The sequence below is a fragment of the Ciconia boyciana genome, chromosome 9, assembly GCF_034638445.1.
Source record: "Ciconia boyciana chromosome 9, ASM3463844v1, whole genome shotgun sequence".
In the NCBI taxonomy this organism is placed as follows: Eukaryota; Metazoa; Chordata; class Aves; order Ciconiiformes; family Ciconiidae; genus Ciconia; species Ciconia boyciana.
This window is the reverse complement of record NC_132942.1, coordinates 19,280,452-19,424,630: the sequence shown is the minus strand read 5'-3', so window position 1 is coordinate 19,424,630 and position 144,179 is coordinate 19,280,452. Positions and strand designations below refer to the sequence as shown.

Sequence of the window (144,179 nt, the reverse complement as noted above, 5' to 3'; positions counted from 1 at the left end):
ATGAAGACGTCAGGTCACCCCTCTGCAGTACCTGCTGCAGGCAAACCCAGGTCTTCTCCCTCTTAGAAACTACACTGGAAATGTTTCCTACATTGCAGGAAACAAAGTGACCGGCTGGACCAGCCTTGATGGGCCGCAGCGGCTTGATCTGTGCCAGGGTTTCCCGATGTTACTGCTCTGTTCTGATGAAACATTATACAGAAAGATATAGGCAAAGCATTATGCTCACAGCCTTTGCCAACAAGTTATGTTTTAATGTAATTTAACTGTAATCTCAGAGTGTTTTTGTTAGCTATAATTAGTAAAATATGTCTGTTTTCTGTGTTCCTTGAAGGCGTTTGAACTCCTGCCAGTTCCCTATAGTTTTCCTGACATGCAGCGTAACAAGCAGACCACCAAAATGTATTTACCAATAACTGTTTGTTTACATTCCATGAAATCTAATAACATTTGCTGCCTTCATTTGGGATAAATGCTGGCCAAAGTGTAAAGCATAAAGAAATAAACACTACCTTAATTTCTAACCCAGTCCACAGAATATTTTATTTTTGCTCAATTTGCCCTGCCCGTTAGCATTTTGGCATTCTGCTGCTTGGAATTTAAAAAAAAAGTTGAAAAAGTTCTGTAATGCATCTTCCTGTTCAGTCCAAAACCTTGCAGGGATTTCCTGGACATTTTATTTTTCATTTCTAAAGCCTGCACGAGACTGGTATTTCAGTTCTTTGTTTTCAGCTCTTGCAAGCGTTTGAAACCATATTGCAGAGAAAATGTCCAGGGCACTAAGCAGCAACGGTGGTTGGTGTTGCACCAGTGCCAGTGTAAAGCATTTCTCATTCTCCCAGAGACTTTGGGTTTGCTGGTGTAAAAATAATCAGAATTAGGTCTGTATCTTGTTACTAACCAAGTCTGCTCTTGTTCAAGAAAGTGTAACTGAGGGCAGAATTGTCATCTCAAATCTTAAACAGGTTCCTCTTCTCCTGTATCTGTTTTTGTTTATATGAATACATGCTTTCTCAAAGCCCAGAAAATTCAGATGGTGTAGGGAGGAGAGGTCACATACAACAGCTGTGGGCGGTATCTGCAGCTGGCAAATTCTGATGCAACCCAGTTAATGTCAGTGATGCACAGTCCTAGCCCAGCTGTGGAGGTGGGCTGGTGTTTCTGCCTGCTTCTGTAATGCCGCTGGGCTCACCCAGGAGAGCGCTAGCAAGTGCTCGTCTCTGAGAGCATTGCAGGAGCCAGGCACACGTGGATGGACGGACTGTGATGGGCTGCATATGCACAGTGGGTGCCAGACTTGCATGGCGTCACTGGTATGTTGTGCTAAAATTCAGGCAGAGCTGGGCAGAGCAATATGCTTGCTGAATTGAGCAGTGAGATGGGTTTTAGAGGGAACCGGAGTTCACGAGTCACTTGCACTGATCTGAGTGACGTGCAGCAAGCAGAGGAGCTGAATGCCACCACATCCCCTCCCAGGGCAAGGAAAGCAAGTAGAGCCTGGGCAGCTGCAGCTGCACAGTGCCTGAAAACCTCATACATTTGGCTGCCGTTGCTGCTCCTCAGCTGCTGTGCCAGCACCCCGTGTCTGCTATTGCTGAGCTACAGCCTCTCTCCTGCTTTGAGCTGTGCTTGGTGCACGGAGTTGGCACGGCAGTGCCACACCACTCTGCAGCCAGCACTGGGCTTTGCTCCTGCCTGAAGGACCCTTCTCTGCAAATTCACCCAGCCCAGTCATCTCTCTCCGGCAGGGGATCTGGGGTGCCTGTCACACCATCTAAAGAATATCTGTTCACTAGGTCTGAGGTCTGAGAAATCTCGGTTGTGATATGGAGAGGCAGTGCTGTGCCTTAGGTCTTGATGGGGGCAATAGTCCCTTTTCCTGGGGTACAGGTTCACTGCTGTGTCTTTGGAGGAACCAGCTCTTAGAGGAGCCACAAACCACGAGTGAGACGATGGTACTGCTGCAGCTTTGGAGAACTAATTTTTAAAGCCGTTCCCTGGAAAGCAGTCTCCACCTTTCTTTACTTCTGACATAACTGGTATTTTGTTAAGGCAAAGGCCATTTGCACTTTTCTAGATGCTTTTGATTAAGGAGCTCCATACACTGAACGTTAACAAGTTAAGCCTCAGATTAACAGAGTTGTCCAGGAAATGCTGAGCAGCTCCATTCTGCGACAAACATCATAGGAGACCTTCTCAGCTACATGTTTCCAAACTGCCTTGGGCTCTCTTGTCTCTGTACTCACTTAAATTGAGGGTAAAACTTTCCCTGCCCTCAAATGAGAGCAGAATCTCAAAGATTTTGGAGAGCTTCCTTCAAAAATTTCAGGCTCAAAGGTAATAAAAGTGAAATTCAAAATCCAGTCCAAGCAAAACCAGACGCTGGTGCGGGATGAGGAGCCTGCCCTGTTAGCATCTCCTCTGAACACAGCAGTGGTGGCATGGTGCTTTTTTCCCCTGACAAACTGCCCATCTACCCAGGCTTCTGGCAGAGCTCAAGTATAGATCCTTTGGGATAATTAAGAAAAACCACCCTGAAAATTATAGGTTACCAATTTTTGGCTTTTCTTTGATTGCATTTCTGGGTTCCTGTCATTTTCTACATTCAGTTTTCCTGTGTGTAAGGCTTGCATTGTAACTGGTTAGATGGTTGTGGAGTGGAGGAAGTGGAGGGGTTCAAAATGCATTAAAAAACGCAAGAGAAGACTTCTCTCCTGCTGACCGCACTTGACAGACAACACATGCCACAGCATTCCTTCATTGTTCCAGTAGGATGCTCAGTAAATTGAGCTGTAAATAACTCCGTAAACTGTTTACTGCTAAAATCATGTTTCCAAAAGCAGAGAGCTTTCAAAAGCAAGTGTACGAAGACACAGCACGATGTGATGGGGATGGAGATGAAATTAGCCACGATGCGGGTGTGCACAAAGGGCTGGTCCTTGCCATTCAGCCCACTGCTAAGTCGGCAGCTGCTTTCGCTTATGATTTAGCGTGTGGTTTTGTGCTCTCCTAACCATGTCCTAAAATGTGCTGGGCTCAGCCAATCAGGGAGCTGCCATGTGACCCAGTCACTGGCCAATCAACAGGGCTGGTTTTGAATGTTAAATGCTGCTATAAACCAGCTTGGACAAGTTAGAGGCCAAGAATGTTTTCTGGAGATAATTATAACTACTGGGAAGTGAGGGAAAAAGAAAAAAAGAAAATTAGGATGTGCTGACAGAAAGAAAAGCCAGAGCAAAGTGCTTTCACCCCGTGTTTACAAACAAGACGTCCCGCAGCAGTTGCTGGGCTTAGTGAAGACATGGCTTTGGAGTGACAGAGGAAATCACCTTAGGACTTTTGGGCCACACGAAAATTTTTTTGAGACAAAGGCTGAAAATAACAAAAAAACCCAGCAATAACAAAATCCCTCAGTAGAAGGGATATTTCCTTCATCGCGGGGGATGGATTCACATGGATATGACCGAGCGCAATCCCCAAGCTGCTAGTCATCAGATGCTTTATTGCAAATTGTGGTTCTTTCTCATTTAGGCTGGAAATTTCTCAATTTCCTATCTGTAAAAGCGACAACAGAAACCTGTCATGACAATCTGGGCCCATTGACAGTGGTGGGAGATGTGCCATAAATTGCAGCAGACCCAAGCTTGTGCCCATGGTGCAGCTTTGCTGATTTCAGCAGCACCTTGGGACTGTCGAGCATGGCAGGAGGCCAGATCCAGTGTGGGGGTTTGTTCTTTAATTTGGGTTTTTTTCTGAAGAAGCAGCATACTTTTCCCATGAAGCACCTGCTAGCATGGGACATTGCCACTCAGCTTTCTGCTAGGCATTTTTATGTAAATACTGTCTACATTTTAAGGCATTTCCAGAGTATAGAAGTATTTCAGTGCATAGAAATGATTTAAGAAGACCGGCTTTTACACCATTTTAGCTGAAACTGCAACATGGCAAAAATTATAAATAAAGTAGCCCAAGAACATTGAGTTGGTTTAATTTATTAGGACTCGTTAATGTAGACTGGTCTCCTTTTTTCACTTGAAATTGGGATTCTCCATGGAGGTGTATAGAGAGCGCAGAACTGGCTGGGCTTGAATGGTCGCCCAGCTGAGAGTCCCACTGCCCCCAGCCGAGCGTTGGCTAAATCCCTTCGTAAAACGCTCGGCAGAGGAGGTGGAAAAAGTAGGTCAAGCTCTGCTCACAAATACACCTCTTACATGTCGCCAATTCTAATTAAATTAGGGAATGAATCAGTATTAAAACCTGGGCAAAGGAGATCAAAACTTGATTGAACTCTCATAGGGAGAGTGAGTCCAGCTGTAACTACTGACTAGTCCATGTCTAAAAAAGCTGTAGGAATAAAGTCAAATAGACCTGTGTGTTCTTAGAGGGAAAAAACAGCAAAAGCAAGGGGAAAAAAACAACCACCTTCATGCAGCATTTGGTGCAGACACAGCCCTGGAGCCTCTCCTTTTCTGTACCCCCACCCCTTACTCCTTGCTCCCTCTTTCCAACATTCCAGCTATTTTGTGGTGATTTATTTCACAATCAAAAGCTGCTTTGCAAGAAAAAATAAAACAACAACCCAAAAAGCTGTCTGACTCATCCAAGCAGGACCCAGTCTAGTTTGGATGCAAACACTGGGAAAACAGCGTGGGGTTAGGGAGCAGCTGCCGGAGGAGCATTTCTGGGATGTCATTTCAGCCCTGACCAAAGTAACTTCTTTTTTTTTTTTTTTTCCTAAAGTACCCTGACAATTAGTGGTAAAAAGGTCACTAGTAAAAATGAGTTTTGTGGTTTTGCAGCTTTGCATTAAAAAAACCACCACGCTTCTGGCACCATGTCCCCTGGTTGGCAGTCTTTCCGCAAACCGAATTGAATAAGCATGCAGGCTGAAAAGCCCATTCAGATCGGTCCCTCTAGGTCAAGCTTTCGTTATGTTAGCAGGGTATTTGGGAGTTTGCGTTGCACCTGCCTGCAGTACATCTGGCTGGAGAATTAAAAAAAAGCAGGGGTTTAATGTTCCCTTAGTCCCAGCTTCTCACCCTCCCTGAGCCCTGGAATATATCATTTACAATTAAAATATAATGAAATCAAATTGTGAGATCATTTCAAAGTTACTGACCCTAGTGTTTAACAGGTTGTGAATGTTTTCACAAAGGCTGAGGTGGTAGAAGTATTTTATTCCATATTCTTTGTCCTTCAGAGACCTCAGAGTAATAAACAATTAAGTTGAATTCAAACTAACTGTGGATAGCACAAATTCTCTTCTATTGGGTGTCCGATACATCGCTTTTTTCTTTGTGCTCTTAAAGAACTGGGATCCAGGCTTGAGGTGTTATCAGAGATGATGAAAGCAACTAAAAATTACAGTTCTGCTTAAGGTTTTGCAATGAGATATGATATCAAATACAGCCTGGAAAGGATCTGACACTGTCTAATGATCCAGTATCTCAAGGACTTCCAAACTGGCATTACTTTAGGCAAATACATCGAGGGCCGGATGCCTTGTTAACACATTTAGGACCTGTCTGAAGCTTCAGTGAGCTTCATGGAAGAAGCAACAAGTTGTTGTATGAGGTGTTGAACTTCCAAGCCTAGTTTCTCATGGGTTTTGTCTTCCTTTTGGTCTCACCACACTTTCCTCTCATCTCCATGATGTAACTCGGCTGCCTCCCTCTGTAGGCACTCAAGTGTAGTTGCATCAATGAGGTTTCTCAGTAGGATATTTTTACTGAAAAATGACCAATTGCGGTGACCAACCCAATCCATCTTTGGACTGGCTCTGGTCTAGAAGTGAAATTATGTTTTTTAAAAAGCTGTTATAGATGTAATCCATTTTCTTCCTAATGGGCGTCGGCAACATTTTGGTGGAACTCCAGACACATTAGAAAGCAACAGCAGCAGCATTTTTTTCCTGTAACAAACTAGACTTTCAGTTCTACACTTTCAAAGAAGGTCACGATGGGTTCCATAGCAAGTAATATAGGAATATAGGCAAAATACTGCTGGGCCTGGATTTCCCCAGATGAAAATGCACTGGAGAGCACAGTGTTAGGTCCAAGGACACAGCTTCTTGCTCTTTTTGCACTGAGCAGTTCCCACCGCCGCAATGTCCGGGTGGGTTTGATGAGGAGAGCACAAAGGACAGTACTGCCACAAACAGCAAAACATATTAGATAACACCTATATAATACAGGTAACACTCATTCAGTGAGCAGCAGGATGAGGAGGAGCTTCCCAAGAGGAAGAACATTGGAGTGCTACAGTTTGATGTATTGGTTTACTGCTGTGTGAACCATGAGGTGTTGATTGCCAGCAAGTATTGACTGACTGCAGGGACATGACCAGTTCCTGTTCCAGCAAATAGGACTTTTCAAAACTCCTGTGGTCCCTCCACATGAACTTGTAACACGCTTCAGACCCCAGTAACCAGAGGGTGATCTTGTCGAGTGAAGCTCCAGAATCTCCTATAGCTGCTCTTGCATGGGAAGCACTGGATCCTGTGTTGCAAGTGCACTGAAAAGCAAACGCAATGGATGCATCAGCTGCATAGTGCTTCCCGCGTTGCTTCAGTATAAAACCTTTAATGACTGACTACGGACCTGGATGAAGGGCATGTGTGTCATTTCATTTCCTGAGTCAGCTTTTGTGAAGGACGAAGCTCAGACAGCAGTCGTTAGGAGAAATTAAAGCTAACCAGAATGTATGTTATACAAACAGCTCGACTTTTCAGTTACTTTGAATTGCATTTTATTCGCCGGTTAGAAAAATACAACACAATTATACAGCTATTTAATATCAACAGAGCATTCGGTAAGAGCTCTCGGTAGTGTCCTCTGGCACTGCAGTCCAGTTGTCAGAGCACACCAAAGTGCTAAAATAAAGGGAAGGTGCAAATGAAAAGCCAACTGCTGGGACCAGGATCCTCAATGTTCCTGGCTTGTTCACGTGAGCCGGGGAGCAGGATTTCAGTGGGGATTTCTCTCAGAATAACTAAGGCCCAATTTGCCTCCAAGCTTTTTGGCTGAAATGCTTGAGCAAGCCCAAATTTTGTCTGTGGTTTTTATAATTTATTTGTATCTTTCTAAAACATGACAATCCGACTCAAGTAAACAGTGATGTATTCCTCTTGTAAGCAAAGCATAGCACAAACGAAACACACAGGGTGCGTGTCCTCCCATTTGCAGCCAGCCTGGGGGCACACGCATGCTCCAGGACAGCCCGGGGCAGGTGGAGCAGGCTGAGCTGGAAATAACTTGAAACACCTGCTAGGGTCCATCCCATTAACGGGATCTGAATTCATGCCGATAGCTGAGCCATCATGCTTCAGCATCCTGCTTCAGCATCACAGACTGATGCTGAAATCCCAGTTTAAGCAGTTTGAGTGAAGCTTATCAAAGGAAACATCTGGTGGGGCTGTAGCTGGCACCAAAGAGACACAGCTTGGCTTGGCCATTTCCCCTGTCACCTCGGCGGAAATGCTCGTGGTGTAGAGTTCAGGGATCAGCACATGAAAAGGGGGAAAAATAATCTGTTTTCTCTCTGGGTGCTGCTCCCCGGGGATGAGCAGATTCCCTCCGGCAGCCTCCCACCCCACCCAGCTGTACCATCAACCGATAACTACACCGGCAACTTAGGAACATGGGGAATTCATTAAAACATTGAAGCTTGCCCTCACTACCGTAACTGTGGCAGGATTTACGGTGATGTCTGGGGGGGAATTTGCGGTGCTGTGGTCCATCTGTATGGAAACGCATCGGGGCAGGCAGGGGCTGGTGCCGGGGAGGGAGGGGAGCTCAGGTTGGGCTGTCTCCTCCTGCTCCCAGCCTCGGCCGCTTTTGAGATGCATGCTGCTCTTCTTTCATCTCTTGGATTCAAATCCACCATAATAAATAAAATTCTTCCTGTCTGAAAGATACATTAATTTTGGTGGTCTCAAAAGTAATGAAAATAAATACTTGACTTGGCATGCGGAGCCCCGACTGGAGCAAGGAGCAGAATGTGTGTACTTGGAGCTGTTTTTACAAGAACATAAGCTGCGGAAAAAGCTTGGCTTTTAGCTCACAGGCTCTGTACAACTGAAGAGAAATGGAGAGATTTGAGAAGTTCAATCAAACATACAGGAACATTGTCAAATATGAGTTTTCTATCTTGGTTTAAATGCTTTGAAAACTACACATCAAAGCTTCGCAGGAGGAGGCACTGTCTGAATTCAGGCGGGATGCTCGGGCCAGCCCTGGCACAGGACTGGCTCTGCTGATGGAGAGGTGACAGGGCTGGCCTGTATTGTTTCAGGCCTTTTTATAACACGTATGGGGAAATTGCAACAAAAACAAGATTAACTCAATAAAAGGGAACCTCAAACCACCATTCATTGTAGCTGCAGTTGTAAGAGCCTGATCCTGCAGCCCTGGGGCTGAGTCGCTGGGTGCGGGTGTGAGCAGGGAAGCCACTGTGCTGGGTCAAGCCCGGCACAGCTCTGCTGCAGACCCGCGGGAACTGCGCTTGGGAGCTGGACTGCCTTTCTGCACTGAAGGCTCATTATTTCAATTAATTTCTTTTTTTTACAAGGGTAATTTGTATTCACTAGCTAACAACTTTGTGCTAACCAGCACTGGCCCCAGCATCGTTTCTTCATATGGCAGCAGTAAGGAAGGGCTGGGACAATGGAGATGGTACCCTAATAAAGTGAAACACGCTCCCACCTGGTCAGTATTTGAGTTGATCCTTTTCTTCCCAAGTATGTGGTAGTGTGCCTTGCCTGGTACCCAGGCCTGGGGGGCTGCCAGCACAGGGGGGAGTCCTGGGGCCTTGGGGCTGCTCTGTACACAAGTCAGAAGGAAAATGTCTGGTTGTGCTCCAGCTACCTGCTCTCCACCAGCGTTTGCTGGCACAGAGGGGTTTCTGGTCCCCCGGGCCAGGCATGTCCACACACACATATGTACACACGCATGCATGTATACATACATGCACACATGCGCACACAGACACACACACATCTCTCTCTTCCTCATCCCCCCGTCGTGCCACACTGAGCCCATCTGGCAGGGCAGGAGGTGCCTGGGCACTCAGACTTCTCCTTTGCAACTGCAGTGAGTTTGGATCACGGTGTCAGGCATTCGAATATGACTCACACCAGAGGAAGGGAGGAGGAGGAGGAGGAGGAGGAGGAGGAGACAGCGGTGTTTCTGAAGCGAGCACACACCAAGGGTGTGCTCAGGAGCTAAGTCCCTCCACGGCTTTTGCTGCTGCAGCAATCAAGGTTGGTAAAGCTGCCAGTGCAACCACTAACGCATCTGACCCCAGGGAGCGGTAGCATTAGCACAGAGGATCCCAGGACAGTTCTTCCAAAGATGATGGGTGCAATAGCCCACATCACTGAAAAGCTGAGCCCATCACACAACCAGGCTTCATTGCTATTTAGCATGCAAGTGTTTTTAGCAGTCATGTTTCTAGAATTATGCTTATTATTTGAGAATAGATGAATTGTTTGACATATTGCAAATCGTATTTATATTATTCAGAATATAGACAGAAGCTGTTGTTAATTTTGGAGCACCTCTGACCCTCTAACAATTATTTTTTCCTTTGTTTAAAAAAGATGTGTGCCTCAGGGTGTGTTTTTCTTACTCTGCAAGCTGAATAAGACCTTCTCCCGTGGAATATACAAGCAACTGGGATGCATTGATGTGACTGTTTGGTAGTACAGTGAATGATGAAGTACAAAATTGTGTTTAATAAGCTTTGTAGAACGTATCTGGCATCTAAATGTCGTGGAAGGAGAAAGACATTTCAATCTTGAATTAATGAGTTGCATCACAAAGCTAGCTCTGAGGCAGGCGCAGATATGAATATAAAACAGCATGTGTGTCTTATAAAGAACCCAATATCCTATAAAATGCTGCAGCATAAAGATGTTCATAAAAAGCACAGCTTATTTCAGATTAAATTAATGGTGAGTCTCAGGAATACATCCAGAATTTCTTCTCTCTGTTGATAACCAGAATCATTAAACAGCATGTTCTGGGGGGGAGCCTTGAAGAGTGGCACCTATTATTTCATGTCCAGAATCACTGGCAAGATAAATGAAGAAGGTCCCACTCTTGCAGTGAGCTGCATGCATCCAAGCTCTGCTCAGGGTCTGCTGACGGTGGGGCAGCACTCGCTGCAGGCTAACCAGAGATGCAGCTACAGTTGGGTGAGATCTGGATACATGGTTCATTCTTTGAGCCCACTGATTTTCCTTCTCTGGAAAAGCTAGTAGAGACCATGGTGGACTGGAAACAACAGTGGTTCATTCAACATTTCTGGCAATACTTTCAGCTGTATTTCAATGACTTGTTATTTTGATAAACAGCATGCATGCCAAGACCTTTCAAGGTGAAGAAGCGCACGCTCAGCATTTCCCAGAAGCTGCAGCATCACATTTGGATGCAGAGTTCATGTGATTTCATCTTCAGAAGCTGCTTGGTTTCATTATAATGTTGCTTTGTGCTGGTTGTGTTTTGAAAAGTTGGCTACTGTGGTGGACCCAACCCATGACAGGGTTGAGAAAGGGTCAGTTTAGATACAAAACATCCAGAAAAACCAGCTGCGGGGCTCAGAGATCACTGCGTCAGCTCTTTTTAGCACAGGCAGTGCAGCAGTGATGACACAGCATGCTCTTAGCAGAGGGAAATAGTACTTTCACCAGCAGTACAGGGTAAGGCAGTGATGTTACTTTTGTAACCGTAACCAACCAACATGACCAAAGGAAGTCACTGGTGGAGGGCATCCCTAAATCAGGGGCATTTGTGCCTCCATCCAGCACCACTAAGTGGTAGCCAGGCAGTATGGCCAAGGACGTTGAGTGAGGATATCACTTACTGGCAGATGATTTGGTTTGGTTGCGGTGGGTTTTGTTCCTCTTCACCATCTTCTGTCTTCCAATGATTGCCTCCAAATAGTCAAAAATTGTAAACTACTGTAAGAAAAACCAAGCAAAAATGGGAAAGACAGGAAATAAAAAATATATACATAGTACTAGAGAGGTGTCTAGTTGTTGAACATGCCACAAAGGAAATTAATTTAAATGTTGGGAGGCACACGAGTTCCTAAAACCTAAAGCCATTGTTCCTTACCCCTGAGACGGTACCTGCTGTGACCTCAGTATGCACTTAGCTTTGGGTACAAAAGGAATCGTATTGACTAAGCGGAGACTACTAAGACACAGAAAATCACAGGGCTGTCTGGTCTGGAGTTGATATAAATCCTAAGCTGGGCACAACTGTTACGTGTCCTTCTCCTGTGGGAGCCAGGCTAGCGAGGGTGATGATAGCCTCCCCGTTTCCCCTGTTCTCACACTGCCTCCCAGCCTGCATGTGACTAAACGGGAGAGGAGCTTTGGAAGTATAATTTCAAGCAGGTTAACTCAAGATTTCAACAAAGAATTTAGACCCAATGTTCTGGGTCAGATGATACTCATTTTTTGTGTTTAGCTTTGGGAAGCAGAAGAATTAATCAGGGTAAAAGTACACTGATGCAAAAAAAGCTGAAAAAATTTAATAAAAGCTACAGCATTAAATACTGAACTAATGACCTTTGATATATGAAGCAAATGCTTCATCCACTAACCTATACAATGTTCATTACCAGCCATGGGAATTTACAGGTGTTAAATTAGCTGCAAGATAGCTCCCATATTGTTGCCTGACCGTAATAGAACATATTGAAAAAGTTAATAAGGAATTGAGCATAGGAGCTGCAGAGTTCAGACAAAACCTACTTGCCAGTTCAGTCTAAGGTCTTCATCAAGCTAAATTCCAGTACAATCCGTGGTTTTATGTGTAATTCTGTTTGTTCCCTTTCCTAAGCCTGAAGGACAGCATCACCAGAGAAGTACCTACTGCCAGAGAAATGAAGCCACAAGAGAGGTGACACAGAAGGGATCTTGCCCTGCTGTAGTCAGACGTTAATATTGACATACCTCCTCTGATATTTTTTTTAACCTTTTTTCTACAATGAACAGATATGAAAATCATTTTAAACAGGAAACCTGGAGTCTCTTTTCTAAACTGTTGCCTTTAATAGTTGGACAGCTGCAGAGATTGGAAATTCACCCAGACTTTCCAGTTAGGAGGCTGTAATCAAAAAATACCTAATTGTCTACATCCATAAACTTTACAATTAAGTTTTGAAATCACACACAAAATATATTGCTTATTATTCACAAATCCTGATAGAGACAGCACGTCATTGCTTGAACTCTTTCAGTGCAATTGGCACCTTCCATAAATGCTCTCATGGCTTCCAGTTCTGCTGAAGCCACTGGTACCTGAAGGTGCACAGGTTTTCTTTGCCTCATGTCTTATGTAGTGTGTAGGTTTTTCTGGTGGGAACAGGCTCTGACCCACTGTTAAAAGTAATTACTGTTTTCTCTCTTGGAGTTAAAATTATGTTTGAAAAATACAATGTATTACAACCGGGGTCAGGAAGGAGAGGTGGGGGGTGGGGAATTTACATAAATAGGACTCTAAAACTTCACTATTTTTTTCTTAAAACAAGTTTTTGTGTATTCAGAAGTCCCTTGGGATCACCAAACCCTCAGATTATACACTCAATTTCATCTAATAATGAATAATTTAACAGTACCGAGGCTTTAATATACATCTCATATACATTGAAAAACGTGGACAGCTGGTGCCATCAGTGGCAGTACAAATTGCTATAAAAAGTGGGGGGAAAGAAGCAAAAAAACTAGAGGAGGAGTTTCAGAAAGCCTTGTTAAAGCCCCAGTGTGTGCTCAGAGTATCCAGAGGCGTTTCTGCTGCCCAGACCATAGTGTCACAGCCCAGTTTTCGTGGTGGGAGCAGGGGATCAGGGGCAGCTCATGCTTCTAGATAGACACTTGGTATGAGAAACAATAGTCAAACCAAGAGGCTGTGACTAAATTGAACAGAAGAAGCAAAGAAAACAGAAGAAGAAAAACAAGGTAGGGAGAGCAGACCCACCTGGTTATTCCTCTATCCAATTTTTTTTGTGAAATCAGTTCTTCTATGGCTTAGTTTGCACACCGAGCTTGAATGGCTTCACCACCAGCGAACACGGTGCACCTCTCCAGTGGAGATGAAGATCGCACAGCTGGGCAGTGGGAATGCAGAGTAGATGACTAAATTAATGAGCAATTACAGCTCTAACTTACGTAGACAAGACCGCAAATCAAAGCAGAGGAGCTGGGGTAGGAGGGGAGGGGGCAGCCATGTCCATCTGCTGACATTTGTGTTTGCTGACTTCATATGTTCTCCTTGGTGCTACAGAGAAGCCACATGTTGTTCTGCAAATATAGTGTTCATTTTCCATAAACAACAGTCATACAATAATTTTAAAGCTAAATTAGCCTATGTGCATCATGCAATGTCCCCCTGTAAAGAGGCAAAAATGTAACAGATGGGAAAATATAATAAAGTAATTTTATGACAGTTGCAACAAGCCAAGAAACTATAAAATGGCAGCAGATAGAAAATAAAATTATAAAATGTATGCATTGTTAGCTCTTTTCACTGGCACAATGTTGGTCGGTGACATCAGAAGACAATAACCAAAAGTCCCAAACCCAGCAGCCTCTGATGCCCCCCGTGCACTGCTTGCACCCCAGGAGAGACTGCAGGATGCCCCAGATTGTGAGGGGTGCAGCAGAGGTAGATAATAACGAGCATCCGAGCACTGTTTGCCCTCGGAGAGCTTACAAGCATGGAGGAACTGTTCTGCATTTGCTATTTCCTGCTGCTCGGGGTTGCCTTGCTGACCCCTCTCCTGGTAAATGAAACACCTCTGGCAGCGCAGTGAGTTTGATTAAAAAACAGGAAATATAGGAGGTAAGACGTTTTCAATAATGCCTTCGAAACTGCGGCCTGATCCAATGGCCCATAACTCACTGAAGTCAATGAAGCAATCGTGTAAGTAAGAGATGTGCGCTCTTGTCCTTGGTTTGCAATGAAATCAGCTTTGGAATGAATCTCAATTGTTTTTCTTAATCTTTCTCCTTTTTTTTTTTTTTTTAAACAAAAGCTCTATATGATTTTCTCTTACAGTGTCTCATGGGGGTTTGCATTTTCTCTGCTCTTTAACACTGAATCACAGTATCTTACATTTATATGGTACCCAAAGGATCCCAAAGCATGCAGAAATTATAAGCCAAATTTTGCTCTTGGATGAGCTCAGCTCATACCAAAGTTAATGGGAGGTGAGCACAAACATCTAAAGGGAAGAATTTGCCTTTTCAGACAAAGAGGAATCATTTCACCCACCGCTGAAGTAAAGCTGCCTGTGAGGCAAAACATGGCAAATGGTTAAAGGTTCAGACCTAGGAGGTGCTGATCTCTATCAGCTCTTGAAGACAACGAGACCTAAGGATAGTCAACACCAGCAGTGGGGCACTGAGCTGTGTTTCATTTGTTTCAAGGCACTGTCTCATCAATACACAACTTTCTTGGCTTTTACAGTCTAAAAATTAAAGGGCTCTTAAAATTAACTTTCTTTGTTTCTATTTTGAATTGGCTTGGACTTTTCAACTTGAAACATTTCATTTAGGGGCTTTTTAAGGCCAACATTTGCAGACTGGGAAGCTTGAATAAAGCCCTTTGGCGCTTGTGCAGAAACCATCATGTCAGAGAGCTGTGCTTGTTCCACTTGCACATCTGATGGGAGATTTATTTGCACATTTAGAGATCGTATATAAATTTTTGTTGGTGGATTTTTACTCTAAAGATCTTCAGGTGGCACAGGCAGGTGATTAGAGAGGGAGTTTTAAGTTTCCTTCACTGGCACTAAACAGGGTATCAGATTAGGTGATGGTGGCTTATGGCACATCAAGCTGGCTGATGCACTCCCTGCATCTCCTCTGCTACCTGATGGCTCAAACAAGTACAGAGACAGATCATGGGTTTAAATCCAGAGTCCAGCGCACCAAGTAGCAAAGTAGAAACTCCCTTCCCGTTCTCTTGTTTTCCTTCAGTTTTGCTAGCAATGGCTGAATTTCCAACTGCTCCGTCTGAGTTCTTTTTTGGATAACCCACCCCCAAGATGCAATCCAGATGCGTAGCCAAGTGCCTTAAACCTCTGAACTGACTAAACCAAATTATATAAAATCTTCTGAGTTTGCAAAATTGAGTTGGGAATCTCAAGAAAACAGGCGTGCTTAGGGGATTTCCAGCATTTCCTCCTCCTCCTCCTCAGGTTGGCAGTATCACAGAGCAGCCTCTTCCCGTGGTGTTCTGGCACCCCTGGGCTCCATCCCAGCCAGCAGACTCATTTGCAAAGGTGCCCAAAGTTAAAAAATTATGGGGGGAAAATGTTATTTGTCCTCTTCAGAGCACAGAAAGCTTCTTTTAAGCATGGGACAAAATGATGGCTTATTATCCTTTCCCTGACTCTTTCTGTGATGGTTAAATAAGGAGACTAGTGCTGGAAAGCCAAGCGCTGCAGGGACCTGCAAGCAAGACTAGAAGGCTTTTTTTCTTCCTGTTTCACTAGTGGATGGACTTTAACCAAAAGCTCAGAGCCATATTGAAGGAAAATTGGAATAAGGAGCCAGGACCAACTCTCACAAAAGGCCTCTCACTCTTCATCAGTGTAATTAGAACCCTGAGGGCAAACCTAAGCGCTGGGAACCTGAAGGCAGCCCCAAGGTCTCTGTTCATAGGCTTAGCTACATGGTGGCATTTGCTAGGGCAGTTTGGCACTTTCCTAAATGCAAATATGGCTCCACTTGCATTTCCAGAGGAGCTCTAACTCTCTCCAAGCTCATTGCTTTCTTCCAAAACTCAGAATAAGCCAGGGCCAGGTCACCTAATACATAAATGAGCTCCACCCACTCCCTGTCCCCCTGACACAATTCTGCTCTTGGGAGAGCAAAATACCCTGCTGTGCTTGGAGTGGGGACGTTCAAACTCAAGTACTCTGAACTCCACTGGTTAAGACTTATCAGCAGCGCCTGGTAACTGGCCTCAGGATTGCTGCCAAACCAGTGCAAATCCACAGGAACTATTTTAGTTTAAATCCTACGGCTGAGATGAATAGGAGCGTGCGTGCATGCACACACACACAGAGTTGCTGTGGCTTGGCAGATGAGCGGCAACTCATTAAGTTGCAATAACTCAATCACCCACTATCATCCCAATCTCTATTCTCTAACACGGTGGTTTGATTTTTTCAAAGGCTGGGAGTGCTTGCAGATCCCACTGGCAGTGATGGGGCTTGCAGGTGCTCCAGCCTTCTGAAGATCAAGGGGCTTTGTACAGATGGCTAAATATAGCCCTGTGCCTGGTTCGGGGTACCTGGGTTTCAAAGCCCTGGCGCTAACCTCCTCCATCAGGAGCGGCCACAGTGCCTGTGTTAGAAGAGCTGATGAGATGAGCACTTGTAAAGCACAAAGAAACAGGCTTGGTTTTGAATTAGGAAATGCAATACTGGCCCAAATCATGGGGGATGGGATGGGGGGGGACACCTGACCTCAGTGTGACTCCACAAACCCTAATGTCTATTTATCGTTGTCATTCTGAGCTCGCTTTTTAGGCTTACAAATGCAGTGAACCAGTTTCTCTGAGATCATGTTTTAAATATAGTGCCCCAGGGCTACTCTTTAAAATTCAAAACATTGGAGGACAGACAGAGAGGGCGTTTCAAATCATTTTTGACAAGCAGAAATTCTCCTTGACAACCTGAAAGGTGAGCACGGGGAAGCCCTGAACCCCACACACGGTGCAGCACAGCATCAGAACAAGACCACAAAAATGCAATTTTCTTGTAAGACACCGACTTTTCGTCTACGCAATTTACCCACAAATCTGAACCACGTTGCCGAAGGTTTAGATGCTGGATAACCCTTATGAGGGAGCGGAGATGGCAGGGGAGCCTCTGTTTTGCACAGCTGGCTTCAGCAAGCTAAGAAGTGATGGTGCTGAGGCCCAGAAAGACCCAAAGCAAGCTAGCTCAGACGATGGAGACACTTCCTTCCCATCTTATGCACTGGCCATTCAGTCTATCAGGATTCAAAGTGTGGGCAGGGAAAATACAGGCAGGTACTGGTCTGTGCCTTCCCATCAGAGCACTGTGCCTCCATCCCTCTTCATGCAGGGCTAAGGCAAACTGACATGGTTAAAGCAATGATTTCAGAGTTCAGTCAAAGCTCTGCATTTCTGCCAGCAGCCATCCCAGTGGACAGACCGTATACCTTTAAGTGCTGCTCACTTGCCCTCTAAAAGGGAGAAAATAACTTTAAAAAAAAAAAAAAAGCTGTTAGGAGTTATATTACCTGCAACAGCTGAATTTAATTAGTGCCGCAATCACAACAAATATTTAAAAGGTCTAAGAAGCTGTGAAGGGAAATTTGCTTTCCTAGGAGAGAGACCTGTGCCTCATGTGCTCCATGCACAAGAGTGCTGCCATGAATTACTCACATTAGAGACACTTCACACAACTGCGGATTTTTGTAATCATAGCGTGATCTGGAGTATGGAGGCAGGAGGTGGTACAGGAGATTTTGGTACAAATCAGAATTTCCTCGTCCTGTTGCCGTGCCCTTTCCAACCGCTGGCCCATTTCTAGATGCGCAGTCTGTTGGTGCTCTGTGTACTCCGGTCACTGCAATCTCTCCCTTAGCTCTGCCTCCAGACAGGAGGAAAGTTTTTTCACCAATAAGATAAAACCTGAAAAAATAGCAATAACAAGCAGAGGGTAGAAGTCTTCCTCCTCAAGACCTGAGAGCAGTGCAGCAGCCCTGAGGGAGACACCAGCAAATATTGCGACAGTTGAGCCATTTCTGTTCCAGCACTGGGCTTTGGACAAGGCAGGATGGAAAGACTCTCTGCAGCCCTCTCCCCAACACCCACATCGGATCAGGTAGAAACCAAAGATGTTTGGCCAATTGAGTAACACCAACACCTTTATTCTTACCAGGTTTCCATTGTGTGTGTGTGCCTATGTGTATTTACTATACCCTAAAAGAGTAAGGATAATGGATTTCTCCTAGAGATGAGCACAGCAGACAACAGCCTCAGCACCCCTTAAAAATCTCATGGTAGGAAAGTATCCCTGGTGGGGAAGGGGTCCTTACAGCCTTGGGGACTTGGGTGATGTGGGTTGTGGCACTGTCCCAGAATGTGAACTTGGAGCATCCAAAGAGTTACATTACTGATGCCAGAGCAGTTTTGTAGCCCTGACTCCAAACAGCCCAAACCCTTCTTTGTCACCAGTCCCACTGGGCTAAACCTCCTTGTGCGAGCGAGCTCTCTGATATTCATGGCCACTGCAAAGGGCCAACGATCAACATTGTTACTGTACTGTGGTGGGTGCCAAGCCCAGTCCTGGTGTGGTTACTACATCCAGGGGTACTTTCTCCTTCCCTGAAGAGCCACAGGGCACCTTCTGCTAAATCATACCCAGGATCATGAACTACAGAGGACTGGGGAGAGACGTCCCTGTGTGGGGAGCATCAGACAACGAGCCTGATTCATCACTTTCTTCCTGCATCCTCCCACGCATCCCACCTCCGTGGAAACGCTTCTAGGAGCGCCCATCGTGGCAGAGAGGCTACAGTAGGATGAGGTGTTGGTGCAGCAGCAAGGACAGGGTTCTAGCAACAGCTGCTCGCTGGGCTGCGTCTCTCAGCAGTGAAAGATGAGCTTTCAATACCCTTCCAGAGCAGACGTGGAAACACGCAGCAAATGAGCGAAAAGCCAAGCAGAAAGGCTAGCTGCCCTGGCAAGGAGCAGGGATATTTACTAGCCTGGGATGATAAAAATGAAAATAGCTCCATGTCTGAGCAAACAGGAGAAATAAATAGTGCGAGTGATGAAGGCAGCGCAGGCAGCCTGGGAGTATCTGGTGTTGCTCGTTGCAGCCTCTTCCAGCGACCACCGCATCCACAGAAAGCAACTCCTTCGTGGCAGCGAGCTCTGCCGGGTCCCTGTGCAGGACTGAGGGAAACCCAGGTCTCTGGGAAGGAGTGAGTGGGCTTCTGCATTGCATTTTGTGCTGGGGTGAATTCCTACCTGCAGTTGCACTCCCGACCTCACTGAACTTGGCAGGCGCGGAGGGTACGTGGATTTCATGCCTGCACAAGCCCACTGCATTGCCACACACAGGCTCACCGCCCCGCGCAAGCTATCTGGACCTTAGGTCTAGACAAGAAGCAACTGCATGTTACATCCTGATTTACTTCTTAAGTCAGAGGGGTGAGTAGGAGTGGGGAATTTGAGGAGGTTTTGGTTTATCTCCTGCTCCCATTTCCTGCTGCAACTAAGCACGTCACACTTTGCTGTTGATCTAACCCAGCTACTCTCACCTCAGGGCAAGGAGGAGGAAGGAGGACTTCAGGCTCGCACTGGAGCAGCATCTCCAGCAGGTCTCCTGAGGCTCTGCATTTCGGTCCTCCTTCCTCGAGGCGCTGTGCCACAGCCTGCCCAGGCAGCTTGGTTGGTCCTAACCCCGGCCAGGGAAAAATGGATATCCATTCTCTGCTCAACCAGAGTCCCTGGGTGTCTTCTCACCCAGTAGTTAGAGCTAACTTTTTAAATGTGTTAGGCACCTATGCCATGACTTACATTTCACTTAAGTATTTCCTTTTGACTGGCTCTAAACTTTCAGAGAAACCTTAACCAACAGTATGCAGAGGGGCTTAGGTGGACCTTCGCCATGCAGCTCTGGGGTCTAACTCACTGAAATAAGAAGGACCTCAATTCCTGGTTACCTTTAAAAAACAGCAAGCTAACCCTTAGATTCTTCAGATCCCAGGTTTGTGAGGTGAAGGTATAATCCTTTGCTATGACAGGAACAGCATATGCACAGCATTACACACTGAGAGGTGTTCAGATATTACAGACATGTCAGACCTCCAGAAGAAGGTCACATCTTCTTCCCTCTTCCCAAACGACTGCCACCTAGCTCAGCAGGAGAAGTTTGCTTCATCTCCTTGGGACGGGATGAGGCTTCAAGCAACTGAGATCCCCAGGAGAAAGGAGTGACTGCAGTTTGGTAAGGTCCATGCCTACGTCCCCCACCAGTGAGCCACCCAATTCTGTCGTGACTTAACATCATTTCTCTGCTTAACACCAGTTTCTTGATGCCTCTTGTGGAATATCTCTATGCCAGGGAAGGACACGAGAGTCCCAAGCTTGGCCACCTCTGCCCAAACCTCCCCCAGCCGGAGCCAGTACATGGAGCAGCAGAAAGCTGAACACAGCCCCAGGTTCTGCAGCAGCAACCCTTTGATCACATCTGTCAGCCCCATCATCTAGCAGCCCATCCAAACTCATTGCCTGCCTTCTGCCAATACACTTCTGAGGTGAAGGGGGAAAAAAGCCTGGAGCCAAATACAATGTCTGGAGCACTTGCTCTCCTATGGGATTAGGAGCAGGCCCCCTGCCAGGCAGGCCTGGCCAGGGCCATAGGCTTCTTCAGAAGATCTTGAAGAGGCAGAGAGCCAATAAAGCTCCCCCCAAATCCAGGCAGGGCTGAATCCCCTGCCTCCAGGTGTGTTGGCAAGCCCAAAATTTGCCATTTGCACATCCCCGGTGCCTTTCCCTTCGTGAATTTGAGGTTTTTGGGTGCAGAGAACAGACAACACAGACTTTGAGTTCATCCAGCCAGACTCAATCATTTGAGAACAAAAGCAAATGCACTTTGAGCTCTGAGACCCCAAAGTGTCACTACCCACACAGGGTGACCATGTGCCACACAGGACATGCAGGGCTCCAGCTGGTGCCACATCGCATGTGTAGGAAAAGGGGCATTTCTCTGCCATGTGGTTGACAAGATGCTGGGAACTGCCTGATGGACAACTGCATGAGGATCTGGGTAGTCCTAATCCTTCCCAAGATGAGAGTTGGGGTCACTTGCAGAAATAGAAGAGAAAGGGGCTTTTTTCATGCCCTCTTGTTCTATTTTAAGGAAAATATATGACACAATATGTGATTTAACATGCTTTACATACCAAAAATGAAGTGAGTATAAAAGAATCATCTGTTTGGGGAGGGAGTCTGCTAAAAAAGGAACCAGCGTGGGGCAAAAGAACCATGTAAATAGTTAACTTAAACAAGATACAGTTTGGTGCAGCTTGGCTCTGTTCATAACCAACAAATGGGAACTCTGGGCAAAACCATATTGCACTAGTTATAGATTCATCTCATAGACTTAGAGATGGAAAAGACTTATTAGGTCATTGAGACCATCCCACCTGCCAGTGAAGGATTGTTCCCTGCAGAATTTTCTCTATTGCTTTGTACAGCCCAGTTTTAAATGATCTAAACGATGTGGTCTCAGCCACTTCCTTGGGGAGACTCTTGCACAGATATATTTTGTTTAACTCAGTCCTTTAAATGGTTAACCCTTTTCTTTCCCAGTTCACCTCGCATTTTCATTTTATGCTTCAGCTCTCTGAAACATGAAAAGTTTCATTTTATGTTTCCCATGTACTGTACTTACACAGTTTTGGCCATACGACTATCACTGCTGCCTGCTCTGAAACAGAGCATCATATCCAACAGCTAAAAACACGATAATAACGTATTGCAGGAAATAAAACAAATTTGTGTTAACCATGTATGCAAATGAGCTCCTCAAAGCCACAAAACATTCCAGACATTCCAGTACGACATGGCTATCAGCACAGCCTGGATGCTCAGGTATGTTCCTGTCTGGTGGAAAATTAAGTGATTTCTAGCTCAATATATTTCATCTTCACAGGTCGGATGTAAAGCCAGTATAGCTCAGAGCTCGATAAAGTTTTGAACACTGGCAAACTCATCTGAGATTATTCCTGTTACTTAAGTTCCAAGGGGCAAAATTTAACCCAGGGACAACCCTGGCTTGTATTTTCCCCATCTCAATGAAAGTGATTCTTTAAGAAAAATAGAATTCTAGCTAACCACAGGCTTGTGCAAGGTATCATGAACAAAAAATCCTGACCTGGCTCCTCATTGTTCCTGTCTTTCTCTAATTCCTTTCTCTTGGCATTCCACTGTGAGGTGCACCGTAATTATTCATCATTAACTATTGGTGCACGGAGCTGCTTCAGTTGTTGACACAACTCAGCTCCCGTGGAAGCGTGTGAAAATGGACCCCTGACGCGAAGATGAAGGAGGGGACTGACGCAGGATTCTTGAATGGAGGCTTTTGGGTTTTTTCTTCACACTGCAAAATGCAAGGAAATTCAAGACATGCAGCTCTGTGACTTCAGGAGTTGCAAAGGAGTACGTACAAGGAGGACAATGTATAGGTTATATAGCAGCGTTCATCCCTGGAACTCCAAGAACGTAACAAAGGATGTTGCAATACCTTGCTGGTTTCCCACACATCAAAGGCCAGGGATTGCTCCATTAATCTCATAATCCATAGGAATTACAGAAATCGTGCAGTGTACCTCTCCGGAAAGGAAGTTTTGCAGAGATAAAGGTAGTATATTTTATTAGACAAACTGATGTAGATGAAAACAACCTGCCAAGCATTTAGGCCTACAGGACAGATATTACTTCTGCCTGAAAAGTTTGGGGTTTTATTCCCCAGTCCATTGTGGTGGGAACACAACTGTTAATGCTTTAGGACAGGCGGTTTTCTTACCCTTTTCCCTTAAACAAAAAGCAAACAGGTCCTTCCAATTCAAATGCTTTTTCCTGTGAGCATCAACAGAAGGAGCAGAGTATAACCTGCAAGGGAGGCAGCCTGAAGCACATGTTGTCTCTAAGGATGTGCAGTCTGGTTTATGTTTGAAATCTTTGCAATCCATGTGGAAAACTCACACCACGAACAATTCTGGGCTGGTATTTGGGTTTATTGATACAAAGAGGCATGCAGATTGGGCAAGGGGTCAATCAGCATTGGAAAAGGCACAGGAGGACCAGTCTGACTATGCAAGTGCTGAGCATTGCACCAGGGTAATTATTTCTGTACACAAACACACACTTCGCACAACACTGTTCATACCAATCAAATTTTCCAGCACACTCTGGGCTGCAGATTCCTAGAGGAAAGCATCTGAGTTGAGCATTGAACGGCTCCCCACTTCAGGCAGCAATGCCTGTGGGGGTTTGATGACTGAACCAAGGGAGCACCAGCACAGCCATTACATAGCTGAATCCATCCCTGCCAGACACTAACCTATAGCAAAAAGCTAAAGGAAGGAGGAAATGAAAGTGCTGTGGAATTTGTAAAGAAAAGCAAGAGATAGCAGAAACAACCTAATAACTGGAGCAGCCAGACAGTGAATCATGATCAAATGGTAACTTCAAAGCAATATATTCAGCCAAATTTTTCTTCACTCAGGGCTAGTGTGAATAAGGTGAGCAGGGTGTTCAGTGATGCCATCACTGCTTGCCTCTTGCATGAAAGCCTCCAGATACCCAGCATAGTCGCGGTGGCACCTTATCATGCCAGTAGAGTCCTTGAGACTCCCATGTTTGCCCACCTCTAGAAGCAGAGAGCTGGAAAGCTGCCAGGATCCAGAATATGGGGTTTTAATATCAGACAAGTTATATTCCTGAGATATAATATGTATATATTTATACACATACTAATATGTTTAGATTTTTGTTGTTGTTGTTGCTTCTGAGACCTTTTCCCCAGTTACCCAGCTGTTGATCAAACAGTGGAGGTGTCACACCTAAAGACAATTTTAGTCCCTGGGCATTTCAATGAACATTTTTTCTGCTTCCCAAAAGCAAATGCAACACAGAGTGCTCAATTCATCCCATGTTGGTGGAGAACAATGTTCCTCACATGATGAACAAGCTGCTTTAACGACCAACTCTGAGTTTTGTTTTGTTTACCAATAACACAGAGCTCATGTATTGCTGTAGTTCAGAAGGGTGGGGATGGAAAAGGCATTATAAGGACTGTGCTCCCTCTTCTGCTAGGACCATCTCAGATGACACACACCCATGGCTGTGCCAAAGTACCATGCCTGCTGTGTTCTTCACTGGCTTAGTTCTGTGCAATGCACAGTGATGTCTTTGTGCAAAAGGTGGTTTCTCACTCTAGGTAAGCAAAAGAAAAGCAGTGGAAACCATAACCTTCCGCTGGTTTTTGTTTGTTTGTTTGGAAACTCCCAAATCACTGAGCCTGTTTTTAGATGGAGGATCAGGAAGCGGTGGAGAGGGAAAGCTGGAAGGTAGGCGTAAGGTGAGAGCCAGCTAGGGGAGGGGACTCCCAGGCGGAGACGAAAAAGCACGCAAGAGCCAAACTTCACAAGAGTGAGCTCGGCCACCAGCAAGCACCCAGCCCCCAGCTGCGAGGAGCTGCTGGCACGGGGCAAGGAGGCCAGCACTGCGGGAGCAAGTGCCGGGTGGAGAAGGGAGAGGGGAGATGAGGTCAGGGAGGTACTGGTGGGTGGAGTGGGTCCCAGGAGGGAGGTCATATCCAAGAGTGCAATTTTAAATAAGCCAGAGAGAGCAATGAATTATTCTGTTTAGTGCAACACAAATAACAGCGAAGGAGGCTGAGGCTGTCTCTGACTCAGGTTTCCTTATTCTGAGCTTTCTAAAAGATCACCTTTTATTGCCTTGTCTACAGCCAAACGAATAGATAAATAACCCTATGCCTCTCCCCCAAGCCTTCTTATCATAAGGGTGTGAGTAAGCCTTGGTGCTTGGATCCAAACACACCCCCAGCCTCCTGGGATGTCCATCACCTTCATCCCACTCAGACCTACATGCATCCTCAGGAATTGAACGTACCCCCACCAGGGGCTGTTCCATAAACCCCACACCACTTTCCATGGGAGACCTTCTAGGTGTACTTCAGTGAGTCCTCCTACAGTCAGTGGTAACCCGGTGGACTCCCATGAGCTACATAGTCAGAGAAGCCATCTATCAGATGAAAGGAGGTTCTCAAGTGTAGCAGGATCCTTCCAAACTTCAGATCCAGTTAGTGATCAATTATTAATTCTATCACCAAGGGGCGGAGGTGACCCAGCCATTGACAAGTTTGTTGGGCATTGAGCAGAACAAACCTGCTGCAAAGAACCAAACACTGTTGCGTGAACTCCTCACCATTTAATCTGTGAAAACAACAGCTCTCCCCATCTACCCCTTCTCAGTTTTCCTTAAAGCAGAGCATGCATTAGAGCACTGTCTCTTTATTCCCATATGAAGGTGGAGGCATAACAGTTGGTAGCAAGACCCCAATCTCAATGTGCTAGATAAAGCATTCTGAGGCTTGTGAAAGAGTTGATGTACATGAATGATAATAGTCAAGATTAGACAACCACAACTATGTAAACACACTGCTGCTGCTAGGTCACAGCTCTTTGTAGGTGACCCACGAGGCCAACAGGTCTCACTAGCTCCAGGATGTGTCAGCATCCAGTGCTAAGTCAGTGAATCCAACCTACGGGGCTTCATTACCATCCTCCAAAGCCAACATGCCTCCTTCTGCTACAATCAAATTTCAAGCCTTTGAAGGTATTTAGTGCAATCAATGGGAATCAGGGAGCTAAGTAACCTTGAGGATCCTGGCCTAAGGCCTTAAGTGTTTAGAGAAACATTTAAACATGTGCTTCACTGTCAGCATGTTGCTAAGTGTTTTCCTGTGTAGAAGGACTTACCCAGGCAGTTAAGTGTTTTTCTGCACAGCTTCCAGCCGTGCTGTTGGACCAAGTCCTTGAGGGCTCAGCAGTGGTCCTGTTACCACAGCTAAGTTCACCAAGCAACAGTAACCACCCGACTGTGCCCTCAAGGGCAAACCCTAACTCATCAGGTCTAATCACCTTCCGCAAGGCCTGAGCTGACCTGTCGTAACCTGTCGAACCACAGTAACTCTATACATCTCTGCCCCGAGGAGTGCTCATGTACTTGCTACCTGGGTGCGCACTCCTGGCCATTGCAAGGCAAACCAGGAGCTCCCTGCTGTGGGTCAGCATGACTTGTCTGGGGGACAGTTACAAGTGCTTGTAGGGCACATGTAGGTTGCAACCATGCTTACCCTGCTCAGCTGGCTGAAGGAAGGCATTCCTGAAAGACATTGCTGCCTGACAATTTCTGCTCAGCAAAATGAAATCTGCTAGTCCCTTCCCTGCAAAAAGTGCTGCCCACGGGGGTCTCGGCCACCCCAGCAGCCTCCAAGCTGAGCCTGCTCCTCCGGACACAGCATGAAATGCCTCTCCTCTTGTGGAAGCAACGGGGCACTTTTCCAGGTGCATTATAACTTATATTTGAGAGGGCAGGAAGCACTGAGTATAACGAGTGTGCCTCCTTGCTCCACCAAACTTTGGTGATTTTAACATGGCTCCTCAGATTTTAAGTATACAGAAGCCAATCCCTTCATTTGTGTGCATAGCACAGTGCAACAAATGGTGACAACAAACCGATGGATGAAAAGCATGTTGCTCCTACATTGCAAGCAATGAAGTTAGTAAAGCATATATAAAAATCACCACCCTTCAGCTAGCAGGTACCAATCTTCAGCTGAGACACAGTAGCAGCAATTTGAATCCTCCTAGCAGGTACAAACATGAAGCAAAATGGGATACTACCATGGCTTGGTGTGCGCATCACCAGTTGTCATATCACAGCTGAGAAGCCAGAAGTCAGGAGCTCCTGACCTGATGCAAAAAAGTGCCAAATGCTCTCGATCCCTTCCAAAGGAAACGGCGGAGTCAGCACAATCCTACCTACACCTAGGCTCCAGCGAGTCAGCTCCGGATTGGAAAATCCCATTACCACCCATTGAGACACTGTTAAACAATTTCCCAGATCACGAATGGGCTGCACAGGAGCCCAGGCTGCAGCAGCACTTCCACACTTACAGACTGTGTCTGCCTGGGTCACACGGAGGCTTTCCAAACCTGTTAAATCCACCCAATTCAGTAACGCATCTTTTTTGGCTCAGCCAGGCTGGGGAGTGAGAGCATTCAGCACCACCTACAACCAGGCTTGCTCCTAACCTGGGATTTTTTGGCCTGCTACAGACTAGGCCATGAAAATACCAAACATACCATGCAAAGTGCTGTGCATCTCAGTGCTCACTTGGCTTGAGGTAGAACTCTTCCCAAAGCAAGTATTCCAGGCTTGCATATAAATTAAAGCTCATAAATCAGTGGAGAAAAAAATCTTCTCTATGGAAATGGCCAACTTGTTAGAAGGGAGTTAAAGGCTACAGACGGTTTTCAATGGAGCCTTGCTGGCTGTCAAGCATGCACAAGGCAGTGGAGTTGTTTGGGTTGGGAGTCAGATTTTTCTCCCCTCTTTTGAGGACAATGAAATGTAACAGCTTTCCTTCCCCTCCGAGCCACGCTGAGTGACCCGAGCCCGGAGACAACAGCACAGATACAATCTCTGGAAATCATGAAGTGACTGAAGAATGGCTGAGGAGTTCTGAATAACTAAATAAAGTCCTCTGTGTTTTCTTTAGCAAGTAAAGAAAATACTTTTAGCATTTTAGTGTGACTTTTGGGGTCCAGGTGGAATCTTGAATCCAAATACAACAAACTGGTGTGGAAATTACTGCCAAGAGTCTGATAGTTAGGCTGGGAGCTTGCCTTGAGGCTCAGATGTGCGAATACTGCTCACGGAAGGCAGGCTGAATTTGAGGTTTTGCTCAGATCATGGGAATCTAGGATTTGCTGTATGTCCTTGCTTTTAAAAAGCTGACTGTGCTGAGTGCCCCTCAGCAGCCCATGGAAACGGCAGGTGCTGATGTTCCATCGTTCTCCAGAGATGGCGGAACACCCACGAGCCTAGTGTCAGGTCTTCACATCTCACAGCACACATAGACACAACAAGGACACCGATCACAGAGTCACTATTTTGCCAAACACTGTTTTGACAGAGTCACTACAAACACTTCCCTGCCACAAAACACATCTCCCCCTTGGGATTCTTAGGTCTGCTTCAGTACGCCTGAAAATGAAGTGCTCCCAAACGGTTAACCATGGGGCAGCGTGGAGCAGCCCCACCCACTATGCAGTGCAGATGATTACATCACTAGCCAACCCATTACAACATCATTGGTTTGTTAAATTCTTTTAGGAAATAGATAATCAGCACAGAGTGATGGGATCAAGGTCACAAAGCATGTTAAAGGAAGAGTCGGGAGCCAAACTCACACGTAGGGGCTGCAGAGATGGAGGTCCATGGAGGGTGAGACTCAGTATTTTTTAACTGCAGTTTCTGACTCTCATCTTGTTGTTTCTGAAAAAACAAAGACCCTTCTGCTTTTACCAGTCTCTTCCCCAAACAGGGTCTTTCAGGTTTCCTTCTGTGCCTGCCATGGTGAGAGCAGCAACAACTGTGACACAGAAATAGTAGTGTGCGGGGGAACACATTAGCACCGACACAGTATGGATGTGAGCTGAGGAATTAAAGACTCAATAAAGAAAAAGGAAGAGAAGAATTCCTATTTCTCAACTTCCTGATTTTTGATGCATTTTACTATTGGAATTGCCATCTCTACCCATCCCCCTTAAAGTCTTATCCTTTGTTTGGCTTGCACTGTTAAAACAGAGCCAATCTTCCGGTGCCATATTCCAAATAAAGTAAAAATTAATAATTCTAGCTTCCAATATACATTCAAGATATTTTTTCAAGGGGTTTTTTTGTTTGCTTAGGTAGTAAATAAATACTACACATCCACCAGAGACACACCAGGCCTGGTTCCAATTTCATTTACCCCACCTGTCTTCATTGGCATGGGTGGAAAAACCCTGATACCATAAAGAGCAGAACTGCACTTCAGAATCACACACCGTTTATTTCTTATGCTAGCAGTAGTGTTGCTGTAGCCACAATGGGCTTTTGTTAGACCAATATAGCTGGAGAAAACAGACAAGCTTTCAAGTGTACAAGGGCTTCTTCTGCTTTTCTGGTATCATCACAGTTAGCCTAATAAAAGATATTACCTCTCTTTTCAAAATGGTCTTTGTTATTCATGACATTCAGTCAAATGAAATCCAGATTACAAGAAATAGCATGTATATTTTGTCTTATTTTCTTCTGTTACATTACTGTGTATGCAAATGAGAGCACCTAGGGTTCCCACAGCATTGCCTGTACCTCTTAGGCTGTTATACTGTACAGCTTCATCACGAGGCCATCTGCTCTCACAGGGAAAGCCAACATCTGACGTACCATGTACCATGAAACAGCCTCCAAAGGACAGTAGTGGGCAAATGATACCCTGCATCTGCTCAGCTCACATTCATTTCTAGCCACCTAAGGTTTGGCTGAAACAGCTCTTCTAAACCCAAATACATATGTTGGCTTAGAGGCACCATAGTAAAGTAGCCTAACAAACCAAAGCAATTGGTTTTAATAAGAATCTTGGCTTGTTTTGACAATGCACTGAATCTTCATGTTGGCACCACGAATGTTTTTTTAGGAAAATGTATGCATCTTTGCAGCACTCAGCAACTAAATCCTCTCTTCGCTTCATGGAAAGGGTTTCCTGGCTATCCGCTTTCTAATGTATTCCAAGTCCCTCACAGCTGATTGTTGTCTGGGCTGGAAATACTTTTATATTAAGCTCAACAATTTGCCCCCGTTGCATACTGTATGCGGGCCGGTGAGCGGGGTGTGCGGGTCACAAACTGTCTTTCGTGTTTCCTAATGTGCTTGCAAAAGTGTGCAAGGCTATGGAGGCATTTAGATGCTTCCTGCATCACGTTGTGCAGATGTGTTTGTAATAGCTACGGAAGCGGCTGTCTCCTGCTACCCGGCCTTATTACAGGCAGTAGCAATACTCCCAGAGTTCAAAGGCATTTCATGCTCACTGAGCGTTTTTCAGCAAGAAATCTGAGATTAAATAAACTTGAATCCTCTCTGAGGAGAAAGAGAAGATGGAGGGAGAGGAGCTGACTCTCCACTGCACAGCATGCATCTCAGTGTACCTTGGAAAACACCCAGGCGAGGTGCACCTCAAACCCATGTCTGGCCAGGATGTTTCACTACTGGGGCCAGATTTATGCCTGCTGCAACACTGTGGATTTTAATGGGTTCGTGCCAAGGCTGCCAACCTGCTCAAAATCTGAAAGTCACCCAAGATGTTTTCTAGCCTTTGTCCTAACATCTCTGGGCTGATTCCCGAGGGGCTTGCTGAGGATAGGATTTACATTGGATTTACAGCTTTTCTCCCATTTTCATCCATAAAAGGTGATACGTTACTTTGTCACCAACAGAAATATCTAGCTTTTAGTGAGTACAGGCACAAGACCCCGTCTCTCTAGAAAGAGTAACTGCTGACCTGCTCATTAGCAGAAGACCACATTCTGCTGTTGTGCTGAAGAAACAGTGCCCAGGGCACATTTGAAGCTGTGGACAAATAGGTGATTCTGAGTGTTGCTCATCCAGGATCCAGAGACCACAAGGAATCAAACTGTTTGATGTTCTTCCTCTCCCTCACAACTCTGTCTCTGTGGGAAAAGGAAAATACTTGAGTCATACAACTGCCCAAAGTGTCATGTCATTCCCACTGATGAGGGATGTTTACGCAGTCTCAGCTGGTAGAGCACTGCCCTTAGCAAGCTGGAAATGCCATTCCTGGGCACCCTCCACACCCTGAGCCAGGGGTGGGCATCGGCTCCCTAGACAGCAGCCAAATGCATGCAAGCTGGGATGTTTCATTTCATTACATCTACAAGACTGAGGTCCAGAGGTGAGACCATTCTCCAGGAGCTGGGGGAAGCCATGTGCTCAGCTGCCTGGCTGGGGCTTGCCATCACCAGGCTTGTAAAGGTGTTTGTGCTCCTAAAGATGCAGATAGCTGTGCACATATGTCCAAAAGAAGGGGGCATGGAGACCTACACCCTCAGCATGCTTCAGTGCTTAACTCCCATTGACTTCACCAAGACAAAGACATAATACCAGTGAGGATCTGGGCCCAATGTAGTCTGGAAAATCCCGCTAGATACCATTCCTTATCTTTAGGTGACTAAATACTTCCGAAATCTAGTCCCAAATACCCTCAGAGACTTTGGACGGTCTGCACATAAGTCTTTCCTAGGCTGCCCAGTTGAAGGTAACTATTACAATGCTGGAAAAACTTTCCAGGTTAGGCCTGACCTTGAAAAAGCCATCAAGCTCATAAGTTGAAAATGATGCAGTGGCAATTAGCACATCTCTGCTGCAGACAATATGCTGCAAGTCCAGGACAGATCTAAAAGCCTGAGAGGCAGACATACAAGAGTGTTATGTCCTCTGTCTGAGAGCTGAATCCCAGGGAGGGTGGAAATAGCAATGTAGGACAGCTGTGAGTATGCTTAGCATTAATATCAAATATAATGGTAATTCAAAACAGAGTCTTTTGGTACAGATCTGAACTGCACAAGCCAAGTTATGAAATGATATTAGCATCTGGATCTGAGAAGCAGCTGAGACTAAGCTGGCCAGCATTTGCCATATGTCTCATCTGCAGAGAATATTTAAATAAGAAAACACAATGAGTTAATAAATACATTAAATAACTTTGCAAGATAAGCACCTCTCTGTGCTAGTGGCATGGCAGATTGTCAGAACGATCACATCCAGTGGAAAGTCTGAAAGGGGAGAATTTAGATGGCACAATACTGAGGGGTTTTTTGAGTATTCAATTGACTGAATAGCATAGCCCAGAATGGTGAACGTTTACGATGATCTTTATCTCCTGGCAGGTGAGACAATCCTGTTGCCAGTGCTGAAGCCTTAACTCATCAGAAAATCAGTGGTTCTTCTTGGAAACATAAGCTGAAACCTTTCAAAGACCTTCTAGCTACATCCCTATGTAGGCAAAAGGGACTATCATTTTAACAGCATCAAAGGTATAAAAAGTCATGCTGCTTTCCAGTAACTCCCAAGGAACACCTCGAGGGTGAAAAAAACCTGGGGGTAGTCTAATCTGAAGAGGAGGAAAAAAAATGCTAAATGCTGATTCTGGGAAAGAAATTATTCCTTAAAAACAAGCAAGACAGATCCAGTGTCCTCATTTCATTTTTATTTGTGCATGTATCTAAATGTCTCCAGCAAGGACTTAACCTAGAGAGGATTTCAGGATTTGGCCCAAGAGAAACTCTCGAGGGACCACCAGAGTTCAGGCTTTTTATTAAGAAATCTCTCCCATTTGAACAGTGGATCGAGGGCTTGAGCACAAGGTCAATGGCATCCAGTTGCTTGGCCATATACACAGGCTTCTAAACACGTCCAACCCCCTGAGCAGTTTGCTCTGACTCTAAATCACATTCCTTTATTGACGGAGAAGGGAGAAAACTATTAATTGCATACCAAGGACATTTTTACCCAGAAATTTTTTGTAAGCTCAGCATCTCCCTAGAAGATGTCAACAATTTGATTCTAATAGGCTCTGGCAATGCATCATACTATCAGTTTATCAGCCTCAGCTTTTTTGCTTTGGGTGGTACAAAATGTTCCTGAAAATTGATGCTGCTATTAACAATAGGTGCTCAAAGTGATCACTTGCAGTAAGTTTTAGAAAAGTTCAAAGACTGAGTTTATTTTGGCTCCCCAAACTAGAACACATAACATTATTTTAATTTAGAACAGGACCTTGCTTCAGTTCTTGCATGGATGGATACAAACAGGACTGAACATCTTAAAGATGCACAAGCTGAGTCCTCCTGACTTCATTGTTGTTCACTCCCCTTTTACGGAGGATATGATAAATTGTAGAATCAGTAGAATCAAACCAGATACATTCAGGTTTTGTGGGTTTTATTTCAAACAGGTGTAAAATCCCTGTTTTACAGATAAAGCAGTAGTGCCTCTCTCCATTAAGTCTTCCACCACTGAGAAATGCTTACCCCATGACAAACAAGGCAGGAAGGCAAACAGATGCATAAAGATCTGATACACAAAAGTAGGTCATATCTGCACAAACTATCAATATAACTCTTTTGCCTCTTGCATGTGATTCGTGAACAAAGTTAAATTTTATACAGGCTGGTTGTGATGCTTAGTGGATTAAAGGTTGTGATGCTTAGTGGATTAAATGGTTATGATGCTTAAAGGATAAATGCTTTAGGATTCAGTCTGAGTGGTAGAAGCTGCACAAATAAATTCAGTTGCCATTCCACCCTTCTTTCCCCATTTTGCTCCCTCACAGGGAGCTGCACATCTGACAGACGGGTAAGGCAGAAGAGCTCTGCCCTATGGGATTGTACTTCAGTTCACTACACCTTCCCACTTCTCCTAGCTCTTAGGCAATAACATGAAGGCTCTATACCCACAACAACTGACCTCAAAGGTAATTTGCACTTCCACCACCTGATTTGAAGACACAAAGCACATTGAGTGGGATTTTGTTAGTGATACAGAGAGGTACAAAATATATTCTAGTGCATGAAACAGAAGGGTGAAACGGCTTGAACCAACGAGACGGAGCAATCAGCCCAAGAGCACAAACACACAGAAATATGATGGGTATGAAATCATTTGGAGCCAATCAGTAAGCTCCCAACTTCTAAAGCAATTTCATAATTGAGTAATGGGACACAGCAGGGTCTGAACTATTGTGTATTATAATCTGAATGGAATGCTATGAGAAGGCTGGAGCAATCTGATCGCACTGAGCCCTCGCTCACCAGAAATGCCTTTGACATATTTCCTTAAAGCACAGCAACAAGAGCAGAGTAACTGCTTGTTAATGACACCCTGATGGGTTGTCTGCAGCACTGAAACTGAGATAGCATAGATTGGAAAGCATGTGCCTCTCCTTGGCTGGAGTTAACACACCAGCCCCCATAGACTGCCCACCCACTTCAACCTTAATCGCCGGCGTGCCTGTACAATCACCAGTTTCACTTCACTACATATTTCCTCCCCCAGAATTTAGCTTATAAAACAAGAAGCTCTAATAATCCAAGATGATGCTACGCCAGCCTCCTGTCATGGCTTAGTGCTCTTACTCCATGCTGGCTAACCCATGGCTATCTGCACAGCTATGTAGGCTGGGCTCTTTCCCTTTCCTATTTTTCAGTCCCTCCTTGGATATGCATGCATTAGCTCCACCAAAACAATATCACCTCTTTCTGTTTTTAAAGACATCACACATTCTGCCTCATCTTCACCCCTTTTCTTTCCTCTACTTGCAGACAAGCGTGGAAGGAGACAAAAGCTGGACTCTGGAAGTGTTTGACAGTGAGATACAGCATGGATGGTTTGGGGTCTGGACTCCAAGATGTGCTGTGGGAGGAGGGCAAACCCTCAGTCTGCTGTGAGGAAAAGGCTGGAATACATCCTTCATGTTCAGATCTGTTTTATAGATGTGGTCTAGTGTGGAAAAGGCTATTACTGGGCAGCAGACATTGTCCTGGCTCCTGTGCTCCAGGCCAGCTGGAACCACTCTGGGGAGAGGGTGCAGCTTTCTGGAGAGCAAGAGACAGGCTCTGCTGGAGAAGGCTGCGGTGACAAGGGTGGGTGCAGCAGTTATGGCAGAGTTTGCATCATCAGGGCAAACCGGGAGACTCCTGCAAGAAGCAGGAAGCCTGCTTGTGGTGGGGACCAGACTTGCAACCAACTCGCAGAGGTGATAGAAAGATCGGGAACCAGAAGAGACTTGTGCAACCCATTGAACAAGCCATTGAACCTTCTTGGGTTGCAAGAGATCCCCTTTCCTCCCTCAGAGATCAGTTTGTTTTTTCAGTACTTACACTGTTTCAAGAAGCAGCTTTGAGCACTCTTGCTCTCGTTCAGTATTTCTGTGCTCTAAGACATCAGTTTGGAAATCAGGAATCTCCTGGTGTCCTTGGCGTAATAATGTCCTGGCCAGCTCAGGCTGGATGAGAGCAGTCTCAAGACTGGCTCTCAGCATCCCCGTGCTCTCAGAAACAGGTGCTCTTGTTTTTCAGAGTGTGACCTACTGTCAGAAGGGGAATGATGCTGTGCTGCCCATGAACTCATGGGGACCGTCCCTGCTCTGCAACACACCACACACATGAGAGTATGGTGCAATAACCTCGGAGTAAGCTTGGCCAGGCTAGCTGAGGTCAGCTGTATCCCATGTGTAGTTACAGCTCTTTTCAGGAGCTGCTATAAAATGTTACCACAGTTGGGTTGTGGACTGCAAGGAGTCTGACATGCTCCATCAGCCAAAGCCCCGTCAGACAAAGCACTAGAAATGGGAATGAGGGAGATTTTTCAAAAGTGCCTAAGTGGTCCTGGGGACAGTTGAAGGGATTCACGCTTGCAGAACCAGACTTTCAAAGGTCCCTAAAAATACAAGAAGCCTCCAACTGGGAGTTCATAAATGGGTTTCTAGCCCTTGAAATTAGTGATAGCACACACTGGACTGGATGTCTCAGGAGCTCCACTCCCAGCAAGTCTCAGTGCCTCACTGTAAGGGGTGGGACCTGTGGCCCAGACGTATGGGTGCCGACTTCTTTCTGATTGCTCCAGGAGAGAGATGGGCAGCATGGTACTTCCAAGGGTTAGGAGTCAAGAATAAAGCCAACAATAAGAGCTGGAATAGGCAGAACTGATGTAAGAGAATGGAAAGAAAATGGGAATTGTGCTTCGAAACTGGAAAAGCACTTTCAAAAAATTTACCCCACATAATTTTAATCCTCTAAATACCAGGCTGCCTTCTCGCCTCTGACCAAGAAGTTGTTTTCACAAAACCTGTTAAAAAGAATCTCTTGCTAAATTCTGAGCTGGCAAAGATGCTGCCCAAAGCTCACTTGTGCTTATTGCCAGAGGAGTTACTGAATAGATTTGTTCCCTGAACTGACAAATTTTAAGCCAATATTGAAGAGTCTCAGCAAGCACGAGGGATACCTACAGACAGGTGCAAGCATGGGAGAAACCTGTTTCTGAGTACTGCCTGCACCCTTCAGATCAGGAGGTCCACTGCGCGGGCCATCCCAGGGCCCAGCAACACCAGAGGGAAGGCTCCCTCCCACTTTAGATGGACTTCAGTCAGGCCCATGTGAGCTGTGTGCATGCATGCAAGACAGTCTGGATTTGGACTATCAAACACTCACAACAAACAATTCACTAATAAGCTGCAGACAAGATTTTCTTTTTTTCAGAGATTATTCAAAGAAACATTTCCAAATAACAAGTTTCCCTGGGAAAAATCCAGCCTTTTCATACAGACAAATCACATACTGGGAAAAAGGCAGCATTACTCACTTAAATTATTCATTACAAATTACTCACCCAGTTCTTGCAGCCAGTGGTGCTTTTCCTATACCTGGAGCTGTGGAAAAGCCAAGTTAGCATCACTTGAGAGAGAGAGGAAGGGTCGTTATCACCAGCCGTGTGACATACAGCCAGACTGCGTTGATTGTGGGACCTCCTGACACGGTGTTTGTCACTGGGACCCAGTTCGCCATCAGGATGTGAGGTTGCTCCCCGCTTTCCCCTGACCCCCTTAAGCACACCTGGGCCAGCAGAGCTGACTAAGGTAGAGGGGCAGCTCGCATGTTCAGCTAAGCCAGACAGGACAGCTTGTTGGAGATCATGGGGCAGTGCGAGAGCATTGGCAGGAGAAGGCACAGCTCTCTCATTTGCACTGCACTGCCAAGCGAGAGAAGGGTTTGACACGAGAGAGAACCTGTGGCTGGGAAAGGGACTAGCTCCACTCTCGGCTGCTTCTCAAAGCTAGCTATTTTGCAACATTAATAAAACCAGTAAGTTAATCTTTCACAATACATGTTCTAATTTCTCTATCTAACCCAGCAGCAGATGTTCACTCTGAAACCGGGGCATCAGCAAGGCTTCTTCAGAGCTTTTCATCTGCAGAGGGACGAGCAGGTACAACTGAAATAAACAATAAAAGCAAAACTCACAACAGAGACTGCTGAGAGGCATTTGGTGAGTAACTAAAGGCATTGCACCAGTTCATGGAGAAATGCTTCACCAATGCTGCACCACTTCTGTAGGGTTGGGATGGCCACAGAGCAGCAACAGATTGGGTCTACATCAATACAGAGATGAAGGTATCTTTGGGACCCAGTGTGGGAGCTTCCTCGCTGTCCATTCTATGAATCTCACTTGTATAGCAGCTTCCACTGGGAGCAGCTGATCTGGTGCCTTGGGAGAGGCTTATGGGAAAGGCACAGAGTGCTACTGAAGCCACAGCAGACACTAGAAGATAACTAGTGTTTGTTTGTGTGCATGTTTGTACATAGATGCCTTATTTTGTAGGTCTACAACCCATTGCTGTGCACCAAAAATCTCCTTTTTTGCCCAGCAATGGTTTGCCTGCCCACTTCTAACCTTCAGTCCACATTGAGAGGCAATCAGAAGAAGCCACACAACATGTTCCCAGCACATCATAAAAAGAAAAAAAAGAAAGAGCAGGCAGTATCAAACCAGGTGATAAAACACCTGTTTATTGAAAGCTTCCCAAGGGTCAGTGGAAGCAAAGCAATAGGACTTTATTGCAAAACAGAGCAAAGCTTTGTAGGTTTCTGTCTCGTCCCACTCGGTGGGTTGTGAGATGGCTGAATCTTTTTGATTCCCCGAGGGTTTGTGTATCGACAAAGGCCGATCTCTGGTCAGCAGAGCCACGGGGCTGGTAGAGTCACGGCAATGACTCAGAGGAACAGTCTGACTAGCAATTTTATTAACTGGTGTATTTGAGAAACGGACAAACTTAACGAACTGGCAAGCTCAACGAACGAACAGAGGCAATTTGGCAATGGAGCTATTTTCTGGGCAACCCATCACAATTTATCCAAAACTTATATAGAGTGGAAGAGTATAGAGGAAGAGAGAAGCGAGAAAAGGAAAGGAGAAGAGAGGAGGACAGAGAAAGGAAAAGTACCACCACCCTTGGATCCCGCGATGACCATGACAGGCGTGGCATCCTCCGGTGGTGGGCGTGCGCGTGGTTCCCTGGAGGGCGTGTCTTTTATAAGCTAATCCCTGCCTCCAGTTACGCCCCTTGAGGCCTTATATGGTTCTTGTTCTAGAAAGTTCTCAATCTTCTGCACAGGCACTGGGGGAGGGGGGTGGTTGCAAGAGGTCCCTCAGGTGGTTGCAGGCCCCTTCCTCAGAGAAACCCTGTGTGACCTCTGGCCATACGTGGTAAGGTCTGTCAGAACCCAGAACGGCGCATCCTCCGACGCGCTCTCCACGTCCCCCTCTCCGCTCTCCCCCGTCCTGTGCTAGCTGACCTATCCTTGCCATGCAAATTGCACCTCGCCTCGCCACAATGTTTGAGACATTAACTCTTTTGGTCTCTCACAGTTTCCCCCTTGAAATGTAGGTTATCTGCAAGCAGTATCGTCCACATTTACGAGAATACCATTGTTCACTGTCAATGACAAAGTCATAACAGAAAACAGACACAGCCTGCATGAGGGCTCCCTTGTCCCAGCACCGTGAAGGCAGCAGCCAAGCTGCATGCTAGCGTGTAACAACTTCCATCTCCCAGTCCCAATTTGCCAAGCTCCTTTGTACCATCAATGACATGAGCCAAAGCGCCAGTGCAAACACACACCTTCCTTGGGGTCACAGCATTAAAGTGCATTAGGATTTTACAAAACAACAAGGCTTGTATAATTTCAGAGTTGTATTCTTCCTTCTTCATGCATCCAAAAAAGGTCTTATCTACTACCATAAATCTATCCCACACATCTTCCAACTGTGAAACTCCTAAGACAAATCCTCCTGTCATGTAATAGTCCACATGCATGACAGTTGAGGAAACCATAGAGTCAGGCATTATTCTGCATCTGTTTTCTTCCTACATTTTTCCAGTGCAGCCACGGTCAGATTGTACAGTGTATGTGGGTGTATGTGGCAGCTGCAGCTCCTCAGGTTGAGTTGAGCCTGGGCTGAGTTTTGCATGTAAGACAAAGCAGCATATCATTATGCTCAAAAACAGGGCACACATTTTCACTTTTTTCTGACTGACAGCTCTTCTTAAGTGTTAAATGATTATTATATTTTAGCACTTCAAGTATATACTTCAACTAGTTTAAAAGGATTTACTGGAAGTGAGGCAGTTGTGGCCTTCAGCATTTTTGTTTCATCTTGCTCTGAAGCTGACAACAGAACAATGTGGACTTTCAGACTTCCCAGACAGTTAAGATCCGTGTGCCACGGGTGTACATTAAATCCCTTTTGAGGAGATTAAATGTCAGTTTGAACCAGCAGTTCCTCAGAACTGATGTTCTCCTTTGGCAGAGGCCTCTCCAGCAAAAGACACGAGTGCACGTTGCAGTACGTCTGTTCCAGCGAACAATTCTTGCCATCTTCCTCCTACTTTCAGATCTTGCATCTGCTTGAAATTTAGAGGCTGATTTAGCAGACCTGACTTTGGCTCCTAATGAAGGTATTCTGACTTGTCAGTCTCTGCAATGGCTGCTGTGAGAAGCCTTGATAACAACTTGGGTTGTATCCACTCTTAGAAGCCAGCGCCTAATGCTAGGCCATCTGGACACCCACAAAGTGCCAAACACTGTTGTTCTTATTTAGTCTGGCTTCCTGCTCAAGTCAAATGGTATTTTCATAAGTGACTGCTGAAATGCTCAGGGTTTGACCCTCGCAAATTTGCCTCGCCATCTCCAGGCCCTCTCCAACAGTGACGATGGTTTGCTCATCAGCTGTTGACTCAGTTTGCAATAGAGCCAGATGATAAAAATTTTTCAACAGAGCAATTTCTCATCCAGTAAAGTCTATTCAAAATCAAAATATTTCTCAGCAGTTTGTCAATTTCAATGAAATTTTACAACAGGAGAATGTCAAAACATGGTGTTTCATCACCGCAGCAGTGGTTCTTTTCAATGGCATTGACATGCTTCATTTCATTATGGTCTTTTTGCTTCCACTGCTGCACATAGTTGAATATTGACTCAAACCTTATACAGATTTTATATTTTGCACTGCCTAATGTCTTAGTTTTTCCATTTTTGTATAATAGGAAAATAGAAACAAACCCAATGTCATTTAAATAAGGCTTTCTTTTCTGAATAGTTTCTGAATTTACATTTCATGGGAAACTTCCAGATTTCACCTTTTCATCTCAATTAATAACAAAAAGAACTGGGGAGTGTCAGAGCTGCTCCTGGAGCAGATATTCCACCTTCTGACCAGCTCTCATTACCACTCAGCCCTCACCCAGCTGAAACCCTTGGCTCTCTGGGAAGGTCCAAGGTAGATCTGATTCACAAGCCTAGCAACAGCCAGAGAACACAACTGGCAAACCAGCCCTTTGCGAAACTCAGTGAATCATCATGGCTTTGATGCAGCCTGCCCTCCTTGCAAGACAAATGTACCTCAGTAACAGAAATAAGATCTTAAATCAAATCAGATGCAGCTTGAAATATTTATCTACTGTTCTTCTGGGAAAAGGAACTGTAGTGGAATAAATCCTTAGAGTTATTTTACTCCTAAGATGGGAGAAAAAAAATATTTCTGAATGTAGTTTGACCAAAAATGAGGGAGATACCGGAATGTGAAGAAATTCAGCCCACTGAAGTAATAATACCATGTGGCATCGGACAGGCAGCCTCCCACAGGATTTTGTTGAGGACCTAGAACCCACACCAGATCCCCCCACAAGCAGAGGAAACCCTTCCTGAGTGAGTAACATCACAAGTGCTTGTGAAACGTGAGACCACTCAGTGCAGAGCAGCGTATCTGGGTGAGATTCAGCCAGTCTCTCCTCTTCCAAAGGAGCACTCCTTTGGACAGAGATGCTCCTTTCTTTCTGAAGGTACCTTCTCGACTGCTGGAACTCATCTGCCATTTGCTCGAGTTTACTGGTTTCAGATGATGTAGCTCCTTCCTGTGTGTTTGGTGATCACCTGACAGTGCAGTGAAGGAAAGGGTGGGTGGCCATATAGGTTGGTGCAATACGGAGTGAAAGTCATCTGCAGACAGACGGAGGAAACATGAGTTGGCAGGATGAGATCTGATCCAAAACGATGTTGGCAAATCAACCACCATTTTCCCCTTTGCTTTCCTTTGTTGTTCTTGCAGGTTCCACACTTCTCTAGAGGAGCCATCCCAGAAACCCAGTAGTACCCAGGGGAGTGTTTGCCTTAGAAAAAAACTTTGGACTGTTCTAAGGGTTAAGGCTGTTTCTAAGTGTAAAATGACTTAAACTCTACAAGGCAAACCAAGGGTGGTGGTGTAGTCCTAGGAGCCCACTGTTGGTAAGAGAACTTAGAAGATCAGGTAATTGCAGGTTGATCTTGACCAAATTGTTCCAGTTTCCTCAGCCTTTGCTCCTACACCCACCAATATTCGGTTGTACCCAAGCTACAGCCTTTAGATCACACTCAAGAAGAATGTGTCCCGACTATGACCTGCTCTACTGTCCACTTTCCTGAGGGCCCTACAGCCTTTTCCACTTGTCATCCAACTGTAGACGAGTCCAGTTGCAAAATGACCACACTCCCATCTCAAGAGCAGGGGCACTGAGTTTTTCAGCCCACAGATGCCCACCCCCAGCCAAAGGGTTATGAACTACAAGGTTAGATCATAAGTAAAACAGGGTGGGAACTTCCTAGCAGAGCTAGGAAGCCTCTTAGGGCAATTTCAGTGCAAATAAACAAATAATAATATATTTAAAATGTGAGTGACGTGGAGCCCCAAATATTTGAGGCTGGCTAGGCTCAAGCAGAGCTCTGAGGACCAGAGGTGTCCCCCTCAAAGTGCTGATTAGAGTGCACTGACCATGCACAAGTAGGGGGCAAAGAGATGGAGCCAGGCTGCAGTTTTGCAGCTGCACAGCGCTGGCCTGGGAGATGAAATAAGGCCCAGACAGGAAGCAGTTTTCCTCAACAGTTAGCTGCTATTTTTACCCATATCTCTTCTCTAATCAAAGAGATGCTTGAAGTCAGTGGGCTCTGCTCTGTTGCAAGTCACGCCAGCACCAACCTCTGGAGGTGCCCCCTTGCCCACTGTGGGGCTGGGCAAGAACCTGCTCTATCAACACACCTCTAATCATCAATGTTGCCTCCACAGGTCAGACCACTCAAGCCAAAAATCCCAGTAGACACATCTGCCCTGTGTAAGAGGAGCGAGATGGGTTGTGAATAATCTCCCATGGGTCAAGCAGCCCATGGTGAGCACAAGAGCCTGCAACAGGGCAGCTGGACGTGTGACGGAGCCTGCTCCATCACCTCACCAGCCACTGACCCTGCTGCTGCACCACCCAACACACAGCATTAGCCTCTAGAAATTACAGAGGAGGAGCTGCAGGGCATGGACGTGTCCAGCACTTTACTATCGCAGCTGCTACGTGAATATCTCATGTTGCTATTTATACATGGAGGTGATGGTTTCCTATAGCTTCCTGCACGCCCCTGCCCCTCAGTCACAGCCCTCAGTCCCCACCTTGGGGGCTGCAGCTGGGTCGGGCAGTGGAGGCAAGCTCCATCTCCCGCTTCATGCAAGGTGACAGCCCTGTTTATTCCCCATTTCTCCTTCTCTCCACCCCCCGGCAGCGATGTGGGCTGAGGGAGTGGCAGCACTTCCCAAATCCCAGAGCAACAGATCTGGAGTGAAGTCACGAATAACTGCAGCTTCACGGGAATGAGCTGGAAAAAAGAGCTATGAGGGGGGAACATGCTGTTTATGCCAGAACCGCTTGACATCTAGTAACACCAAAAAGCAAGGGGGGGAGTATTATCGTCCCGTCCTTGAATGGTTTATTTTCCCCCTATTTCAGTGTCTGGGTGTGGGAAATCTGAGCTCAGCTGGAATAAGATGGAGCCAGATGGGCAGGGGTTTGCAGCTCTGGCAAAAATGAGCCCCTGGCCCAGAGTCCCGCAGAGGGATGGTCAGTGGAGGCTCCCGTGCACAGCTGAGACAGCTCACTGAGGATCTGTGCCATCCTCCTCCCCGCTATTCAACATTACATGCATTATTTCAACTCCTTGCAGCCTTGCTTGCTGTGTCTGCACATGCAGTGACCAGGACATCTTGTCACACCACCGTGACACAGACAGTCACTGTCCTTTTTAAGCAGGAGATGTTTAACATGAGAAAATGCTCTGATATCAAACGCTCTTGCCAAAGCTTCGGTCCCACCATTGTCTCCCCTGTTCACTGAGGACCCTGCAATCCTGCACGCTGCACAGACAAATCAAGGTGCTGAAGACTAGACTTAATGAAAACATATAAATTAACATATGCCTCCTAGGGGGGTTGTTAGGCTTAGCTCATTAGTGGTTTAAAGCATATCCAATGCTCTAAGTTATTTGTTTGTTTGTATTTTTGCAGCTGTCCTTAGTTCTCTTAGGTCAAGTAGAGGTGTGAGGTCCAAAATAGCATCGGGATGGCTGAGCTTATGTTTCTAGCCCTGAAAAAACAATGAAGTGCTAATAATAAAAAAAAAGCCTTGTGAGAAAGATTTCACTCCAAAGCCCTTCGCAAACAACACACACGACAGTATGGAAATGTAGGAGCCTTTGCTCCCTGGGGAGGGGAGCTGCTGCCAGCTACTTTGGGAGGAGAAGTGGAATCTTGGTGGCCTGGGGAGGAAATTTTGGACATGGATACCAGAGTAAGAGAAGTCACTGGATCTTTGCTCCCTATCTGTAGCATTGCCACTCAGCAGTGGGGCTGACATGGGGTCAGAGGAAGCCATCCATCCAATCTGTCTGGTTGTTACCTCTGAGAACTAGTTCTGCCTGACTGGTTCCCCACAGCTCCATGGGAGCATCACCAGGTCCTGCAGTGTGAGTGCCTCTCTCGAGCGGATGCCCTTTAGCCCAGGCTCAGCCTTGGCATATAACACAGGAGGATGAGGGGGTGCATGATCTCAAAATGTGGACCACGCTTGGGCTATGGGGAGTGGCTCTTCCCCAAGATAGCTGCTTTTCCCCCATCACCCTGTCCTTTAAACAGAAAGAAGTTCTTGAAGCAGACCTGATCCTGTTTTAAAGTGTTACTCCTTTTTCCAGCTGAGCACAGCAGTACAGGTCTGTGCATGTAAAGGCATAAATAAGGATTAGAAGCCTCAAAAAATGATGTAGAAGTGCCATTGCTCCTCTCTGGAGTGCATTGAGTGCTCAAAGCAACTCCTGCACATCCCTGTGCAGTCTCTGAAGGTGAAAAGCTATGATTTCTTCTCCAGCTGGCAATGTTTGAGAGAACCTGCATGTCTCTGCATCCTGAGATGGACAAACATCAAACCAGAGGAGAAGATCCACATTTCTGGAGGGAGCAGGGCCAGTTCTCCAAGGGGCTTGGTCTTGTTTGGATGGGCAACTGCATGTCACTGGTTTGAGATCTGCTGGATGAGAAGCATCATTGTAGGAAACCAATGAGTCAGAGCAGGCCAGGGCAGCTTCAAAATGGTGTGCTAATTGTAGGGCAGCACATGGGTCTGTGTAGCACATTCACCATTAGATGATATAAAATCAAACTGAGTGTTAAGGCAAAGCCTGCAAACCAACAGAAAGGTTACATGAAGACCCCTCCACTTGCTTCGGTTAACTCCATCAGGGATGTGTCATCATTTTTTAGCAAAGAAACTCCACTAAAAATAAAGGACCCCTCGGCTCAAGATGGCCTCTCCGTTCCTGGGTATAAGCATTGCTGGGAGGTGATGGAAGAACAAACTGTCAAGCAACACTGCAACAGAAACTTTATCGCTGAAAACTACCCTGAGCACAGCAGGAGTACTGCTCAGTATCCTGCCTTTGAGAAGAGGTGAGGGAGAGTCTTCCCACAAGATCCTGCTCTTTCTACAGCAGTTCTTAAATGCAACCATCTTTGCCGTAAAGAGAAAAAACTGCATCTTTAGAGCCTCAGAGGTAAAAGCCAGCCTTTCCAGAGAGGGTTTATCTCAGTATCTAGTGATGTGGTGACTTTTCGAGAGGCAGTGAGGCTCTTGGCCTGTCCTTTCAATTTAACGACAGCCTCTTAACAAGCAATCCCCTTCCCTCCCCAGGCATTCCTGTCCCCGATTCCACCTAACAGGTTTAATCTTAAAAGTCACTAATGGTGGATTCAGCCCGGGCAAAGCCACCAGTACTTTCATTTTCTTTGGTGGAGCCAGAACCCCACCAGACAAATTTAGGATGGGGCAAGAAGAGGTTCACTTCCAAGCACAAGAGATGCCATGTGGTTGCAGGAGGATTTAATGAAACCTCAGCCAAGGTGCATTTGCAGGCTGCGTACCCAGCGAAGGGGCTCTGCCTCTGCATCTGGCTGCTGAGTGCCGTTCCAGCATGCAGGACAGAAGCTGGAGGCAGGCTTATCTCATGCTGTCAAACTCAAGCCCATTCCAGGAGAGGTTTGTTGTTTTGTTCCTTCTTCAAGGGAATGAGCTCAGATGAAACTGAAGCAGGTGCTAATTAAAACCAGGACTATTCTTCAAACTGGGCTTTTAATTACTGTAAAAATATGTCACGGAAAGTTGCAAAGGGGAAGAAAAATAGTAATTTCTTGTGCTACCTGCCATTTTCACTTGATTACCATCACACTTTTCTGTAGAGCAAAAACATCAGTCCTTCATAACAAACTCCTCTCTTGGGGGCTAGTGTGAATTGAGAGCTGTGAGGCCCTGCCATGGGTTCCAAAACTAGCAGCATAATGTCTGTAACAGACATGCTACCTAATTAAATTGTTAGGGAACAGGCTTTTATATCTTTAACACCTAATTTACTATTGTTTCTTTGAAAGTGTTTGGCTTCCCTGTGGTTTTTTGGGCCTCCCTTCTCAGTTTTACGATGGCTTTTAAGTTTTTCGTGTGTGTTTCAACTAAATAACCATTTTGGAGGTTTTGTTAGGGTCCTGGCTTGAGTCGGACCAAGGGAAACAGGGGTCTGTTTTACTGTTGTTCATGCTGGGTAAGTTACCACTACTGTGCTAATTATGTAATTACGCCATTTTAATAGCTATTGTATACTGCTTTATTGCTAACAAATCTTATTTCCTCTTTCTTTGCTCACCGATCGAACGGTAAAAGTATAAGGACACACACAAACATTATATTGCGCTATAAACTGCAATACAAGCCTTGCAAGAGTTAGCAGGGCTCTAACCATAAACAAGCATCTTCAAGGCAGCAGCGGGTTTATCCAAATCTACACGACAGTAATGATGATATAATTTTTGTTTACCAGGAAGACACAAAATTGGATTAATTTCTCAAATACCAAGTGCTACGCTGCAATGGCTGTTAGTCTCTTAATGTGAGTTTATATGGTGCTCACCGCAAAAAGCATGGATTATACCTAAGATGTTTAGACTGTGCTGTACCAGAAATGACTAATGAACATGTTAATCGATTACTTCCTTCCTGATATTTGAAGTAAAATGAAATATTTGGCCCTGGAGAGGTGGGGAAACATATGTTCCAAAATATTCCTGAATTCTGCATAGTCATTTGGAGTCCATGGCTGACAGAACACAGTAGGATACTGTCCAACACACTGACGATATCAAAATGCAGTGGGGCAGGATGAAAAGGGGAAACACTACCAAATTCCTAGGAGGCATCTGAGCACCAGTGAAATCAGAAGATGTGAAGAATTATGCTTGAGGTAGAAAGAGATGAAAAGCATTAACCAAGGACATGGAGATGAGAGGAGAACAGAATCTGGCATTTGTTGTCCATAACAGCATCTGTGCTTAGCAGGTAGCCAGCTTGGAGGCTTGGACAACTAGGACAAGAACTGGAAATAGATGCTGAAATTATACCAGAGGCCAGCACAGCCCAGCAAAGAGTTAAATATCCTCAGATAAGTTGCAGGTATTTAAGGGAATGAGCTGCAGGGTGGTGGAAGGGGGCACAGAGACCTCCTGGGGGCTTTCCCTCAGGGAGAGGAGGCTTTCATGGCAGAATCCAGCTCAAGCAGCAATCCCACATCCTGAGCCCAATTCCTGGAGTAAGAGCAGGGAAGACATCTGGGGGGACCTAAAAGGTCTGGAGGACTGAAATCTCAGATAAAGGATGCTGCTGTGTTCCTGAGATGGTACCAAGATGAAGTAAAAAGCATGAGGCATCTGGCACGCACAGCGATGAGAGAGAGCAATGAGAGAGAACCTCTCCAGGAAGCAGCACCCAGGACTAGAAGAGGGCAAGTGACTGGCAGGGATGGAGGGGTTTCACTGTGCATCGGAGACCCTGGCATGTAGGGATGAGGAGTGGAACCAGGAGGACATTGTCCAGGGAGGAAATTAACGCGTATCTTGATTTCTGAATACTAAGCTCTGCTGTTATATTCTGTATTTATAAATACATATATGTACTGATGCTATGATCTCTTAAGATTAAAATAAGTCTATCCCATATGAAATTCCATCATTATAGCAAAATCTTCTTATTTTTCCCTCTCCTTGTTTTTCCCCACAGCCAGCTCCAGATCTCATCCCGCAGTTTGCCTGAAGGGGATCGAGCCTCCAGGTAGGCAAAACACACATTGAATTCAGCTGGACTTTCACCTGCATGATGCTGGTGTCGAGCACTGTAAACCATGGTGCCTGCTCATTTCCACTGACCCTGACAGGCCCCAGTGCCCTCCTCCAGCCCACCCTCTGCACTGGGAGGATCTCTGCAAACAGCAGCAAGCTCTGCTGCTTCACATTCCTCCTTAAATCCATCCTTTGCCAGCATATCTACTGAAAAATTGACAGCAAAAAAATTGAATTAGGCTGCTGGTGTGCTAAGACCACTGTCTATCATACTGAGCAATATTGGCTCATCGTCTCCCTGCGCTCGCTCTCTGTCTGCACCCATCTGCTGCCTTTCCTCTCCTGCTCGGGTTCAAAGCGCTAGTACTGCACGTCGCCTAGGTCAAGGACAAAAGCTTCAGGATGCTGTGGTGGTAGCAATAAAGACAGAGAGGCACACACACACACTTGTATATGTATATGTGTGTGTATGTATACGTACGCATATGCATGTGTATGCATATGTATATATTTCTGTTTCTATTTCTATACGTATTCAGTGGGGTCCAGCCTTTGGCAGTCAGTGCCTTGTTTCTCCTGGCTAGGTGGGAAAAAAATTTAAAAAAACTATCAGAAAAAGGGACTTCACTAAAATCAAAATGTCTGCAGAGCGAGCTTTGTTTGAGCAGCTTCTTCCAGCAGGAAAATCAAAGTGTTTCATTTCGTGCTGGACCAAAAGACACTTCCAGCCATCACAGTGGCTCTGGAGACACATTGAGTAATGTCAGTGTGCCCTGACGTAGCACGAGATAATGGAATTTGTCTAAGTTCTTTGTGTGGTCGGAAGTTTCAATATTCTGAATTTTCACTGTGTGTACCTCCTGGCATCTCTTTCAGCACAGAGACTGCAGCCTTCGCTCTTCAGGCTATGGACAGGCTGGGCTGGAGAGCATGGGCGTGAGCTCGCTGTCGTACACCTCCTGTGCCTCCTGCCATCATGAGGCAGGCAGGGAAGCGGGGCAGCCCTGCAGCAAGGGCCTGACTCTGCCTTCCCTGCGCAGGACCTGTGCTCAAAACTGCACAGAGCCAGCCTGCAAGCCTGAAGTATCATTTTGTTATTAAAACAAGCTGCCACCATGGAGAGACCTGAGCAGGACAAAAAGCCCTACCCTGGGCTCTTGAGAAAGTCAGTCTTTATCAGGAAAAACCTTTTTAACATGAGTTTCACCCAAGCAAGGGCTGACAACCAGACCTGTGGCACTGGACACAGCTCCACATGCTTTGGCAGAGCCACTGGTACGGTGCTGGCTTTTCACCCCAGAATGGCTTTTTACTCACTTTATAACTGTGTGGGTTAAGGACTATCCTGGCTTGCCCCTCTGTCCAGCACCGGAGCATGTCAGGAATGGTCCACTATCATTTAATGGCTGTATGAGCCAAAAACCACACTGACAGCCTATTAATATGTGGCCATTAATGATCAGATCTCATTCATGCTGGTATAAATTCAGGACTACATTAATTTTTAAAAGTGCCAGGCAAGCAGAGCAGAAGGCAGAAGCTGATCCCCTCCATCTCCATTTCTGAGACCAGCTTGTGTCTCAGCCACTCTCACTGCTTCTAGGACACACTGGTGAGTTTTCAGGAGAAGGTCTGGAGTCCTTTACTCATGGACTGCCTCTTTCATCCAGCCCAAATCAGGTCAGGAATTACTGGAAGCCGCCTTTGGAAGACCGAAAAGGCAAGCACTGGTGCGTAGAGCCCAAGATCACAATGTTTCTAGCCTTTGTCCAGAAGCATCACCTCTTCCTGCTCAGAGTGCTTCTCTGCTTAGCGCTTTGCTGCTCAGGAATCTTGTACAACAGCCTCATCACCCCATTTTGGTCTGCAGGGCATCGTTGGCATCACCGCACCAGCAGCCGTGCCATGAAGGGGCAAAGCCCCAGCTGACATTACACAACCCATGTCACAATTATTTACCCCCACACATCTATTCTGAACTGATGACCACATATTAATAGTTTACCACTATTTTGCAGCTGCTGGCCCATACCCTGGGTGCTCCATCCAGGTATGACTCTGTGGACTAGTCCAGAAGAGCAGCTTTCCATCAGCTACTGCTGTGACGACGCGACCTCTGCATTTCAGACCCCTCTTTCACTTCCCAGCCAGACTTTTAGGATGCCCCTTGGAAGGGTCAAAACTTGATCAGTTTGTCACAATCTGTATTCCCAAGAGCTGTATGGATGTTAGGTCTCTGAGTTGAGATACCACCTGCAAAGCATCATTCCCCTTCCCCCATTTCACAATTATTTCTTCTGCCTTCCACCCGCACATGCTGCCTTGAAAGAGTTAAGAAGCATTTACAATATTTTTAACTTATATTACTCACTTGCATTGAATTATTCTTGGATCAGATATTAAATGGAGATTTTCCATATAATATCTGTCACAGATGGAAAAAACCCCATCATCTACGGATGAGTGTAATCCATTCATTGGTTTACGGATACAGCCCTCTCCAGGGATTGTCAGAAATAAACACGATGTCCCTGTTTGCCGGATTTTTGCATTTGGATTGCTGAGCTAGCTGAAAAAATGTGTGAAATCGCATGTAAGCCGACAGCTCCCTATTGACTAGGCATACGAACAAGCTCCCATGTGTTATTTATTCCAGCAAGCCCACGGACTGTGTCGTGCACATGAAATACTAGCCCGCTCTGAAAGCCGAGGGGATAATAATCAATAATGCTTTGTTCGTAATGCAGCTTCCATCTGCAAAGCCCGGAGCGGTGTCGGGGGCAACGGGCACCCAGTGCTTGCAGGGGAGGAAGCTGGTGTTGAGGGGCGGTTGCACAGGCCCCCACTCAAAAGGCAGAGGTGGAACTAGTCCCTCCAGCCCAGCAGACACCAGGGACAAGCTGCCTGCTGACAAGGCACCTTTGGCATCTCTCAGACATGCTAAATACATGGATTTTTGGTTGGTTAGTTTTTAAGCAAACAGTCTTTGCCAGAGCAGCTTTCCAGTTACCTGCTATGATGTACTGCAGCAGTTAAAAACTACTTGTTCTTTTGGGAATTCCCAGGAGGAACTAAGGATATCGGCATGCCCAAAGCAAGGGTTCGGCGAGACGATAGAAGCCAAGCCTACTTCCACCCCAGCCCCGCTAGCGCCTTGCTTTTATTCCTGAACGCAGGGTTTGCAGCAGCAGCCTCTTCCCAGGCTGGTCACACCACGTCCCCATGGGTCACCCTGAAACAGGTCACCCCGCTGTCGCTGAAGCGATGCCTCCATGCCGCCCCGCTGCATGGCAAGGCTCCAGGACAGCATCACCCTCACCACACAGCTACCCGCCTGGGGGATAATTAGTATCTCCCCATCTGCTAGATTAGCTTGGGGAGGGGAGGCAGGGGAGTGCTGCCAAGGTGCGCTTAACTCTTCCGTCCTCAGGCGTTTCTCTGCTGCTCCCCCTCGCAGGCTCTGTGGCAAACCCGGCTGGACCCGGTGAACGCCAGACCCAGGAGGGCTGGGGAAGGTGGCCAAATCCTGCCTCGGGACGGGCCTGCTCCTGCCTGCGCTGCTGAAGGGGTGCGGGAACGGGAAGGGTCCGTCCTGCTCCCGTGGGGACCACTACCAAATCCCTGTGAGAGTGTGTCTGTGGCAAAATACCCGCCATTGTGCCCACCACCAGCGGCCCCCGGGCAAGCAGATTTGGGTTCCTCAGCTGGAAGCCCCCTCCCCACCCTGGCCCCCTCCAGCCAGCCCCAGCCAGGGTGGGGGCCGCTGTGCCCGGGGCAGGATCCTCTGGGCACCGCCTTAAATGGGGTGCTTACATTTGGGAGACAAGGGAGGATGCTAACAACTGCAGCCCAAATGCAGGCGCAGGATTAATGCTGCTCTCGGCAGCAGACTCCTTTCCTGCATTAAAGTCAACACATCACCCAACACTTACTTCACACCCTCCCTGGGGTGGCCAGAGAGTTCCCTTTATAAGGTTAATACCTTCTCCTCCCCCAGTCCCCCTAAAGAAACAGGATATTTCCTAGATAATTTGTATGTGTCTAATTTTCGTATCAACAAAACCAAAGTCATGATTCGGGGCTTTTTCGGGCTTGCTTTATTTCTCACCGCATTCCCGCTCTTACTGAGTCCGTTTCCATTCCTCTGCTCCTTTCCCAGATTCCAGTATCCACAGGTTTCTGGGTTAGCAACAAAATTACACAGGCTGGAACCTGTTCAGATGATTTTTATTTAATTATTTTTATTTTCTTGCTTGGAAAACCTTTTCCCCTCTCTTTCACTCTCCCCGCTGGGGAGTTCAAAGGGACATGTTCACAAATACGGGCAGCGCTCTCCACACCCACACTTGCCACCTTGAGGGAGGGAGCGGCACGAAAACTCGCTGGTGAACATTTGTGCAAATATTCATTTGGCATCGGCTAATGTCAAGTCTGGCTGGACTGGGGCTAGGAGCTGTAGAAAAGCATAAATGAGTCGGGTAGACAGCAAAAGCCGAGCTACTTCATTATGCAAACAGGAGCCTCGCAGCAGCTCTTGCTACACAGAGAAGGGGCTCACACTCCAGGTCATTTCTTTCGTGCTTTGTCCTACCCTTTAGTTAGGATGACTCTTCTCATGCAAAGACCCTGGTGTGCTAAATGCTGTACAAACCTCCAGCCCAAAAAAGCTTAGTCTCAATAAACCACAGCCCAAAGCGGAGAGCTTTGCACCCATGCACAAGCAGCAATGGCACCTGAACGGGGGCTGCTCTCGCACCTGTCCTTGTGTCTGACTGTTTATTGCTGTTATTGCCACGTAACTCTGCAAAGTGTTGCAGGACTGAGTTCCTATGAAATACACCGTGCTACATGAGCCATTGGTCCTGCCAGCTCCCCAGCTATAGCAAATGATGCACATGGCCACTCTCCTTTGCTTGCAGAGCAGGTAGCAACAGAGCGCTCACTGCCAGCATAAGCAAAACATTCAAACAACTGCAAATAACCCTACTATCTCAACCCCTGGCATTAATGGGGCAGCCACAGCTGGGTTGCATGTCATTAATAAAATGTCCTCAAGTAATAATGGACCCAGGCCTAGCTACAGGGTGCAATCTAAAAGGCTGGAGTCAGTTCCCACTCACTTGCCTGGTGGAAAACCTTCCCTGGGCATCAGTGGGACCTCATGTGACATGGTCGACTTCCCATGGCCACAGGACGGTTTTCACTGCAGAAACTTTATCCCTTTCATGTAAATTTAGCAGCACCAGCACGGTGGCTAATGGACCACACAATCTATAATTTACTAGTAAATTAAATATGACCAGTATTGCTTTCTGGAAGTGATGCCTGCAGCACCGAGTGCGTGGGCGCAGGAGGGTCCGGGGAAGGGGACCACAGTGCACCCTGCTCTGGGGCTTCAGACGTGCGGTTTGGAAACAGCCCAACAGCATCAGCTGGATTGGCCACGTCAACACAGTCCTGATGCATTCAAAAGCTGAACTCCTCCCTTGTGCCCCGCTCTGGATGTGTGCCCCCCTGCCACGGATGATGCAACACTGGGGGCAGGAGGAAAGGTCCTGGCACTGCACTTCTAACCATGGGAAAATTCAGCATTTCTATTTCAAAATTTACAAACTGAATAATCTATGTTAGAGCTGGCTGTAAATTTCCACACATTTACAGATAAGCAAAAACTTTGCATTAAGGGAAACCTTTATTTTTGTCAAAAGTAGAAAAACTGGGACCTGAAATGCATTCTTTTCACATTTCAGTATTTCTAGACTTTGTTTCTAGGTTGGAAAAATGCAAAGAACTTTCCAAGAAAAAAAAAATCTGATTAAAAAACACAAAACTTAATCCTTTAGCTGTACTTTTCAAGGTAAAAAGGAAAAAATTCCCAGTCACATTTCACTGGACCCCTAGCTAATTCGTGATTTAATGTTCAGCCCTTGTTTAATCACCTCAGTCCAATCCCAGATTCAGCTCTGGCATTGGTGAAGGTGTCCTCTGAGGTGGGTGCCAGCACCAGGCACCAAGTGAGGATGTCACTATGCACCCTGGGCTGGCAGCCGCTGGGTGCACAGCAGGGTGGGAGGCTGCTCCGGGGTGCAGGCTGCCATCTCCCCGGTCCTGTCACACTATGAGTCACCAGCAGAAAGGGATGCAGATGGCAGTGACTCTCCCAGCAACCCCCAGTAACCCTGGCTCCCTCCCCCTTCCTTTCATGTTGTGCAAATGGGGAGGACTGTGGCAGAGGGATAAAGAATTAATACAGGTTAAAACCACCACTCTTTTTCCAGCGTTGCAAAGGGGGGGTGCTGAGGAGTGGATACCACTATTAATATTCCAATTTTTGAGTTGGAAAAGCCCAACAGGCCCACTGTGCTCATCGTGGCGCTGTGTGGGACACCCCAAGCCAGCTCCTGCACCACACTTCTGATCCCCATCACATCCTCAGGGTAAGGGTCTGCAGCATCAGATGTGTCAGGAGGCTCCTGCCCCACATTTCTGATCCCCATCACATCCTCAGGGTAAGGGTCTGCAGCATCAGATGTGTCAGAAGGCTCCTGCCTCAGAGCAGCAGGACACAGACCAGACGGAGAAGCGCTGGTAGAAAACCCAAGCTCCTCCAGGGTGGCATGGTGTAGGTGCCAAGCTGAGAGTAGAGGCTGGTTGCTTAATGATGCAAACCACTAACGAGCCTGTGGAGCAGGACAGGCAGATGAGCCGAGTCTCCCACTCTCGCCTGCCCAAGCATTGATCCCCAGGCTCCCCGCCGGCATCCCTCCCCACCCCAAGAGCTTCCACCCAAAGCAGCAGGGTCTTGGATTCCTGGTTTAGACTGGAAACATCAGGGAGATGAATCTGAATTCCTTCTCATCAGCCTAAAGACTTCTTTATTATTTATGACTGGGAACGATTCCCACCAGAAACATGTAGCTGTTTATAATTTAAATGTTTCTTCTAACTCGGGAAATTTCCAGGAAGGTCTAATAGTAAACACAATAATGTGCCCACAAGTTACAAATCAGCGGTCCTGTTTGTTTAATTCATTTGCCCAGAAAAATAATTAATGCAAAACTGATGCTGGTTTTTGTTTGTTCCCTAAAACAATGTTATCAGTACCTGCCCTCAGTGCATTTTTACTGCAATTATAAAGGTTTTTCCAGCTGGAAAGTGAGTCAGCTTAACTTTTTTCTTTTAAACGAATGACCATTTAATGTCAGATAAAAGGTTTAGAGGAAAGGATTAAGTACCACTTTCAACAGAGATGGTGGGAGATAATTGACTCAATTTACCCTGACATCAGTGCAGAGCACCCATGCATGTGTGTGTTGAAATATGGCAGAGCAAGGGACCCCCACCAGAGACCCAGCACTCTCCCCATGCATGGGTGCTCACATTTTCCCTTCCATCATTCGAGCACATCTCTAGCAGGTGTCCCTGTGCCCTCTGGGAAGATGCAGCTATTCCTGGTCTGGAGCTAGCAACACCCTTCAAACAGCAGAGGAGAAGTTGCAGGACAGATGTGAAGCCGATAATAAACCCCCAAAAAGCATATAATGAAACAAAATTCTCCAGCAGACACAGGCGCAGCCCTCCCCTGATTCTCCAAACTTGGGCCACAGCCACATTTTCACTCACACCCACCACCGCTTCTCTGGAAACTTCCAGACCAAATAACTTCTGCTAATCTTTCATCTCTGCATGCTCCTTTGATCCATTTTTCTTTCTCCCGTCACTGCCATTTTCAAGGACTTGGGGTAATTTCTCCTGGAGCGATGTTTTTTGCCATTTGCCCACACGGGCAACCCCTTTGCACAGGACGGGCTCCTGCAGTGGGGCTGCTCCATCTGATGCTCCCATCTACTTGCTGCCAAACCTTCCCCAGAGGTTTCTCCCTGTGTCCCAGGGGACAGTGTGGCCCTTTTTCCTCTGGCTGCGAAGCCGCCAGGAAAGGCTTTGATTGCTGTTCTGGTGTACGAACCACTTGGCTTTGGTGGAAAGGTGTTTAATGAAGCACATACCGTAAAGGTATGCACTCCATCACAGAGTCCTGCTCCCTGATCCCTTGCAATGCAGCGCTACACAGAAGCCACCTATAAATATAAAAGTCATGAATTCCATCTAAGGACAAGGTTTTGGTTTATCCCCCAAGTCAGTCACTTTACAAAGGCAATCCCTGCCTCCCAGGGAGGACGTGAGCTGGTAGCATCTGGCTTGTCCCACACATTTGGAGAGCGATGCCCCGGGGAGGGAGAAGGGCTTCTCTAGGGCTTGTGGCGGAGCTGGCGGCGGTTGGTCCCACCACCTAGGTGGAGCCTCTGTCTGCTTGGAGAAGCCAGCTGGGAAGGGTGAGGGTCTGTTTTCATTGTATTCTTTCAAGAGCATGACGTGATCTCAGTTCACACCTTGAAGAGGTACGAAGCAAACATCCAGCCCTGAATCACTTGGCTGCTACTGCAGATTGTAGATTAGAGCACCTTGGTCCGGGTTCAGACCACCTACCGTGACATCTGACGGCAGCACTCCACAGCTGGGCTGGCCAGGCCCAACTTTCTCCCTGTGCAGGCAATGGAGAGGACACCCAGTTACTCTGCAGCGCCCCAGAGCTTTTGGAGCCAGACTCGCCTCCCACCCGGCAGCTATATTTGATGCTTCCCAGCAAACCACGCCATGCAGCCGTTCAGGTTCCCATAGCAAAGGGCCCACTGCACGCTCGGATCTCCTCCTGAAATCACAGGAGAAATCTGGCTGCAACATGCCAAATGGATGGGACTTGAATATCCAAATCCTCCGGGCGATGAAAGATCTCAGACCAAATGTATGCGAGGAGCTTGTACAATCAGGCTCTGAAACACTGAGCTCAAAACTTGCCAGTTTCAAACGAGTAATCTCAACTTCTCCACCCCCGGAACAGGACCACTTGCGCTTAGTTGCCTGGCATGGCCGGTGTTGAAGGCAGCGAGGGTTGGAGAAGACCTGGGTGACCCTGTGAAGGCAGGGGCTGATAGTTCTCCTCTCCAACTCCAACCAGCTGGTGAGGGTGTCCATACAACACTGCCATGGGCCAGCGCTGGCACTGTCTCAATGGTGAGCAAATGGGATGGTGCCTGCACGACGTGGAAAGGATTTTGGGATCCAAAAAGCACCAAGAGAAAACACAAGCTAGAGTTTGCCAGCAGGTTGGCTGCCACTTGGGCAAAGGTCTCCTTGGGGAGAGGTGCCTGTGGAGCTTCTTGTGGGGGTGGAAATGTAATGGGGAGAGGACGGACCCTATGAGGGTCCTGCGAGGCCATCAGACAGCATCTTTGCTGCTCCTTCAGCCAGCACAGGAGTGTGAGAAATGACAGGCCTATGTGACAGGACTGGGAAAGGACCCAAAGCACACCTGGAGGTGTCTTGTGCTTTCTTCAGAGCTGTTTAACACGGATGAAACAAGGACGAACCACCATGGCTTTCACTGGGTGGGATGGGAGAAGCACCCATACATAAGGGGGCACGCTGCCCAATGCCCTTCCCTTCCGAGGCCAGTCTCCAGGCTCTCATAGTCTGAACCCAAAGGTTAATCGTCATGCCTTATGTTAATTTTCCCAAGTCAAGAACCGCTCTCTTTCACGAGTTTTGAAGTTTGCTGCCTTTCATTGAATTTCCCTGGCTGTGTTAGGAGAGCAGGTGAGCGGGAGATCCCAATTTACTTTCTCTGCAGTCTAGACTATTCATTACTTTCCTGTCTCTAAATGAAGCAGGCGCAGTCCTTTCAATACCTCCATAAAGCATTCCCTCACCAGGCCTCTAATCATTTTCATTGTCAGCCTCTGAACACTTATTATTTCCACTATATCCCCTTTTGAGATCAGATATCCAGAGAGGAGCCTGGCATGTTAGCAAGGGTCTCCTCTGGATCTCTGCTGTGAGCAGGCAGGCTTTCAGGAATATTTTACATCCCTCTCTTTAACCATCCTCATATTTTGTTTTACTTACCCGACAGCAAAAAGGAAAAAAGACCCCAGAGTCATTGTGGATAGCTCAATAAAAGTGTAAATGATTACATTAATTTGGAGCCCGACAACATGCATGCATAACTTGAATTATTCCTCACCGTGCCTTGCCTTGCAGTCTTCAGGGGTGAATTTTATCTGCCATTGTGCTGCCCATTCACCTAGCTTTGTGTGGTCTGACAATATCTCAACCCAAGGTGGTATATGGTTGCAGGCACTGCCGCTCTCGTTATTTACAATGGCTAATTAAGATCCTGCTACAACCTTCATCCCACCCTTAATTCTTATGAAGCTGCCAACAAAAGGTTTTGATTTCCTTTTTGGCTGGAAGACCTTTTGGCTTCTGCAAAAAGGGGATTAAGAATGAAAGCACATAAAGGTATGTGCACAATCACAAAGTCATAACAGCTCTCCGAGTGCAGTCTCCCAGGAATGAAACGCAGCATTAGCAACAAGGGCTAATTGGGACCGGTTTAAAGAGTGCACATTGTGTAGCCGAGTCCGGTAACACTTTTGATCAGGCAGACAACACAGCCACAAATTGCTTTCTTCCCCCTCCAAAATATCTGACCCCGCAGGAAACGGTGCTTTACCTTTCCCAAGCAACCCAGACAGACAGGCAGGCAGACAGACGGTGCACACGAGCTGAGTGAGCTCCGTGGGTCGCACCAGCTGCTCTGCAGGGCACAGCCTGGACAAGCCCAGCTCTCTGTGGGCTCCGGGCAGATACAGGGTCCCTGTCCTCCACGCGCAGCCTTAGGGTGCCCAGAGGCTGGTGCTGGCTCTGATGGCAATCGCCAATGTCACTGTCATCACAACTTTAGGATCAGATGGAGCCATATACATGCGACTAGCCCAGACTTTCTCTCCAGGGAGTGTTCTGGGCACTGCCATCAGCTGCAGGTTTCAGAGCAATTGCTCTCCATCACCTCTTTGCCTTCATGCAGAGGTGGGTGCAGGTCCAGTCTCAGGTTGCCTCCAGAGAGCCTCCTCATTGCAAACCTTGCTCTGGAGGAATCAGCCCTCCCTGCTGCCTGGTCCTCCTGTGGGCGGGCACCCCTCGAAGGCTCTGCCCAGAGTGCTCCAATCCCCGGAGCCTGTCCCCAGCCCAAAAGCCTCCCCTCTTAGTCCCTGCGTCACCGAGCCAGCTCTGTGAGCCAAGCTTGGGAATCTGGTTCGTTAGCTCTTGGCAATGCCATCCCCCAAAATGTCATGGCATGCAGAAATCTATGAAAACCAGAGACCCGAGACATGTGTTTTTGTTTGTTTGCATGTGCCAACATTTCCAATGGCTCAGAAATGTGTGCCTGTGAAGACTGCATGTGTGTTATTCATTTAGGATCATTTTCAGCCCTTATAATAGGAGGCTCATTTTATCCTTTTGAAAGCTCTCGAGAAGAGATGATCACAGCCCTAAAGCCTGCCATGGCTGTAAACAACGTTTAAGCTCCACATAGCTGTCTCTCCTTGGAAAACAGTCCCACGAAGGAGTGGAAGGGTTTTCACTATGTGCTCGTGTCAGATACATAGATAGATAGACAGCTCATTCCTCTAGGCTCCTTTGTAAATCTCAGCCAAGATTTTTACATTCTGATTCATGCAAATACGATCATATGATCAAAGTAACATGTGCTACCTCCCAGGAATTAATGCACTAATCGTTGGCGTGCCGCAAGCCATGGCCTATCTCACACCATCGCTTTGCCTCCTTGCTCCTGACACTGCTTCCTCCTGTCCTTGCACACAACATCCCTCAAGCAGACAGCTGGCTCAGAACCAGCCGGGATGGGGTCTGCTTCAAGCCGGCTCTCCATGCGGCCTCACAAAACACTCAGAGAGCCTTCCCTTGCGTCCTTTCTGCTCCACCCATGGCAAAGTTTCTGATGGTGCATCTCTTCTGGCTACTGATGGAGAGGCAGTATGCCCCAAAATGGGTGCGTGTCTCCGGATCCTCTAGCTGGGAAGTTTTAGGGTGAAATCTCCCAATTACCAATTTCTCCCACGATTTCCATAGCTCCTTTCATTTACTCAGGGTGGAAGCAGGTTCCACATTGCCTCTTTGGGGAAAAAAAGATGACCCTTCCAAGCCTGGGACTGCACAAGCCGGTGAAAACACAACCTAGGGGAGGAGCAGGTCCTTGGCGCCCAGCTGGGAAGGGGGAACAGCAGCATCACCCGCAGTTCTTCCCCCGGCCAGGCCATGCTGTCCTTCATCCAGGACATCCCTCAAAATGCACCGGGAACCTCATGACACTTGTGCTGCTTAACTGAGGAAGAAACTCCCATTAGAGGCTTCAATGCGGTTACATCTTCTGTTATTCCTGGCCACCACAGTTGTTTTTTTCAAAACAAAGGCAGTGTTTTCTATCCTTTAGGCCCAAGCAGACCAATTCATCTCTCTTCAGATTGGTTTGATGTGGCTTGGGAAACTCAACCGATCATTTCCCAAGCCCAGTGTAACTCAGTTACGCTTCCTGTGGCTCAGCCACGGGTTCCCCCAGTCTGGCAGACACTGGGGATGTGCAGACAGTTAAGCTTTTGTCTGCTCCAAAACTGGAAATCAGCTCTTGCCTGGGGAGGTGTCAGCCACCTTCAGGCTGCCCTGGTCGGACTACAACTTTCCATAACTTTCTGAGTAGAAACAAGTCCCACCCAAAACAAACATGGCCAGGTACTGCAGCGGTCGCCACCAGCCCGGAGCTCTCGGCTTGGCTTGTCTCTGCAGCTAACCAATAAATCTGTGGGTCTTGACTGCCAGGGAGACCCCGGTATGTGCCAGACCTTGCTGTGGGACAGGGACTCTGCAGGTGATGCACTGAAGGGGATGCTCGCGGTCTACATCTCCTTGGGTCCGCACCCTAATGCGGACATTGCAAGCTTAAAATGCCATGGGAGAAAGGAAACAGTGTTATGAGCTTTTTTTCCCATCAGCCAGGATTCAACTTCTGGAGAAAAGCGGGTGGCAGCAGGGGGGCAACAGAAATGGGTAAGACACAGCCAACCTGGAGAAGGTTTGGGCTCTGGACCCCTCAGCAAGCTCCAGGGAAAGGCAGTGGGAGTTATCATCCAGGGCCTCTGCCAGTGGAGCGAAAAGGCGTTTGCTAAAGAAACAGTAAACTGCCACAGAAGTGGAGTTTTAGAGGGGGGCTCAAATCTATTTGGAGACTTTGAAAACAGTGTCAACTAAGAAATAGGCAGGTGAGATTTTTTTACATATCAAATATTGCTTTTTGCTTTCAAAGTGAAGCTTTTGATTTCTCTTCTTTTTCCTTTAAAATTACCTATATTTAAAGAGATGAAGCAAATTGTTAAATAGGGTGAATTAAATGTTTTTGGTAAACCCAAATCTCTCCACCCAGTACTTTGTGTCACTTAAAAAAAGAAAAGTTTCAGTTTGACCTGATTTTTCCTCCCTAATTTTTCAGCTCACACTGTTGGAAATAACAGAGTCTATGTAGGTTACATCATTCATGAGGAATCTCCTCTCATCCGTCTCCAAATGAATAACAACAAACATTCAAAAAATAATTGAAGTTTTATATATATCCCTTGGCCATTCAGGTGGTATGGCTGGCACGAGACATAGGCACTTTAAACAGCTGTTGTGAATCTTAAGTATAAACTTCCACCCTTTGGCACTACACCAGGAAATTATGCATAGGAATATACCTGCTTTCCCTTGCAGCAGACAAAAATCACAATGTTTAATACCTTGAGAGTGGATGGGAGAGAAAAGCTTTTTTCCTGGGGGCACCCATGCTTTGTCTGGCCCTTTCTGCTGTGCTGGATGAGTGGGACTGAGCGGGGTTCTGGGCTCCGCCGAGACAGGCAAAGGGCTTTGCAGGGGATATTTACAGCTACACCGACATACACACGCCTCCTTCTCCTTCATTGGCAGATACCTGCATTGTGGAGTAATTCAGTGCCCTAAAAAAGAACAACCAACATTCCACACACACACTTTTTCACATATTACAACCTTATTTTTCAAAGGTAGGTACAGTGACATAGCATGCTCTTAAAGCCAAATTCACATATGTTTTCTGTTACCCAACCTATGCCACCTAGAGCCGACTGCGTTTGCTCAGTCACATCTTCCTTGGTGGACAAACTCTCCTAGACTAGACAAACTGCTAGACCATCTTCTCTGGCTGGAGGCTGAGGTCCTGGCTGAAATCTCATTCCACTGCTTTTGTGAAAGTACGGAGACACCAAAATACTCAGTGAATCCGGGAAAGCTGATGGACATCCACGGGGCAAAACACTGCCTGTAGCACAATGCATGTGCCTGTCAAGCCTTGCTGCAAGAGCTGGTGTAGGCTGGGCGTTTGCTTAAACCAGATCTAACTTCCACCTTGTCATGTTTCCATGAGCCAAGGTAAATAACCTATTGCAAAGACCAAGATGATTCGAGGCGGAGCAGCCAGCAGGGGTGAGCCGAGCTCAAGCCTTGCGGTGCTTTCCAGGATCCTCCCCAAGCTCTGCTCCGCTCCCATGTGCGTCTTCCTACAGACATGCCGGGTGCATGGGCACTAGAGCATCCAGCTCATTTAGGCTATGGCCTTAACTCCAGAAGTCATGGACGTAAAAACCTGGTCTTACCTTCTCATCACTGAGCATTAGGGCAGCATCCCTCCCCCAGACTTCGTTATTTTTGTCCCGATTGCTTCTTCCTTACCTTGCCTCACCTTGTGGCATTTATTGGAGGGCTGTATCAGCTACACTCCCAAAAGCTAATACTAATTGTGCAGATATCATACATGCTGGCATGTAAGAGGTGATGTAGCTGAAGGGATCAATCCCTCTGCACCTTTGGGCAGGTGCAATAATCCCCCACTTGCAGAATGGCACAGCTAAAACTGCGAGTGTGCTCCTGGAAGAGGCTTCCCCGCTGCTCCATATCTGCAAAAAGCTCATCTCTTACTGTAAGCCTGTGAACCAGTGCTACAGAGATGATCCCGAGCTAAACAAGACTGCAAGGACAGCCTAAGAAAACGAGCACAAAGTTTCACGTGCTCGTGCTCCCGAAAGACAGGTTGCCAAAAGCCGACTGTTGGCAAGAGGGGCAGATCAGGCTCAAATGGGGCAGACCAGGTGCAGCAACCATCCGGCTTCGTGGCGCGGAGCCTGCAACGGCACCTGCATTTGCATCAGCAAGGCAGAGGCAGAACAAAACTACCGGCTGTCAAGCAGGAAAGACCATACCAGCTTCAGGGCTCCAGCTGCAGGGATGTCAACTTGGTCAACCACTCCCACTCGCTGACAGCTCCGTGGTCCAGGAAAGTCCCTGGTGAGCTGGAAAACACCTTGCATAGGGACCAGGACACTCTTTGTCTTCTCAGCCAGTGGTGAGCCCCACTCTGGTCATGACAACACCATGATGAAAGGTTTGTCCTACTTGGACCAGACGCACAGCCCGGCTGAGCTTTGACTGCCAACCCTTTGCCATCACAGGAACAGCATGGGAGATCCACCACCCAGGTCTTACCAAACAGCAGTCTGGTTTGTGCAACACACTCAAAGTATTGACAAGAAACTTTCCTGGACCTACAAAGCTTCCCTCCTGGGATGGACTCACATTTCGGTGTGCTCAGCGGTGCCTCTGCCCAGCTTCATGACAAAGCCAACCATGGCGTTATCAGAGCATGCCACTATCTGATCTCCGCTGTGAAAACATTGCTACAAATCTAGTAGTATTTCTGAAACAGTAGCTACAATATGCTTTTATTAAATCCAATTAAGCAGTATGTTTAAAGTGTGCCCACCCAGAGCTCCACACACATTAATGCCATCAGTTGCTTCAAGCAATCGCCTAGCGTTACGCCCCTCACTGTTAAGGTTATTTCCACAATAGTAATTAAATCTTCATTAACAATTTTCAATTATAAAGTAAATCAAATGTAATAACCTACACAGGGAATCTCAGTTTATATTCAGGGAGCTCAAAGACTTTCTGTAAGGAAGAAATGTTAAACACCACAGACAAGCTGCTTCTTTAGTCTGGAGGTCAGCAGAGAGACTTGTCCAATGGGGATGTTGACAACCACTTGCAACCTCTGGCCTAACCACCAAGCACAACCTAGGTGCAGAAATGCCACATGCCTGCTGGCCACAAGCACAAGGCTGGCTGTCACTGGGCACGTGATGGATTTCCCCTATTTCTGTTCATTTCTTGAACATCTCCTCCCCAGAGCACCCTTTTGCCCAATATGAAGGTGCTCTGAAGGGAACCTGGTGTGAATTCTTCTCATCTTTGCCCCTGCTTTTGTTGTTGTTAATAAAGCCTAAAGAGCAGATGTTCAAACACGAATACTCCATGCACACCATTCTCAGCCAACAAATCTCTCCGACGGCACCTAACCCAGGTGAGCACCATATCTCCTCACCACACTGACTTTTCACAGCCCAAGGAACCCGTCTCACTGCTGTCCAGTAAATATTCTTGTAAACCAACAACACAAGTGCCAGAGGCCCCTAGTGACAATTGCATGGCCCCTAGTTCCCACATGCCAGTCTCCAAACCCAGTGGGCATTGCAGGACAGGCAGCAGATCCTCCCTGGTTGCTCTCAGCCTCACAGGGGATCCCTTCTGCCCAGCCTTCTCCAGCATTTACCGCCTCCATCCCTTCGAATTTCCCCAATGGCAAACAAACCCTGTCGTTCTGACAGTGAAACCATCAGTGCCATGGGCCATGGCGATATTTCAAGGAGAAAAAAGGCACCCATAAATCCTTTCTCACTCTGGAAATCAACTAGGTTTCTCCTTTTGGAGGCACTAACACAGCAAATCTCCAGCCACTCCCAATCCCCCACCCCCAGCACTCCTCTGAACTTTCCCCAAATCTCTCCCACATGAATCAATCTGAAGGCAAAGCTGGCAAAGCCTTCCAGCCCCCACCAACCAATTCCACCACCGTGCCATCAGGTCCCACTTCCGTGCTGGCCTCCAGGTGTGCCAGGAGAGCAGCTCCCACTATACTCACTGGGAGAGGGACTGCTCAAGTGACTGTCTGTGCTTAGCTGGGGTGAAGGCATCACCTGTAAGGCTGCCCAGGTTTTTGTGGAGCAGCACGAAGTGACCCTGTTTAGCACTGTTCATTTTTCTCTAGGCTTGCGAGGTTTGCAGATTGGTTCAGATAAGCATCCTCAAGCTTGCATGCTTATCTGCACCATCTCCCGAACGGCTTTGATCTGCAGGATTTGGCTGCAGCTCTCAAAGTTATCTTGAGAAAGCTTGTTCTGGGGAGAGTCGTTCTTCTGATTAACAAGAAAAAGCTTTCTTAGTGGCTTTGAGCATTTTCGGCCCTGGCTGGAATCAGGGAGTGTAGCAATGTCTGCACAGAGAAGGAAAAAGTCAAGCAAGCTTCTCCTTAAAGGTTCACTTGGGCTCAGTTGTCATTTCAGCTAAAATCTGAGGTCAGTTATTTCATCATCTTTCTTTTTTCCCACTCTGTTTAATGCTGTCTCACCCAACCCACCACATGGGTCAGTCTGTATATACAGATTCACACCTTGTGGCTTTACACCATCCAAGTCCTATGCAGAACACCTGGGAGGAAAGCTGGCTGGACTGACTAGGAGAGCAAGTCACCGAAGGGCTGGGAGACCTATGCGGAGTGAGGGAGAGGGATTCGGTCAGTCTAGGGCAAGTTTTAAAAGATACAATATTGAATTAAATAGCTGAAACAAATAGCCCCTCTCAAAACCTCCAGTGAAGGAAACACAAGCCATACATAAGTACGTGTTAATAGAGTCAGATGCTAATTTTCCAGTTTACCTTCTACTTGGTGAAAGCTTTAGAAAATACTCGTTGGACTGAAAAGTATCAAATTTAACTCCTGCTCTTGAAAAATGCCAGCGTGGATTCCCCCACTCTCAGCCCATCATCACCCCACACAAGATTTCTTCCTTGTGGGAACAACAAGGGAGGAGGAGGAAGATGGTATTAAGGAAAAGGAGGAATTATAGAATTAGCAATGAAGTTTATAGTGGGGAAACTACCCCGAACATGTCCTTCTGCCCTCAAGTAAAAGATAAATATGTGTTTAAAACCCACTACTCAGGGAGGGGAAAGAAGTGTGAACAGCAAAAATACGTACATGTGTTTTAAATAATTTTTTTAATTGTTGAGGCAGTAATACTTGGTTCATGGAACTGCAATATACAGAGAGGTGAAATAAATAGCTTATATATATATAATATATATAATATAGCTGGTTTTAAAATATTCCCTTATCATTGGTGTACTAGGTCATCTTGTAGTCACTTGAATGTATTTAGCAGCATTCTCCAGAACTGAGCATAATGCAGGATCACGGAGCCGTGACACCTTATGTCATCAGAAAGGTTACAGAAGATCGATGCGTCGAGAACTCCACGGAAACTCAATCATTGCGGCACACACCATCTTGTCTTGGGCCAGCGTGCAGCAGACAATAAATAGATTACTGCAAAACCGGCACTTTTCGGGGCAGGGTCTCAGTAACTTTGGGAAAGAACTTTGGTTTTCTTTGGTTTTATTTATTTATTTTTAATAATTACTTTTTTTTCCTCTGGGGATATGCTTGAAAAGTTGTCCTTTCCAAAAAAGCAAAATAAGCACCTGTGTGTCATCAACAACAAGAAGTCAATTTAAATAGAGCAGTTCATTTTGTTTTTCAAGTCACAATAAATCCCTAACAGCTTTTCCCCAGCGTTTGCCATCTAGTCTTTTATTAATTTTTTTTATTTTTATTTTTTTTTTAAACACAATGTACAAAAATAGAGCTTCTTCCTTATTTTTAATGTAAAAATATTCCTCTGGTGCAGTTTTTTTTTTTTTTTGTCGTTTATTATGGTGACATTGTTTTTGTCTATTTTTAACTGGGGTTGGTGGGTCGTATTCTCTTAGTCCTCTTGGTGACTGTTGTGTACTTGAAAGGTTTCTGTATCTCCACTTGCCCCTTTGGGTACCTCTTCATAAAATGTACATCTTGCTGGTTTTCCCGGGTCTTGGGCCCTTTCCGTGGCCTCCCTTTTTTGGTGAATCCAACATACCAGCCTGAATATTTTGCTGACATCAGTGCTGTATAGTTGTTTTCTAGGACTTTTTCAATGAAGACACACTCCTTGCTGGTGCCATCAGGCTGAAAAAGAAAAAAAAAAAGAAAAGATTCATTATCCAAATGCAAGCTCAGTGACCAAAACCCAATTTGGCATAAATAAAATCATCACATCTGGACCTTGGTTTTGGTTCAAACATTGTTAATAGGAGCCGTAACAAACATTAGCTGAAATAGAAATGAATAAAAAAAAAGCATGAAAGCATGACTTCATAATTTCATTTTTTTTAAACACTCCTATGCAAGGAGAGGAAGATTTTTCAAAGACAACAGTTAAGTTTATTCAGTCCAGCTCCTTCAACTGCAAGCAAAGCAAGACATTTAGCTTTGCTTTTTCCATTAGGAAAGGAGGATTAATTGAACTCCTGTCAGTGAAACATCATACTTAATCAGAAAAAATAAAAAAATCAGAATCTCATATGGGCCAAGCAACAGCATTGCCACTTCTGCTGCTCACTTTTGATATGTTTTCTGAAATACCTCATGGGCTTGCATCCATAACTACCCAAATCCCCCTAAAATCCTTACAAGCCTTAGTCTAAGCCTTCCCAGTGCTTTGAAAACTCTCCCCCGCCACATCCTGGGTGCGACACCTGGCAAATAGACCACGCACGGAGCTCCAGGGATGAGCCAGAGGGGTGCCGCAGGCGTCGAGGTCCCCGACCCCAGTCCAATCCCTGAATCCAACTGGTTATTTCGGAGCTGCATTGCACACCCCATGCTTAGCTCCAACTTGCATCCCTGAGCAACATCAGCAGCAGAAAGGGCTGTTCCCACACCACAGCGGCTCCCCGGATGGGCCAGCATCCCAGTGCAACTGCAGCTGGAGGACTATGGGGCGTCAGCGTCCTCAGCCACCAGACCCACCCCAGCTCCACTGCCAGACGGCGTGACGCAAGTGCCCAATTTTACACCTTTGCTCTCTCAGGGTTGGTTTTTGTTTGGAAGAGGGTTTCCTTTCTGGTGGTCCTTCCCCTTCCCCACCTTTCAATCTCATCCTAAAAGCAGCCACCCAGAGCTCAAGTACCTGGCTTAGGGAAGCATGTCCCTAAACGACATTCTTCCTCACAGAGGGAGCCAGGATTAGATGCAGAACTGGAGGTCAGAAGCTCCTGAGCATGAGTGCTGCTCCCCAACCACCCTGCAGCAAAACGCTCGCCCTGCTGGGACTCCTTTCCCGATGCAGCCTAGTGCAAACCCACCTCCCCGTCACTGCCACGGGCTGCTAGTTCCCCAACCACTCGCTGGGTCGAGATTTTGGCAAACAGGGTGTACTGGATTTGTGTGGCAAGGTTTTGGTAGCAGAGGGGCTACAATGGTGGCTTCTGTGAGAAGCTGCTAGAAGCTTCCCCTATGTTCGATAGAGCCAATGGCAGCCAGCTGCAAGACAGACCTGCTGCTGGCCAAGGCTGAGCCCATCAGCAACAGTGGTAGCACCTCTGTGATAACATAGTTAAGAAGGGGAAAAGCTGCTGCGCAATTGCAGCCGGAAAGGGGAGTGAGAATATGTGAGAGAAACAACTCTGCAGACACCAAGGTCAGTGAAGGAGGGGGAAGAGGTGCTCCAGGTGCTGGAGCAGAGATTCCCCTGCAGCCCGTGGTGAAGACCACGGTGAGGCAGGCTGTCCCCCTGCAGCCCATGGAGGTCCACGGTGGAGCAGATATCCACCTGCAGCCCGTGGAGGAACCCATGCTGGAGCAGGTGGATGCCCGGAGGAGGCTGTGACCCCGTGGGAAGCCCATGCTGGAGCAGGCTCCTGGCAGGACCTGTGGACCCGTGGAGAGAGGAGCCCACGCTGGAGCAGGTTTGCTGGCAGGACTTGTGACCCGCGGGGGACCCACGCTGGAGCAGTCTGTTCCTGAAGGACTGCACCCCGTGGAAGGGACCCACGCTGGAGCAGTTCGTGAAGAACTGCAGCCTGTGGGAAGGACCCTTGTTGGAGAAGTTCGTGGAGGACTGTCTCATGTGGGAGGGACCCCACGCTGGAGCAGGGGAAGAGTGTGAGGAGTCCTTCCCTGAGGAGGAAGGAGCGGCAGAGACAACGTGTGATGAACTGACCGCAACCCCCATTCCCTGTCCCCCTGTGCCGCTGGAGGGGAGGTGAAAGAGAATTTGGGAGTGAGGTTGAGCCCGGCAAAAAGGGAGGGGTGGGGGGAAGGTGTTTTAAGATTTAGTTTTTATTTCTCATTACCCTACTCTGATTTGATTGGTAATAAATTAAACTGATTTCCCCGAGTTGAGTCTGTTTTGCCCGTGACAGTAACTGATGAGTGATCTCTCCCTGTCCTTATCTCGACCCACGAGCCTTTCGATATATTTTCTCCCCCCTGTCCAGCTGAGGAGGGGAGTGATAGAGCAGCTTTGGTGGGCACCTGGCATCCAGCCAGGGTCAGCCCTCCACAAAGGGTTTGTCTCAGCTTGGAGATCTAGACTAACAGACCTAGAGCTGGACTTTGAACATGGCAGCACGTGGATCTCGGCCTGGATTCGGGACTCTAATTTACACAGCACACGCAGCACCGGAGGGAGTTGCAGCATCACACAACAGCATCTTTAAGTGGTTCAGCATAGAGGAAATTCTTCTCGCCTATCATCTTCTGCCAGAAAATATGTTTTGTCCTTTAACTGCTGACAACTGGTGCTGCACCTAGAATGTCATGCATCATTGTGTGCACTGGCACTTTGTTTTATGCGTCAAGAGGTATTAGGGAGTAGATACAGACTCACTTCAGCCCTGGATGTTGTCTCAGCTCTGGGTGTTTCATGGCTTCCAGACAGGGGTAAGCACAGTATGGAGCATCATACAGGACTTAATCTAATGCTCAGCAAAGCCAAAGGAAGGATTTCCATCATAGTATTAGCCCAATCCAACTGCCCACTGAAGTCAAATAATGAGTTTTTCAGTACTGCAGGCCTATGCTTACTGCTATGCAAACAGTCTCAGACCTTCTCAGTCTTTAGCCATTTCACCCATCCCATCCCCAGGGGGGAAAGGAAAGCCACAGCAGTGTGACCAGCACAGCACCTGCAGTGATGGTTGGTCCCAGGTTGCAGCGGCTCTGCTCAGGGGCTCCTCTGGGCATGATGGCTGGGGTGAGAAGCCCAGCCCCACACGCTTACCACCCCTTCCCCAAGGCCAGGTCAACCTGCTCTTTCTTAGAAGCCTTCCTAAAAAATCCTGCACAATCACAGCAGAGTTTGGTGCAGTTTGTGGGAAAGGCAGGGATCTTGGGACAGGAGGGAAGCCCCCTGGGCCGAGCTGGCTCAGGCTTCCCCACACCTCTGATCCCCAAATAACCGTGTACGAGCTACAAACGGAGCTGCGAGATGGGAACCATCAGGCACAACAACCCAAGCTGGAGTCAATGCAGGCAACAACAGGGGAAAAGCTTCATCATCGCCAGCCTCCAGGACCAGCCATCCCTCCCTGGCTTAATACCTTTAGCAGAGCTTTAATTCAATCGGTGCAACATGTGATGTTTACCCTAAAAATCATTAATGCACCATCCTGCCTAAAGGGTTTCGTTACCGTGGGTAGGTCCTATTAAGAGGGCAGGGAGATCATGGCAACTTCTGCATCAAACATGCTAATCCAGGGTCCGTGTTCCCTATATGTGCCCCCTACGCAGGGGCAAAGCCAGCTCTGCCATAGGACCAACAATCTCCATACCAGGCTAGGCACAAAGGTCCTAATTTTATCATCTACAGTTGGAAGCTCACAAACACTTTAATGAATGGCAGAACTGGGCAAAGTTCAGTGGTTCCAGTTCCTGGGGGGGTTGTTCTCCGAGCCCTGGGTTTGATCAAAGCCACATGAGTGGGGAAGGGGGAAATCAGTTGACACCACAGGGTTCCACCAGGTTTCAATGGGAAGCCATAAAACCAGCCCCAGGTTTCTCAGGGCTCAGCCCACTACAAACCCTTCCTCAATGAATGGCGAATTTTTAAACAATACCATGGCTGAGTTTCAAATCCACCCAAACCCAGGTGCTGATGAACCGACTGGACCCATACCACAGGGGGAGCAGGTAATTGGAAGGGCCATTTCCCCCACACTCATGGAAAGGTCCTGGATTTGAGCCCTGACCTTGTTGCTAGGAGAATTAAGGCGTTTTCATGCAATTTGGGAGGTTTCTGCTTGTACTGCAATGTCAGTTTCTCATGGAAAACAAAGACTGGAATGAAAAGAAAACGTGTGTGGAGGAGGGGGAAGTTATTCTATTAATAACAAAAAAGTATTTACTTATACCTTCAAATTTGCCGACAGAGCCTAAGACGGAGACAGGAGGTGGAGGAATAACAAGGTGCAACTTCAGGCCAGCCTCAGGGCTAATTTGAAGTAAACAAGGTACACGAGATAAAATAACTTCGTTCTGGAAGAGGAAGAGCTAAATGATTTGATCACATGAAATTACAGTAACATTTACAAGTACCTTGAGATAAATCAGGATAAGGACCTCACTTCCCCAAACAGAGCATTCCTGTACGTGCTAAGACACGTCAGAGACAGACAAATGATTTTCAAATACTTACAAGATGATTTTACAGCATCTGTTATAATCCCCAATAGAATAAATCACTCGCACACGTTACCTACACCATGGAGAGCTGGACCCATAGTAATCTATTAGGGGGAAAAGCCATTTATAAGCATTTTCAATAATTTTTAAGTGTCACCTTGTTTTTACCAGGTGCCCATCACTTAAGGTCTAATCATGCCCCTCTTTAAACAATAACAAAATACTCATTGGGTCTGCCACACGTCCCCTTGCTCATCCAAAGAGAGGAGGATGGAAAAGGGAGATGGCTTTGGCCAAGCATCACTCCCTGCTCCAGCCACCTGCTCACCCTTCCCCAGGAGCTCCTAGTTCAAACGCTTGCTGCTGATATGGGGCTGTACCCTCTGCTGCCGATGTCAGCTCGGAGATGCTGCCAAGCCGCATTTCATACATGCTTAGCTGTCAGGACGCACCTTGCAGAGTGCTCGCCCTTCAAAATGTGGAGGTTTATGTTTTGAACTGATTATTTAAAATAAAGAAGAGTTTTTGAAAGCCTGGGAGCTGTGCAGAAACCACCCGGCCCAATGCAATGGCACTGCCACATGATGGGGGAGGACCCACACCCAGCCCTGCATCCCCATCAGCCTCACAGAGCAGGGCAGGCACAAGGGCTTTACAGCCCCGGGGTGTCCCACATGTACTCGGGGGACGAGCTGCTCCTGCGTTTTGCTCACCATTGTCCCACAGGCAACATCTTCAGCCAAGCTCCCTGCTCCGAGCAGGGTGAGAGCTGGCACAGAGGCACAACTCTGCTCCTGTGAAAGGCACGGGCTCTCTTCAAGTCAGCACCTCCTTGTACCTGTGACGAGCCACCCCTGCATCACCAATTTTGCTCCCGGGAGCTGCTGCCTGGCCATGCAACGAGGCCGTGCCACTGCAGAAGTGACAACTTGCAGCTCAGTTCTTTGCATAGAAATAATTCAGACCATTTTTTGTTTAAACACACCCCTAATAACCATGGGAAGATGCAGTAGCTGTTGGCCAGACTTCTGATAAACATCTTATAAAATGCCTGATCTAAATGCCACCTTCCACAGAAACCCCTCAGGCATCTCCCAGGTCTGCACAGAGGCGAGGGAAAGCACAGCCATGCTGGTGAAGCCCGGGCAGCACGAAGCACTGGCTCTGGTGGGGCATTTCCAGTAGCTAATAGCTGGGGACCAGCCCCAGACACAGCGAGCCACTGCCCAGTGACAAGGTGGTGGACCCGAGTGGCCCCAGTCCCTTTACCAAGCAGGGTTAGAGTGGCAGCAGCTGCCCAAGGCTCCCACTCCGGAAAGGGGTATCTCGAGCATGGGACTGTTCATACAGCACGGGCCAATTCCATGTGGTGTGCAGCTGAAGGCAGCGGAGCTGAAGGCAGCGGAGCTGAAGGAGATGCGCTGCAGCCAGGGGTTCTCCGAGCTTACCAAGGAGCAGCACCGGATTGTTTATGCAGAGCATTTGGTGACGGGCTCTCCAGTATTAAACGTGAAACATGTTGAACTGACACTAAAGCAGTATTAAGTGCCAAAGCATTTGCTGCTTCTACAATTACACTCCAGAGTGCTTTGGTGCTCCTGCTCTCCTTTTTATGACCCAACTTGGTCTTATTGTAGTTTGGCTTTCTCGTTTTAAGTTCTCCAAATGGAAAGGATCAAAGGACTCTTTGTTGTCGTAGCAGGAGCGCTCCTCCGAGCGAGGCATTACTGCCACTAACAGCTTGCTGCTCAGGGGGAATTCGCAGCAGCCTCTGTGCCACCAGCCTGAGCCAAAGCATTAGCAGGTGCAGCAGCCGCCTCCGCCTTCTCCCTATTAGCCTGCCACACTAAGCCACCTGAGCAGCTTTTTCTGGGAAAGGGAGGCCAGGGCAGGTTTTCTCATTTATGCTTCACAAATCTGGCTCAGTGGGCACCGGCAAATCCAAACTTTACTCAGCTTTTACGGCAACAATAAGCTCGCGCAAATGGCTCGGGTAACACTACAGTGCGGGGGAGATGCCTCCAAGACTGAAAGGTTTCCCTGTTTGCAAAGATCAGGGCACAAATTAAGCCCTACGAGTGATGCTGCGTTAAGCTGCTGTTAGCCAAGCTTATGTTAAAACACTTCCCCCCACCTCAAACGATGCCGCAATTAGAAGCTCTCTGGGTAAGGCAATTGAATGTGTTGGTGATGTGCTGCAAATAATAACAAACACCAAACCACAGGAAACACGTCTGTGACAACCCAGGAATGCCAGCTTGGCACAGGGCACAGCAAGACTCAACCTTTCAAGCGAGATGGGGATGACTCTTCTAATTATCACCTCTCTGCAAATTCAGCCCCCCAGGCTCCAAGTCAAATTGTGAAGATACAAGCCCTCCATACAAGCAGGATTGCTTCCCTCTGCGCAAGCCTCTTGATCCCAAAATCCCGGAGCAGGGAAAGCTATCGCTCAAGCAAAAGGTTTCCAAGAGGTGTATGCACCTAGGTTTTTTGCAAGGAAAAACTCTGAAATGGACCCCTTCTGCATCCCCACCCCTGCCTCCGCAGACAGACAGAGGGGGTTCCTGAGCACTGGTACCCCACCATGCTGGATCTCATGCCACCCCCAGCTGCGAGGTACACCCACTGAGCTCAGCAATTATTTCAAAGGCTTGCTGAAAATTTCCCTCGAACGCTGGCACTGTTAGATTCACACACTGCATTACACAGAAGAAATCCTGCCCCGTATTTCCTAAATTTTGGAGTGGTGACAGCAGGGAAGGCTTGGGTTTTCAGGAGATGTGTGGCTCAGTCCCAGTAAGCCACTCCTGAAGCATCCCCAGCTGAGGACCAAGTGCTGGTGCACCCAGCATCACTGATAACCCCTATAAGGCCTCAGAGCTGTTTACAAAGCATGTACCTAGTGCCATATGATTTTCAGGAAGCATATTACTTCTCTGTGGTTTTGCACAAGCTCAGCTAAAAGTCAGAGCTCAGACTCACTCCGCATGGCTTGGAAAATCCCGAGTGGAAGAAGGTAAGGCAGGAGCTACGTTAATGTCACAGCTTTTAGCACTGCCACCTCTCCCCCTTCACACGTACACCTTTTAAAGGTAGGTCAGGTGACAACAAGGTGGGTATGGCAGCTGCCAGATCCCGCAATGCTGTGGGAAATATTAGCCCCTCACAGCATGGCAAATCTGAGTGCTCTGGCTGCTGGTAAGCTGGGCCCAGCCATCCTCATGCACTTTATAGGCGTTATCAGGACAGATCCATCATAAGCATCCTGATGTTCAGCATTCTGGATTTATGGCAGGGCGTCCTCACCACGGAGACACCTCTTGACCCAAATGCACATTCTTGCTCCTAGACCGGGCTGTAAATCAGGGAAGCTACATCTATAACTGCCAAGAGTTACTCAGCTTCATGCGCGTTTCCTCCAGCTCTCTGGCCTCTGAACTTGCACAATCCTCCGAGGAAAATACTTAGGAGTCATGATGGGCAGTTCAATACAAGTGTCTGCCAGCGCAGCGGAGAGGTTAATTATGTATACAGGACATCTAAGTGCATTCATGAAGCAGGGGAAGTAATAGAAAACCCATGCGGAGGAGATTCTCCAAAGAGAGGGTACGTCTCCATTCAGAGGCCCAGTTTCAAAGTAGCATTGCCCATTTTTGCACCCACCTGCCCATATGCACTGGGGGTACATCCCGTCTCTCCTGAGAGCATGCAAAAATGGGCAAGTCCTGCATGCGTGGGATGGGACCTACAGGCTTCGCAGAGCCCTGTCCCCGTTTGTGCCAGACACAGCACAAGCTGCAAGAACCAAGGAGGGAAGAGAAGGGTTTAAAATCTTTCTTTCCTTCTACCTTTCATTCAAAAATTCCACTTCTCTAACTACCATCTGTTCAGTAACCCTCACACTGCCCTGGAAGAGCATTTTGTGACAGGATGAACAGGAGGACAAAGAGATGAAAAGAGTGTTTGTAGGGATGAACCAAGCAAGACTGTGGCTACGCCAGGACATGCCTCCTAACCTGGTCCTTCCATTGCAGGCACATTTATCGCATGTACAGCAGAACGGCACATATCCATAATTAGAGCAAACTAGGTTGGCTTCATCTGGAAAGATGTACATTTGGTTAATAGAAATTCCTAGCTGCATCTCAGAGAGCTATGTATATTTACTATTAATGATGAGAAACATCAATCACTTTTTAAATGAAATTTATGAAACCAATATAAAATTTAGGAAAATTTAAGTCAAAACTGTGGGTTTCCTGCAATAGGAAGCTACTGCTTCAGGGGATCTGAAATCACAGGCAGGTTTCAGACGTGACATCTGAGCAGATCCATGACATCTACCATTACCTGCGCCTACCTGATCCAGTTGCATGTATGCTTCTAGGTGCTAACTATGGTAAGAGCTGTGAAGGCATTTTTACCCATCTGTACAAAGCACAGCCTGTTTGGTTAAATGCACTGCTGGGGTTTGCCGTGTTTCCTTTTAGAGCAGTCATTTTCAGCCTCCACCGAGACTCACAGGCTAGTCCTGAACTGTCTATAAAAGCCAGCTAAGAGCAGCAGCGTATTTCGTGTAGGCTTAAATTCATTATATAGGGACCTATGCCACTATAGGAAAACTTTAAAAAAAATTGTTTAGGACATCAGTTCTAGATGATGAGTGGAGCAAGAACATGGGACTACAACAGTTGCTGGCCCCATAGCAGGTCTGGTAAACCCCAGGTTTATACACATTAAACAAACATACGCACTGACTTTTTAAGTTATCATTTCAAATGAGTGCAATCTCACTCAGCTGACATTCTGGTAGTGACACCAGTTTTCCTGGGGCAAGTTTAAATCAGTGGAATTTCAGACCAAGGAAGGTCATTGATTGTCTGCAGGATGGCATTAGTTCTCTTCATGTCAAATTATATTACTAAGAAAAAAGAGAAAACCATTATCAAATCAAGTGCCATCCGTAAAAATGATCAAGAATTGTTCCAGCCTGTGAATGACAAACTTCCATCTGCATACAACAAATGCAAGGCTTTTGAGACTTGTCCTCCTCTAGGAAAACCTAATATTTTTAAGTATCCAAAAGACAATGTAAGGAAATGTTAAGAACAAAAATATATTTAAGCAAGATCTACTTTTATTTGACCTTAAATGTATTGTAATAGCCATATCAAATGGAGTATCTTTTGCTGTGGTTGGAGCATAGGTTTTATCCTCCACTTCAAAATTAGCCTCTGTTCTCACTTCATCTCTAAAAACCATTTGAGAGTCAAGTAGAAACAGTCCTTGAAGAGCAAGATCCACATGAATGTGCATCTCAACTGCATCCAGTTGTGGAAGACAAGGCTGCATTGCTTTGTTGCTTGCTGCAAGTTAAATACATCAGTGTATTTGCAAAGTAACATTGAGAAGAAGCATCACCCTCATCCTAGAGACGCTCAAGACCAACAAAAATTGCACTTGGGAGATAAGATGATCTAAGGAAAGCAATTAAATTCAACTTGATACAAGTGTCAGCACAAGACATACAGCACACCCTCTCCACCCAAACAGGGTGAGGCATAACCAGGGCTCAGGGATCCCCTCCCAATAATTTTAATTAACATTTAATCTCAGGGAACTGAAATATTCCAACATGACACACAGCTGCAGCCACCAAGAAACACAGGGGACAGGATGATAGCAGCTTTATGGTGACACTTGCTCCTTGAACACAGAAAGGATTAAATTAAATTATCATGTAGCTTTCAAGAAGGTGGTATGTTTTCCCTGGAAGGGGATATACAGCTTCCAGCCACAGGATAAGAAAAAGATTTAGAGGTCAAGCTTACAAGCTTGGTCTGCAATGTGAACCTTGACTTTGCAAAACTCCAATTTGAGAGAGACTTGGTGCTTCTTAGGAACATCCAAAGGAAAACATGAAGTTTGCTAAAGAGGAATCACAAGAAATCCATAAACCTGTTACACAGCTCTCTGGTGACCAGACACAGCCTGGTGATAAAGGCCAATGCTCACATCCTCAGCTAAGTAACTGCGACTCCCTAGCATAAAACCAATATCATGAAGAAATTTATTTTTTAAAATGAAAGCATAAGGGACCTTTTGCTTATTTTAGAGCAAACACTTAAAGCATTGTGGCTCTGCTGAGAAGCTTAAGCTAACTGGAGATGTTCATATATGGCTAAAAAGTGACTATGAGGACCTCCGACCACCTGGCCTGGCCTTTGAAACGATGTATTAAGCACCAGTCCCATCTCAGATGTTCCTGCTGCCACTGGAGGAAGCCCTACTCGCAGGATTCACAACTCATGTCACGCACAGCTCCTCTACCCACAGTTTGGTTAAAGCAAAACTTCCTGTCCTTGGTCAGCCTGAGAGGATCAGCATCCATCCAGGGTGCTTAGAAGGTTGCAAAAACTGAAGGTAGCACAGAAGGACTTAGCACAGACCTTAAACAGTCACATTATTCTTACAAGATGTTAGGTGATGTCCAGCCAACACTGTGAATTTTCTGCCTGGCAAAGCAGCTAAATACAAATCCAACCCCAGCAGCACTGTGTGGGCTTAAATGTGCTTAGTAATGTGCTCCATTTGTGAAACCTGTGACCTAAATCCATCAGACCATGCAGGTAAGATGTACACACAGCACTAACAACTGACCAGCAAAGGGAAGACATTGGTAAATGCCTACATGGTGGCGTAAGCCTCTCCCTCCATTCAGTGCCATGCATATCACAGTCTTCTGGCTCAGATAGCCTTCAGAGCTTTAGCATCCAAGCTTATGTGCACACACAGACTCTGTTAAGAATTGATGCAGTTTTTAACCATTTGTGAAATAAAGGGGTCTTCTACATATAAGCATGTTTCTTCCATCTCAACTTCTTGTGCAATGCATGAGCTCAAGCACTGCCAGGGTTCACCTGCATTTCTCATTCTCTCTGCAAACTCTCCTGTCTCTCCTTCCCAAGCCTTCTGGCTGTTCAGTGTTTATCAGTAGCCACCAAACTGCTCTCCCTCTTCTGAGCACAGGGAGCTTCAAAATGACCTCTACTCGCCCTGCAACAAGATCAGCCGCCTGCTATCCCACACCACCACAAAACATCTAAACTTCTTCCACAAAATTCATTACCCACATTCACATAATTTCCCCCCTCTCCTTCCCACCTCCAGAGAAATTTCTGTGCAAAACACCACTGTAAACAAATCATCACAAATACAGAACCAGGACAAGGCCCATTGCTCATAGCAAATATTAACGGTGCAAAGGTCCAGTGAGCTCACACAAACTCCTACCACTTTGAAGGAACCACTGCAGCATCGGAGCCTATCCACTTTTGTGCCAAGGCAGCCTCAGCGCAATAAACACTGGAAAGTAGTTTCACTGGGCTCAACCATAAATGGCTTCTTGGGAATCATTACACGGTTGTGCCATCCAGAGCGAGGATTCCTGGAAAAGCTGGGTAACGCTTGGCTTCTGACGGCTGTCTCTGCTCAAGGACAGGAGCTGTTCCAGCAGGGCTCCTGCTCGCCGGTGTGCAAACCCAGCACAGCCATACCCACCTCAGGCTGCGACATCTCATCCCTGTGCCGCCTACAGCTTCACAACGGAAGGCAGAGCCACCGCAGCCCCCAGGGAAGGTGCACAATGGGGTCTGGCCAGCTCTTAGCACATTACACCTACCAAGGAGTAACATGACAAATTATTGTGTCCACATACCCTGAGACTGCGTGATAAAAACATCCTCACCGTAACATCTAGCAGCCCCTCCCTGGGGAATTCTTCTGACACATTTCCAGAACTGAAAAGATTTGAAACTGCAACAAATGAACTAGATGACACAAATTCCACCAGCATCCACAAAAGTTTGAAAGCAATGCTTCAGGTCGCCCAGCAATTGGAAAGGAGCAGTTGTGAAAGGTTGCAGTGTTACCAAAAGCCTCGTGATATTTGGGGGCTGAGAATGGAGGAGGGTGACTGCTGAGTTTAGCTTCCACTTCTGCTTTTAATTTCATGAGAATCTCAGCTTCTAAGTTTTCAGAACAATAATTCAAAATTTTTTCCACTGGTTGCAGGAAAAAGCCTGATTACATGAATGCAGAAGATTCTAATGGCTCAACCAAAAGAAAACTGGTTTTGTCATCTCATTGCTTTTAAGACCTTTGCAATCCTGCAGGTCCTGATCCAAGATTTTCGGACACTTGAGGCTGGTTTCGGATCAGGACCCTGTTCAAAGTATGACAGGGTCCAAGGTTGCTTGCCTCCAGGTTCCATTTAAGATGTTTATTTAGATGACAAACTAAAACAAGCCCACAGGGGAGCGAATGCCTGGGAACAGTTCACTTCAAAAAAGGACCAATCCCACCCTATATGAAGAACCAGACTGCAGTTCAAAATGAGATCTGAGTGACATTCAGCAAAAGCCATGGCAAGTTTTGCTTTCACATGAGATGCCAAGTCAGAATAGTTTATGGCTGAACATGTCACAGAGAGAGCTGCAAAATGCATGCTATTAAACCCGACACCCCACTAATTCTGATCGTGTTTTTGTTGCAAATTCAGCATTCAGCCCCAGAAATTGTTAGGTTTTACAAGCCCCTTTCAAGCAACCCGAATACCGTGCAACTCTGGGAAAAATTCTGGATATGCATCAAAACCTTGTGAAACTCAGAGTTCTGCCCCAAATCCAATATGCAGTTACGTGTGGTTTTAAATATACAAGCAGAGGAGTGCAAACACCTCATCTACTGCATCGAAGTTTCAAAGTGCAAACCTCTGAGTGCCCCTCTGCCCTTGCCACCTCCCGACATCTCTGCAGCACATTTGGGTGTTGGGACAGACCCTGGCACCGGGGAATACTCAGGCCAAATGCCACGCAGGACTTGGGCACGCGAAGGGCATCAGGCTCGGAGCTCATCCCTGACTCTCCTTGTCTCAGGCTAACACAGACCCCTAGCTTTACAGTAAGGCACTGGTTTCCCACCATTGATGTTTCAAAGGTAGCTTTTCAAGAAAGCTCAACCTCAGCCTTCACCAAAGTCAACTGATTACAAAGCTGGCCCAGATACACTGATAAGGCTTTGGAGAACCCAGCTGTTGTCTCCTACCCAGGTAAGTCTCCTTGTCCTACAAAGGAAGGCTCCCAATGAACCACCTGGAGCTCCTGTAACACAACACGTGCTCTCTCCTGTAAGGCCGGAGCTATTATAAAGGGCCCAGACCGCATGCATGGGCCATAGCGAGCACCTTCACTCTTTGATGCTGTCAGAGTTTTTTTAGCCAACTTTCCTGACTAAACACACACATGCTTCAAGAAAACCCCTATTTTAAAGCTGTAATGTAAACAACCCCAAATTATTACTATCCCCTAAAGGCTACTGCTGGCAGGCATCAGTGATAAAGCTCTGCCAGAGCAGTCTGGCATCTAGCAACAATTTGTTTGTTGTCCTGCAAAAATACAGAGAGCCTTGCCATATGGTATTAGCAACTTTCTGGTAACATTAAGAAATATATTGGCGTGGAAAGCAGTTATCACACCAGAAAAAATCTTAAGTCTCAGAAGCAGGTCTATACTGTAAGTGCTATCAGCACAGCGCTGATGGTCTGGGTGGGGGAGAGGTGATGGTGGCCCGCAGAGACATGCCACCTCCAGCCCCTGGCGCAGATGACGTGCCCCTGGCACAGCCACACTTTGGCTGGCAGAGCTTTTCTTCAGGAGCTGGATCATGCTCAAGGGCACAAGCTCAGCACTGCTCGTCTGTGCTTTGTGAGCACCGGGAGGGCTTCAGCACTACAGACACAGCATGAGCAAAGCTGTTCCCAGAAAGCACCCAAGTTACCTGTCATCAAGCTGAAGCAATGCTTCAGCCATCCCAACCAGCCGGGGGGGTCCTACTTTTTAAGCAGCAGCTTTTTCCCACTGTTCACATTAAACATAGAGAAAGGAGAAATAAAACTAAACTAATTAAAATACTTTTTCAAAAGTAATGCATATATACCATAATGATTTTCTGAGTGTGTGTATACCAAGTCGCTGAGGGTTTTTCAAAGAAAACCCAAGGAGAGATGGTGCAAGTCAGCATGCAGATTTGGTGGGAAAACACATATTTTATAGTATTGCACGCTCTCAGGCTTGAATTCTTAGAAGGAGCTGAACTGATTTAATGAGCAGGGACTTCTTGGGATACAACTTTACTGCTCTCGCTTTCTGTAGAGCTGGCAGGGATAATACCTGTGATAGACCCCATTCTGTCTATTGCTTTTCTAACTCTGCCCCTATTTCTGGAGTTTCCTCCGTATCCACATCCTATCTCAGAAGACAGACTTGTCCCCATTTACAGTGGTGCGGGAGTTTCCTGCAGACTTGCAGTGTAAAGATTACAGCCACGTTATGCGGAGTAGCATCACACAGGAGCACAGCACACACCTGACAGTCTCCACTCTGTCCTGACTCCACCTGCACTCTGAGTCCCACCCCACCCTGAGGAGATGGCTCCAGCACCCACCACCTGCTTCTCCTTCCTGGAAGAGCTCTAGGAGTGACTTAACGCACAGAGAGATGGAGCTGTTCTCAAAATGAAACCAACAGAGAACAATAGAGAGAACCAACAGGAAACAATATTGCTGCTGGATCTGGAAAAGATGTAATCCACCTAATGCCATGGAAGATTAGCGGGATTAGTGGGATTGCTTGGAGCATCTTCTGAAGAAATTTCTGGATCAAATCAAAGACATGCTTAGCTCTTTGCCCATTCTTCTAAAATCTTCTGTATTCTTTCCAGTCATTACTTCCCTGCCCTGCATCTATATCTTGCTCTGAAAACTGATGTCTCCCTTGCCACGGGCTGCAATAAGCAGCCTCTCCCCCTACTCGGCAGCTTCGCAGAAAGCCAAGGTCCATTCTCCTCTGCCCTTGGTCAGTTCAGAAAAACAGGCCTATTCTCTCCTCTCACTTTAGAGTTGGGAGTGCAAAACACTCCCATTACAGATACCTGCTATAACTTGAGCACTAGTGCCGACCAGACTGCATGGTCCCACGGGTGGCTGCTAGAGAACCATGAGAAATTCCCTGGCAACAGTGCCTAGGGATTAGGAGATGCTCTGATTGCCACATACCAGCCACTAGCCTTAGCAGTGCCTAAAGGAAGGGGCAGGGCTTTGGTCATCTTGTAATGGGGCCGACAGTTCCAGTTTAAGCTTTGCAGAGATCGCTGATCTCTTGCAAATGCCCTCCTGACAAAGGGACTGGGCCAGGGTAGGGAAAGGAAATCTCTGCAGCGTCCTGCAATTCTAGATAGCACAAGTTTGTTGTAAGGACAGGCGCAGCAAGAATGCTTAGAGGTGGCCAACCTAATTAACAGCCACCTGCTCACACCCTGGGCTGCTCTTCCTTGCTCCCAAGACTTAAAAGACTTATCTTTGACAACCTTTTACAAACATGAGGTCCCCACTTAACTGACATCCTTATCTCAATGCATGAGATAAGAGAAGCTGGAGCAGAGAGAAAAACCACAGAAAGACTCCCCAAGAGAACCACAGTTACAAACTCAAAGCTCCTCCAAAGAGACCATTAGCTCCTCTTCTCCCCCTAACACTGAATTATTGCAAATATTCAGAGTTCTTGTGTTCTAGGTGACCAGCCACATTGTGCCTTGTCACAAGTGGAGAAGTCACATTGGGCCTCTCCTTGGAAGGAGAGCTGAACCTTTCAGAGTCCTCTTCTCCCCTGTGTTTGTAAGAAGCTGTCCTGGTTTCAGCTGAGATAGAGTTAATTTTCTTTATAGTGGCTGGTATGGGGCTATGTTTTGGATTTGTGCTGACAACAGTGTTGATAATACAGAGATGTTTTAGTTGTTGCTGCACTAGTCAAGGACTTTTCAGCTTCCCATGCTCTGCCAGGCGCAGAAGCTGGGAGGGGACACAGCCAGGATAGTTGATCCCAACTGACCAAAGGGCTATTCCATACCACATGACGTCATGCTCAGTATATAAAGCTGGGGAAGAAGGAAGGGGGGTGTTTGGAGTGATGGCGTTTGTCTTCCCAAGTAACCATTATGCATGATGGAGCCCTGCTTTCCTGGACATGGCTGAACAGCTGCCTGCCCATGGGAAGGAGTGAATGAATTCCTTGCTTTGCTTTGCTTGAGTGTGTGGCTTTTGCTTTACCTATTAAACTGTCTTTATCTCAACCCACGAGTTTTCTTACTTTTGCTCTTCCGATTCTCTCCCCCATCCCACCAGGGGGGAGTGAGCGAGCGGCTGTGTGGTGCTTAGCTGCTGGCTGGGGTTAAACCACGACAGAAGCCTGAGATAAACAAACAGTAATAATAATAAAATAAGACAAAAAAGTTTTTAAGAAAAGCACCTAGTGTTCCTGTTCTGAGTTTTCCTATTTTAATCTCTCTCCTTGTAATATAACTCCACCAGTGGTCCATAGAAAACTTCAGCGGTCCATAGAAAACTTTAGCAAAATCAGAAAACTCAGGACCTACAATTTCTACGTGTGTATACATAGTGGCAAAAACCCACATGCAAAAAAACATACAGTCCGAAGGAAAAAATCAAATGAAATCTTTCTTGGCCTTCTTCAACATAACACCAGGAATCAATGATGAAACACAATCCAATTTGTTTTCCCCCGGTGCTGGTCGCCTTTAACAGAAAAGTCACTCCCTGTACAACACCTGCCCTGTCTCCAGTTTTCATAAGCAGCATGTAGAGTGTCAGTGACCTCAGCAGTTGCATGCTGTGACAATAAATAAAGTTAGAAGCCTGCCCAAAACACCTCCGAGCCCTTTGGCCAACGTTGGCCATGAACACACATGGGGTAACAACCAAGTGAGGAGGAAAACACAATGTTTGGAGCTCCTGAGAAAGCTCCATCAGATGGCTTCCACTCAGAAAAGCTGGCGTAGGTGTGATTTCTGATAAATAAATAAAAAGACACAAAGGCTGCTCTTCTCAGCCCTGTGGGTTAGTCTGTTGACCTGCAACACAACCGGCTCCGAGGTGGGAGCAAGCATTCGACACCAGTTCCAGCTGAGAACAACAACCTGCTCTCCGGTCTGTAATACTCTTTGCAGGTGATTATGAGAAACAAAAAGGACTAAATTCAAAGCAGGTTTTCAACTGGGGAGGATCCAAAACTGCTGACTGAGGAGAACAAAGCCAGATGGCATATGCTGGTATTGTTAGGGAATATGCAGTGTAAGGCAATAGGAAATGAGCAGAGAAAAAGACCCAGTTTGGTCCCATGGCTCCTCTCTTGCCAAATGATCATACCAGGGTAACCGTGAAACAATCAGTTTATTGGTTTCATTCCCCTCCACCCCCAGACTGAACTTAAATATTTGTATAAGCCCAGGCGTAACTTTTATCTAATGTTTTCCTTGGGGTTTACTAGCTGTTTAGAGCATTCAAGTTAAAAAGCATTCCCTCAAACTCTTGCCGCAAAAAGAGCTGAAGCTATGATACTCATTAAAACCACACTCTTTGGTATCAAGAAGACATGCTATTATTTTCTTTTTTTTGCTCATGAGAAGCTGTTAATATGGGCAACACGTCTGGAACATTTTCCTTCCAAATGCCATGCTCCATACCCCCTCCTGTTCATGTCGGCTGGTTTATGAACTTGTCAGCAGTCTGGGGTGGGAAGACTCATATTTACAATAATAGATATTTTTTTTTTTAACAAACCATTTGCCATCTTAATGTTATAAAAAGCACATCAAGAAAAAAACAAAAGCTTTATGCTGCATGAAAGGTGACAAGCTAAAGAACTGTCCTTCCTTGGTGCCCAAGGGGCCAAATCAAGGGATGAATCTTGCCAAAATATACTACACGTTTTGAAAAACAGCCTCTGACTTTGCTCCAGGACGCTCCTGGACACTCAGTGCAGACCAGGAAGGGATGTGAGTTGCACTGTGTACCCCTGCTGATCGACCCTAGGGTAAGGTCGATTAAAGAAAAAGGTAAGATTTCATGCTCATTTTACCCCATCTAATTTGGATGCTTCTAAGGTCTTCGTTACTGTGGTATCAGCACCTCATAAACATTAACAAAATTATCCTTATAACATTTCAGGGAAAAATGCTATTATCACATTTAAAGGATGGAAAATTAAGGCACAAAAAAAAAAAAAGGCCAGGTTTGTGTTCCGTGCAATATTCAAAAGCATCCATATGTATCCTGAGAGGTCTAAGTCCAGTTAAAAAACACATTTCCTTGTCCAAGATCAAACAACAGTGTCTCATTCAGAGCAGTAATTGCACTGCAGAAGTGCAGGAAACAGAGAGAACCAGCTGCTTTGGTTCAATCCTTCCAGAGCACCAATTTCCAAGTCCCCACCAATTTCGAGCAGCGTCCTGGATGCTGCCTGCTTCTCCAATGCAGCTCTGCAGTGGGTCAGGCAGGCTGCCACGGCTAGTGGCTGCATGTCAAAGATCTGGGCTTAGTCTCGACAGAAGCATCTGCGCTGCTCACGAGGAAAACAAAAGTGGCAGGAGGGATCCTCCGGGGAAGACACTTGTCCCGCAAGTGTCACTCTTGGGACCACAAAAGTAAATAATGTTTCATCAGAGCAATGTGGTTTCTGGTTTCTGTTTGGGAGCGTGGCTTTCGCTGTGTTCACTCAAAACAAATATCAGCTTCCCTTTTTCACAGCTACAAAGATGCCAGATTTTAATTCCTGGTGGTGCAAAGAGCAGGCAGTGGAGGAGGGGGCCCTTGAGGGCTGAGATATTTTATTTTATATTTATTTTTTGGTGATATTTTAGCTTTGAGCAAGCTCCTGCCTGGTTAGCCAGCTTCTAGGTTCGCCAACAATACAGAAGAACTGCCTAAGTTCCAAATCAAGTTAATACATTAAAAATATTACTTCAGCAAAGAAGCTAAGCTAGATGGGTGAACACACTGTAATTTGTTACATGCTTCCATTGTGCGGGGGTCCAAAGTAATAAGATATTCCTGTAACGCTAGAACCATGAGGCCCAGCCCCAGTACGATGTTCGGATTCCAGTATTAGCTCTGCCACACCATCCCCTGGCTCACCACTGAGAAGAGCCTTATGTTGCCTACCTCCCCAGCACTAACCTCCCCAGCACAGTGCTCCACTTGCCCTTTTATTTTGAATTTCACTCCAAAGAAAGATCAAGCAACGAAGTTATTGTGGAGGTGGCCACAACACTGGGATGCCGAGATGACACCTCATGTCAATTCAATGCAACTGCGAAGCGCAAACCCATCCGCATCCAAAGCATCATCAGAAAATCCCAGGGCTGGCTGCAGAGCTTGGTTTTATGGACGCGGGGGACGGCTCGGAAGGGCACGGGCTGCCTTGCAAACCCCACATCCTTCTGTCCTGCTTTTCATTTGGGGCTGACAGGCGAAGCTCGAATACATCATTACAGCCTTGAGGAGGCTGCTAAAGGTAACACTCATGTTACAAATGAATTAATAAGAAACACTTACCTTCCCCACTAGCTTGCCTTTCCTGTTCATGCAAAGGTAGAAGTCTGTCTCCTTCCCTTTGATCCGGACTTGACTGCCAAAAGTGTCTGTTTCCACTAGAAGCTGGGCTTGTAAAGGAAGAAGAAAAAAAGCATTTACCAATGTGGTCCCATTAAGTCAGAGCATGCAGAGCTCATCAGCGCATTGTCCCATTACCTTGACCTGAACCACACCACATTGGGGTGCTCTGCAAGGGAACTGCCCATGGGCTGAGCTCCAAGCTTGGTCACAGGTGCAGATCTGACGTGTCTCCACTGACTCCTATGCGGATGCTCTGGATTTAATGCCAGTTCAGCACAGAACATACCCGTGCATGCTCTATCAGTCCACACCAACCCCACCACCCCATCAGCAATATAAAGCTCCATGCTAAAGCTCTCCTTTACGCTGCAGGAGGGTTCTTGGAGGGTAAGAACATGGATTTTATTCTCATGAAGATAAAAGATCAACATGACAAGAATGAAAATCCTTTCCCCACAGCCAGCAGCCCTCAAACATTTCACAGGAGTGATCCAGCCACACACTTGTGGTGCAAAACATCGCAGTGATCTCCTGAAGATCACCGCAACAGCTAGCAGGGGAGAAATTCGGCACTGCTTGTTCTGTCTGATGAACACTCGCCCTGCAGACATCCTCTATGTGTCCAGTTATGTTCCCAGGAGGTCACTAATTGCTTTCTGGCAGTCCAGGTCCGTGACTCCTGCTCTAGATGGGAGAAATATGGCCAATCTCATAGTGCCTTACACATTTATTGAGGCCAGAGCTGGTTTGCAGCATTGCCAGGAGCCATGGTAGAGGACAGATTTCTGCTGCATCTTCATAAACCACCTGCCCTGACATAACTGTATTTGCAGAAGTGGCCGAGCTGCCACCCAGATGTGTAGCATGCCATCAGTATCTCGAAAATCTAGACACGTCCAAATTCAGCGTTTTATTCCATCTCTGATCTAAACACAAATTCCAGTCATGCTCGAGGTTCGGATTCCAGGAATTTCCCTGGAGAGGCAGGAACACGCAGACTGGACATTTTGGTTCAGATCCATCTCCCATATGCAGGGGGGGAAAGGAGACATGGTCGAAACACAATGCAAGAATGTGTAAGTGTCAGCAAGTGCAAATCCATGGTCCTGCTCTGGAAATACTCACGCCTGTAAGACCCGAGCCTTACCGTAGAAACACGGCTTTTGCCAAACTCTGGAGAATGTTTGATCTGTGCTGCAAAAAGTCACATTCTTTTTGGCATTCATTTTTCAAACTTTAAAACCCTCTAAGAGCAAATATGTTCACTGTAAGGATTTACCATGGGGATAGAAATAGGAGTTTGTTTCATTTAAACACATTAATATTTTTCCCAATTGTAAAGTCAGCTTTTGGCTTCTGCAGCAGTGCAAATATCACAAACCTTTAACTCACAAGGGCCCTAAATGAAGTTTTCCCTTTGCAGCTCAGTCACATGCGCAAGTTCAGGGTTTTTCAGTTACCAGCTGCTTACATTTATTTAGATGTATTTGTTAAACCTTTATCACAGGGGATATTTAAAGAATAACTTCTTCCTGACAGCAAGTGGGATAATGCCTGTATTATAGCAGAATATTTCTTGCAATCATGCATAAATATGGATATTTATCTAAGTCTTTCAGAAAGGCACCATGTTTTTGGGTATCTGTGATGGAGAGCAGCTTGCCAGCAACAGCCGGGTGCTGCAGGCTTTCTCTCCACACCTGCCAAGGTGGTATCAAACCAGTGACCACTTAAGTGAGAAAGGGCCACATGAACCAGAAATATCCTATTGTAGTAAGGATATGAAGATGAGCAAAGCCAGGATGGGGGAAGATGGCACAGGGTCAAAGATGGGTCTTCAAGGGGAAGATGAGCAACATGGTGTATAACTTGGTGAACACCCACTGCTTCACAAAGTTCAGGGAGGCTGCTCAGATGCAACACAGCATTAATAGACAAGGGAATAGCCAAAGGTATTATCTTTAAAGAGGTGACTATGAAAGATCTTCCCCTCAAATGAGCAAGGGCATTAGAGAGGACTAATGGTCAACCTCAAATGGGGACAGCAGCAGCCCGCACACGAGGAAAGGTTATGGAGCCAGCACAAGATGTCCCAAAGATTTGTCCCAAGGACCACGGCCAACACCCAGAGCACCAAGGAGTCGCCCACAGATCTACAGTGTCGCACCCACTCAGGCACACAAACGGACCCGGGGCCACCCACCGAAGGGGTCAAGCGAGGGCTCCATAGCTTGCCCACAAGCAAGAACAAGATACACCAAGTTCCCATCTGAGCTGAAAGGCATTCCCTGTCCATTCCAGTCTCAGCACTGCAACTAAAGCTGTTAAGAATAACGCTGAATATCAGATATGGGGTTTGGCCAGCCAAAGTAGGAGCTAACGTTGATAAAGCATTCCAACGCGAGAGTCTTGATCCGCAGTCTCACCAGACAGTCGGCAACCCACACCTCTCCGACGCAGGTCCCCCCTGGCAGCCCATGCTCAGATGGACAAACATGGGGCACACTGGCTCGCATTCCCCACCCTATTACTCTGCAGGCAGTATGAGTAATATCCAAGCTGATTTTAATTTGAAAAATATCACCTTAAAAAGATGCCGGTTCCCTGCTGTGAAAATTAAAACCATCTGGATGGAGTGATTTCAAATAATTAATCTAGGTCTCCTTTGACACCGCTACTAATTAAAATATGATACCTTCCTCCCCCTTTTTAAATAAAGAATTTAAATAAAGTTTAAAGATCTAATAAAATAATATCATAATTTAGAACTAAATGGAAGTCACCTTTCCTGCAGGCTGCAAAGGTTAGGCAGGCGCTGAGATCCCTCCCAGGCTAGTGCCATAGCACGGACGGAGCAGCAGCGGATGGACAAGCACCCAGTGTGACACCCACACCAGTAAATACCCTGGCATACGTGCCCCAGAGCCCCAGGTGCCCCTGCACCCAATGTCTAGGAGTGGGGAGCAGAGGGAAGGAGGTTCAGCAGATGTTGCCTGCTTCCCACTGTGACCCTAGCTGCTGAAGTACAGGCTAAGGCCACCCATAGGTACCCACTTTTGAAAAATCTGAGTCTTAAGATGCTGGAAACACATTCTTATTTCTAGGGACCCTTGACCTCCTTTCCTACGAGACATCAGTGCAGCTTTAGGGCTGCGTTCATAACCCAGTTGGCTTCCAGCCTAAGGTACCCCTTACAGCTGATTCTCCTTTTTACAGGCAGCATCTAAATAGGGGAGGATTTGCCCCTCTCTCCCTAAATTCTCTCAGGAGCCCAGACAGGGACCTTGGACAACTCATCTAGTCAGCTACAATCAGCTGGGATGAATCCCAGCCCTGAACGCTGCAACAAGTTTCTGCGGGATGGAGGCTGGCCCAGCAGAAGGGGCTGCTGAGGTCTCCCACCCCACTCACACATGGCAGGAGAAGAGCTCAATCACCACCAACAGGATTTAAATTAACGTAAACTGGACTTGGCTTGCTGTCTTGTTTCTATGATAAAGATGCTAGGGCCACAACGAAAGTGCCAGGGAAAATCCAAGAGAATTTCCATTGAGAGCTCAGGTAAAATAAGAGCAGTGTCCCCATGGCAGTCTGCTGCTCAGGACACCTGCCTTCCAGCTCCATTAGTCCCTGGATACACCGTAGAGAGATTACAATCTTTATTTTCAAAAGCCCTGCAGTCTAGCCTTCAGATCAGGTATTATTGTTTAAATTCTTTGACAGCTAGATATTCTGATGTATTTTCGGGGGGGGGGGGGGCGAAAGAGCTAAAGAGAAAAGATGTCTTTAGAGGGTGAGATCTTTGCTACATGCTTTTGCCTTATTGGCCCATTTAACCTAAACCTTCCTGAAAACTCCCACTGGAAGAGATTGGAATTCCTCACATGTCTAGGTGAAAAGGATTACATATATATGTTGAAAAGCTATCTTCCAGCTAAGAAAACATGAAGTCAGGGAGATATGTGAAGGTGGCAGAAAATATGCCAAATTATCTTTCAAATATTTCCTGGGAGTGGGAGGATGGGAGCCAGAAAAGCACAGGGAAAAAAAGGAGAAAGAGGGCACCTGAGAAGTGTGAGGTTTACATGTACCTACCACAAAAGCCTAAGTGCCAGCCAGTTTCAAGTAAATAAAGAGATAAAGGGGAAAACACAATGAAGGTGCAGAAGGACTGGATATTTCAAGTCTATCCTCCATTGCCTTTTTTTTTTTTTTTTCAGGTATAAATCCTGCAGAAGGAAGTGCAGAGAAAAAGAAACTACAGCCGCTTATGCTGCCCATGGGCATCTTGAAGCAGGCCAGCTAAAACAGATTTCCTGGGGAAAAGGCTCTCAGAGGGGACAAAGATTTTGTTGCTTTTGTGGTACTTTTTTTTGTCATGCAATTACAAAGTCAGGGAAACTATTCTCGGCACTTGAAACCATTTCCAGTTAATGAAGAGGAAGGATGTACAGATATGCCGAGGCTGGGACCACAGCATCTGTGATGCAGAGTGGCTTTCCAGTTTAGTAGCTCTGATACTATGAACCGAGACAAAGTGCATTTCCATAGTTCACAGCATATATCACATCTGATGGGAGAGTAAAATTTACTCTCTGGTAAGACTGAATCTTCCAGCAAGAACCCCAGCATGGCCACGGGTGCTTAAAACAGTTGAAACCTGTTCAAACACGGCCTGCCCCCTACCAAAACCATGTGAATCCCTTACATGACCACAACATAGGAGAGAATGACCCTGTCTCCACTTCACATTCATGATGTAATGACGAGGGAATAATGCCAAAATTAGGTAAAGTCTGGAGGGTCTAATAAAGCCCACAGGCTATGAACAAGTGAGGGAATCTAGGCTGCATCCTCAAGTTTTGTTTGCACACTTGTATATTCCTCCAAACTGTATCATTTTAAATAGTTATAACCCATACAACCCAACTCCCTTCTCAATTATTCAGGTCCAAATCAGGAGTAACCACCAAAATCAATAAGGCTGGTGCTCAGGAGGGCAGAGCTCTGACCCACATACCACTGCAATTAGCTCATTGAGTCTGTCTTAAGCGAGCATAGGATATGTATGTCAAATTATTAAAAACGATGGTTGTAGGGAGGAGGAGTAAGAGCAGCTCCAAGATCCAGGCTCCAGGTATTTTCTTTTTAAGCCATCACTTTGCATGAGCAAGGGAACTACCTGGTGTTAGAGCAGGGGGACTGCACAGGGAGCAGCACGCCCAGCCTTAACCCAGGCTTTTAAAAATGCCATCTCTCTAAATGAGGTTTTCTTTCAAACCTCATTTAAATATCATATCCTTTACTCGGTTAGCTGATGAGATGCAGTTAGGGAAAAAGACATGATTTGGAGCGCATAAGCCCCTCAGAGCATCAACACTTCAATAAACGCCAAGTGCCAAGTCCCCCACGGCACTTCTCCATGCCCGATTTTGGGGCGGGAAAGGGAGCAGGACAGAGGGCTCTGTGTGAACAAAGGAAAGACTGCAGAGACAACCTGCCATCCACGTAACAGCCTTAGTAGCTCTCAGGAACTAGACAGGTTAAATATTTGCATGGGAGACATCAGAAGAAAATCTATAGTGTCGCAAAGACCTCAAAGGCACTTACACTGCAGCAACCTGATCCTGCAAATACTTTCACACAAAGGACTTCACACACATCGGAAGTCCCTCGAGTGCTGATAAAGACCCCTACATGGCTTCAGGGTCCCGCCTCTGGCACTGGCTGCATGGCTGGACACACTGGGAGCACCGCTTCAGACATGGAGGTGTTGAGCTTTCCCCCTCCCCAGCCCTCCGCAGGGCTGTCTCCTCACCCTGCAACCGCCCCGAGGGCCTGATGTGATGGAGAAAAGTGCAGGATCACAGCACTTTTAACAGAGAAACAAGGGCTAAATTTCCTCTTTCTAGCCCACTCTGGGACACCTTCCTCTGGGTTTCACCTCTGCACTAGCTAATAGGAGCTTCAGTCTCCGGGAGATGCTTTCAGGCACTCTCATTTGCAGACAACAACCTAACACCAAGAAGGCGTCCTGTCCCATTTCCAGGATGCTGAGCTATCCCCTCAGCACTCACTGGGCACGTCTACATGACACAAGGCCAAGACATGCGGAAATATCCATGCTGGTGCCAACCACGACAGCCTGAGTACCCAGCCCAAGGCAGATGTGCGAGCATGACACACTGCCGCAGGCACTTAACCCCGTGGGGTGCACAGACTGAGATATTCAGGTACTAAAATATCACTCGCATACTAGTGAAACCTCCACTATTAAAGCCTGTCACACCATTACAGTGGTCTCACCTGTAGGGACACCCACCCAAAAAATCCCACTACCAGTTCAGTGGTGGCTAACAAAACATACCCAGGGAACAATGCTGAGCTGCTGGTGTTCCCTGAGCATCTCAGGGACCATGTCGGGGAGAGTCTGCCTCCCCACCCTGTAGGAGATGTGTTGCTTATGCCAGAATGGCAATATCGAGGAAAAAAGAATATTCTGAAACAAAGCACTTTTTTCAGGATTGCCCACTGTGGCTTCTGAAGGATGACAAAGCTCCCAGATGTGGTCCCTATAAAATAATTCCATTCAGCACATCCTGGGAGAAGCTTAAATGAAAATTTGCTAATTTGAGGTCTTTAATCAGTCCACGCACACGAAATTTGTTTGATAATTTAGCTGATGTAAGACCAGAATAAATATAAAGGCAGGTCTTACATATTTTACCCAACTTAAATAAAAAGTTAATAAATCACAGAACCTGTGATTCTGTCAAGAGCAAAAAATAAAAAATATCTGAGGACAATATTAAAATTGTAAGTACCATGTTACTGGCCCAAGCCTGCACTACCCAGAGTCTGGTCATCACTTACCCACATAAAAATGAATGTAAAATACTGTCATTCTGACACAGAGCCATTTGCACCCATTTGGAGATCTAAGAAAACAGGATTAAGCAGTGGGGAATCAGACTTGGCCTCTTGCAGATGTTTTATACATAATTCGCCATAAGAGACACTAAAAATATTTTGGCAGTTGCTTCAATGATGGTGAATAAGCTTATTTAGACAAGATTCAGTAAAACTGGAGGCAATAGGTTGTGCGCTTTAAAAACGCCTGGGCAGGGAGCGGCAGCGAACAAATTCTGCACTGAACTTTGCCACCTGCACACTCGCAATGACTAAGAAGTAGGCCTGGAAAGAGAAACGTTAAAAATGTTAGCACAGAAATTCCTCTATCTCACCAGGGTGTCTTGCTGCCTCCAAACACAGCTCAAGTGGACAGTATTGCTACAGAGGCAGGAAAACTGCTTGACAAGTTGCCAGGCTCTGAGTCTGGAATTAGTGAAGGATGAGCCTCAAAAAAGTTCAGCAGCTCTGTAATGCTTGAAAAAGCACCTAAAATGAAAAATAAAGGGCCAAACCCTGATGTCTTTGATCATTCTCATTTGAATAAACTCCTACTGACACAGTCAAGCCCAACAGACAAGGACCTCAGAACCTGGCCCGGAGTGCCTCACTGAAACGCATCCAAAGAACTGGAGTCTCTTGGGTCTGGAAATAGTGTGAACCTTTCCCATCCTGCAGAGGTTAGAATTACCACAAGAACAAACCCTGCTGAAGTTATTTTGACTCTCTTGTTCCCAGTTTCAGCTGAACCCCCCAAAAATACTGATGTACACAAAAATAACAATAAGCGGAGAATGACAGCTATGGGAACCCCATGTACTCTTGCTTCTCCAAAGCTGCTTTATTTGTGGCCAGAAGCACAAGACAGACCACATTTACTCTGAAGCACTCACCCACCTCTCTTGGGCAGCCTGGTGGTTGGCTGCTCATCCTCAGCAATGAAGTAGGTGTGATGTTAGCACCACCATATCCTCTTACCAAGGAGTCCCAAACACATAAATCTCTCCCGTATGCCAACACCTTGATGGTTACACATACCCCAGAAGTTAATCCATCCAGGCTCCACTGTTGTATTTGTGAGTGCTCCAAAATGGGGCTAATCAGGAGAAACATGTAGAGTATTTGCAGTGTTGGTTGAATTATCAGCCATGCCCGATATAAAAAGATGCTATGTTCTACCATGCAGGTTTTATTATTCTGTGCCCTCCAGTAAAAGTTGAAATTATGACAATTAATTTTATGGATAGGAATATAAGCATGCTCATGCATTTTCTGAAAGGGGCTCATTGTAACTTTCCCTTCTTCCAGCAAGTAAAAAATATGCTGAAAATAAAGTTGCAGGATGCTCCAGTATTTTCAATGGGATTCTTGTGGCTCTGGAACCCAGAGGAGCGGAGGCAGCAGCACAACCTACCAGAAAAAATGTTCTGGCACATGGGGAAAATTCCTCTATGTTTTAAGATTTTAAACAGGGTTTGCTCTTATAAATGGGTGCAAACGCAATTTCAAAGATATCTGACCTTTTAATGCTTGTGCTGCTGATGGTCACTTCTGCCATATAAAAGATAACATACTATTAAATGAAGTATACACAATCATCACTCTTAGATAAGAGTATGAGAGTGTGACTATTTTTGGGTAAGGGTTGAAAGAGGTGGACAAGAACTGATCTTCTATAGCATCTGGGGGGACACAACCTCTGGAACCAGCTGCAGCCAAAGTGAGTCTCTAGGGTGAAGCACCTTGGAAGAGGGTCCTCCACATCAGTCCCTTTGAAAAGGTCTCTCTTTACAGACACAACACAATTGTTTCAACTATTCTCAGAGCAGGAGCAACAGAAATAACAACAAAATTCAGATATCACATTAACTCTGCCTTTAGCACCTTTGGTTTCATATATTTATTTTTGGAAAGATATTCATCACGGGGCTTTTCTTAAACTATTACCCCCAGTCCACAGTATAGGTATGACTATTTACTTTTACTGCATTTTAATTGCAGGAGAAGTTTTAAAAGTCTTTTTTTTTTTCCCTCATTTCTAGAGTCATTTGGGACAAAAGGCATCTGGCACTGGGTATTTAAATAAGACCTGTCAGACCTGTAAAATTAGTTTTACATTTTAATAAAGGTATTTTTAAAATCTCAAATATAATTCTGCATTCAAACCATAAGTGTTTGGATTAAGAAAAGGAGATCTCATGTTAAATCTTAATACAAAAAGTAAATCAAGTACAGAACTAAGCCAGTCCTCATCTGTGGCAATATAAACAAGAACAGCAAAAAAAAAAAAGAGAGACAATATCTCTTAATAGCTTATTTTGGGGTATTCTGGGCTTAAAGAATCAGCATTGACAGTGTAAAATCTGTACTATATTATTTGTGACTTATCCCAGTTTCAATTTATCTAGAGACCCACGTCACCTATAAAGCTCAGACTCAGTCCCATGTTTCCAATCCAAAATTTTCTCAGCCCTTTTCTCTCCTCCCTGCACTAGAGCATCCTTCCCTCCTCTCTGCACCCTCTCTCATCCCACCCTCTCTCTGGAGGGGGTGGCCCCATGGATCCACACAGGGCACAGTCCCTTGAGGCAGTGGGTGCCATGCTGGTAGGTGACGCCACTGCTGTAGGTATCCAGACTGTACCTGTCCTAACATGGATAGACAGAGCTCGTTTAGCGTGGAGGGCTCTTGACCAGCTCTGCAATCAGCACATAATTCACTTCGAAAATCTTCAGACGTACAGACAAAGGACAAAACCCAAAGGACAAACCCTCCTTCCAGGACCTGCTACCCCATGCCAGCGCGCACGTCCCTCCTCCCCACCGGGACACCTCACTGCTCTCCTATTTTATCTCCTTCTAGAATCTTTGGAGCAGACAGGAGAAGGAAATTCCCCACCACTATTCATACATAGCAGACTCGAAATATTGAAAGGCAGCCCTGATGGCCACATCTCTGTGCCAAGCCCAAGGAGCAGGGCTGCCCCTCACCTTTGCCATGGGAGGATGAAGCCACCTTAGAAACCTGCCACGGTGGCCAAGTCACCCCATACTTGCTGCCACCACCCGAGCTCAGCCGACCACTGTTGCTGCAAGAGGAGCTGCTGGTGCCCACAACACCCCTCACCGTCGAGCCACCAGCACGAAGGAGCCCGAGGACAGGCCACACAACCCGTGGGGCAAGAGACAGCCCTTGGCAAACACCTTATGGGCAAGGGCTTTATAGCCCAGCGCAGAGCTGCAGCCACCCTGGGACTGAACCATGGCAGAATAGAGTCATTTCTCCATCTGGGACCCCAAAGGAGAAAAGGAACCGGCTAACTTGAAGTAAGGAGCTTCTGTGCAAGCTCTTGGTGTGGAAAGCAGATGGCTTTCCCTAAATCCAGGTGCCTGCCAGGCCTGGCCCTCCACCAAGGTCATGAAGTGAGCAGAGACCTTTTGTAGATCAGGGGAGCGGGAAGGGAAGAGCCGCAGGTGCAAGCAGGCTCAGGCCAGCCTCCAGCCTCCCCACAGCAACTGCCATGCTGCCCTCCTCCCTGCCTCCAGCTGCCCTGACCTGGTGTTTCACTGCAGGTCCACCTCCGGTGTGAAGAGTTAAAGCTCATCCCCCAACAGGCACAAATGAAAAGGAGACAAAAAAGCAGGATGCTGGTGAATGACAGCAGTGGGTGGCCGACCCCTGGCTGGCGTGCTCTGCATACAACAGGCACAGCCAAGTGTGTCTGGCACCAGACAATTATTTCACTGGAGGTGTGTGAGGCGGGAGCACCGAGAGCCATTCTCACGGTGAAGCAATCAGCCATGTCAGCTAACAAAACCACTCGCCGGGAAGCATCCCTGTCCTTGCTCCCATCTCCTCACCAGGGTTTGGTTTTTTTTTTTCCTGTGTTGTCCTTCCTGCTGGGTCATTTGCAGCTCTGAAAAAAAAACAGGTCAAACATCCTCAAATGGTGTATTTAGTGCTTCCCCTCGGGTTTCTGCGGCTTCCCTGCCATTTTCCTACTGGACTTGGGAGTGCAGCAGTATTTATGGGGTAGCGAGCTGACCCCTCCACTGCGGTGGGCAAGTGCCTGACGTTAAGTGCTGCTAATGCGTTTTGCATTTGTGCTCGGGGGCAGGAAATCTCAACTTCCAGTGCCAAGGGGTTAATTATAATTTATATAGCAAGATCTCAGGCTGTGGGGTTTTTTTCTCCAGCTAATTAAGAGGTACAATTACCTTTGAGAATCAAAGGGATATTTTGGTACCCAGCTCTTAGAAACAGATTACAGGCACTTAAAACACAACGACATCTTTGCTTTTCTATGCGTGTTTAGTTTTTGATTTAGATCATTAACAAGAAACTGTCATATTCCTGATCCACCATCACAATGTACTAGAGACCACCTATGGAAGCCATTGCAATAGGGTAACATAGCATTGCCGCTTTCCCAGCGACTACCTACGTTTCCAACAACGCGTTTTACTGATACACCACCTGCCGCTCAGCGCTCTGGCAAAACTTTCTGCTTATTAATTAACAAAGCTTCATGATAACCTTGAAGTGTGTAATAGATATTATTACAGACCAGTAATAAACAGACCAGTCTGTGCTCAGACTGCAAGCCCAGGACTACTCACTCCCAAGACAAGTAGCAGATTGATGAATATTATGGCTGTATTAGTAATAATTATTACTAAATTGTCCCAGACAGCATGGCAGCCCCTCTGCATTGCCCTCTTCTGCCCAATGGCCTGGTGCAAATGGGGGGAACCACTTGCCACGCAGGCCTTGGGAACTGGAGCCAAGGGATAATCAGCAGCACCGATACCCAGGGCAGACACGAGCACCCAGAGCAGCTGGGCAGCCAGGGAGGCTGGCGGGCAGCACCTGTGGGACCCATCTCCAGCAGCTCCAGCCGTGGGGATGCACAGGGCAAACAGTGCTGGGCTCTGCTGGGCAGCGTTGGGCAGGCTCACACCCTGCCTGGGGCTGGGGGATCGATGGGAGTGAGTCCATCACCTCCCACAATCTCCATCCGTTGGCTCCTCGCCTTCATGTTTGTGCAGAGGTTTAACAGTTACAGGTCTCTCTTTCTCACCACTCTCGGAGGTGTTTGCTGAGCCATTTGCAAAGGGTTACTGTAATTGAATATTCAGATGTAGGGAGAGGGGGGTTTGGGCTAAAGATAGCAATAAAAGGTTCTGGGGAACCCTTAAAGTCCTGCTCCAGGGAGTCACTAGAGTTAAACACGCAACGCAGGCTGCAACCTCAGCTTGACTTGGCACAGCCTGTGCAAATACATCTTCCACCATTCATTATTTTTTAGGGGTGCAGTGGGCTATTACTCTCTGGGAAATTAAGCGCTTAAGTTAGAAACTGATGCTGCATAATTGTCAGCAGACCACATATGCCGCAGGCTCTCATGCGTCTGTACCAGCAGCCTCCACCCTGACCAAAAACACAGCTAGAAGCAGACGTGAGGCTGGCAGTGGCAACGAAGACCAACCCTTTCTCTAAAGAGGGGGTCAGCATTAGGACCAAGAGGAATGTCTGTCCCTGGGCGTTAGAAATGAAGCTCATGCTGCCAAAGCCAAGAGGGGAGCTTAGCAACTGGTATCCAACATCAGTGACCCTCTTCCTACAGACTGATTGCATCACGGCGGGTTTATCGGGCTGCCCTTTGATGGGCCGACAGCAGCAAACTTGCTGTGTTGAATTTGCTGCAAAGCAGGCGGAAGCATACAAACCAAAAACATGCCGTGTGAAGCATTATTGTTAAATTAGGAGGAGATAACGCAGTCGACATCTCAGCATGGAGAGATGCCGACTGGTACTACTCATCTCAAAGGAGCTCTGAGGAGTTCATTTAGAAACCTGACAATCAACACATCCTACAGGTATTTCCATCCCTTGAAGCCACTCTTTGATAGGCGATTGCCAGAGAAAGGGCACATCAGCTGTCATAAGCCATTTTACAAGAACATCTACAAAACTACGCAAACCTGTACTGAGCAGAGCGTTTCCAGTACTACAGCAGTCACCAAACAGAATATTCTGTTTCACTGCAGGAGACTAAATGCAAATCAGGAAGGCTTTCCTATGTAAAGGTTGAGAATAATCAGGGTAGAAGAGGGGATGGTATTTTTTAGAGGGTTTATTACTGTATACAGGAAGGCATCTCTCCTCACGCCAGGCACAGCAACGGGTGCTGGTGCAGGCAAGAGGCTGGGAAAGGACCTGGCTCAGCACTGGCAAAAGCAAGACAGGGATTACAAAACTGTTGCTAGTAGTCCCGGCTTAAGCCACTAACCTGCATGATGTTCTGTGAAAAGGACTTGTAAATGCTTAATCAGCAACATGACTGAGTTATATAGGAAAGAAAAAGAAAAGAAGGGCAGATCCAGAGGGAAATACATATATACCAGCATTACCTTTCCCTACAGCTTACTATTTATTGAAGAAGCAGCAAAAGCTCCACTACACTTCAGAATACAAACGCTGACACGGAAATTCAGAGCCCTGAACCGCTTCCAACAGGGAAAATATACTGACCACAGTCTGTTTGGAGGACAAACAAAATCAATAGCCTTTCTCTCCAGTCTGTCTCTAAACTAAGCTTCTTTCAAAGACATCCAGAGAAAATGGATCATCTTTTGTTGTTGTGTGTGGTTTTGGGTTGGGCTTTTTTTTGTTTTGCCTTTTTTAAGTGGGCAAACATTCATACGAGTATAAGAAACTCCTTCCTCCCTCCACATACTGAAAGGATTGTATAGAGGTCAAAACTGCCCATCAGTTTTACTACGCAATAGATGAGTTATCCAGTTCTTGGGGAGGAAACCAAGCTGGAAGCCGCTTAACACTCGATAAGAGAGGAAAAAATAAATCAATGCATTTGCTTGATTGGGGTACGTTTAAAGCTGGTTGTCAGTTAGTTCAACACGGTTTGCTGTTACAGAGCACAACAATTTAGCCCCAGGAACTGAAGTTTGCTGTGTTTCCTCAGATTCCTCCTGCTGAGAGACAGATATTGGCTGCAGCCAGGTCAGGCACCAAGGAGGAAGAGTGAGGCTGGAAGTCACAACCGCAAAGCGGGAGCCAGTGAAAGGGAGCCTGACATCAGATACAGCAGAACTGGGGACTCCTTTCCATTCAAAGTACACAGTAAACTGGATTCGAGTCCAGAAAGGAGTAAAGATGATAGCTGGTTATTGCACTGGTACAAAGTGTGACTCTCCACTCCCACAGCACACACCTTTTAAGACAAACTAGTTTTAAGATAAAGTACAAACTACCCTTGTGCAGATAGTATCATCTTTACAGATGCAAGTGGGTCACCCCAAGCTGAGGGAAAGGGCAGAAGGACTAAAGTGGTAGAATGGAAAACTTTGGCTACATCCAATTTTTTAAATAATATAAATTCTTAAAAATCTCAATACAAAAATCACAAGGAGAAAGGGAGGGACAAACCATGAAAAGACACTTCCTAAGGGTCCCACTGAATGCATCCAAAGGAGAACCACTGCCTTCAAAGCAACAGATCATTGATGACTTTATCTGCCAGTTCTTTTCTGACAATCAGTGTTGAAAGACACTCACCAAATCACAAAATAATTTAGGCTGGGAAGGCTCTCCAGAGGTCATCCAGCTCAACCCTCTGCTCAGAGAAGGACCATCAGGGCTAGAGACTATCGCTCCTTAGCTGTGCTCCAGCTCCCCTGCAACAGGTTGCTCTTCCCGAGAAAGCTGACATCCTTGTCTTGATTTAAGCATACCTAAGAATGTGTCATCACTGCATGAGAGATGTGGTTGGAGAGGGACAGACACATCTGCAGCTGACTTGGGCTCCAGCAGCTGTGAAACTGAGAACAGACCGCAGCAGGAGTGAGCTGCCCATGGCCATGACCATGAGCCTCTGCCGTCCCAACAGCCACAGTCCACAGAGCCACACTGATTCACTGTTGATGTTTCCTGCTGTCGGTACCTATACTAGCTATATTAAAGCTACCATATGTCTCTAATTCTCCTTCCGAGTGCAGCACACACGCAGCACGCCAACACCGGCAGCGACGCGCATCCTGACTCATCCACCGCCCTGCACTCGCATATGCCACAGGAAGAAGGGTTTGTTCCACCAGCCACCGTAAAGGGCATCTCATTTATGAGCGAACATATTTAGCATCTTCTAATTAGGATCTTAGCTTCTTCTCGTGCCCACGCAGGTCTAATAGTTCCAGCACTAGAAAATCCTGGTGAAGCTCAAAACAGGTTACAGCCACGGTGACCGTCAAATGTTCACCTAAACTCATTATGATTGCAAGAACAACCAAGGCTAGTAGCTAGAAACAAAAGTGCAGTTTCTTTGCAATGCTTTTTATCTCCCCTCCTCCAGTCCTCCCAGGTAGAACAACTTACCAGATGACCATATAGCTCTTACATTTGCTTGTTAGCACCCCCAAATTAGTAGGTGTAAAGTCAATATCCTTTTGCCTATTTACTCCTAATGAGTCACCAGTAAGAAACTTAACTTGAAAAAATGGTTACAAATGCAGATGCAGAAGCAAATGAAATAAAGGCAAGAATCACCACTGAGCAAACGTCACACAAAGGCAAGGGGCTGGGCACACCACACAGCACCCTACCATTGTCACTGGCTAAAACCTAACAGCTTTGATTTGCCTCCCACCAGCTAAAATGGTTTGAAATGCAAGGTCTTAACAAAGGTGCAAGACACAGGAGGAATGGGAGGCACTGCTGGGCACTTAATCTCCTTTCAGTCTCACACAAGAGCTCCAGGAATGGCTCTGCTGAAGTCGGTGGAGTTTCATGAGTGTAGGAAAGAGGATAATCAGGCCTTAGTTGTAACAGAGATCCAGTCCTGTCATCCCTCCATGCAACCAGCAGAAACGTTATTTGGAATTTATACTGAAGTTACCTTTAGGCAAGCTCCTTTGCTGCTGGAACTTGGGACAACATCACTGATCCCAAAAGGGCAAGACCAGCTTTCAGCAGCTGCAGAGTTCACCTTCTGCCTCAACACAATGTGTGATTTGAAACTAGGAACCCAAAGCACCCCTCAGTCTGCTTCAGCACTCACTGCTGCAAAAATCTGCCAGAGCAGTAACAGGGGTTTTGTGGTGAGGATACCCCTCACACCCATACCACACAGGGGGCATGGACACACAGTGAGCCTCGTGACTGTCCCTGGCCAAGCATTGAGGCCATTTGGACATATTTTTTTTAGATGTGTCTGGTGTTTACATGCCATCCTATTGTTAGCCATTCCCTGTAGCTTCTCCACAGTGAGGTCTTCACTGCCTCCAGCAGCTGTGGGTGATGTCCCCTGCTGCTAGAGCTCCCCTGTCACATCCGACCACCCATGTCCTCTCCTGCTTGTCCTTCCAAAAGCCCTTGAGAGCATCAGGTATAAACCAAACCATACCATCCACGCCAACGGGAAGCCAGGATCCCAAGCGTATGTTGCCTACCATATGCTCAAACGTCAATGGCTTGCGTCACCGCTGTGCAGCTCAGGCACAACATCCACTCCCCCTCCATCCCACCAGCCCAGCTCTTGGATGAGGAACAGAAGCAGCCAAGCAGCGTCAGAGAACAAGGACTCCTCTCCATGGCACTACCTGGGGCTGGATCCTTCCAGCCAGCACAGCTGCCATCCAGTTGTGATCACTGCGAAACTGCTTGTTGGAGAAGGCCCAAAATTTGTTACAGCCAGAAGAAGGCAGGGTCATGGCAGATGGCAGGATTTTTTTCTTACTGCTTTGGGAAGAAAGGCACCCTTTTTGGCAGCTGCAAATGCAGAGGAGGAAAAGGCCTTTTAGGCATTCATTTCAGCTCTCAGAGACAAGGGCAAAATAAATCTGAGCACTACCCAGTGATTCTTCAAGCTCAACCACTCCAGGTAGCACCGGCAAAGGACAGGCACATCCCCAGAGCAACTACAGCAGAAGTCAGGGACACAAAGCTCAGGAGACATTTAGAAGGTCTCAGCTCCTACGTCACCATAAAAGCATGAATTGTCTGTTACGGGCATTCAGAAAATACTTAAAATTCATCAGGGACCAAAGCATGTACTATTTATTGCTGGCACAGCTCATTAAAAGGGATGCTCACAGAATGCAGCCACACAACCATCTTCCTCCAACCCCAATACCCCCTCTCTTCCTCACAGTAAGAAAAAAGAGGTTTTTTTACTGGGCCTTCTCACTCCCTTTACTTCCAGCTTGCCTTCCCTTTCTTGCAAGTGCTGAGACCGCAGACGCTCTACACGTGTTCTCCTCTGCATCCGACTGGCAGGCAGTCTGGAAAATGCCAGTATTGGAACGGCCTGAATTCAGCGGTTTCTGAATGCTGATCGGACACTATTTCGTTCAAGCCACAGATAGTCATTTTTGGGGGGTATTTTCAGCTCCCTTTCCGGACTCTTCCAGATTTCCAAGCGTCATGCATCAGCAATTTCTCCTCTTCGGAACGTCATTATTTTTCACCTTTCTGCTGAGCCTGAGGCTCAGTGCAGTTTTCTAGAGGACCAGGTTCTTCTCTCCTCTTCCAGACGGCCATGCAATGCTACTGGCGTTGCTAATGTTTGCTGTGCTCCACCTCACAGCTGCGGAAATTCCTGACTATCTGGTTTTTAAAAGAGCTGAGGTGAAACCTGAGCAATTAAAGTGCCTTATTTTTTTATAAAGTCTAACACCTTTCTTGAGGAAACCCCAACCTGAAAACAGGAATGGTCTCACAGCACCTAAAAACACCAAACAATTACTTCTAACCAGGCTACCGATGTGGTCTCCATTATCACCGTCTCTTTAGCATCTCTCCATCTGCAATGCTTTTAGCCTGATGGCACACCTACAAGGTGAGGGAATGGTGCAACCCTTGTTTTGGAGATGAGGGAGGGACACATGAGGAGATTGAGAGGATGAAATTTGTGCCACTTTGTTATACACGAGGAGCAAAGGTCCTTCTCTCTCCACTGTCTAGAGGGTCCAGCCTCAGTGTCCCATCACCTAACCTAGGCAAAGTGGAGTGCGGAGGATGCTCCAACTGAGTGACTTGGCTAACACCCACCAACATTAAGTCTCCAGCAAAGTGAGCTACTGACTTTAGGTCTCTCAAAGAGCAGCCTAGCAAGATCCCATGTTATCTTCAAGCAGAAATGTGCTCTTACACACCAAGTTTTAAATTTCCCATCCTGTCTTTAATTAGGCATGTTCTTAATAGGGTTATTGGCATTTTTAATTTCCTCCAAACATTTCTTATGAAGGACAAATCTCAGTGACCACTTGACAACATGCACGGTAATGTACACCAAAGGCAAAATTTACAAGCCAATTTGTTGACGATGCTTTCCTTCCCCCCTCTCCAAAGTAAAAGCAATTAAAAAACCCTTTCAGAAATGTAGACTAGCCTATTTGCAGGGTACTTTTAATTGCATCCCAAGAACCAACTTGAATTCATGACTGGCCGAATGCTTAGATATGGGAAAACCTCAGATACCACAATACAAGGCTTGATAACAGATACTAACATAAAACAACTGCAATAAACTCAAAGGAGCTCTCTCAGCATTTGTGCACAGAATCACTCATGACCTAGAAATATATTTAAAATTATGCAAACTTCTTCCAGAACTTCATCACAGAATCATAGAATGGTTTCAGTTGGAAGGGACCTTAAAAATCAACTCCCAGTATTCAACCCGACAGTCCCCAGGTACAAATTTCAGATAAAGGTAATCTTTGTACTAATATGCACAGTGTGTTTTCAGAGTCACGGAGAAGAAAGGGAAGCCCTAACTTTGTTTCTGCCTTATTTCATCACAGCCAGGGAAGAACATTTAGCAAAGCAGCTGATTGAGCTTCATGGGAAAAAAACGTAATCACAGCAAGGCAGGAACAGATAATATCATATTGACCTGTCTTCAGGGTCTGGCATTCACATTTTCATAAAGCATCTCAGAAGATAAATCACTATACTAATAATATTTGTATTGATTATCTAAACTGAAGCCGCAATCGACTCCATTGTCTCACTTCCTCTTAAATTGCTCACAGATGGGATCCTATTTCCTATTCTGCATTTCTAATGGGAACACTTAAATCACAGCACAGAATTATACACACACATAAACTGTTAACAAAAACCTTTTTATGACTTGCATGAAAATAAATATTTTTCACTGTGTAGCTCACTTTCCGCTCCACACAGAAATTAAAAATGACAAATTATCACCAGACCTCTAAATTACTTCTCCTCGTTATTTCTGGGTCCCTAATATTTACTGACAGACAGGCCTATGTTTTCCAAACCCTGATCAGTGATTATGGATACTTGAAGTTTGAACACAGAGCTAAAAGGAGACTTTTTCTTTTTTCCGTGGAAGTCAAGGCTCTTTAAGCTATCTCAGGGTCCAGAAGCAGGGAAATCAAAAATCACTGTAGTGTCAGAGGAAAAATAAACAGCAGCTTCTGCTGTTCCTACAGGTACAAAAGAGGGACCACTGCAGAAAGAGCTGAACTTCAGGTGTGAAGCTGGCTGCAGTGGGAGTTTGGAGTAGCAGCTGTCAAAACCAAAAGTAAAGGAAATTGGCAACAAATACATTGTTTGAAATAGGTTTGTCATGAATCAAAAAGCAAAAGGCTTGGATTTTTCTTCCCAAACTTCTCATCCCGCCTAAGCAGAGCTTTCCCCTAACCCTGGCACAGGCACAGAATACGGCAGAATAAAAAATAAAGACGTCTTAAATGTACAGATGGTTCATATAAGACGCTTACAGTGCATTTCAAATGGCTGCCGAACCTTTCAGCGTCGCCTGGAAGGTGAGGGCAGCCGAGGCTCCTCGCTGCCGGGCGCAGCCGGGGAGCTCCAGCTCCAGCTCCCGCCACCCCACGCGTGGTTCAACAAAGCAGCGAGCTGGCTGCAGCCCTTCAGCTCATCCCTGCACCTGCTTTCAACGGAAAAGTTCGCCACTGCCCTACTGCAGATGAGAAGGAGAGACATTTTAAGGAAAAAAAAAATAAAGCAATCAGGGGATGTTGGGCAAGAAAGGAAAAAAAACAGAGCCACAACACAGCAGCTGGACAGGGAAGGCTTCTCCAGCTCAGGCCAGTCCCCAGGACCCATATGACTGTACAGCTGCCATGGTGAATGATCATCCCTTAGCTGAGGTCAGCGCTGCCCGCAGGCTAAGTAAGTGAAAATAAATGGTTTAGAAGATAAAAGGTCTTTTAAAAAAATTATTTGTCTTGTTGTCATGTCAAAACTGTAATGGGAAGAGACTGGAGGCAGTGATACGTCGTTTAAATAGGAAACAGCCATCCTGATGGTTCAGCGGAATAAATTACAAAGCAAATCACTGTTCATGTGGGGTATTGGGCTGAGCTGCACCGGGAGGGACAGACCCTTTGCACATACCTGGTTCCTGGGAAGAAAAGCAGGTTTCTGAATGTCCAGCCTGTGGAAACACAGCTATATTTAACTAACAACAATTGCTACTTGGGCTACATGTCCCGTCTTTCTTGCAGGTTAATTCTGCACCTTCCAGCCACAATGAGTTTAGTTTTTTCTTCCTGATCTTCCCAAGAGGGGGATCCAAATTGATTTTTAACTATTCTAGGAAGGGAAAGGGTTAATCAGGTTTCCCAAGGCAGCTTGTTGTTAAGGTGCCAGAAATACTGAGGGGAAAGAATGACTTGCTAAAGATGGGACAATGGCACTGGTATTTTGCATTTGTTTCCAGGCTTTGAGATAGAACAAATGGGAGTCATTAGTGAAATGAGTTTAGGGAGTTCTAAATTAGCTGTCAGGCTGCCAAACCCAAAGAAGTGCTATGTCAGCTCATTAATTCTGGAGAGCACAGGATTACCCAAACCTAGGAAGGAATCTGGCAAAATTTAGAGTCAATTAAAAGAGGCTGTTTTGCTATAATAATATTTTCCACACATATTACACCTCCTCATGGAACAGAGCCCACTTCTACCACAGATGAAATCTCTGGTGGGATGGAGTGTGGCTGATGTCTAGACAGCTGTAATGTGCTCTCCATGGGCTCATCCACTGGCATCTCTGGGAAGCTCCAGCTAGAACAGAAGGCAGGGACTGCAAGCACATCAGCCAGGCTGGGGTGGGCCCAGGAAAGAGGCACCCATCTCCCTGAGCTCCTTGCTTTCCCCATACCACCAAAAAAATTGCACATCTGTATGGGGCGAGATGTTCTGTACCAGGAATGCCCACGACCTGTGGAGGTAATGCCTAGCATCATGCATGCACACTGCCTCTTGAATTTGCTTCCCTCCTTGGTCTGCCTGACCCCAGATTTGTCAACACTCTGATAGCAAACCCATGCTTTGTTAACCTCCCCAAACCTCCTGTCTCAGGAGCATCTCTTGAGTCCTGAGCTAAAAGCTACTGAACTCAAGGGGAGTCTTCAAGAGGACTTCACTGGCTCAGGGTCCATCCCCCTGCGTGGCTGAAAACGCTGGCAGCGATGGGATGCTGAGAAGGAAAGACGTCATACCTGTGCGCTGCCCCTTGCATGGGGTGTCCTCAAACAAAGCCTCCCATGCTGTGGACTAGAAGGTTTATAAATGAGAAGGTTTATAAAATAGATTATTTATAACCTTCTAGGGCACCCAAGAGTTTTTTTAAATATAGACTAGGTCAATGGACAAAATACCAATGGATAGCCACCTGGAACACACTGACTAATAACGTACCTACATATGTCGCATCCCAGCCTTCAGGACACCCAAGCACTCACTGCAAATAAAAGTTACCTCCACAGAGAGGGCAAGCCCAAAGACCTCTCACAGCCCCCTCGCCTCTCTCCTGATGGATATCACTTCTTATTGCCCCACAGGACAGCAGTAGCCGGGGACAAATTAAAACAAAAATCACATGGCTGTGAAATACAAATGAGGCAAAAAATGCCTTCACCCAACCAAGAGAGCTCCGTCTCCCCAACTGCGCCGGATACAAAGATCGTGAACAAACAGGATAGAATGTCTTCTGCCTTTTGTGAAATGAAAATAAATGAAAGGATCTAAGGTTTCAGGTCACTGATCCCTCTCTTCCCTATCTGTACCATTTATCGGGGGTAGAATATAAAGGTTCCACGTCCTTTTCTTTTTTTTGTCAGCACTTTAATGGTTGTTTTTTCTCCTTCCCCCTTTCATTTTCTGAATGAAAGGACCACTTAGGAACCTGTAAAGTAATAATAAGCTTATAACAGGAATATTGTTTGTCTGGGCCAGGGCAAACTCCTTCTGAATAGGTTGAAGAGATTAAAGTAAAAAAGCAATCTGTAAATAGATCAGTCTTTTAATTAGTTTATAGTCTGTTAAGAGATAATATTTTGCTCACATAGATCGTCTGTTATCTAAACATCTCAGAGCACTTTAGGAACATCAATTAAGCCTTAAAAAAAAAACAACCTTGGGAGATAGGTAAGTGTATTTAGATTAATTAGTGTTGCTGTGAGCAGCAGGCATTATTATTAGATTTAATTTAGTCCAATAATTGACTTATCTGTTAATGGATTCTAATTCATCTGAGAAGGGATCAAATCCATCTGATTAAAAGGATTACATCGACTCAATTAATTCTATTAACTGACTTAATTTGCCATTTAATAATTCAACACATGGGGCCAGATCTTGGCCCCAAAGAACGCATAAACCAAAAATTACATACCGGAATTATTATGCCAGCGAAACTATGCATTGCAGAGCATGCATTTTTCCTTGCACGTGGCATTTGCAGACCCAGATAAAACATTCAAGGGGGCTTCCTCCGGCCAGATTCACCCAGCCCTGCGGTATCTTCTGCCCCTGAACCAGGGCTGGCTGGTCATTTTGCTGTACTCACGGTGGCTGCCTGGAAGTGAGCAATTCACTGCCTAAGATCTGCCACCTCCCCTCTTTTCTGGGCAATCTCTTCAACCAAGAGGTGAGAAGTTTTACAGAAGTCAATAAAAACCTTGCAATAAAACTAATCTCCCTTCAAAGGCAGGACAACCTTCCCACGCCAGCCATTTGGAAGCTGTATATGTGCAAAAAAAAAAGCATCTCTTCACTTGGACACTGTTCTTTAACCAGTTGTGAATGTATGGGAGGAGAGGGGAAAGAGGTGCTAAAATGTTATTAGCTCCTCCATCCTTAAAACTGGCTAGTGTTAATTGCTGGTGATGAGCACTATGGACCTTAGCCACAGCCACGCTGCTCGGCAGAGCTTCCCACATTAAGACTGAGTCTGCATTGCCCTTGCCTAATATTACCTTCTCTTAATGGGACTGAGTTGTTGGGAGAATTCAGAGCTGGAGCCAGCTCACAGGCACCTTTACACACTTCTCTTGCCTTTTCTCAGACATTCACTCTTGCTCGTTCTCCCAAGCCTTCCCCAGGCTGTAATCCTTAGGACATCAATCCACATCACCTCCCCTGTCAGTGGGGACAGGGTTTTAAGACAGTGAGAAGCTGTGGGAGACTGCACTGTCTGCAAGGGCGACGTAGCCAAGAAATTAGCTGGGCACTCCCCAGTGCTAAGCCTGGCCCTGACCCACTGTGCCAGCATAGAGGCAGTAAAAGAGGGAAGAAGACAAAAAGGGCAGGAGGAAAAACAGCCATCTGCTGCATGAGAGAAAAGGTGTCCTCCTTCAGAGGCAGATCTGACCAGCAAGACAGAGATGTGGGGCAAAAGTTTGCAACTGTTGAGATCCCCAGACCTGGTTTAAGCCCCTCTCTGGTCTTGATCAAAGGTTACTCCATAATAATGCCTCGGGGGGAGGGGTTCCCAGCACATAATGAATCCTGTGTCATTGCCTTTGTATCCAGTTTTGGCTGTAACACAGATGGTTCTCACTTCAGCAACTCTGACATCTCTTCCCCCTTCATTATCACAGCTAGGAGCTCTGCGTGGTCACATCCTGGACCTCCATGTCCCACATCACTGTCTCCCCGATTATCATGCTCTAAGTGTTCCCGTGCCAAGCAAGGTGATGAACAGATTTCCATAACCTTTCAGCACAGCTAGGGATGGGAAGGCTTTGCAGCTTGACGTGTCAAGGAGTTTTATTAGGAGGCGCGGGGGAGGGAGCAGGCAGGGGTGTCAGAAAATGGCCTCCACGGCCAGAGCACTCCAGGTTGTTAGAAGGACGCCAGCAACCAGGAGCAGAGAGGATTTGGTGGCAAGCAGCGACGCAGGCACCAGGGAGCTCCCCAGATGGGAAAACTCAGGCTCTGCAATTGTGCAGCATCGCCACTGGTCATGAGCACGCTCCTGTGCGAGGATTTGTTGTTCAGACACAATTGCATATGTATGAAGGGGACAAGATGGGCTTTGACACATAAATTAGCACTTGTCAGCTGCTCATGGGCACACTTCCCTGCTGCACCCCACTGTAAATGCTGCCTTCTTTTATGGAGAGGAAAACTACATCACGTTACCTGACAGTCACTGTGGGCAAGAGCATTTCCTGGGAAGCCAGCAGCGAGCACGAGCACGAACTGACTAGTTTACATATCAAACCTTAAGAGGATGAATGCAATAAAATGACACAATAATTAGCAGCCAAGTGGCACTTTCGACTCCTGTTTTATCTGGAAATTTGGGAATGACAAAGGACAAGGTTGATGAGACCTCGGGGCAGGGCTTTCTCTGAGAGATTGGGTGACTCTACACAACAGCCATGGGGGTTCATTTCACACCAGCCAGGTGCTTTCTAGCTGTCACCTCCCGTGGCACAGCTCACCCTGCTCCTCCACCTGCATTGGCAGCGGCAGTAGCTGCCCTCTGTGCTAGGCATGGCATGTACCTCATCCTGCCTGAAGCTCCCCGACGGAACAATCGTTCCCCAATTTTGACCTGCTGTCATCATAGCCCACCTCCACCTCACCAGTGCTGCACGTGAAGTCAACCTCATGTGAACGTGCATGCTAGCCAATGCATATGCACACCTCTGCAGCAACGCATGAACGCTCAGGGCTGTACATCTGTAAGAGGAAAAGGACCAGTTCTCTGAACAGCCCTAAAATCCTTCCAGCCACCAACTTGAGCAAAAGTATCTCTGCCGCAACCATCTCACAATGTACCAGAATTACAGAGTTTTTTCGTAATTCAGCCTGCTAGCAGCATTTCTAGCGTGTTGCTTGTGTGCGAATCACAATGAGAATAGTTGAACACACTGCTAGCCCAGGGGAAGTTCAATTATTTGCGTTCCTGCAGGATCCGCATGCCCCGAGATTCAACTTAAGCTCTGCGGTACTCTCAAAGCTCCAAAGTCTGCTTAATTTCAGCTCAAACCAAGTATCCCCCTACCTAGAAAGGTAAGTGTGCTTCATTGAAGCACTGGATTCACTGAAACTTAAGCCCAGAGTTCATGGGGAAAGAGCATCCCCAATCACCAACCTGGGTATCGTTTATGAATTACAGTAGACACACTGTGAGCTCATCCGTTGGGCAGAAAAAGATTTTTCTCTTCAAGCACCATCATATGCTAATAAATTGGGGCATGACACTACTGTGGGAACTGCCTGCAGCTGGGAGCTGGGCTGACAGCCTGCTCCAACACAACAAATCCCATGTTCTTAACCTGGAAAGGTTTTTTCCCCTTTTATCCTGTTTTTTATTGCTGCTTTTATTTTTCTCCCAAGAGGTTCTCAGCCCAACATACAGGGTTAAAGCCTTTGACCTGGCATCTGGGGGATCCCAGTAAATATTCTTACCATATTTATCTCCATCTTCTCCTTTGGCACTGATCCTCCTGCCGAGCACTTGGATGTGTTTCCCACTTGTCCTGCTGTAGAGCTGATAGAGCCGAAGCTGCTTCCTGCTCACGTCGTCCCTCGCTCGTGTCTGGTTCTCCACATGTATCCGAAAATCTACATTCTCCTCGGCAGCAAACATCTGAGAGCAGATGGGGAGGGGGGAGAGAGAACAGAACAGACCATGAAACAAAACAAGCATCTTGGACAGAAAGACTGCACACCAACCTGCCAACGGGCACGTGGCGCAAGAGGACTCGGATTTGGCTGCCCTTCACTTGACAGCTGCGGCCGCGGTATCAGGCACTCAGCATGTAATTCTAGCCAGAGCTGGCTCTCAACAGTAAACCAAACCTGGGTTTTTACAATCAAACTGTGGGGTTTTTTTGAGTAAAAACTTCTGCTCGGTCCTGCTTTGATTTAATCCTGGTCAGCCACGCTGGCCATAAATTAGGCTCTCCTTTGCATATGCATAGCCTCTACCAGGTTACACAGACACGTATAGGAGAAAGGGGATGGACATCTCCATTTCAAATAATTTGTGCTTCACCTTTAGCAGCTGCATTGATTCCCTGGATTAACTGCAGGGAAGAAGTCAAGGGAAAAAACTATTTATGCTGACATTAGCAGACTGGACTCTCGCTTCACGCAGGCGTAAAATCTACTACGATAAAACTGTCATGTGTACACGGGCACTCTTCAGACTAACTTTTTTGCAAGCTCTGCTTTTCAGTGAAGCCGGCTCATTGGTGACTGTCTATGGATGTGCCTCTGTCTGCCTCAACAGGGCCACGGCCTGGGGGGAGATCACAAGGACCAGCAAAAGCCAAACCAGCTCGTCCAGCTGCGAGGCCGCTATCAGCAGGGGTCTGATCGCTTGAGTCACTTCATCTGTTTTTTTTCTGGCCAATGGATTAAATTAACCTTAGTTCACTACAGCCTTAAAATATTACCAGAAACTTTCTCTGACACATCTGCCCTTCTCTGGAAGTCTTGTTTCCTATCTTAACTGTTCCCAAGAAACACTGAAACAGGATTCCTGCTTTTGCTTCCAGAGAGTTGTCCCGCCTTGCCCAAGGTCAGAGGACCAGACAACTCAGGCGTTCTCAAGATGGGGAGGCTGGGCAGCACAAACCCAAAAGCACTTCACGCCCAAACAATACAAAAGCCCAGAAATCACTCCACGATATGTCCCCAAGAGTGTTTGCATGACAACAACCACACTGCCCATTCCGAACTCACAGATGGACAATATTTTGGTGGCAGACTCCCTTCACAGAACAACAAATCATTCGGAAACCAAAAGCAAAAGATTATCGAGTGGAACACACACGAAACCACTGCACAATAGGCCATTTTTAGTTTGACCAAGACAAAGACCATTCAAAGTCTACTCGTTGTTGGTAAGCTCTAATGCTGTGTACCAATTGTGAGTAAGAGACAAAATCCACCACAAAATAAGAATCACATGGGAATTTAATGATGCCTAGGTTTGGGACTGGCAGAGAAATTACATTTACTCGTAGGCAGGGTTACTACTTCTCCTCCTAACACATTCCCACTACGCCATGCTTGTCCCCCTAACCTGCAAGCAACAGTGTTCTGATATATTGGTGTGGGGATGGAGCTGGCAATGCAAATTAAAAAGGGTTTATAAATCCTCATTTATGTCCATTTCAGGCTAAAACACATAGGAGCAAGTGGCCACAACACACTAAACAGCCCTGCTTCAGCCTCCTGCATATGTCATCTCATACCAGCAAATATTTCGAAGCCAAACACTCCCTGAAAGTTAAAACCTCAAAAGAACTTTTTAGCATTTCCAATTATCGAGTAGACACACAGATCAGCAGCAGGAAGAAAACTTCGGGCAGACAGTGCTGCTTAGCACCAGACCTTCACTAAGCAACCCAAACAAAAACATTATATTCAACACAGCGGCAACAGCAATGAGGTTCACAGGGATGTTGTGGCATCGCCTTTGCTGCCCTTATTAAATGCTGGGATTATGCTATTTGAATCCCAAGTCCTAGGAGAGAAAGTGATTTAACTCTCTTATTTTACTGTCAGAAGTCAGGAGGAGACTGCAGGAGCTAAATGCACAGGCCAAGCAAAAGGAGATTCAGGGCAACGCTGGGTCTAAACAGACATTCAAGATGACGACATAGGCGACAGACAAGAATTACACAATTAATTGTAGCTATAATTCCCACTCTCAAAAAACAGCACAGCAAGAAGCCGTGACCCAAAGTTGAGGACGCAAGAGCCATGGCACCTGCCAGGAGGGCACTGCGGGATGCTGACAGAGCTCATGGCCACCACTGAGCCAGGCTCTGCTCACCCTCCGCTCCCGAGGCACCGCAGCTATGTCTGAGCACAGCAAGCAGGACTTGGCTTTTGACAGGAATAATAATTAATTTCTTTTTTTCTTCCTGCATCTCTTCATGCTTTCTTTTCAAATGATATGGTTGCAAAGGATGCTAAACTACTAAAAACAGAGATGTTCGAGTAATGTTGACAATCTGCCTCATACCCACAAAAGCAAGGCTATTTGCAGTTAAGATTCTGGCTCCATCATTTTAAGATTTAAAACAGATTTTAAATCAAGATGACGTCGTTACATTGCTTTCACCACATGTTAATGAATTTCACATTTTTCTAGGAAAAAAAACAAAACAGGTGGGATCTGAAGTGGGGGGAAGGGCAGGTTGCTTTGCTTTCTTGGAAACTTCAAACAGAAAAGACAATCTGTTTTCCCAAACATGTTTTAATTCTCCCTTCTAACTGTCCCTTGAGCACTCACACCACAGAGGCCCCAGCCCGTAGCCGCAGTGCCCGGGTGGATTCTGGAGCACCCATGGAGCCATCTTGCACTGTGGTCAGCTCCGAACATGCCACGAACCCGCCTGTGCATGTTTGTCACAGTTCTCCTGCCCAAGATCAGCTAATTAAGTGTCCCTCCCTTCGCAAGAAGGGCACGCTGCCCCAGAGGGATGTCGTCTCCTCCTCCCCCAGCCGAGGGCCTGGCTGGCATCACCCACAACCCCAACACCTTGTCCAAGCCCAGTGGTAACCTGACACGGGGATCAGCAGGGGACACCAACCACTGAAATAAAGTCAGCCCAAGCATGTATCACTCCATCACTTCTCCAGTAACAGGCCCAGCTCTAACCTAGGGAAAGAAATCCTGGAGGAGGAATGTGCTACAGGTTCTCCTTGCAGCTGACCTGGTCCCTGGTCAAGAAGCCGTGGTCCAGAGCAGCAGTAAAACCACCAGGATTTAGCTGCCTGCTTGAAGATAAGCACACGCTTAACCACTCTGTTGAAACAGGATGCTCTGCTGGAGTGTGGCCAAGGTGAATTAGCCGTGCCAGCCTGGGCTGCATCTGGCCTGCAGCAGAGAGTATCAATACTCTAAAATAAAATTTCATGCAGTGTCGATTTCATGAGATAAAACCTATTTGATCATTGCTGAAATCCATTCTCACAGTATCCCTGCCCTAAAGAGTATACTCCCTCAAGCAGCTAACTTTACTGAGATAAGAAAGTCCATTTATATATACTATAAGAGAGACTCTTTCATAAATCTCAAAAAAATTAGTAACATATGCCTCCTTTGGTAACTGATCACCAACACTCACTCAAGAAGGTCACCTAAAACCAAGTCCATCCACCCCCAAATACATTTCTGTAACAATCACAACCAGACAAAAAAGAATGCAGAAATGTCTTTAAGTCCCAGCCCCACTTGAAAAGTTAAGGGCTTTCACTTCTGTTCACCAAAGCAAAAGGAAATATTTTTTTCTTTTTTTTTTTTTTTTACTATTAATATGTTATTACTGCATATAAAAACATCATACACCAAACCACCACGGGGCTTTTTTGGCCTTTCAATCTGATCATCCACGCATTCACGCTGTAGGTAGCAAAACCTACAGACTCTGGATCCAGAGTTCAGTACAACAGGTCCCTGAAATGAATGGCTGCTTGCAACTTCTAGCTCCTGACCAGCAACATGCCCTGTGAGACACTCTCTAGGGACAAGAAAAGGATTTCCTGCATTACTTTATCTCCTCCAGCATTTTGGTGGGATTTGGGGTTGTACTGTGGTCTATTTTGCAAATCTATCCAACTGGTATGGGCCACTGTCTGTGCAGGACAACTTCAGCATCTCAGGATAGCGGGCTTCATATAACTCCATCTCATTCTTTGCCAACAGTTTATTGTCTGCAAAATCCCAGTTGTTAAAACAGAGCATCAAATTTGGTTTCATTTTTATTCTTCCTCTCTTTTTCTTTGCAATCAGTTCCTCACCCATTTACTATTTATCACTACATCTTTCAGTGATAATATACAGCTACAAACACATCTAAAACACTTCTACAGCTAAAAATACAGTTGGCAATACAGATCTTATGCAAGGGAATAAACAGCATTCCTTTTAGAAACAACCATCACCCAAAGCAACTGATGCATCAGAAATGCCTCACTCCTGAAAAAAAGAAGTTCTCCCTCCTCTCTGTTGTACTTGCCCAATCATTCAAGGTAGGCGCATTTAGTCTTACCTCCTTTCCAAAGAGCCAGAGAAACCAGAAACCACATCTGTCTTCAGACAGCCCACACTGGGAGATTTTCAAGTGCTTTTTTGCCGAATGATTCTCAAACAATGGGTGGATTTAATTTTAAATGGCTTTACAACGATCCTTCAGCTTAAAGAATGACTCTCCTATTTGTTAAATCCCAGATGGAGGGTGAGGGAAAGACCATTTTGCTGATGCAGCCTAAGGTTTCACCTTAAGTAATCCAAGAAACGCTCAAGAACTGCAAAAGCCTCTGACAGCAGCACTGCAATGTTAGTCCTACACAAGCTTGTGCCACAGCTCTGCAAACACCGATGCCTTGTTGTGAACGGAAAGCAATCATAGCCCCGCCAAGGTCAATGAAACCTTCGCAGTGCCAAGCCATGTTTATGGGATTTGGCTTTCCATCCAACCAACCTCTACGCACTTCGAATTTTCTATTTTGAGCTTTCCAGTAAAAGGGGATGTTGATCTGTTGTTGTTCATGTCATAAAGCGTTACAGTTTGAGATGTCCAAGGCCCACAGCATGGCCAAGTTAGCTGGGAGCTGGACTTCAGAATTTCCTGATTTTTTTGCTTTTTATCCTATGGAGCCTCCAAGCCTCATCAGAGAGCAAACGATATGTCATTCCCCAAACTGAACTAGGAATACAAAATCCCTCTTGCTAAGGGCCATACCGATTGCAAAAGATAAACAAATCAAGCTATTCAAAGTCCTTTCAAACCCTATCTGATAAGCAAGAAATACTTATTACCTTTCAGCCATCAAATCAACGTAATATTAATGATTTTCTCCATGCCCTTCTAAACACATGAAAGTTTACTCGATAAGGTCAACAAGAGGATATCCAAGACAGATCTCTCTCAAGTCTGCAAAGGCAAGTAACAAACCACTTTGCTTCCATGACTTTGGCAAAATTCCTCTATGCCAATTACAGCAGGATTTGCTAGCTCGCCATGACAGCCATCCTTGACATACAGTGAAACACAATGCACTCCTTATTTGCTGCTTCTTCCTCCCCTTAACTGCAAAGTCAATCCGTCGCCAGGATATTGTTACCTTCAAGTTACAGAGCCTAGTTTGAAGCCAGACAGAAGTGGATGTGCACTGCTTTGACATATTCACGACATATTCACTTATTTGGCCTTAGAAGCACATTTGGAAATTCATCTAACGCAAAGAGGCTCCATATTCAGATGTGCAGCAGGAACCTGGAGTAAAGGGAGATGGCACTTCAGAGTGAATCACTGTGCATCCAGTGGGAGAGAGGCTATGGCATGACAGTGCCAGAACTGCCTTTCAAAATAACAGAACTTGGACCTTTGTTTTGGTGTTTGTTTCTTCCTGCTATTCACAGAAAAATATTTTTTCCTTCAAAAATAAATATCCAAAAAGCAAAGTTGCACTCTCAGTCTTGGGAGATGTCACCTTGGGTGATGACTGCGTACCCTCCAGGATGCACTGTGAGAAAGGGCAACACAGTGCACCGTGGAAGTGGTTGTTCAAAACGATGCAGACATGAGACTCCACAAAAGACTCCACCAATGGCGTTTACAAAGTATTTCACTTGAAACACTTTTTGATTTTTTGGTAGAAAAAAATATTTCATTGGACGAGCATGAATGTCCTATTTAAAATGCAGATGCCAAAAGATCTTGCTCCACAAGAGCTGTACCACTCTATAGCCTGTTCATAAATTGAGTCATGAACCATCTTTTGTCTTTGCTTCCTTAGAAGGCTGTTTCAGCAACACTTCCCTGATATTCTCTGCCTTAATTTTCTACCTCATATATTTGCATCCAGTTTATATCTGTTTATTCTTGTACCAACAGTGTCCTTCAGCTTGAATAATACTTTTCCCCCTTGTGCTTCTCCTTGCAACGCGTTCAGGCTATTCCCTTTCTCCGCTCTCTTCCCAACCTCCATTTCACCATGCTGGGAAAGGAAGAAAGCCAAGCACCAGACCACCTCCACCTCCCCTCCTGCACCTGCCCTCATCGCAGAAGAGCTCCTGCCTGCACCGAGGATGGGTGCCGAGCTCTCCCTCGGCATGGGCCCATGCAGGAGACATCGGCCCATTATGGGGAGAAACCCAGAGTTCTCCCTGCTCCTGCACAGATATGCTCTGAAATTGAGCCCCTCATTTCTTTGACTTGAGCGCTTTCAAGTTGCTGCAGTACGTGAAATTCAATGATGTTTGCTCTTTGTTTAATGCACTCTAAGTGAAGTGCATGTAGGGATGGAGCTGGAAAGGAGATGGAAACGGGGTGATGAGGGGGTCAAGCCTGCCCATCCCTTTGGATTTCAGAAATGTTAAACAAGACCCAAAGAGAGGATGTTTCCAGGGCTTGGAAGAGGGGACACACAGCTCAGCGATGTGACACATACTTGGATCCAAAAGCTGCTCTGCAAGCGGAGCCTCCTTTTCTCTGGAGAGCTGCCTGCCGCATTCAGAGAGGCCATACATTAAATATCCTTGGGCAGCATCAGACCTTCATTCTCTCTGAAACACACAGCCCCTCAGAAATACGGCTATTGCTCAGCCAAACCCTCCAGCATCTCCCTGAGATCCCACCAGCTTTCCAAGCCATGTACCACTGCTATCCAGCTCCCCTAAAGCAACATGTCCATCGACCCTTGGATGGCAGACAACAGTGTTACTGAGCCTGGTATGAAAAACCATGAGGAAGGTGGGAGGGAGTGCCAAAAAACTGGAACCTGAGCGAGTTTAAGGAAATTGATGTTTTATGTCCCATCAGTCAGTATTTGGCCATTTTCTAGAGAAAGATGATGCTCCTTCGAGAAAACCAAATTTCTCATTTTGATGATGGAGTGAGCCTTAGCCAGAACTGTGAAAACGCAGCATTCGTGAGACGGTGACATTTTAAACTTGTTCCACCCTGTGAAATGGTTCAGTCTGGGGAAGAGCAGGGTTTCAGCCTTGATTAATGACTTTTAAAACCCCAGCTGTACTTGCGTGCAACCAGAGGAAGGGAAGGTGCCTCCAGCCAGCGCTGCCTGCCAGTGCAAAGCCCAGCACGAGAGCGTTGCTCAAGTGCTGCAATGCAGCTCTCTTAAACGGGCTCCAACACCCCCGTCCTCCACATCTCCACCTGCATCTGCCCATTCTCACTGATTCAGAACCAGGTCACTGGCTGCAGCCCCTGAAGTCACATTATTAATATAATTACCACGAGCAACAGCAGCTCAGCAGCCTGCAAGAGGGAGCCCACCCCCCCGGTGTCCACCTTCCCCCCTGCAGGAGCCTCCAACGTGCCATGGTGCAGCAGTGCTGAAGGGGCCAAGTCCGAGCCACCTCCCAGCACCAAAAGGCACCTCTTTCCCAGTGGGACCAGTTCCTGCTACCTGTGCTAACCGAAGCAAACCAACCCTGTGCATCTCAGCTGCACGGGTATCTGCAGGACGCTGTGTCTCGCCACGAGCTCTTGACAGTTTTGATTCTCCGGAAATACAATTCAGACCTTAATTCTTTTTCTTATTTTTCTCCAGCTGTGATATATCTTTTTTTTTTAATTCAGGGCTGGTATTATTTTACCACAGCTATCAATCAGGCGACGAGCAAGCAGGGCTTTTTCTTTCTTCCTTTCTTTCTTTGTCTTTCTTTCTTTTTAATGCTTGTTATATCTGTGTTATATACTTCCTCTCCACACAGAAATATCCCTTCAAAGCTTGATATTATTGAGCAGCTTTCAACCATGCCCAGCAGAGCCATGTATTCTCTGCATTCGTCTGGCCTTTGTTTCTAGGAATGAAATACCAATGGCTGAACAGTGTGACTTCATTTCACTCCTTCATTCCAATACTTGTTCTATTTCTATCCCACTGGGTCAAACTCACCTATTGTGAGACCTCACCGATTTCAATTACATCAGGGATTAATTTGTTCCATTGCGTTGAAGCTGTTAATACAATCCTTGCTGGCTCTAGATTAGAAAAGGCACGGTAGAGACCTCCCTCGCAGGCAGTGTGTTTAGCAGCAGTCTTGATCTTCATTTTTGTTCAGCGGTGCCGTTTTTTTTTTTCTTCCCTTTGTGCCCCTTTGCCCCTCTTTTCACAATCTTCTCCTTCCTTTCTAAATTGCCCTTATCAGAACTGGGTGGTCCTTCTGACTTCCACTGCAACTGGCAAAACGTTGCCTTCCAAAGCTGCTGCCCAGGGCTTGCAAGGGAGGTCAGCACTGGAAGGAAGGTCCGACCCGAAGCCACCTGACGCCATGCAGATGTGACCACTCCAGCTTTGGCACCTCATCTCCCCCAGGATGATTTTGAAGGGTCACTGCAGGTCCCCGCATACGCAAAGGGATCTGCAGGTGCTCGGTTCTGCAGCTCCGACTGTTGGCCAACCATCAGTTGACTGAGGTCTCAAGGGAAAAGCTGACATCCTCCATGTAGCAGAGGGACACGCTGAAATGCACATTTGTCAAGTAACTCTGGTTGTCCTTTCTGGGGTTCCCAGACTGGGACACAAGGTCATGACAGAGCTTTAAAATGTCCAGCCCTGTGGTCTTGTAGGACACCTGTGATACCAGTTTAAGGCAATCTCAGCAATCCTCACTCCAAGTTGTCATTTATCCATGTGATTTTGTCTCGGGAAGAGATACTGATGCAGGGAGACTTAAGGTCCATGTGGGTGCAAAGCAGTTTAGCTTTGCTCGAGTGCTACAACTCTGTCCCATGAGATCCACTGCTTTTCCATTTTAAAAAATCCAACCCCATCTTAGTGAAACTATATTTTTAGGAAATAGTGTGATGATTCCAGAATAATAAGAACAGGAGTTTCAAAACAATAAGTAGGGGAAAAAATAGAGGATATTAAAATAAAACCAAACAAACAGCTCAAACAGGTTCCTCCCTTGCTTACTGAAATACATTAAATTTCCATGGTGGTTTCATACAGTCACCTCAGGCTTCCATGGGGCATCCCTGGGCAGCCTGGGCTGCAGGAAGTTGCAAGGGTTAATGCTGTAGCTGTCAAACTTGCCAGACAGAAGTTGGATAGGCTGGGTTTCAGGGCTCCAGATTTGTTCCCATGTTCGGCACGTGGTTTTCTAAAACGTACAATGTTCCCATTTACTACTGCACTAATTTTATTTTTTTTTTTACTGGAAGAAACATAGAAATAAGCTGGACTAGTATCACCCAACTGTTTATTTAGCTCTGTCACTCACCTTAGACCTTGGCGGAGCCATCTAGGGACAGGGTGAAGCCCCCACATCCCCTCCAGGCACTGCCCCACCTGCCATCTCCCACTCCAGCCACCGCTCAGGTCTCATCCCCTTTGGTGCCAAACACTGCCCAAATAGCACTACACGGCCTGGACCTGGACAGTGTGATCACGGCAACCCAAACCTTGGTGCCAGCAGAAACCCTCGCATCTCCCCAGGACTGAGACCTCACTGCACATACATTGCTCTGGACATGTCCTGCCATGCAGATCAAACCCACCCTGAGACACACAACCCCTGGAGAGAAGACAGGATCAGCTCTGGAGGATGTGTTACACTACAACAGCCTTCACAACAGTCCTGATCTGCAAAAATCACTGCTTCCACAAGCCTAAGCTTTCCAAAATATTCCCCTTTACAGCTGAAATCTCCTACCATGGTTTCTCCCCAGATGGTTTTGCTGGTGAAGAGCTAAGCTCCCATCATTGCCACTTCACCACAGTTATTTCTGACACCATCAAGTTCAATGAAGGCAAAACAAAACCCAAACCAATTCCCCCCCTTCCCGCTGTGCCTCCCAAGGGGTGTATTCTCTGCTCAGGGGGAAGTTTCAATATTCATTAATTCCCCATACACTCTGCTGACCAGAGGAACGTTCTTCAGGCTTCGCAAGGGCCATGCATGACGCAGGATCCCTGCATGGCTCTGTGCTACTGCCACTGCTCCTCGCTGCTAGCACCAGGATGTAAATATTTTTCAGAAGTAGTTTCATGCCTGTGTCCCTCCTCGCAGCATGGGTATCACTGCAAAGACAACTACCACAAGGCTTAGCAGAACAGCCCCAACCAATCTCTGTGAGATCATGGATCCACAAAGCCAGCAGTTGGATTCGGGGAGCTTGGCATGCTACAACTGCCTTCACTACCTTAACAAAAAAAAAAGTTTCTTTTCTTCATGGAGAAAATACTCCTGCTGAAATAAATTTCCCTGATATACAGGAATTAAAACCATTCAGCAATTCAAACTGTTGCAAGAAGTTGTCTATTAGTGTTTTTGAGCAGTTGAAACAGGCATTCAAGAAACAAAACCTTGAGAGGAAACCGTAAAGAGTCTCCAGCCCAAAACACAGTAAGAGCAAACCCAGTCCCCAACAAGGCAGCAGCACAGTAACCCATGTCTGAGCATGTATCACCCGTATGGTGAGCTGCGGAGGAAGTCCCTTTTGAAGCAGATCCAGCAGCAGCAGCCAACTTGCTCCTAAACAACTTAAAAGCCTTTGCACAAAGCACAGGGAGCTCTGCAAAGGTGAGAAACAAGGGTGAGGGGGCTGTCCCTCCACTATCCCCACTCATCCCCAGGGTGCTGCCGGCCAAGCACACAGTTTGTCCCCACCACCCTCCACTCCTCGCCCCGTTTCACATGCAGTGGTGGAGGAGCCCAGCTTGGCCACGTCGGTTGGGCTGCAGCAGAGACCAGGGCAGTCCTCCCAGCAGGGCGGTCCTGGGACAAAAGCTGCAGGCACCCCACTAAAAATACTTACCAGCAATTTGTTTGTCTCTTCAAACAAGCCCTGAGCCCAATTACTGAAAAACCTGCCAGGTTCAAAGCACTCCTGACCTTTTCTCTACTTCCCTCCATCAGCAGCAACTTCCTCCCGGGGCAGATGCTCCGGCTGCAAACCCATTTGGCCACGGCAGTAGGGCAGAGCGGAAACCCCAAGTCCACTCCCCTGAAACCGGTCAGGGGTTTTCCAAACCCTGGAAAAAGGCAGAGTCATTCACCCCTAGGACTTACAATGCTGGTTTAAAGCATGGGCCCATCAGGTCCAAGGTGACATCTCTGGCTCTTCTTCTCGATACCAGCCCAGCCGGGACCTCCCCGAAAACATGAACAAAAGCACAAGACATGGGAAACCCAACCATCGGGAAAACACTGCCGTCAGGAGACAGATGATCACCAGAGACCGATCTCCCCATAAAAGAAATAAACATTTGCAGTGGCAGCACCACAGCAGTGATCCGATGTTTACCCTGGTAGCTCCTTTCATCCCAGTCCCCTGACATCGTCCAAGGAACACACAGATCCCTGCTCCCACTGCAGAAAAGCAACTCCCTCTAGGGTAAAACATCGCAACTGCTGAGCAGTGCACATGAGTTCAAGGCAGGATTTTAAAAACACCTTTTTCCATTGCATTTGCAAAGAAAATAGAGATGTGGCTAACAACTGTCTCCCTGGACAGTAGCTCCCAAGCACTGATCTCACGTGAAAGGTGGATTCTCCAAAAGCACACAGCTGATTCAGCAGAGATGCCTGGAGACTATCGAATTATCCCATGCCACTTTCCCTCTATCGAGTTTCCTCTCTGGAAACCTTTTACTAAGCTCTAACCAGTCCCGCTCCTGCTTGTTCTGGCAAGATAACACCTAGTAACCCTACGTGGGAACGGTGCCAAGGGGAAAGGGACCTCCTCAGGTGTCAGTGCTCACTCATCCCATGATTTGGCCGCCTCTACACAGTGCTGGGATATAAGAAAATGGTTGTGACCAAGGACAGGGAGGTTAATCCATCTAACAATAACTGGAGGCCAGTCGGGGGATTTACTGAAATTGCAGGAGCCATTCCACTGGGAATGTTTGTGCTGCTGATACCTCAACTTCTGCCTTGCATTCATTCCCACTAGCCTGCCTCCAGTTTTTTCATGCCCGCTTTTAGGACTGGCTGACATTAGCTGTTTGGGTCTCAAAATTCCTCCCATAGCTTGCACCCTCCCCTCCTACATTTAAAGTTTGTCTTCTCCATCATTCAACTGAGCATCTTCTTTACTCCCACCATCTCCAACAGCACTGCTCTGAAGGGAGACATTTGCAGGTTCAGAGCAAGTATCAAATCCATGTTATGGAAACTACCAAAACATCACTGGAAACTGGTAAATACACAGCAGCCTCAATGGTTATATGTCTCCTGAATACCAGCCTGCTAATATTAGTTATTGAGGGAGAAAAGTCCTTTCTCTCTGGGCTGATCTCTCTTTCAGAGCCTAATTACAACACCCAATGGGCATGCTCAGCTTGGGGGACAGCCTCTTCGGGCTCTTCATCCTGATCCAGTGAAATAAAGCCTGTGACAGCAGGGCTGGTGTTGCTGAACATGGCTGACGCATGGCAGCATTACAAGGGGTCACTGTGGACCTGCCCTTCCCCAACTGGCAGGCTGATCTGAAGCTTTTAGTCTCACAACAGGAAAAGGAGTTGTATGTGAAGAAGATCTCTGCAAACTTCACGCTACAATTCACGCAGACAGTGACTTCTCCTCAGGTCTAAAAACCAATAAAACACCAACTACCACTGGGCATTTCCTTTCCTCCTTCCAGTTCCCACTCATCAGTGATGCTGGCAATATGTAATGACATATTCTCTGTCCTTGGACTTCACCCACCATATCCAAATAGTCTATCAGACAAGTCCTGACTTGGGATACTGTTGAAAGAGCCAGGGGCACGACCCTTGCTTTTTAAAAAGCAAAGTACACAGCTGTATCAAAAACCAAAATTCACAGAAAGGGGACAGACAGGACATAAGATTCATCTGCCTTGTTCATGCAGGGGCCCAGAGATGCCCAGCACTGCTGTGCCACAAAGAAGGCTTAGCTTTGGAAATGACATTGGAGGCTCCTGAACAGGAGAGAGCAGGGAACTGGGACAATAGCACAGCACAATCCAGCAGGAGACCAGCTCCCAGGAACAAGCCACTGGAGCTCTCTGAACCCACTGGGACTTGTTAAAGGCAAGGTCCTGGGGCAACAGTGTTGAAGAAGAGCAGTCAGGGTGAAAAGTAGAGTAGACCAGCAAATTATCTAAAAATAAATGGCAATTTGTGAAATCACAGCCATGGAGATGAGCACCCCCTTGTCCTTCAAACAGCTTTTCCCCATTTCAATTGCACACTTTGCCAACACATTGCTGATGAGTTTCCTTTTCCTCTCCCCAAGTTACCGTGACCAAGCACCTGCAATATTAGAGTTGTTCCTGCATAGTTTTCTTCCCATGTACATGAGAAAACATCTTTATTTACAAAAGTCTTGCAAGCTATTTCTGGAACAGGGCTTTCCAGAGATGATTTTGATCAGTAATTCACTTATTTGAAACATAAGATGCAAAATTTTCTTCATCTCTGCAAGGGAGATATTTTCTTTTGGTCTTGCTTTATACTTTGCTTTCCTTGCAAAATCTCTTTCATGAACTGTAAGGCAGGATGGAGCTCTTTGGATGTCCTCTGAACCCCAAACATATCACCACGGAGCCTTGCTGACGTAGGAGGTGGACAGAACCAATTTCCATTTGAAAATGTGCTACTTAAAGAAATCTCTTCAGATCAACTTACCTGGGAAGACTCACTTTGATTTAGCAAAACTCAATTAAAGTCATCATTAACAATAACCTTTTCTGTTTCCTATAATTTCTCCAGGGTGGCCCTACCTGAAATCACAGTCTGAGATGCTACACAGTAACACACTGCAGAGCTTCCAAGAGCAATCAGCAAAGCATGATTTCACACCGAAAATATCCCCAACACAAGACCAAGATGTTAAAAAATGGCTTAGAAGTTCACGTTCAGTGAACAAAACATATGGCCAGCTCCAAAAGCTTCAAGAGAAAACAGAAGACACAGGAACCACCTCTGTTTCAGTGTCGCACCCAAGATGCTCCTCATCAAGTCTGGCACTCTCACAAGCCCACAGAGAAGGTGCCAACCCTTTCCCCTCATGCCCTGCCAAAGGCGGTCAGCAAACCGAGGACTGAGAGGGAGGTAAGAGCTGAAGCTGGGCATCCCCCGGACCCAGCCCCGAAGGCATGTTTGAGGAGATGTATTCCCACGCCTCTCAATTCACTAATGCCCTCCCCAAAATGATGCTCCTGTACCATCACTACTGCTTTCAGCCTGCTGCATGCTGCCATGCACGGTGGCAGAGTCTCCTCGGCTACACGTGGTGATATGCTGCAAGACCTGCTAGCACCATCCCGGAGATCAGAAAAATGGCTTTGGAGCAGTAACTTAGGGCTACCAGTCATGCCAGCTCGGTACCTGCTAACAAAAGGGTCAAGCATCTATTTGGCTCTCCCAGTTTCCCTTTATAAAAACCCTGCTGCCACAGTATCCCCTTTCTGAGGAAGCTGGAGGGTACTTCATCACTGCCTGCTCCTGCTTGCAGACACAAGTGGCTGATCAATTCTGCTTAAACAAGTTACCCCCGATACAAACCCTAGCCTGCTGTCTTGGGCTAACGGGCTCTGTGAGCATTTTCACTCTGACTTACCAACTCTGCTCCAGGCTGCTCCATGGAGCACCCACAAAATCCATCAGCCATTAAGAGGGAGCAATAAAAACATATCCCGTCTGTGTTGGTCTGTAAAGGCTCTTCCTCCACCACAGCCAGCCATCACCCTGTACCTGCCAACAGCCACGAAACTTTTCCTTCCCCAAAAGTTCTTTGAAATACATTCTCAAGCCCTATTATCTCTCCTGTTTATACCACACTCCCTCTATTATCGAGAAATCTCCAAGTAATTTATAAGCCCACAAGCTCCTGCGCTAACAGGGCAATAAATCACATTTATATACCCCGTCACCTACTGTTCGGAGGGCTGCAGTGCCGAGCCTGCCGGCCAGGCAGCCACAGGGCCGGGTGAAGCAAGGCAGCAGGGAGCAGCCACTGCCTTCCCCAAACCCTCCACGCTCCGCAGCACACGATTTGTTCAGAGCAGAAGGCAGTTTTGTTCCGCATCAGCCGGATGTTTATTTTTTAAGTATCCGGAGAGGATTCCAGCCTGTGTCCTACCTCACTGTGTTTTCCCCATCCGACACCAACACAAGCACACAAAAGAGGGTTTTCTTTTTACAAAATCAAGCTAAAGGAGGAGGATGTTTTTGGCTATTTTCCTCAAGGAAAGAGGTTGCCCATCTTATAATCCCTAAATGGGCAGTGGGTTGTTGGGCTTTCATGTGTGCCTCTGAGCCTCCCCTCGCCATGCCAGGTCGCTGGTTTTCTTTTCCACGGAGTTGCAAAACCCCTGAATAACAAGGTTTGTGCATGGAAGTGCTGACACAAACCTTAACTACAGCATCCTGAACATGATACCAGAATAAGGACGCTCCCTGTGTGGCCCAGCATGTGGATAAATAAAGCATTTCAGCAGCCAGCGCCAACAGATCATAAACCTCCACGAGCATAAATACCAACAACAACCCAAAAAGATTAGAGGGCTTACGGGCGAGGCAGGCTGGGATGATTTAGAGTTGGGGTGGAAGGGTCATTATTGCTGAATAGGTGGGGGTGAGTGGGCCAAAGAAATCAATAAACCATTCTGCTCCCAGGGAAGGAAGGGGCCATGCTAATTGTGCAAACGCACATTTTCCGTTTGAGGCTGGAGATCTCCAGCTCACCCAACACGGATGGATATAGGGAACTCACACCGTCTTGCTGAGAAACAAGGACTTCACCCCAAGACACATGCCCCAGGAGCTCCATCACGCAGAGGAGACCTCACCTAAGCACCTCACTGGGTGCAACTCGCTGCTGGAGGCAGCTTCAAATGAATGCAGACCCAGGCAATGTTCATCCCCAGCTCCATTGATTTCATTTTCTATGAAGTTAATATATAGATGGGATAAGGATCTCAGCTGCTTGCAGCATCACTGTCAAGTCACAGCCCGGTTGCAGAGCCCGGTTTGCAGAGCCCAGTTCTAGTACCTCACAACCAACTGACAGGTCCTGCCAGCAGTGGTTATGTACAAGCACCAAATACGAGCTTTGGGACCAACTTCATCCCTGACAAAGTAACCACGTTTGCAAGTTGCCATGCTTGCATTGGAGGTGGAGGTGGCTCCAAAATTAGCCACAACAGATCGCTGCATCCTACAGAGAGGATGGACACAAAGCTTTGCAGGCGGGTTTCCAGGCACACAACTGCTGAGCCACAGAGTTCAAAGGTGACAAGTAATTCCTCCTTTGCCTCTTCTCTCTTCTCCTTCGGTCCTCCCCATTCCCAATTCTTCTACCTTTTTTCTCCACCTTCTTTCTAGGGAACAGGGCAATGACAAAAGACACCAGCTTTGGAGAGTGAAGCCCATTTATAAACAGAATAAATATATACACTATACAAATAAATAACTACTTGTACCTAAGGAGCCAATGTACCTAAAAGCCCATCTTTGGCACATACTGCAGGAGGTCAGTCGTTCAGGGAACCAGCGGACAGTGGCAATGCCCATTGTTCCCATGAAGAAACTCAAGCTCACAAGCACGTACAGGTGCAAACAGTGACGATCTTCATTCCTGGCTAACCAGAACTGTGAGTTGATGCTGATGGTAAAAGCACAGGAACCTGCTCTGGTCCCTCTGCATGAGTTAGTCTCCGCCTCTGCTGCCTTTTCAAAGATATTGAAAGAAAACATTCTTTATATCAGTTAATAAAATAGCTCGAAACCTGCCCAGGTCATGTCAAGCTTACTGCCTGCAGTTAATGGATTTCAACTTTACTTGGGATCTTGAGAGTTTTTAAAATCAGTAATTTCATCTTCCCTCCAGAAATAAATTCCTCAATGGTTTCATTGCAAAAATATTCCTAGGAACGGACAATTCTGCTGCTCATGTACTAAAGACCGCACAAAAAAAAAATCAGATTAATATTGAGCCTTATCAAAAGTATGGCATAAACCGTGTATTGAATTTAATCCAAACCAAACTGTCAATCTGCCTTCAGGATCAGATATATCAAACATGTGAGCCTAGGGCCAGAAATGAAAAGCATGGTTTGTTTTCTAATAGAAGATTTGTACCGATCTCTATTAGCTGTGCTCCTGCGTGGAAATTTTTACACTGCAAATGCCGGACAAATAGGATTTCTTATCTTTCTGTTTTGTTGAGTTAAGGAAAAGTTTCATTTGGTTTTAATTAATTTAGATTGCAGGTTTCCCATTTGCAGGGAACAATTTTCAACAGTTTTGGAAAATAAATCCTTTTTGAAACATTTTAAATAGGGGAAAAAAGAAAAAGAGCTGTTACAATCACTAAGGCACCTTCCGAGGTTTGGGCTGCTGCACCCCTGCGCAGCTTGCAGGTACTAGAGAGAGCCCAACATGCTTTGCTGCATCCATCACCGGTCACCAGCGGCAGGAAAAAATGCTGCTGGGGGGAAATTCAGGCCACCCATGGGCAAACACGGAAAGGAGACCTTATGATGTGAAGCTGGAGATTCCCCAACAACCCTTTCTTTGAACCACCGGCACTCATGCCTACAGCACCGGGATGCTGTAAAGCACCATGCCTCGGTCCAGACATCCCCATCCCCCTGCTCACCCAGCATCCTTCTGCAAGGGGACCTGCAGGAGCAGGCCAGAGCCCCGCAGGCACCCGGCACATAAATGGTGCCAATGAAACAGTACGAACAGTTCCCCATTTGGTCTGGGAATGCCTATAGCTCTCCACCTCCCTGGGCCTGCCACCCGGCTAATGGAGCAGCTTTGCAAGCTCAGCCTTGCTGGCCCTGTGTCAGAGTTCGCACAGATTTTCTTTAAAGTGAAACCCCACGACTTAACCTGGTGTTGTTCAGCTTCTTGGCACGCGCAGTGATGGTGCATGATGAGGAAATCAGGCTCCCAGAAAGAAAGAAAAATGCGCAAATAGTTCCATTTTCTTGTTTGCTAAATTCAAACAGCAATTAAATTCATATTACCTACTCTTTCAACATGAACAGCACAAAAGCAAGCCCTCTGCCTCTCTGGAAGACTATTCCCATTTATTTGCTCCCTCTCCAAATGAGTGAACAGAGCCCGGCTGACCCAGGAGCTGGAGGCACCACCACAATGCTCACGCTAGCGGGGTCAGGAGCAAGGATGATGCTCTCGGGGTGCCGCGGGGGCAGCCTAGTCCTGTCCCCCACCTTGCCAGTGCTTTGGTGGCTCAGCTGCACCTATGCAGGTTAGGGGGGGCAACCCCAGAAAAGCACTGGAGCATGCACCTCATTCACCACATCCACATCTGCAGGCATCTGCGCATCTCTAAAAATCCAGCCCTGCAATCTAGCTATCAATTTTGCCACAAATCAGTCAGTTTGGCTTGCAGGTCAGAAGAGTCCTCTCGTAGGGGCTGAGATAGTGCTATTTCAAACTCACAAAATAAATACACAATATAACCAGGGTGGACCCCCCGTGCCTGCCTCACAGACCGCGGCTGGGGCTGGCCTGTACTGCTGGGCAGAGCTGCCCTTGCTCCTCCCTTCCAACCTGAGATGTACCAGCTTTGCTGATCATTGAAAACTCCAACATAGAAACGCGCATGCTCCCTCTTGCACTGCAAAGTTTTCCATCCCTGATTGCCCCGTGGTTAGGCTGCCTTGTCACACAGCAGAAAACCCAACACGGAATTTCACATCTAATTTTAGGTGAAGTTTGTAGAAGAACTGCCTGTTCCCTGGGATAAAAGTGCCATGTGTATGCGGCATCAAACATTATTCCTGTAAAAGGCTCCAACCATCAGACCTGCTGGTTTTTCTATTGATTGCTGGGGGGCTGTTTGCTACTCTGATCTCAGCTGGTCGGAAGTCTCCCCAATCACCGCAAGGTCGCGACCACAGGGTCAGAAACCTGCACTACATACATCATAATTTATTTTACAGATAATCAATACCACACTGCACCATGCAATCTTACAGTACAGCCTCACATTGAGGGACTGATGCTACTCATACAGAATTGTAACCTTAAGGCCTGGCAGCTTAAGGGGGTCAAAATCAGCTTTCATTTTATAGCTGGAAATCATAGCTGGAAGTAGAGTATGCACCCCACTCACTGTTAGTTTGTACATTGATATAACCGAGTCAAATTCTGGCTATGGTTTGAATCCAACTTGGGAAAATAAGTATTAATATCTGTTTGGGTTCTTATCTGACAATTCGACAGGAGAAGCCCAAGGAGCAGCACAGTTAGCAGATTGCCCAGGGTTTGCAGGGAAGGAGGTGACCCCAGTCCCACCTGCGGGTGAGGGAACCCATGCGATCGCGGCACTGCAGCGCCAGCTTTCCAGACCATCCCTCTCTTCAAACGGATTAATAGCAACAGAGAAGCAGAAAAATGCCCTTCTATCAATATTGTCCTTTATCCCATTTTCTAATTTATATTCCCAGGGCTTCATATCCCACCAGCCATGCCCACGGTCACCCAGCACGCATGCTGCAAGCCCGGTTATCTACCAGGCTCGCCACTGCTCCCTGCATTTTTCTGTCAATTCTGGATTTCTGCAGAAGAGTAGCTTGGGGTATTCCAAAAGATACAACAGCTTTTTAACAAGCTGTCCTTAAAAATGATGCCAAAGATAGTATTTTAGCAGGAAAGAAAGCGATTTGAAATATGCAGCAGGAGAAAAAGGAACTGGGAGGAATAAGGAATGCTGGAAATAGCTTGTAGGAAGAGCAATCCGTTATTAATTAATTGCTGCATTCTGGTATTTGTATCCATGCAATATGCAGTTTCCTGGGACCTTCACCAACGTTTGGCATTCATCAATCTCAGTGTGATTTGGATTATAAAACATTAACAGAGGAATCACAGGACACACCTGGCCCCTTGTCACTCTGCTTCCTCTCAGTGCCATCCCCTCGTTGTTTGCAGGATCCAGCCCCTCAGCCTGGCCACTGCTTGGGGCTCTGCCTCTGCCCGGGGCAAGCCCCAGCACCCCCAGTCTGCCCCAATGAACGCAGGAAAGCACTGCTGCACCCTCCATCTCGGCATGGGGCGAGCTCGAGGGCTGGGCTCTGCCTCATCTACAGTCATTACCAACCATATGGCATTGAGCAGGACCTGCCGGACTGTTCCCCACTGCCCGCTTTCTATCCCAGTTCAACTGCCCCCCAAGGCAGGCGCTGTGATTACCCAACACCGCAGCCTCAGATCTTCCTAGTTTCCTCCCAGCTTGCCTCAAAAGCAAAGTTCACCTCAGCCAGCATCGCCAGCAGGCTCGACTACTCAGCTACAGCCATGAAGCAGGAGCAGCACCACACTAAGACTGGAGCTATATGCAGGAGGATGCTGTTAGATGCTGTTATTGCACTCTAATATCAATATGTTAAAGGCATTTCAGATTTCCCAGCAGCACAACCCCTTTTCCGCTGGCTGCAGCAGAATAAAGCAGATAACCTCATGAAAAAGCAAGTGCGTGCAGCGAGCAGGGTGTAAGTGGACTTTGGCAAAGGGCACGGTGCTGTGCCGGGGCAGGATGTGCTGTCACTATGTGGAAAACACTGCCCTGTGGTTTAGCTTGAAATCCAGCTGTTGGTGCGGACAAAACAGGCAGGGAGGTGTCAAAGTGCTACCCGGGGAGCCCAGCCCCACATCGAAACAAGCTGGTGAGCCCGGCACTGGGGTCACGAACCCCGCAGCCTGCCCCTGACCAAGCGAGGAAGATTGGCACGTCGGCTCCCACCCACCGCAGCCCCCGCCGCAGCAAGGAGCTCGCACAAAGGGAAACACACAGACCATGACAGGCTAAGCCTCCTCCTTCCTCCCTCTGTTCCCCTTTCTTTCTCTTCATGCTATGGTGAGGCTGCTGAATGTCAATAGGAAAATACTTTGGCAGAGCCAGACAGTCTTTTCTATTTTGGGGGGTTTTTTTTCTTACTTTCCCTCCAGCTGCTTCGCTAGATGCCTAATCCTCCATGGACATCTGGAGAGGTACCAGGACACAGAAGCACCATACCAGGTAGGCAGCATAATGCACAGCTCTGAAGAATTTCTCGTTGTACCTGCTGTTAGGGCACAGCGGGTGATCCAAACACAAAAGCCCAGGGAAAGAAAGAAAAAAAAATAAGGTTCGGACCTGTCGGGGCTGCAGAGTCCCATGTGGAAGCACGCCTGGTCTCAGCAACGGAGCACGGGAAGGTCACGCTTTGCAGCAGAGCATCTCTTCCTGAAGCATCTTGGGGGCTCCTGCCTGCCAGCCCCATTGGGGCTGTGCCCTGGGCTCTCAGGCAGGAGGGTATTTAGGTGCCTCCCTGTGCCAAAGGCTTCCATCCTCACCAGCACCTGTGGCGTGACCTACCTCAGCCTTCCCAGGACCGGAGCAGTTTGCAGAGACCCTAGCCAAAGGCCCTGGCAGCAGGTATCCATACTCCCATACCCCTGCCCAGGCACCAACAGCAGCCACTCCTTTTTTTTCCTTTTTAAATTACCCTGTTCCCTGAACACAGTTTTCACTTGCTGTTATCACAACTGATATCTAAAGTGTCCATATCTGGGGAAAATCAAAGCAAAAGCAGCTATTGCTCAGCGAGGGTGGAGAGGAGAGAGTGTGACAGGGGTTTTCCCAGCTCCTAAGGAAAGGAAGAGACCCATAAAAATACTCCCAAGGATCAGGGAAGTAGCTTTATAGATCCAAAAATATGATTTTCAGCCCCAGGGGAGTCTTTCTCTTGAGCTCAGACTCCCACAATGGAGGGAGATATCCACTCGCCCAGCTGATCAGCTTGGCACTATCAGCTTACAGCAAAATCAAATATTCTGAGCAGCCACCTGAGTCCTGCCAATGCTGTTCATCCTACCTGAGCCTCCAGAAGCCCTCGGCAGTCACCCCCGCCTCTCTCTCACCAAAGGACCCGCCACCGGCTACATCACCACGTCTCAAATGCACCCACAGGGCTTGGGAAGTGTCACCCTTTGTTTGTTCCACTCTTTTCTTTCCTGCCCTGGTACACTATAGCCAAGCTGCTCTACAAGAAGAAAACAAGTGGGGTTTGAGCGGGCATCCCTCCTGCAAAACCCAGCACTGCTCCAAACCCAGCACCACTCACCTCCATCCAGTCTTGGATGTGCCAGGTGCACAAAGGAAAGCAAAACAGAAATTAAATATAACAACCACGATGCGTCCAGCTATCTTGAACAGGGGAAATCTGAACCCCACACCTACTACACCCTTCTACCTGCTCTCCTCAACAACACCTGAGTCCTTCTCTCTTTCTCTGAAGCATCTTGCACATCTCTAGAGCTTTGAAAAGGCAAACTGCAATACATGCAGGTGTGCAGATCGAAGCCTCCAAGCAGCAGCTCTGCTTTGCTGCCCATTGCCACAACACATCCAGAAAATGCCAAGCCCCCAAATGCTGAAGGAGTTCACATTTGTTTCTGCCTCGCTGGGGTGGGAATCTGGAAACCAGCTTTGTCCTTGCAAATCTTCCTGATAAACATGTGTTTGAGGGGTCTTCTGGCAGAGGACCTGTCCCAGCACACTGAAGGGCTGGGGACCATGGGACGCAAAGGCAGCATCTGCCCAGGGCAGGCAGCCAACAGCCATGGGGAGCACAGGCTGCGTACCTCCATCTGTGTAGGGGCAAGACCCACATCTGCACTCACCCCATGCTAATGTCAGTCTCGCTTCTCCCATGGGAGAACCAGAGTGTGCATCAGCATAAGCACCAGGCCGCTGCCACGCAGCAGGGCCAGACTTCCCCGCTCCAGCCCAGGCAACTACTCCAACATGTGTCCTCTTCCTCCACGAGTCTGAGCTCTCCAAAGACCGGGAGGCAGAAGCAGGGTGCAAGGGGCAGCTTCAGGACATGACACTTCACAGACCAGTGCACTGAGTCAGCAGAGTGGAATAAAAATCCCTTGTGGCAAGCAGCATGGTCGTTTCCTGGAGAGCAAGGGGGTTTTAAAGAGGAGCAAATGATTTAATATGCAACCAAACCCTGCCTCTGCGGGTTGCAAACTAGTGGAGCCACACAAGCAGGCACTGCATCTACCGCCGCAAGTCCAGCAGCAGCAGAGACTCAGAGCCGTGGACCATCTCATCAACTCCAGCCCATGATGGGGTCGTGCACTTCATCAACATCGCTGAGCTCCTCCTCCTCTAATTAAATCAGGCTTTGCTTATGAAGTTTCTCTTGTCTTCTTGCTGCCTAATAATTATGAGTCAGCTGCAATCAGAAAAATCAACAGAAAACTTCCCAGACCACCTTTGCCATATTTTGTCCTTCACAGCATTGCTTCTACAACCTGTGTGTTAGCAGCCCTGCATGAGTGCAAGGTGGGCCAGCTCAGGTGGGTACTGCAGCGTGGCAGGAACCACAGTGAGACAAGGCTAGAAAGCAGAACTCACTTCAGATGTTTTCATGGAGGAGCACTACCTTCATCCGAGGGGGTTCAGACACCCTTGGAGAGCAGGAGGCAGGTGCCAGCAGGGGGACACTGTGCCGAGGACTTGGTGGTCCTGGTCCAGGCTGAGCGGAGGTGGCAAACACAGGATCTCCCAGCCCGGGAGCCACAGGGTGCCGGGCCCCCGCCAAGTCTTGGCACGCTGGGCTTTGCTGCGAGGAGCGGAGCGGTACGCTGCATCAAAGTAGCACCTGCCCTATCCCACAGCGTAGGCTTCAAGAGCGATGCAGGGACGCCTAAATTCCAGAGCCTCTGTCCCTGGCAGCACATGCAGCCTTGGCCGCCATCTCAATACAGATGCTTGTGCCACCCAAGAAGGGCGAGGGCAGGTGCGTGCCCATCCGCAGAGAGGGCAAGCATGAGAGTAACCCCACTGGGGCCACACGGTCCAGCACCTTGCCTTCAGTGCCGGCCACCAGCACTGCCGCCAGGAGGGTGAGGACAGGGCGAGCAGGGACCCTTGGCTCCAGCACTGCTTCACGCCCGCAGAAGGGATGGCCAGGAGCCCCATGGCAAGGCAAGCCAGGCGGGCTGTGACAAGGACCACACTCCGGCTTGTCCACAACGGTGTCCTTGGCGCCGTTCAGTGGCACTCGCGTCCAACCGCCCCCGGGGAGGACGGCTGCAGAGGAGCAGACGGGGAGAGGGGAGGGAGCCGCTCAGCAGGCTCACGCCTCCGACATGTGCTGCATGCAGCCTCGCCAGACCGCAGGATCTGGCTCACTGAACGTGTGGAAGCAACACTTCTCTGTGTCTCACTTTACAAAGCCCCAAACAATAACTGTCTGTCACTGCACAGGAGCTTAGGAAAAACATAAGTTGCTATTGGCATGGTGCGCAGCAGCCTTCCTCTTACACAACTCCAGCAGATGTGAAAATAGCCCGGTGCTGCCTTGTGCGCTTCTCTGACCTGCTGTTTGCTTCTGGATCAGAATCCAAGGATTTGGCCCTATCAGGGACCTCTTCATAATCTAAGACAGATGCACTTAAGGTAGAAGAACATGCCAAGGTTTATCAGGGTAGGGAAAAGGCTGAGGCAGCATCAGCCTCTGGTCTACAGCATGGCTGGGCCAGCCCATGCCAGCACCACCCTATACTCCGGCTGATGATGTGCTGGAGGTGGCTCAGGGGCAGAAGAGCTGGAAGCTCTTGCAAACCAGCGCAGCACCCAAAACCTCACATCCTACTGCTCAGCCTACACCGAAGCTGCCTCCAGCCCCCATGTGCCCCAGCGAAGGGGGACCTCTGAGCTCCTGAGGTCCCATATCCCCGACCCCAACGTCTTAAGGGCCACCGGCACTGCCAGAGCCGGCACAGCACGGGATGGGGATGTCCACCCATGCAAGGTGCTCCTGGAGTTTCTCACCCGCGTGAAGAGCAAGGACTGACTCCAAAGCCAAACGCGAAACCACTCCAGGACATATGGAGGGAAAAAGTATGTGGAGGACAAATTGCCCCTGGAAGTGTGAAAAGGCAGCGGGAGAATTAAACTGAAGGATGCTAAAGATAAGCAATAGAGGGAGAGTTTAGAGGGAGAGTAGAGAGTTTAGAGTTCACCAGTAGTGAAAGGGCATCCCTAAGAACAACCTGCATGAATAAATTAATCTCTCCAGTGTCCCCAAGGACATCCAGTGTCCCTGCTGCCTTCAGGACTGCAGCAACCCCAAGCAGCAGAGGAACTTCCCAAGATGCAAGAGAAGAAAACAAGATGAGGACATTGTTGCCATGGGGGAAGGGACCAGAGCACAAGCTGTCCTCCTTGCCGCCCTGCAAGGTACAGGGCTGCTCTCACGGCCACACCAGCATGCAGCCATCAGCACCCATCACCTGTGCTCCAGCAGCACTCCCCTCTGACCCACCACATGCTATTCCCTGGTGTCCCTCAATGAAAATGTCACCAGACAAAGCAGGCAAAGCCACGGAGGCATCTGACTCGTCCAGGAGTCTAAATCCTGCTCCTGAAAACTCCCATCCCTCTGACCTCCCCACGGTCCGGGCTGGGGAATGCCTCTCCAGTGCTGCCACAACCCACCCACGGGTGATGCTGCACCCAACGGGGTCACCTGCGGGGGCAGGCTCGGGGTCTATGAGAAAGCTTTTAGCCAGCAGCTGAGCTACCATACCACCTAACCGCAGGCAGTCTGCATGTCAACGCACTGCAGTCTTTGTACACGAGTAACTAAGAGAAGATACAAAATACCCGAGCCATGGAATTTTGCCCCAGAATACCTCCAGCCCCAATGCATGCTGGAGGGATTTTTACCTTTGTACACAGAGCCACAGGGTAACAGTCAGCAGCAGAGGAGCGTAATTCTAAGACTAACACGTGGGACAACCCGCTGATCATGGCTTGCACGGAAGGGTGAAAGGCAGCCTTAGAATATAATCCATTTCAGGCACTCTTAAATCTCCCCAATACAACACAGAGCCCTTTAAGCAAAACTAAACAACTTCCTTTAGCCTAAATAAATATTAAACCTAAGTGATGCATTAATTTACTCCAGTTCACGAAAGGCTAACTCCTACCCAAACTGATCATTATAAAAGAAATCCTATAATCCCTCACTCCCATTCAGGCTCAAAACATGTAATCCCGTGAATAAATCCAGAAAGAAAGTGTAACAAAACGGGCAATAAAAACTTACAGCATTTACATCTTTTCATCTACCATTAATACTGTAAACACTCACTCGAAGGCCCTTGAGTATGACTAATCTAATGTTTTGGCTCCCAACACTAATCGCCAAAAGAGCTTGCCTCTCAGCGTAACACCCAGTGAGATCCGCCGCCCCTCCAGCCACGGCCCAGGACACCTCCTCAGTGCCCATCCGCAGCGAATCCCTGCCTCAAATCCTGCAAAATGCTGCAAAATCAGCACGAAATGGAGCAAGTATGGTTCTAATAGCACCAGAGTGCAGAGCTTTTTTTTTTTTTTTTTATTATTTTATTGCTTTGGAAGCCTGCAAGCTCCAACTGTATAAATGCCAATAACTTCCCAAGTTTTAAGGCTGCTGAAGTAAGAGATCAGATTTTAGCAAGTGCTTTCCAGGCAGCCAGCCAAACTTTTTCTGATTCACTAAAAGCACCAAAGGGAGGGGGAGAGGGAGGGGGCTGCAGGGCTGATTAACTTCAGTTACCGCACAAGCACAAAAAAATGTCTTCCCGCTGCAAAGGGTGCCGTCGCTGCGAGCCCTGCGCAGCCTGTTATTCCTCGGGCTTGAAAAAAAAATAAAACGCACCGGAGAAATACAGCAAACGCCTTCCAACCACAGGGTAATTTACAGCTGTGGATCCTCTCTTGACGAGGAGGCTGCTCCACCGAGGGGAGACTCTGCTGTTAGGTTCGAGCTGCAATTTTCAGAGGCGATGAGAAAAAAATGTGACTGGGGGCTTTTTTGAGGGATGAGGGAGCAGGGGATTGGGGTGGTTTGGTTTTAGCTTGGCCGGAGGGATGGAGCCCCCTCCAAGGCTGCATCTGTGCTCACCCAGGACCATCCCTTGCTGCCATCGGGTATCTGCGAGAGGGTGAGCAGGTGCAATCCCAGCCACAGCACCACACGGGGCCGAGGGGGTGGCATGAGAAGCCCTCAGCCCCAGCAGGATGGTGGGCTGGAGCCACCAGGGCTGTGGTACCTGCTCGGCCTGGCCCCGCAGGTGGGTCTGCTCCGGGATGCCCAGGTAAAATCCCCATCCCAGGGAGGTGCGTGGCCCCAGGGCTGTTGGGGAGCAACGGCCGCCACGGCACCCCCAGCCGCCGTCCCTGTCCCGCGGGCGCCTGGGCTGCAGAGCCTCGCCGTTCAGGGTGTTCCTCCAACGGCTTCATTCCTGACGAGGCAGGATCAAAGGCAGGATCTGACTTGGACGGCTTTCTACTGAATGATGGGGAGGGAGCAAGCAGCCTCCTTCTCCTGGCTAGGGAAATTCGTGTTTTGCAAAGTATCAGTTTTTGGGAGTAAGTTCCCTAGGAGGGGGGGGTGGGAAGAGAAAGAAAAAAAAAAAGGAGGGCGAGCAGGAGAGTGCCTGCTCTTCCAAGGCAAGTGCATCAATCAACATTGTGCAAGGAGGAGAGTCCAGCACTCCCTCTCACATCATTAGCCAGGCTAATGCACTCCAGAGGATCCCGCTACGGCAGGCTACCGGCGCACCCGGCTGCGCCCCAGCCCGCACCGGGCGGCCGAGCGCCCGAAGCGGCTGCGCCAGCGGTGCCTCAGCACAAGCAGTCATCGAAAAGGAGCTTAGTGAGAGGGGCAGCCCCTTCCCAGGGCCGGTGACACTCCAGCATCTGGCGCACGGATCAGTTTAATACGGCTATAAAAACTAGAGGGAAAAAAAGTGAAAGCCCTAGCCAAAACTGCCTGGCACTCCGAGGTCAGCACGCCGCCTTTGTTTCTATTTTACAACCAAAAGCGAAAGAGGACAGAAAGGACACGTACCTGTACCTGAAAGCACAGCAGCAGGAAATGTAAACATCTGGAGAGGAGAAAAAAAAAGGCAACAAAAGATCAAATGATGCGGTAAAATGGTTAAAGTTGATTTTTTTTTTTGCTTTGTTTTTGTTTGCAATTTTTTAAAGGGCGCAGAGCAATGCTCTGCTTATAACAAGGCTCGGGTCCCGATTACCACCTGATTGCAAGGAAAACGCAACCGGAGCCTCCAAAATGAAAGTTTAAAAAAAAATAAAAGCAATTAAAAAATTAAAAAACAATAAAAATATTAAAAATATGCCATAATCCTTACAGGCAAGTGCAGGCTGAGAGCAGTGAATACATCGCTGGGCGAGGAGAGGGGGGAGGTCAGTGGCTTCACGCTAGCGGAGTGCAGTCCCCCACCGCCGCCCTGACATGGGAGCGATCCGGCCGGCGAGCTCCGCTCCGCGCCGCTCCGCGCCGCCGAGAAGTTGTGGTACCGCCTGCTTTGCCTCCTCCGAGTGACTCGCTTAGGCATCAGCTCTCCTCTCCCCCTGTCTCTCCTCCTCCTCCTCCTCTCCCTCTCTCTCTCCGCCTTTGGGGGGGATGAAGGTGCTTATTGTCAGTAACTTCCGATCATCAGCGAGTGCCCCCCCGCCGCCCCCCCGGGCCAGCCCTGCGAGGCGGATAAAGCCTCTCCGCGGGCCCGCGCCCGCACAGCGCCGCCGCCGCGCCCCGCTCCGCGCCCCGCCGCTGCCGCGGGCGGCATGGCGATGCGCGGGGCGCGGAGCGGGAGGCGGGACCCGCCCGGGCAGCCCCCGCGGGGCTGGCACCGCCTGCGCGGACGGGGCACCGCCTGCGCAGCCCGGCCGGGAGGGCAGCGGCGGCCAGGACAGTCTTTTTAAAAAAATAAGAAGAAGAAAAAGGGGGGGAAAGCGAGAGGGCTGCGGCGGGGCCGCGCCGCTCCGGCCCCCTCCGCGCCCTCCCCGGCCCGACGGAGCGGGCAGTGCCGCTGCTCGCCCGAGAGGCGAGGGGAAAAACCCCCAACGGGCCCGCCGCCGCCGCCGCCGCCCCGCGGCCGGGCTGCCGCTCCGCGCCCCGGCTGCCGCTCCGCGCCCCGCTCCGCGCCGCCGACACGTGTCAGCCGCGGCCGCTCCCACACCGCGCTTGGCCGAGGCGGGGGACGGCGGGGGGCCCGGCCCGGCGCACTCTTACCTCCGAGCGGGCAGCAGCGCGTCCCGTCCCCGGCGAGCCCCGGGCGGGCGGCAGCGGGGCCCCGCCAGCCCCGGCGCGGCCCCCCGCGGGCCGGGGCACCCGCCCCCGCCGGCCCCCGGCCCCGCCGCCGCCGCTCGGGCAGGGCAGCGCCGCGCCCGCCCCGGTCCATTAGCCCGGCACCGCTCCCACGGCGGGATATTTACACCGGGGTCAGGTTGTCGGGGTTTGCCCGGCACTTCCCGGCCGGCGGCCGCCGCTGCCCGCCCGCTTCGGCACGCTTCGCCTGCCCTCCAGCGGCCGCTCCGCCGCTCCGCACCCGCCGCCCGGCTCGGCACGGCTGGGCCCCGCCGAAACGCTCCTGCAGCCCGGGGTAAAAGCGGACCGGCTTCCCCCCTCCTCGTTTTTTTTTTTTTTTTTAGGTAAAGAAAAAAAATTCACAGGCTGCGAGCGTGCGGTAACTCTCTCCCCGTCTCTGAAAGCTCGTTTATAGCAGACAAAATGCCAGGAACTGTTAACCTCCACGCATAGTCTAACTCTCTGAAGAGAGCCTAACGTCAGTTAACACCTTATTAAGTGAGAACATAACCATAGCTCATAACTCCCAGCTTTCCAAATTCTCCACTTGAATAACAGCGCACATCAGCACCAAGCGTTTGCCCTGCTGCTCCCACATCCGTGGGGACCGAAGTGCTCGCTCCCCCCATGTTCTCAGCCACAAATCAAGCAGCATCTTTAATCCCCGGAGTTCATCACTGGGGACCCTTCAGACACCAAATCACAATGTTTTTCAGCCCATACTTTCAGGCCCAAGAGGCACAGAAAACGGTAAGAAGTTTGAAAACAGTGACCAAAGCAAGTTCTTATAAAACCTCCAGCACTAATACACATATGTGATATATCTAATGGACTTCACACTTCTGGTCTTACGGATCCACAAGTCAAAAAAATCCAAACCGCTATCAATTACTGATGCCACCAACATCAGTGGCACCACGCATCCCCATCACAGCGGTCCCATGGCACCTTGCCACAGCTGAAGACTGTTTCCAAGGGTGGCCAAGACCATCAGAGCCACTTTCCCAAGCCCTGCAAGTTGAACTCACCGAGATGCCCGCACAGAAATGGTACAAACAGAATTTGGGGACTCACAGGATGAGAGCATTTATCTTAGATGTAAAAACATTCAATATATTCCTAATCATAACCAATGTCTCTTTTCCTTGAAGCACTTTGGGTGGGGAGGAACCCAGCCTACGCCACCTTGTGCCGTGCGGCATTGCTCAGTCACCCACAGGAAAGGCATCCCATGGCATGGGGTCAAGCCCAGCGTTTCCACATGCATCAGCCCATCACCCCGCTAAGTCCAGTATCTGCCACCCAAGGAGACCCTGCACAACGCACACAGCAGTTCTGCAAAGCCAGAAGGCAATAATTCCTCCCTAACACTTGCAGCCGCTCGTAGTCATCTGTGAGCATGAGCTTTGATTGCTCCTCCTCAGCTTTCCTGACCACCAAAACTCGGAGCAATCAGAAAATTAATCTGAACTGTCTCAGAAACAGCCCCAGGGCAGGAGTCAGGCCCCAATGGGTTTCTTTGGCCCTTCTTAGGTAACTTTTTTTCCCTTTAACTCTTCTTTAGGCACAAATGCAAGGCTGCTGTAAATCACATGCCGAGGGGGAAGATGGTAGAGGTTGGCTGGGGGAAGCCTGCATGGCCTCTCTGCCCAGCGGAGCTCCTGAAAAGGCCACCGAGTCTCCCACAGATGGCCAGTACACCGCAGACCACACCAGAGCAAGGATGCCATCCTCAGCTGAAACCAGATTTCTCCTGCTCCACCAACAGCCCATATCACTTTTTTCTCTTCCCAACCTGAGTTATCCTTGAGGAAGCAGGATCCATGCAGAAAATGGGAAACTGAAACTTGGTCCCCATCCTTGCCATGATGGTGCCAAGTTGCTGCACTGTTACCGTTAGGCATTAGGTTCATCCTGCCAAGCCTCAAAGCTCAACCTTTCATACAGGTGACATTTTGTGCCAGTTGAAATCATCGCGTTTTCCTCCTTCCACGAGGACAAAAAACACTCAGCAACTGTAATATGGAAGTCAGGATTTCTTGATGAGGTTTTCAAATCCAAAGCATCCCACACATGACCTGCCCCCCTCTCCCACACGAGCAGAGCCTTCAACACACTGAGCACATCAGCTGCTTTACATGTGGGCTGGCCTCAAGGACCTCAGGGTCTTTAAGTAGGACGATGTTTTACACCTGTACACCCCAGTGATGCAAACAGTATCTAAAGGGAAGTTCACGCTTTTTCTACTGTGTGCCTTCATAAGACCAGTCTGATGTGGAAATGTCATTGGAGATGCACTGGGGAAGGAATGGAAGTCCCTACAGCAGCCACGAGCACCCATCCCACCACTTTGGGGCTTTGCATTGTGGCAGCCGCATCACCTGCCTCTGAGAAAAGGCTCCTTGGACAGCAACCAATGGCATTGCCCAACACCTGAGCCAGCCCAGG

The 144,179-nt window shown here is 47.3% G+C and overlaps 1 protein-coding gene across 2 annotated transcripts; it reads right to left on the bottom strand.

Moving 5' to 3' along the window:
- Window positions 1-65,402: 65,402 nt before the first annotated feature.
- Window positions 65,403-142,049, bottom strand: FGF18 (fibroblast growth factor 18). 2 transcript variants are annotated; one of them, XM_072872563.1, is made up of 5 exons: window positions 141,860-142,049; window positions 140,773-141,036; window positions 112,033-112,213; window positions 86,345-86,451; window positions 65,403-66,378 (listed from the first exon to the last, which is right to left on the bottom strand). In XM_072872563.1, the coding sequence occupies exons 2-5, from the start codon at window positions 140,977-140,979 to the stop codon at window positions 66,112-66,114; spliced, it is 762 nt and encodes a 253-aa protein (XP_072728664.1). In that variant the 5' UTR covers window positions 140,980-141,036; window positions 141,860-142,049; the 3' UTR covers window positions 65,403-66,111. The 2 variants fall into 2 exon arrangements, with proteins under 2 accessions (XP_072728664.1, XP_072728665.1); XM_072872564.1 differs by lacking the exon at window positions 141,860-142,049 and adding an exon at window positions 140,469-140,505 and having other exon boundaries at window positions 140,773-140,938.
- Window positions 142,050-144,179: the final 2,130 nt, after the last annotated feature.

Bases quoted from the DNA above. Each gene is read 5' to 3' on its own strand.
- FGF18 (XM_072872563.1), bottom strand. From the start codon at position 140,979: ATGCCTAAGCGAGTCACTCGGAGGAGGCAAAGCAGGCGGTACCACAAC. The intron at 112,214-140,772 runs GTAAGGATTATG...ATCTGCTCTCAG, and splicing joins CTCTCAGCCTGCACTTGCCT to ATGTTTGCTGCCGAGGAGAA. The intron at 66,379-86,344 runs GTAAGTGTTTCT...TTTCTTTTTCAG, and splicing joins AAGGCAAGCTAGTGGGGAAG to CCTGATGGCACCAGCAAGGA.